This window comes from Lampetra planeri, chromosome 57, assembly GCF_965212315.1.
Source record: "Lampetra planeri chromosome 57, kcLamPlan1.2.h2, whole genome shotgun sequence".
Taxonomy (NCBI): Eukaryota; Metazoa; Chordata; class Hyperoartia; order Petromyzontiformes; family Petromyzontidae; genus Lampetra; species Lampetra planeri.
In genome coordinates this window covers 4,248,361-4,392,539 of record NC_136163.1, presented here as the reverse complement: position 1 = coordinate 4,392,539, position 144,179 = coordinate 4,248,361, and the positions used below count along the sequence as shown (strand labels likewise).

Sequence of the window (144,179 nt, the reverse complement as noted above, 5' to 3'; positions counted from 1 at the left end):
GGGTGCACTTTGTTAATACGCATCAGATCAGCCCCGGCTGACGCCCATTGGCACCTGTGCCCCAGTCGATATTTAACCCCGAGTTGCTCGCAATGATTAGGTGCGCACGTGTTATTTTCTGACAAATGACCAAAATAAAAACATGCGTGTGCTTTTTTTTTGTATTCAACACCCGAAGTCATCTTTGTGCTTTTGCCTGCAAGCTGATTGCGTAAGTGTGCGTGTGTGAAATCCCCGGTGCGTGTGAATTAACACGAGACCGATGATATTTACATAAGCAAAAGAGTCTTTGCCCGTAAGATTGGCAGTTGACCAGCATTGTTTCAAGCAAGCCTCACTCTTGCTGATGAGACGTTGCATGTCAAAACCGGCCCAGAGACGGTATTAACACATTACTGCGGAGGGAGCTGGTAGGAACGTTGGGTTGCTCGGTCAATGGCCAGGATCAACGGCGGCGTGGTGTATTCCGCAAATATGCCCGACTGTGAGGGTGGGCACAAGCCGGCGTAAGTAGGTTAAACGTTGAGTTTTATAAGGGCACCACGGGGTGACCAGCTCCTCCCCACCCAGCCCCTTCCTGCACGACGGACGGACACAATAATCCCCTGTGGGCTGGTGTAACCAGGAGGTTCCTACCAGTAAAAGTACTGCTATATAAAGCATTCCGTGAATGCCATGTGGCTGATTGGTTGTGTCAAACATTGTTTATTTTTAACGTCGAGACGGATATGAGCAGGAGACTTTGCCCCTTTAGTCAGTTAATTAGACAAGAGCGAGTGGCTTTGCTAAATCTGGCAATCATTCAAATCCCCGAATCGTCGCTGCAAGGCTGCGTTATAGATTCTCATCGCGTTACTGGCCGAGTTCGTGCAGCTATCCAGTCGCCAGTGATCGTTGAGACAGGCAGGATTCGTCGTAACTGCGGGTAAAATTAAGCTTCACACCCCCCCCCACCCCCTTACCAGACATGCACCCTCTGTAGATTCCACTTTTTTTTCCTCTTCTTGGTTCTTTCGGTAAAGTCACGTAGAAGGGAAATAATAAAAATAAAACAATAAAATAATTCTCACGACGTTTCGGCCACAACGCAAGCAGCCGTCCTCAGGTGAAGAATGAAACACCACCAAGCTTGGGGCGTATATTTAAGCTGGGTTGGAGAGGGGAAGAAGAGCGCCTTGACAACATAATTTGCATATCAAGAAAAAATTAGCATATTTATGGCAAATGCGTAGGAGGTGGGCGGGGGGGGTTTATTATTTGTATTATTTCCCTTCTACGTGACTTTACCGAAAGAACCAAGAAGATGAATCCCTGCAGTCACGAAAGCTTTAAATCTAAGATTCCTATTGCACCGCCACGGCAACCAAACAGCCGCCTCAAACCAACCTCGGCAGTGGCTTTACTTGGGAGACCCAAGCCAATGTGGCCCAGTAGCACCCCCCCCCCCCCCCGTATCTCAGCCGCCTCCGTTAATGGTCAACGCACTTCGACACAAAATTCCCTCCCGGGTGAAAGCAGGCAACAGCTCGTAAAAGAAAAAGACAGCTCGTGAACGCTTGCCCCCCGTGCCCCTCATCGCGCGTCCTCTCGTTTGACCTTCACGTCTTAGTTCAGTTAGGCAAGATTGGGTGGTTACAGCTAAAACAAATATACGAGTAACCATTAATAACACTGGTCAACACACTTTTTCTGGCATAAGGTATTCCAACGGTTTTAATGTAATTTTGGGGTGCTGATTCCAAATCTGGCATCAGTTTTTGTCTATCACATCAGGTTTTTGAGATATCAAATATTGCATTTTCAATCAAAACTGCAGAAGAACAATATTAAATAAATGTGGATATCTACATAAAATTATATTATAAACACTATCCTAAAAATACAGCACCATATTTTAACACGAAAGCAGTCACTGACTCGCAACAACTTGCAATCATAAGTGACAGAGTTAATTTTGGGTAAAATCAATGAAAATGGGGTATGCCGATAGCATAAAATGAGATGTGATAGAGCAAATCTGATATCAGATTTGGAATCGGCACCCTGAAATTAGTCTAAAACAGCTGCAAAAGTCCAGGCCAGAAATATATATTTTTTGTTGACCAGTATAATGGACCTAAACCAGAAACGCCTTCTTCTTGGTTCTTTCGGTAAAGTAATAAAATAATAAAAATAAAACATAATAAAATAATTCTCACGACGTTTCGGCCACAACGCAAGCAGCCGTCCTCAGGTGGAGAACAGGTCTGTCGAGGAGACAGAGTCTGTTTTAGTTTTATTATTTTATTATTTCAATTCTACGTGACTTTACCGAAAGAACCAAGAAGATGAATCCCTGCAGTCACGAAAGCTTTAAATCGAAACAGAAACGCCTTGCTACTGAATCTCGACTTTTTTCAGGAGGGTTCTGCATTTTAATATCTGGCCAGTTCCTTATTAAAGAATAACTTTTTTTTTGCTGCTGCCGTTGTTGCTGCTGCTGTTGCGTGCGGCATGAAATGTGTAGGACCCAGAGCAATGAATGTGAATCGGTACGATAATACTCGTGCACACGTGTAGTGGCTTATTTGACGACGAAGAAGGTTGATGGAGGCAACACGTATTTATTACAGGCAACTTCAATTACAGCACAGTAGCGACCCTGACACTCGAAGAGGTAACAGCCTCTCTACCCGTTCTATCGGGGGAAGTGTTCCCCAGCTAACGCCCCACGTGAACTCGCTACTTCCCCTACCCTAGACCTCCCTCCCGAGGAGGCTAGCGAACCTGGCCCAGCTTCGTCACAGGTTCCGACCACCAGCCACACAAGAAGTCCGGCCCTTAGAAGGACATCGGCCCTCGCGGCTCTGGGGTCACACCACTTGCTTGCTCTGCCCGGCCCTCAAAAGGGCAGCGGGTCAGAAGAGAGCCAGGGTCTAACTCTTTGGTTCTTTTGGTAAAGTGACGTATAAACAGAAAATAATAAATTAGATACTAGCATACGACTTTTCGATTGCAACACAAGCAATCATCAGGTATAAATGAAATAGAAACACAAATCTAGTATGCTTAGAAATGTAATGTAATACAACAGAGAGTCGGATAACATAACAGTCAACACCCTACCTGGTTGATTACGTTCTTCCTGAGAATGTTAAATTTGAGAGAGAGATCAAACACAACCAGAGACATATAGACAGACATATAAGCAGAGACAGATATCACAGAGATACATAGAGAGAGAACAAACATAGGCACACAGAGAAAGCCGCGTCTCTGTGTCGAGGCCTTAAATATAGAGAGGGGGGCGGAGAGAGAGGGAGGGGTTAGAGAAATTAGCATGTCAATGAGTGGTAAGGTGCAAAAGCTTGAAAAAAGAGGAGCCAGCTAGCTGGCCTTCAGTCTTCACTGGTTCTTCATCTTGGCTTGATAGAACTGCCTCTGCGCTCCGGGTCCCACCTTTTATACGATTTCCCACCGAGGGGCGGGTTTCTGTGGGATCACACAGGCCCCCCCAGCCCCCTCCCCTCAGGAGGCCCTGGGCGTATATCATCACAACCGCCCAGAACATGTTTGTACCGCTTCCCACAGAGGGGCGGGTTTCTGTGGGATCACACGCGTCACACAGCCGCCTTCCCTTAGGAAGCCTGGCCAGAGATGACACGATCACCCTGCACCGGTAAGTATTGTAAGTCGGCCGGTTTGGCGTGTGTGCACATCAATACCACCACCACCACCACCATCACACAGGTAAGACTCCGCCAGAGGGACACTTCTCATATCTGCAACGAGTGCATCTTTTGCCACCAAGAAAATCCACCGCTTGCTTTGGGCGACATAACCCTAACCACTGCCCAACAACAAACACAAGCCACACAAACGCACCCACTGCAGCCCTGTGCAAAGCAACGAGCTCCCAAAGCCCTCCAACTTCGCGATGACTTTGCAATAAAACTGGCATTTAAAGGCGACCTGTGCTGCAACGAGCTCTCAAAGCCCTCCACGCTACACGATGACATTGCAAAAAAACTGCCCGGTCAAGGCAAAGGTGACGCCGTGACGGGGCGCGAGGCGAAGTTCCTATTGCATCACGTCTCTCGTTACCTGGACGAGATCAAAACTTCGTCCAATGGCTGATGGAGCTTTCAGACGTCAGGCGCCACCTTTGTGCAAATTGTCTTGCCCCAAACAGTCCGTTAGGAGCTACTCCGTCGGTCGGATTTTTGGGGCTCGTCTGAAAACCACGTGAATTGTCTCATGCGTGTCCGTCTGTTTTTGCTTCTTAGTTTGAGTATGAAGGGTTTTTATTCTTACGGGATTGTGTTGTTAAAGCGCCGTGACGCCTTGTGTGGATGGCGCTGTATACACACACAGCTGAGTTTTACTTTGCTATGTTTTGGACAATTCACGAATCAGTTCGTGCATTACCACACCGACGACAATTGCCGAACATGAGTTACCAAGAATATAAAAGGAGAACAAGTAAAAGGTGCTACCTGAACAACACATCCCAATAGCTGACAACAATTGTGTTGACATCGCTTGGAGACAATTAAAAACAACTAAAACGTCAAAGGGACCGGCATCAGTGTATCCAGCTGATCTCCGATCCCCATACTGCACGCAGCACCCTGCCGTTATCACAGCTGCTGTGGTTTTTGAAAGTTTGGCTGGCTGACTGCCTGACTGGCTGGGACGAACGGAACGGCCACGTTCGTAACGCGTTCGCGTTGCTCGTTATCACTAAATAGGCCCCCTCGCAATACGTAAGGCGAGCCGCAGAGAGAGAGAGCGTCCAATATCCGAATTGCTCTCACCTCTCAACGCTGCCGTGCAGCAGCTGTTCACACATTTCCCAATGGCGTGGCTGTGATTTCAGAGCGATTGCTTCAGCCGGGCCAGGTGACGCAAGACTTTGGCAAACTCCATCTCACATTTCCCCCCTCCCTCCTTCCTGCCGAGCCATGTATTATAACTGGAGGGGGGGAGGCACGACACAGTCAATGTTCAACAAACTCTCAAAGTCTTCTTGGTTCTTTCGGTAAAGTCACGTAGAATGGAAATAATAAAATAATAAATAAAACATAATAAAATAATTTTCACGACGTTTCGGCCACAACGCAAGCAGCCGTCCTCAGACGCTGTCTCCCCGACAGACCTGGTCTTCACCTGAGGACGGCTGCTTGCGTTGTGGCCGAAACGTCGTGAGAATTATTTTATTATGTTTTATTTTTATTATTTTATTATGTTTTAATTTTATTATTTTATTATTTCCCTTCTACGTGACTTTACCGAAAGAACCAAGAAGATGAATCCCTGCAGTCACGAAAGCTTAAAATCGAAATTTAAACTCTCAAAGCTTTACACAACACGGTAAACAAATGTTAAACGCGAAACAGATCGATAATGCTATCGTGTGCGTGTGTGTATGTTGAACTCATTTCGCACTGTACTCAGCCAACCGTGCTAATATGAGGTGCTCGACTCACCACCTTTGAGTTAAACAAAAACCAGGACACATCACTTGTACTGAAGAATATATCACTACCATATGGAGGGGGGGGGGGGGGGATTACAATTATATTCTTGGTTCTTTCGGTAAAGTCACGTAGAAGTGAAATAATAAAATAATAAAAATATTAAACAATACAATTCTCACGACGTTTCGACTGCATCACAAGCAATCATCATCAGGTGGTGCTGACGTTAAGAAAAAACCGCCACTTTTTTCAAATGTTCGTGCTGTGGATTTCACACCTGATGATGATTGCTTGTGTTGCAGTCGAAACGTCGTGATAATTTTTATTGTTTAATATTTTTATTATTTTATTATTTCCCTTCTACGTGACTTTACCGAAAGAACCAACAATAGGAATCCCTGCAGTCACGAAAGCTTTAAATCGAAATTTGATGGATCATTATTATTGTTACTATGAAATTGTCAATAAACGGGGACTTTTTCACGTCACCGGGCACAACACTGACACTGTCTGACAAACTTCCCCGGGCAGTGGCCTGCTTCACTCAACAAAGAGGACGATCCTGGGAAATCCGGGACAAAGTGGCAACGCCAACTCAAAACCCCCCTCCTGTGTCACGTGATGCAACGCTCATTGCTGAATTGTAATTCATGAGTGCAGCACCACCACCACCACCCTACTACCTCTACCTCCTGCAAAAGGCTTGTCATCATCACACGCAGCTTGCGAAATTGTCGGCGATGGTGCAGCAGATGGAGTCTGTGTTTGTGTGTCGGATTACGGCATGTTTTGCATCTGACAAGTCAATGACTTGGTTTAACGCCTCGTGGTAGTAGAGCTTTCGCCACCAGTATCCACAAGAGAGAGGTTTTTTTAGGGTTGTTAGATCGCGTAAAATATAAATGCATCTTCTTGGTTCTTTCGGTAAAGTCACGTAGAAGGGAAATAATAGAAGGAGAAAAACAATTCTACATTAAATAATTCTCACGTTTCGGCCACAACGCAACGAGCCGTCCTCAGGTGAAGAACAGGTCTGTCGGAAAGACAGCGTCTGAATGAATCCCTGCAGTCACGAAAGCTCTAAATCGAAATATAAATGTATCGTTAAATCCGCCGCAACCCGACACAGCCAATTGGCAAGATTTGTCACGTAGCCAAAACGTGCCGATTCGTTACGAGTTCAGCACACTGGTTGTGTGTGTTGGAGAGTAAACCCGCCACAACATTTACAATTCGAGTACCTAATAACGTGCTCGCCGGTAATTACAACGAGAAGAAGAACAACAACAACCACCAGCATCATCAGGCGACAAGCCCGAGTTGAGGAGACATCCTCTTCCTGTAAAATAACAAAAGTTAAGAATTTTGACTTAAAGCTTTCGTGACTGCAGGGATTCATCTTCTTGGTGCTTTCGGTAAAGTCACGTAGAAGGAAAATAATAAAATAATAACAATAAAACAATAAAATAATTCTCACGACGTTTCTGCCTTCTCGACAGACCTGTTCTCCACCTGAAGACGGCTGCTTGCGTTGTGGAGAACAGGTCTGTCGAGAAGGCAGACTCTGCCTTCTCGACAGACCTGTTCTCCACCTGAAGACGGCTGCTTGCGTTGTGGCCGAAACGTCGTGAGAATTATTTTATTATGTTTTATTTTTATTATTTTATTATTTTCCTTCTACGTGACTTTACCGAAATAACCAAGGAGAAAAAAGTTAAGAATTGAAGGATAACCGAGGCCTTCATTCCACACCCCAAGTCCCCGGCCTTGCCGTGACTGCCTGATCCTCATTCTGCCTACCTAACCCACTCTTTTTGTGTCAAGAGTTTAACTATAAAAAAAAGCACTGTGCTCTTTGTAGCTATTTTTTGTATGGCAGACGCGACCTGGCTGTCGAAAACGATTGGTCAACGAAGTGGCCTTTTCATCGTTTGTGGGGATTTATAGTAGATTCCAAATCATTTTCGAGACACTTACGTTGATTGTAAATTGTGGAGGGTAAAATAAAAACCCGGAGGACCCCAATAGAAATGCACGAGACCACGCGGAGAGAGAGAAAGAGACGCAAACTCCAAATTTACAACAGCCGTCGGCCTGGACTGAACCCACGACCTTTTGCATACCAGGTGAGGTAGATACGATCTCGCTTCAGCCCTTCCTCCCGACATCCCTGCCCCCCTTCCTCCACCCCTCCCTCCATCATTCCATCAATCCATCCAATCATCCCTTCCTCTCTCCACCTATCCATCTCTCTCTAGCAAATGAAAAAATACAATTACTTTGCTATGCAAGTAAAAAAAATGTGTTTTAATATTTGTTTTATTATTTCATTTCGGGCCGGTTTTATAACATACTAGCGGGAAGTACCCGGCGTTGCCCAGGCGAAATATATATTTATAAACTTCTCTTAAAAACATTACATCTACATACACAGATACTAAGCTATTGTGAAAGGCCGGTGGGCCGTTTGTCCATTTCTCCACCAACAAATTCATAAGAGGCTTGCAGAAGTCCAAAAAAATTTCGATTTAAAGCTTTCGTGACTGCAGGGATTCATCTTCTTGGTTCTTTCGGTAAAGTCACGTAGAATGGAAATAATAAAATAATAAAAATAAAACAATCAAATAATTCTCACGACGTTTAGGCCACACCGCAACAGACCTGTTCTCCACCTGAGGACGGCTGCTTGCGTTGTGGCCGAAACGTCGTGAGAATTATTTTATTATGTTGTATTTTTATTATTTTATTATTTCCATTCTACGTGACTTTACCGAAAGAACCAAGAAGATGAAGTCCAAAAAGTTATAAAAAGTGGGTGGTGGGGGGGGTAAATAGGTGACCTAAAAGGTTGGCCCCGCACCAGCTTAATCCGGCACTGCCCCCCCACCATGGACCATGGTGATGATGCCACAATCAATAACCTCCCTGTGTCACCTTCTTGACACGTGCGCGCACTCCGGCATGCCGTGAGACACACACAGAGAGAGAGAGGGGAGGAGGAGCCAGAGTTGAGCAACGCCGATTGCCCTCCAGGCAGCTGACAGCATCCCTGACCCTCGCTTCCACAAGCCAGAAGCGAAGTCTCTGCCCACACTCCGTCGTCTCACTACTGTCTGCGAAGTCAGCTGCTGTTGTTGTTGTTGCTGCTGCTGCTGCTGTAGCTGCTGTTGCTGCTGCTGTTGTTGCTGCTGCTGCTGTAGCTGCTGCTGCTGCTGTAGCTGCTGTTGCTGCTGCTGTTGTTGCTGCTGCTGCTGTAGCTGCTGCTGCTGTTGTTGCTGCTGCTGCTGTAGCTGTTGTTGCTGCTGTTGCTGCTGCTGCTGCTACTGCTGCTGCTATGGCTGCTCCAGACTTGGAAGTCAAGATGAGTGCCGTGATCGAGGCGTTCAACAACGTGATGGAGGAGTCGGAGAAGTTGCCCGAAGACAAGAAGCTGTCGTTGGTGGACGGGATCAAGTACCCGAGTTTGCTGCAGGCCGACACCCTGAAGCTGCTGCCCGGCTTCGTGGCGCGGCCAGACGACGTCCTGCTGGTCACCTATCCCAAGAGTGGTACGTGGGTGTCTGTCTGTGTCTGTGTGTGTCTGTGTGGGTGTCTGTGTGGGTGTGTGTGTCTGTGTGTGTGTCTGTGTGTGTGTCTGTGTGTGTGTCTGTGGGTGTCTGTGTGGGTGTCTGTGTGTGTGTCTGTGTGGGTGTCTGTGTGGGTGTCTGTGTATGTGTGTCTGTGTGGGTGTCTGTGTGTGTCTGTGTGTGTGTCTGTGTGTGTGTCTGTGGGTGTCTGTGTGGGTGTCTGTGTGTGTGTCTGTGTGGGTGTCTGTGTGGGTGTCTGTGTATGTGTGTCTGTGTGGGTGTCTGTGTGTGTCTGTGTGTGTGTCTGTGTGGGTGTCTGTGTGGGTGTCTGTGTGTGTCTCTGTGTGTCTGTGTGTGGGTGTTTGTGTGTGTGTGTCTGTGTGTGTCTGTGTGTGTCTGTGTGTGTTTGTGTGTGTGTGTCTGTGTGTCTTTATGGGTGTGGGACTGTGTGTCTGTGTGGGTCTCTATGTGTCTGTGTGTATGTGTGGGTCTCTATGTGCGTGTGTCTGTGTGGGTCTCTATGTGTGTATGTCTGTGTGGGTGTCTGTGTGTGTTTGTGTGTGTGTGAGTGTATGTGTGTCTCTATGGGTGTGTGACTGTGTGTCTGTGTAGGTCTCTATGTGTGTGTGTGTCTGTGTGGGTCTCTATGTGCGTGTGTCTCTAGTGGGGAGCGGTAGTGTAGTGGTTAGCGCTACGCTGCGCTACGAACCTGGCGACCCGGGTTAGATTCCCACTCACGGCCAACACCAGTGACGATATTCTGAACCAGTTATGGGCCTCCCCTAGGTCGACTCAACCTCAAATGAGCACCTTGTGCGGTGTGGAGTGAACATCGCCACTGGGGAGACAAAGGCGGTCGGGCGTGGTGCTGGCTACCCACCCCATAGTGTACCGTTCTGGCCTTCATAGGTGCTCGCTAACAGCACTTGCCCCTACAGTCCGTTAAGGCTATACGGGGGATCTTTGTCTCTGTCTTTTGTGTCCCTATGTGCCTTTGTGTCCGTGTGTGTGCCTGTGTGCTCGCAAACAGCACTTGCCCCAACAGTATGTTAATGCTATACAGGGGATCTTTGCCTTGTATGTGTGTGTCTGTGTGTGTCCTGGCGAAGAGCACTTGCCCCAGCAGTCTGTTGAGGCTATACAGGGGGGGGGGGGGTTCTTTGTCTCTGTTCTCTGTTGCTGACTTCCATGAATGCTGCTCGCTAACAGCACTTGCCCCAGCAGTTGTCTCGAGGCTATGCGGGGCACCTTTGTCTTTGCGACCCAGGCTGCAACTGGGTGTCGCGCCTGCTGCAGAACATGCTGTACATGGCTCATCCGGCCCTGGAGGAAGCGATGAAAGGACACGCTCACCTACCCCTCCTGGAGTTCGGGCCTCCAGGAAAGATCAAGGTGATGGAGGGGTCATGGAGGGGTGGCTAAGAGATGTTAACTACCTCGCCTGGTGTGCAGGAGGTCGTGGCTTCGATCCCGACCTTGACGCCTGCTGCTGTACATTTGGAGTTTGCGTGTCTCTCTCTCTCTCATCGTCATCACGGTGGCTAGGAGATGTTAACTACCTCGCCTGGTGTGCAGGAGGTCGTGGCTTCGATCCCGACCTTGACGCCTGCTGCTGTATATTTGGAGTTTGCGTCTCTCTTTCTCTCATCATCATCACGGTGGCTAGGAGATGTTAACTACCTCGCCTGGTGTGCAGGAGGTCGTTGCTTCGATCCCGACCTTGACGCCTACTGCTGCATATATGGAGTTTGCGTGTCTCTCTCTCTCATCATCATCACGGTGGCTAGGAGATGTTAACTACCTCGCCTGGTGTGCAGGAGGTCGTTGCTTCGATCCCGACCTTGACGCCTGCTGCTGCATATTTGGAGTTTGCGTGTCTCTCTCTCTCATCATCATCACGGTGGCTAGGAGATGTTAACTACCTCGCCTGGTCTGCAGGAGGTTGTGGCTTCGATCCTGACCTTGACGCCTGCTGCTGTATATTTGGAGTCTGCGTCTCTCTCCCCGTGGTCGCGTGGATTTTTCTCCGGGTCCTCCGGTTTTTCCCCTCCGCTGTTTAGAAACGACGTCACCACGTGTTCAGAGTGTGTGGCTGCTGCTAGACATTACCACGTGATGATGGTGACGATTATTTGTGGCCAGGTCACTTGTGAAAGAGAGCGATGCAGTAGCTCAGTGGGCCTTACCTGGTAACAACACAAATTGAAGAAAGATAAGTAATATAAAAAATAAAACTTTCTTAAAAAGACGCTTTTATGAAATGTACTAGTAATGGCAAAACTCCACGACTCCAGGAAGTGGTGAGTGAGTGGGTGAGTGAGTGAACGAGTGGGTGAGTGAGTGTGTTGTTATGACTAGCAGAGTGGTGAGTGAGTGGGTGAGCGTGTGAGTGAGTGGGTGAGCGAGTGGGTGAGTGAGTGGGTGAGTGAGTGGGTGAACGAGTGGGTGAGTGAGTGTGTTGTTATGACTAGCAGAGTAGTGAGTGAGTGGGTGAGCGAGTGGGTGAGTGTGTTGTGACTAGCAGAGTGGTGAGTGAGTGGGTGAGCGTGTGAGTGAGTGAACGAGTGGGTGAGTGAGTGTGTTGTTATGACTAGCAGAGTGGTGAGTGAGTGAGTGAGCGAGTGGGTGAGTGTGTTGTGACTAGCAGAGTGGTGAGTGAGTGGGTGAGCGTGTGAGTGAGTGAGTGGGTGAGCGAGTGGGTGGGTGAACGAGTGGGTGGGTGAGTGTGTTGTTGTGACTAGCAGAGTGGTGAGTGAGTGGGTGAGCGTGTGAGTGGGTGGGTGAGCGAGTGGGTGGGTGAGCGAGTGAGTGGGTGGGTGGGCGAGTGAGTGGGTGGGTGAGTGGGTACATGGGTGGGTGGGTACGTGGGTGGGTGAGTGGGTGGGTGAGCGAGTAGGTGAGTGAGTGTGTTTTTGTGGCTAGCACAGTGGGCGAGAGAAACACACAGCAGATAAACAAACGGGCCAAACGATCTTGTGTGAAGCACGCGCGTGACCACGTGCCCCCCCCCCCCACTGCGAGCAGGACCTCGATGCGGCCCCCTCTCCTCGCCTCTTCGTCACTCATCTCTCCGATCTCGTCCCGAAGGGATTCTTCCAGTGCGGCTGCAAGGTGAGGGAGGCATGGGGGGGAGGGGGGCGCTTGCCAAGTGACGATCCACTCGCGGTTGGCTACGTACTCCGCCAAAGGATTTCGACGTAAAAACACGTGCACGTGGGTTATTATTCTTAGGTTTTTTTTATTTTGTATTTTACTTTTTACCTTCTACGTGACTTTACCGGAAAAAACCTAAGAATATGAATCCTTGCAGTCACGAAAGCTTCAAATCTAGAATAAACGTGGGTTATTCTTCTCCCTGGTCAGCGGGTCTGAGATGGTCACCACGAACCCCTGACCCCCTAACCACACGTCTCCCTCACCTCCCCCTGTGACAGCTCCTCGTCAGCGAGAGGTGAGCGCGCTGTTCTGACTCGCGATGAGCAGTTAGACCCTTTCGCACCGTACGTAGCCGACCTTGCTAATCGGAGGTCCACATGCACTTACGCAAACCTGTCAACCCCTTATCAGTGCCCACCTTATAACAGACCAATTCAGACCTTATTGCTCACCCCCGTGCCTCTTATAAATCTCAACGTTCATCCTGCAAAGTCCCATCGCAAGGGAGAAACGCAAACAAATTATACACATTTGTCTTTGCTCGTATTGAAACGGCTGTACGCCGTACGGACCTGTACAAGAATACGGGGTGAACCATATGGGTTGACAGGTATGCATACGTCTGTCTGTCTGCCTGCCTGCCTGCTTGTCTGTCCATCTGACCATCGGCTTGTCCGACTGCCGCCCCGCGTGGTCCAGGTGGTGCTCGTCTTCCGAGAGCCGAAGGACACGGCCGTGTCCTTCTACCACTTCTACAACAACAACCCGGGCCTGCCCTCTGTCGGCTCCTGGGAGGAATTCTTCCGCATGTTCATGGAGGGAGACGGTACGTGTCCCCTGTGTGTGTGTGTGTGTCCCTGGGCATCCCTGTGTCTCCATGTGTCTCCGTGTCGCTGTGTGTCTCTGCGTGTTCCTGCGTCTCCCCATGTGTCCCCGCGTCTGCGTGTTTCTGTGTGTCTCCGTGCGTCCCCGTGCCGCTGTGTGTCTCTGTGTCTCTGCGTGTTTCATATTCCTTCGCCTCCTGATGCGGTCCTGATGGTCCCTCCATGTCCGCTTGTGTCCCCGTGTGTCCCCCCGTTTTCCCGTCGTATCTCCATATGCCCCCATGTGCCCCCCCCCCCCCCTCATGTCCCCGTGTCCCCCCCTCAGTGGCTTGGGGTTCCTACTTTGACCACGTCAAGTTCTGGAGCAAACGCTGGGAGGACAAGAACATCCTGACGTCAACCTATGAGGAGCTCAAGGCGGTGAGTGACCCCGTGACCCCGTGACCCCCTGGAGTAATGACGACCCCGTAGCACGATGATCTCGTGACGTCACAACTAAGTGGCCACGTGGGCTCACGAACCAGTGACGGCGTGGACTCGTAAATACAAACCCAGTGCAAATATAACGGCAGACAGAGGTTCCGTGAAAATCTAGGCACAGGTGCAAGTAGGCTGTATATTTTAACAGTGGCAATAACGCACGCGAATTGTGATGTAAACAGTCCAAACGTGTGAACAGGAGGCGTTGAGAATAAAGTCAGGTACAAGTAAAAGATAAGCTCCGTCCACACGCTACGGCAGTGAGTGGTTCCCAACCACTCTTACTCTTAGATTTTTCGGTAAAGTCACGAAGGTAAAAAATGAAATAAAAATTTATAAAAAATAAAATAATAAAAATCACGACGTTTCGGAGGCAACACAAGTCTCCGTCATCAGGTGGGACCGTCACAGCCAGATTTGCTGTATCAAGTGAGGCAGCGATTCCAAGATGCAAGCCCTTAAATACAAGTTGAGGGGGACGAGAGGGGGGGAGCTTATCAGAATGTGGTAGCCAATGAATGGAACGTATTGGGAGGGGGGGGCGGGGCTAAAAGAGAGCACGTGGTGTAAGTAGACGTCAACGTGGACGTGTTTGTGCGCAAGCCCCTGTTGGTGCACATGATGACGTATTGGAAGGGGCGGGGGGCTAAAAGAGAGGATCACTCTGTCCGCCGTCCAAGACCACCGTGTGTCGTGCTGCCGCGGTCTGTGCAGGCCACGTGGTGACCGTGGGGGAGCGGCATGTTCATCGTCCCCTTTGGTGTGTCCAGGACCTGCCGGGGGAGCTTCAGAAGATGTCCACCTTCCTGGGGCTGGGTCTGTCCGGGGAGCAGATCTCCACCGTGGCCGTCAACGGCACCTTCAGCGCCATGAAGGCCAAAGCCGAGGCTGACAATCTCAAGTTCGGCAAGGTGGTGTTCCGCAAAGGTGGGTGGCCTGCACCCCCTCCCCTCCCTCCCTCCCTACCTCCGCGTGCGCGGTGACGCAGTGGCAACACTCACGCCTCACGGTGAGAATGGACGCGCTTCGATGGGTGCCTCGGTCACCTCCTCTCACTTGATCTTCGTATTTTCTCTCTCACTTCACGTTCGTATATTATCTCTCTCCGCGCTCTGCATGGGTTCTCTCCGGGGTTCCACAGCTCTCTTCTGTCGCTTAAAAATGCACGATGTAAATTTTTGTGTGACTCACAGTGGCCGTGTCATGTGACTCACAATGGCCGTGTCATGTGACTCACAATGGCCGTGTCATGTGACTCACAATGGCCACGTCATGTGACTCACAATGGCCGCGTCATGTGACTCACAATGGCCGTGTCATGTGACTCACAATGGCCGTGTCACGTGACTCACAATGGCCGTGTCACGTGACTCACAATGGCCGTGTCATGTGACTCACAATGGCCGCATCGTGTGGCTCACAATGGCCGTGTCATGTGACTCACAATGGCCGTGTCATGTGACTCACAATGGCCGTGTCATGTGACTCACAGTGGCCGTGTCATGTGACTCACAATGGCCGTGTCATGTGACTCACAATGGCCGTGTCATGTGACTCACAATGGCCGTGTCATGTGACTCACAATGGCCGTGTCATGTGACTCACAATGGCCGTGTCATGTGACTCACAATGGCCGTGTCATGTGACTCACAATGGCCGCGTCATGTGGCTCACAATGGCCGTGTCGTGTCCGGCACGTAGGGGAGGTGGGCGATTGGAATAATCATTTCAACGAGGAGCAGCGCGTGGAGCTGGAAGCAAAGTACGTGGAGACCCTCGGGGGTACGTCCCTGGCTACCCGACTCAACTACTAGACGACTACCAGGTGAGAGGACTCAACTACTAAACAAGAGAGGACTCAATTGCCGGACAAAGAGGACACATGGGGACACACAGAGACATGGGCTGACACGGAGAGACATGGAGACACACACAGGGGGAGACATGGAGACACACACAGGGGGAGAGACATGGAGACACACACAGGGAGAGACAAGGAGACACACACAGGGAGAGAGACATGGAGAGACACACAGGGGGAGACATGGAGACACACACAGGGGGAGACAAGGAGACACACACAGGGGGAGACATGGAGAGACACACAGGGGGAGACAAGGAGACACACACAGGGGAGAGACATGGAGACACACACAGGGAGAGAGACATGGAGAGACACACAGGGGGAGACAAGGAGACACACACAGGGGAAGACAAGGAGACACACACAGGGGGAGAGACATGGAGACACACACAGGGAGAGACAAGGAGACACACACAGGGAGAGAGACATGGAGAGACACACAGGGGGAGACATGGAGACACACACAGGGGGAGACATGGAGACACACACAGGGGGAGAGACATGGAGACACACACAGGGAGAGACAAGGAGACACACACAGGGAGAGAGACATGGAGAGACACACAGGGGGAGACATGGAGACACACACAGGGGGAGACATGGAGACACACACAGGGGGAGAGACATGGAGACACACACAGGGAGAGACAAGGAGACACACACAGGGAGAGAGACATGGAGAGACACACAGGGGGAGACATGGAGACACACACAGGGGGAGACAAGGAGACACACACAGGGGGAGACATGGAGAGACACACAGGGAGAGAGACATGGAGAGACACACAGGGGGAGACAAGGAGACACACACAGGGGAAGACAAGGAGACACACACAGGGAGAGAGACATGGAGAGACACACAGGGGGAGACATGGAGACACACACAGGGGAAGACAAGGAGACACACACAGGGAGAGAGACATGGAGACACACACAGGGGGAGACATGAGACACACACAGGGGGAGACATGGAGAGATACACAGGGGGAGACATGAGACACACACAGGGGGAGACATGAGACACACACAGGGGGAGACAAGGAGACACACACAGGGGGAGACATGAGACACACACAGGGAGAGAGACATGGAGACACACACAGGGGGAGACATGAGACACACACAGGGGGAGACATGGAGAGATACACAGGGGGAGAGACATGAGACACACACAGGGAGAGACATGAGACACACACAGGGAGAGAGACATGGAGACACACACAGGGGGAGACATGAGACACACACAGGGGGAGACAAGGAGAGATACACAGGGGAGAGACATGAGACACACACAGGGGGAGACAAGGAGAGATACACAGGGAGAGAGACATGAGACACACACAGGGGGAGACATGGAGACACACACAGAGAGAGACATGGAGACACACACAGGGAGAGAGACATGGAGACACACACAGGGAGAGACATGGAGACACACACAGGGAGAGAGACATGGAGACACACACAGAGAGAGACATGGAGACACACACAGGGAGAGAGACATGGAGAGATACACAGGGAGAGAGACATGGAGACACACACAGGGAGAGACATGGAGACACACACAGGGAGAGAGACATGGAGACACACACAGAGAGAGACATGGAGACACACACAGGGAGAGAGACATGGAGACACACACAGGGAGAGACATGGAGACACACACACAGGGGGAGAGACATGGAGACACACACAGAGAGAGACATGGAGACACACACAGGGGAAGACATGGAGACACACACAGAGAGAGACATGGAGACACACACACAGGGGGAGAGACATGGAGACACACACAGGGAGAGAGACATGGAGACACACACAGGGGAAGACATGGAGACACACAGGGGGAGAGACATGGAGACACACATGGAGATGCACAGGGAGACACACAGGGAGAGAGACATGGAGAGATACACAGAGAGAGAGACATGAGACACACATGGAGATACATAGGGAGACACACACAGGGAGAGAGACATGGAGAGACACACAGGGAGACACACACAGCGAGAGAGACATGGAGAGACACACATGGAGAGACACACATGGAGACACACACAGGGAGAGAGACATGGAGAGACACACATGGAGACACACACAGGGAGAGAGACATGGAGAGACACACATGGAGACACACACAGGGAGAGAGACATGGAGAGACACACATGGAGACACACACAGGGAGAGAGACATGGAGAGACACACATGGAGACACACACAGGGAGAGAGACATGGAGAGACACACATGGAGAGACACACAGGGAGAGAGACATGGAGAGACACACATGGAGACACACACAGGGAGAGAGACATGGAGAGACATGGGGAAACACTTCTTGCTGAGCAGCGACCCCGTGATCACGTCCAGTGGTTGCGTGTGGCCGCTCCCCGTGGTTCGCTGTAAACTCCGGATTGGAGTTCTCCTCCTGGCACGGAGCACGGAGCGAGCAGAGAGGCAGACGTCGACTTGTTGTGTTTCTACCCAAAAGCAGCTCCGCTCCGTGCATTCCTGTGGATCTGCTCCGGGTTTTTAGTGAGTCGCCCGCTTCCCCAAGGTCAGGTCACGAATCGGTCTACATTGGGGCCATCGCAGGGAACATTGCACGTGTGTCTGTGTGTCTGTGTGTGTGTGTCTGTGTGCGTTAGTGTGTGTGTTGGGGAGGGAGCGGTGGCGCAATGGTTAGCGCGCTGCGCTATGAACCCAGCGACACGAGATCGATTCCCGCTCACGGCCAACACCCAGTGACGATTATCTGAACCGGTCCTGGGCCTCCCCTAGGTCGACTCAGCCTCAAATGAGTACCTGGTACGGTGTGTAAACATCGCCACTAGGGAGACAAAGGCGGTCGGGCGTTGTGTTGACCACCTACCCCCTCGTGTACCGTTCCGGCCTTCATAGGTGCTCGCTAACAGCACTTGCCCCTAACAGTCTGTTAAGGCTATACGGGGGATCGTTGTTGGAGGGGGGAGCGGTGGCGCAGTGGTTAGCGCTACGCTGCGCTACGAACCCGGCCACCCGAGTTCGAACCCCGCTCACGGCCACCAACAACACCGGTGACGATTATCTGACCCGGTCCTGGGCATCCCCCTAGGTCGACTCAGCCTCAAATGGGTACCTGGTGCGGTGTGTACTGTGTAGTGAACATCGCCACTGGGGAGACAAAGGCGGCCGGGCGTGGTGTTGGGCACCCACCCCCCCCCCTTGTGCCGTACCGGCCTTCATAGGTGCCACTCGCTAACAGCACTTGGCCCAACAATCTGTGGAGGTTATACGGGGAGTCTTTGTCTTTCTGTATTGGTCGTTGGGGTGGGCGGCCTTATCGATCGTAATCGAACCAAAGTACTGCCTTGGCAAAGAGTTCATCTGGTCGTGTGCCGAGCGTGTGTCAACACACAAAGGCAAAAGATCTCCGTGTAGCCTTGAGCGGCAGTTGGGGCAAGTGCTGTTTTTCGTGAGTGACCTAATCGGGGCGTGGGTGGCTGGGTGGACAACACCTCGCCCGGCCGCCTTTGTCTCTCCAGTGGCGATGTTTACACACCACACCAGGTACTCATTTGAGGCTGAGTCGACTCAGGGGGAGGCCTGGAACCGTTTCAAATAATCGCAGCTGGTTTTAGGTCCAGAGCGTGAATGAGCCAAGTGCGCCAACCACTGCGCCACCGCTCCCCCGTGTGTGAACACGTGCGTGGAACAAAGACATACACGTTCACGTGTGTGGGAAGAAAGACAAAGATGCCTCCTTATAGCCTCTACAAAGTGTTGGGGCAAGTGCTGTTAGCGAGTAGCACCTACGAAGGCCGGTACGGCACAAGGGGGGGGGGTGGGTGGCCAGCACCACGCCCGACCGCCTTTGTCTCCCTAGTGGCAATTTTACACACCGCACCAGGTACTCATTTGAGGCTGAGTCGACCTAGGGGAGGCCCAGAACCGGTTCAGATAATCGTCACTGGTGTTGGCCGTGAGCGGGAATCGAACCCGTGTCGCCGGGTTCATAGCGCAGCGCGCTAACCGCTACACTACCGCTCCCCACTACACACGCGCGCGCGTGTGTGTGTGTGCGTGTGTATGTTGTGTGTGTAGTGCGGATTGCGTAAAACTTCAGTGACCTCTCAACTGCCACATTTCAACACAGGACTGCAGAATCACTCGGCAGATGTCACGACTGCCCGAGTGCCGTTGAAGACCACAGCTCGATAGGAAGGAATGAATCGGCGTTATGAATGAGGAAATGAAGGAGGGTTAGGTAACTGCCTGCATATTTGCCACGTTTATTGTTTTCTTTTTCAACCCCGGGTGAGAACTTAGGGGATCCAAGGATGAGAGTCCACACCTGTAAACCCCTTATTACTATACACTACACTATACACTACACTATACACTACTATACACTACTATACACTACACTATACACTACTACACTATACACTACACTATACACTACACTACATACCCCTTATCAGTGCCCTTACCTTATTACAGCTCAACTCAGACCTTACTGGTCACCCCGTGCATTATAAACCTCAACGTTCATCCTACAAAGTTGTTTTACAAGGGAGAAACACAAACAAATAGACGCTAATTTTGTTTTTGCCTCTATTGAAACGGCTGTACGCCGTGTGGACTTGAACACTGAATTTCCCTGTACAAGAAGAACCCGGGGTTTAAACCGCACGGGTTGACAGCTTCGAGAGTTCTAGATTTGAAGCTTTCGTGACTGCAAGGATTAATATTCTTAGGTTTTTCCGGTAAAGTCACGTAGGTAAAAAATTTTAAATTAAAATTAATAAAAGTAAAATAAAAATTAAATAAAAATCACGACGTTTCGGAGGCAACACAAGCTTCCGTCTTCAGGTGGAACCGTCACAGCACGATAGCTGTATCAAGTGACGTCGTGATTTAAATTGTATTTTTATTTTACTTTTATTAATTTTAATTGTTTTACCTACGTGACTTTACCGAAACAACCTAAGAATATGAAGCTTTGAGAGCTCCATTCATTGTGACGGATGTGATGAGACTCTCATACCAACATTGGCAAAAGTAAAAAAAGCAGAACAGATCGGGAAGGGCAAGGGAGCGAACAGGAATCGCCGCCCCCCCCCCCAAAAAAAAACACAACTGCTTGGGTCACGTGACAAATCGAACACCTTACACGGACACAATGCGACGTGGTTTCACGCGGTTGCTTCGAACTGTTGCTGGCGTTGTTGCTAATCCAGGGATTCGGCAACCTGCGGTTCATAGAGGTCCCTTGCGGTGACTCTTTGGTTGCCCCCCACCTTCACTAGAGGCCGATCGAAATTCGGTTTCGGTTTCGGCGACGAAAATTGGCAAATGGCCTCTTTCGGCATAGTTTCGGTTTCAGCCGAAAGTAATTTTTTTACTTTCGGTTTCAGTCGAAAGTCAATTTTGAACTTTCGGTTTTAGCCAAAAGTCCATTTTTAACTTTCGGTTTTGGCCGAAAGTAAATGTGTAACTTTTGTTTTACTTTCGGTTTCGGCCGAAAGTCAATTTTAAATTTTATGTTTCGGCCGAAAGCACATTTTTTACTTTCACTTTCGGCCGAAAGTCAATTTTTAACTTTCGATTTACTTTCGGTTTCGCCCGAAACCAGAAATTCCGTTTCGGTCGGCCTCTAATTCCCACCCCGCCACCCTTTGCGGGCAGCCGTTTGAAAAAGAACCTTAAATCTTAAAACGTAATTTCACGTAAAGAGAATTGATTAAATGTGGTAGGGAGTGGGCTCACTGTGGAATGTCTCGCTAGTGACAACAACATTGTACAACTGTGGCAAACTCTCTAAGTGGGGACAAAACTAAATAAAGAGACGCAAGTTTCTTCCATCAATTATTTAGTTAAAATAAGCCGGAACGTGTTGTTCTCGTTGTTGTCATCTGCTGTATACCCGCTGTTGTGTTTGTGTAGATCCGCGTGCGATGGGGCAAAAAATGAAAAAAACCACGACAAATGGCCCTGCTGCTGCTGCTGCTTCTTCAACCTTCAAATATCGCCGACTCCTGTGCTGGTCGGATGGGATGGTCCAACTAGGATGAGATAGTCCACTCACTCAGATGGGATGATCCACTCAGATGGGATAGTTCACTAAACTGGGATGGCCCACTCACTCGGATGGGATGATAGTTCACTCAGATGGGATGGTCCACTCACTCAGATGGGATGGTCCACTCAGATGAGATGATCCACTCAGATGGGATAATTCACTCAGATGGGATGATCCACTCAGATGGGATGATCCACTCAGATGGGATGGTCCACTCAGATGGGATAGTTCACTAAACTGGGATGGCTCACTCACTCGGATGGGATGATAGTTCACTCAGATGGGATGGTCCACTCACTCAGATGGGATGGTCCACTCAGATGAGATGATCCACTCAGATGGGATAATTCACTCAGATGGGATGATCCACTCAGATGGGATGATCCACTCAGATGGGATGGTCCACTCAGATGGGATAGTTCACTAAACTGGGATGGCCCACTCACTCAGATGGGATAGTTCACTCAGATGGGATGGCCTACTCACTCAGATGGGATGGTCCACTCACTCAGATGGGATGATCCACTCAGATGGGATGGTCCACTCAGATGGGATAGTTCACTAAACTGGGATGGCCCACTCACTCAGATGGGATAGTTCACTCAGATGGGATGGTCCACTCACTCAGATGGGATGATCCACTCAGATGGGATGGTCCACTCAGATGGGATAGTTCACTAAACTGGGATGGCCCACTCACTCATATGGGATAGTTCACTCAGATGGGATGGCCCACTCACTCAGATGGGATGGTCCACTCACTCAGATGGGATGATCCACTCAGATGGGATAGTTCACTAAACTGGCATGGTCCACTCACTCAGATGGGATGGTCCACTCAGATGGGATAGTTCACTAAACTGGGATGGCCCACTCACTCAGATGGGATAGTTCACTCAGATGGGATGGCCCACTCACTCAGATGGGATGGTCCACTCACTCAGATGGGATGATCCACTCAGATGGGATGGTTCACTAGGATGAAATGGTCCACTCACTCAGATGGGATGGTCCACTCAGATGGGATGATCCACTCAGATGGGATGGTTCACTCAGATGGGATGGTTCACTCAGATGAGATGATCCACTCACTCGGATGAGATGGTCCACTCACTCGGATGAGATGATCCACTCACTCGGATGGTATGGTCCACTCCCAGCCTGATCGTAGCGCGACAGCAAAGTCGAGTTCACGTCGGTCGGCACCCCAAACGAGATTCATTCACCTCCAGGGATATTTCCACGTGAGATATATTTTAAAAAATACAATTAAAACAATTCTAATTAAATCCTGAGTACCGTGCGTGCATTTGGTGTGCAGAGAAAGAGAGTGGGGAGAGAGTGTGGGGAGAGAGTGTGGGGAGAGTGGGGAGAGAGGGGAGAGAGTGGGGAGAGAGGGGAGAGAGTGTGGGGAGAGCGTGATGAGAGTGGGGAGAGTGTGGGGAGAGCGTGATGAGGGTGGGGAGAGAGTGTGGGGAGAGGGTGTGGGGAGAGAGCGTGATGAGCGTGGGGAGAGAGTGTGGGGAGAGTGGGGAGAGAGGGGAGAGAGTGGGGAGAGAGGGGAGAGAGTGTGGGGAGAGCGTGATGAGAGTGGGGAGAGTGTGGGGAGAGCGTGATGAGGGTGGGGAGAGAGTGTGGGGAGAGGGTGTGGGGAGAGAGCGTGGTGAGTGTGGGCAGAGAGCGTGTGTTTAGAGAAAGTGGTGAGAGAGCGTGGGGAGATAGTGGAGTTCAAAGGCTCTGCCACGGATACGTTATTTGACTATTAATCGCGTGAAATTTCCATAATCGCCGTGGCCTAAGCACATCACTGCAGCTCATTGTGCCCAGGGATACAAAGGGGGCTGTGTCCCCCCCCCCCCGAACTCCGCGGGGGAGAGAGGGGAGAGAGTGGGGAGAGAGGGGAGAGAGTGTGGGGAGAGCGTGATGAGAGTGGGGAGAGTGTGGGGATAGCGTGATGAGGGTGGGGAGAGAGTGTGGGGAGAGGGTGTGGGGAGAAGCGTGGTGAGTGTGGGCAGAGAGCGTGTGTTTAGAGAAAGTGGTTAGAGAGCGTGGTGAGAGAGCGTGGGGAGATAGTGGAGTTCAAAGGCTCTGCCACGGATACGTTATTTGACTATTAATCGCGTGAAATTTCCATAATCGCCGTGGCCTAAGCACATCACTGCAGCTCATTGTGCCCAGGGATACAAAGGGGGCTGTGTCCCCCCCCCCCCCCGAACTCCGCGGCCACGAGACACCGTGAAGAGCAAAAACAAAAATCCGGACCCAAAGCGACTGGGCACGGAGCTGAGTAGCAACGAGGGAGGAGGAGGAGGAGAGGGACATCGTTTGAGAGCAGAGATACCCTCACCTAGCACTCTCCCCCCTGACCCACCAGCCAACCTAGACACTATGGGAGGGGGGGGAGCGGTGGTGCAGTGGTTGCGCATCATTGTGTTTGACCCGCGCCGTGCGCGTGAACCCGGCCACGGTTCACATCACTGGCGATCGTGAGAGGCTCTCCCCCCACCTCCACCCCACCCCCCCGCCACGGCCAAAATCCCCTCCCATCTCTCCCGACCCACACCAGGCGTCGTGGTGAAGTATGGTCACGCGTATGGCCGGGTCACGTGGGGTCGCGTGCGAAGCGGAGGTCACGTGGAGTCACGTGTGAAGCGGAGGTCACGTGGAGTCGCGTGCGAAGGGGAGGTCACGTGGGGACGCGTGGGAAGGGGAGGTCACGTGGAGTCACGTGTCAAGGGGAGGTCACGTGGAGTCCCGTGCGAAGCGGAGGTCACGTGGAGTCCCGTGCGAAGCGGAGGTCACGTGGGGTCTCGTGCGAAGGGGAGGTCACGTGGAGTCGCGTGCGAACCGAAGGTCACGTGGAGTCGCGTGCGAAGAGGTCACGTGGAGTCGCGTGCGAAGCGGAGGTCACGTGGAGTCGCGTGCGAAGAGGTCACGTGGAGTCGCGTGCGAACCGGAGGTCACGTGGAGTCGCGTGTGAATGGGAGGTCACGTGGAGTCGCGTGTGAATGGGAGGTCACGTGGAGTCGCGTGGCAGGGAGAGGTCACGTGGAGTCGCGTGCGAACCGGAGGTCACGTGGAGTCGCGTGCGAACCGGAGGTCACGTGGAGTCGCGTGCGAAGGGGTCGCGTGCGATGGGGGGTCGGGTGGAGTTGCGTGCGAAGGGGTCGCGTGCGAGCGACCGAGACGCATAGACACGCACACACTGTACACCCTACACGCACATTACACACTCACACACACACTACACTCACATTACACACACTACACACACTACACACACTACACTCACATTAAACCACACACACATTACACATACTACACACACCACACACACACTACACACACATTACACACTCACACACACACTACACACACACTACACACACATTACACACTCACACACACACTACACACACCCTACACACACACTACACACACCACACACACACTACACACACTCACACTACACACGCCACACACACTACACACACCACACACACACTACACACTACACACACACACTACACACACACTACACACACCACACACACACTACACACACTCACACTACACTCACACCACACACACAACACACACCACACACACGACACTCACTACACAGTCCCCCCCTATCGCGTTAACACTTGGAGAAAGTGCCTTCGTAAGCAGCACCTATGAAGGCCGGCACGGCACACCACGCCTGGCCGCCTTTTTCTCCCCAGTTGCGATGGTTACACACCGCACCAGGTACTCATTTTAGGCTGAGTAGACCTAGGGGAGGCCCATGACCGGTTCAGATATTCGCAATCACTGGGTGTTGGTGGCCGTGAGCGGGAATCGAACTCGGGTCGCCGGATTCGTAGCGCAGCGTAGCGCTACCAAAGACAAAGATCCCCCATATAGCCTTAACAGACTGTTGGGGCAAGTGCTGTTAGCGAGCACCTATGAAGGCCGGCACGGCACACGAGGGGGTGGGTGGCCAGCACCACGCCCGGCCGCCTTTGTCTCCCCAGTGGCGATGTTTGCACACCGCACCGGGTACTCATTTGAGGCTGAGTCGACCTAGGGGAGGCCCAGGACCGGTTCAGATGATCGTCACTGGGTGTTGGCCGTGAGCGTGAATCGAACGCGGGCCACCGGGTTCTTAGCGCAGCGTAGCGCTAACCACTACACCCACCGCTCCCCCCCCTACAGACACTCACACACACACACCACTCAGGTGCCCAGCCCCTATAAACACCACTCCCCCAAGCGTAATCACTCACATCCCTCCCGACCGAAGCCTCGCTCTGATATCTGTGCGAGTTGGTTGGATTGCTGCCCTTATCCCTCGACTCGAGTGCATTGTGATCACACACGCAGCACGACCACACGTAGCAAACTTACACAACACGTGCGTTCTCCATAGGTTAGTTACATACAGATCACACACACACACGCGGTCAGAACACCGAAATACACGCGCGCGCGCACACACAGTGCCCCAGGCATAAAGATACACAGAGAGTCACACACAAACACACGCAGCCACAGTCTCACAGTCACATTCACACACACACAGACCACCACTCACAGTCACACACACAGTTACACATTCTCACACACACAGTCACACACACAGACCACCACTCACACAGTCACACACACAGTCACACAGACCACCACTCACGCAGTCACACAGCCACACACACAGAGAAACCACCGCTCATAGTCACACATTCACACAGTCACAGTCTCACACACAGTCACACACACAGACCACCACTCACACAGTCACACAGCCACACACACACAGATAAACCACCGCTCACAGTCACACGTTCACAGTCACACAGTCACACACACATCCACACACACACGCGGCGACATGAATCAATCCACCACGGAACAGCTGAACGAGTTCATGGCCGAGGTGGCCAGGATTCCCCGAGAGGAGCGACTCGTGGTGATCGACGGCCTCAAGATGCCTCGCGCCCTCGTGCACGCGGACACCCTGAGCATGCTGCCCCACTTCCAGGCTCGACCCGACGACATCGTGCTGCTTGCATACCCCAAGTGTGGTGAGTCTCACGGGACACATGGCACCACACCACAGGGCGGTATTGGTTGGGGTAAGACAAAGGCTGCCGGGCGGGGTGATGGACAAATGCCACGTCGCAGTTTGTCGAGACGGCAGGAGGCGGGAGAGGTGTGGGGTTTTTTTGTTGTTTTTTTGTCCCATTTTTTAAATTATTTTAAACCTGGTCTCTTCTTCTTTTTTAGTGCTGCCTAACGGCGTGTGCGACTTCACGATGATATTGGTCCCGGTCTAGTAAGATACAAAAAATTAACCCGTAAAAACAAAGTTTTTCACTATAAATCCTTTATATGCGTGGCGGCTAGAGTCCTCTCGTCCTCTGGCTTGAGATGGCTGCCACCTATGGGTCAGATGATTGCCTGCCACCATTAAGCAATTGGTAATTAAATATTTAACAAAAATTCCTAAAAAGTGTAAAATTTTGGAAAAAAAATTTTCACGAACATTAATTGTCACGCACAACGAGTCTGTGTGCAAAATGTCAGCTCGATTGGATCACGGGAAGTGGGTTAAAAAACGACCGAAAGATTTGCACGGTCGGAAGCGCACAAGCAAGCAAGCAAGTGAACTTAATATAAAGGATTTACATTTTTTTAAATTAGATTTGTGTGTATTTTTTGTAAGTCATTTGATTACCTTTCATATACTGCTGCTCTCGTGTTTTTGGGGTACTGTTTGTTGTTGTGACGTTCTGACCCAGTGCCCCTTACTGGCCATTTGTGAGAAAGAGCTTTACAGCTCATCGGATTCCTCCTGCAGTATGAATGCAACATTCCGATTCTGTGTGCCTGTGTGTGTGTGTGGAGCGGTGGTGCAGCGGTCAGCGCTACGCTGCGCTACGAACCCGGCCACCCGGGTTCGACTCCCGCTCACGGCCACCGACACACCCAGTGACGATTACCGCTCCTGGATCTCCCCTAGGTCGACTCAGCCCTCAAACGAGTACCTGGTGTCTAGTTTGTTGTCCTTCCCCTCCGGCCCGCCCCGGCACCTCCGATGCAGTCCGGTTGGCTCCGTACGATGCGGCGACACAAAACTAAAACGTTTTCAAGGAACGAGCCTCCTCCGTGTGGTGCGTAAAAAAACGAGCGCTTCAGAAGCAACAGGCGAACGAACGAACGTGAGTGCCGGCCACCGACGAACCCTAAACCCCCTCGTCTTCTGCGTCGGGGCCTCCATAGGGTTGCTACTGGCTAAGGGGGACCATCCGTTGAGTAGGTAACGCAAACATCTGTCAAAACCTGAGCCCTCTCCCCGCTCCCTGTACGCACGCGGACTTTTTACACGCCCCCTCCTCCTCCTCACCGGCGTAGGTACGCTTGACGCACACACCCCCCCCTCCCCGAATCCTATAGAACGGGCGATATTTAATCCACGCAGAAACGATCAGGGATTAATAATATTACTTTTTGGTTCTTTCGGTAAAGTCACGTAGGTAGAAAAATAAAATAAAAAATTATATATCCACTGTTGGATGATTTTTGAGGACGACCGCTTGTGTTGCGATCGAAACGTCGTGATATATTATTTTTTATATTATTTTTCTACCTACGTGACTTTACCGAAAGAACCAAAGAGTATGGATTCCTGCAGTCACGAAAGCCTCAAATCAAGATTCACATCAAGATATGTGAGACGGAGTTTGCCAAAGTCTTGCGTCACCTGGCCCGGCTGAAACAAGCGCTCTGAAATCACAGCCACGCCATTGGGAAATGTGTGAACAGCTGCTGCACGGCAGCGTTGAGAGGTGAGAGCAATTCGGATATTGGACGCTCTCTCTCTCTGCGGCTCGCCTTACGTATTGCGAGGGGGGCTATTTAGCGATAACGAGCAACGCGAATGCGTTTCGGACGTGGCTGTTCCGTTCGTCCCAGCCAGTCAGGCAGTCAGCCAGCCAAACTTAAAAAACACAGCAGTTGTGATAACGGCAGGGGGCCTGCTTGCAGTATGGGGATCGGAGATCAGCTGGATACACTGATGCCGGTCCCTTTGACGTTTTAGTTGTTTTTAATTGTCTCCAAGCGATGTCAACACAATTGTTGTCAGCTATTGGGATGTGTTGTTCAGGTAGCACCTTTTGCTTGTTCTCCTTTTATATTCTTGGTAACTCATGTTCGGCAATTGTCGTCGGTGTGGTAACGCACGAATGGATTCGTGAATTGTCCAAAACATAGCAAAGTAAAACTCAGCTGTGTGCGTATACAGCGCCATCCACACAAGGCGTCACGGCGCTTTAACAACACAATCCCGTAAGAATAAAACCCCTTAATACTCAAACTAAGAAGCAAAAACAGACGGACACGCATGAGACAATTCACGTGGTTTTCAGACGAGCCCCAAAAATCCGACCGACGGAGTAGCTCCTAACGGACTGTTTGGGACAAGACAATTTGCACAAAGGTGGCGCCTGACGTCTGAAAGCTCCATCAGCCATTGGACGAAGTTTTGATCTCGTCCAGGTAACGAGAGACGTGATGCAATAAGGACTTCGCCTCGCGACCCGTCACGGCGTCACCTTTGCCTTGACCGGGCAGTTTTTTTGCAATGTCATCGTGTAGCGTGGAGGGCTTTGGGAGCTCGTTCCTTTGCATAGATAGAGCGCCTTTAACTGCCAGTTTTATTGCAAAGTCATCGCGAAGTTGGAGGGCTTTGGGAGCTCGTTGCTTTGCACAGGGCTGCAGTGGGTGCGTTTGTGTGGCTTGTGTTTGTTGTTGGGCAGTGGTTAGGGTTATGACGCCCAAAGCAAGCGGTGGATTTTCTTGGTGGCAAAAGATTCACGCGTTGCAGATATGAGAACCTGGTGTGGACCAATCAGTTTCAAAGACAATGCATCATCACGTACTACCAGGGCATGTTTTTTTTGTGTGCATGTTTACCACAAGTATATGTGGCTAATGCAGACACGATTCCTTGCAAAAGGTTTCAGTTTGGTGTTTTAACATCTTAACACCATATTCTTGGTGCTTTCGGTAAAGTCACGTAGAAGGGAAAGAACCAAGAATATGAATCCCTGCAGTCACGAAAGCGAAATCTTAACACCACCTGTTTACTTGCCAGAAAGGGTCAAACCTATTCCTATATAGGGGACGTCTTTGTCTTTTGTGGATGCGGTCGTGCAGTGGATTCCGAGCTCAATTCCCGCTCAAGGCCGACGCCAGCAACAGATACCTGAACCATCCCTGGGCCTCCCTTAGGTCGACTCAGCCTCAAATGAGTACCTGGTGCGGTGTTCAAACATCCCCACTAGGGATACAAAAGCGGCCGGGCGTGTTTTTTGGCCAACTACCCCCTCGTGTGCCACAGTGCCGCCTTCACAGGTGTAACTCGCTAACAGCACTTGCCCCGACAGTCCGTGAAGACTACACGTGTGATATTCGCCTTGTCTTTGCCTCCAGGCTGCAACTGGGTTGTGCGGCTGCTCATGCATATGGTGAAGCTGTCTCACCCTGAGCTGGACAAGCACCCAACGAGCCACCAGGCGCACATCCCCTTGATTGAGTTTGGGCCCCTGTCCAAGCTGGAGGTGCCCCTACACGCCCACACACAGAGACACACAGAGAGAGATACACACAGAGACACAGAGAGACACACAGAGACACAGAGAGACACACAGAGGCACAGAGAGACACACAGAGGCACAGAGAGACACACAGAGGCACAGAGAGACACAGAAACACACACAGAGACACACACAGAGACACAGAGACACACACACAGAGACACACACAGAGACACATACACAGAGACACACAGAGACACACACACAGAGAGCCACACACAGAGACACACAGAGCCACACACAGAAACACACACAGAGACACACACACAAAGACACAGAGACACACACAGAGACACAGGGAGCCACACAGAGACACAGAGAGCCACACACAGAGACACACACAGAGACACAGAGACACACACACAGACCACCGCTCACACACACCCCGACATGAATCGATCCACCATGGATCAGCTTGCAAGGGCTGTTGGTTGTTCAGCACCATGCCACACTGCTCAGGCTGGGTTCTGACAGGGGCCGATCATTCGACTCAAACAAAACATCAAAATCGATCACCGTTGTTTTTGATGTTCTTGTGTGTGGGGAGCGGTGGCGCTGCAGTTAGCGCTACGCTGCGCTACGAACCCGGCGGCCCGAGTTCAAATCCCGATGACGGCCACAACCAACACCGGTGACAATTATCTGATCCGGCCCTGGGCCTCCCCTAGGTCGACTCAGCCTCGAATGAGTACCTGGTGCGATGTGTAAACATCGCCACTAGGGAAACAAAGGCGGCCGGGCGTGGTGTTGGCCACTCACCCCCTCGTGTGCCGTGCCGGCCTTTATAGCTGCTCGCTAACAGCACTTGCCCCTACATTCTGTTAAGGCTATGTGGGAGATCTTTGTCTTTGTGTGTGCGCTGCGTCCAGGGCATGGACGCCTTCCCCTCGCCGCGAGTCATCGCCTCGCACATGCCCAGGGACCGCGTCCCCGCATCCTTCTTCGCCAACAAGTGCAAGGTGAGAGTCGGAGGCCGCGGCGAGAATTCGCGAGGCTGATGGCAACCCTCGCGTGGTGGTTGGGCTTTGTCCGGGCACAGACCACTTGGGAACAACGTCTTCGTGTTTGCGGTGGGACGTGCACTGAACCATCGGTTTGTCCGACTGAGGTCTGATCCATCAGCTTGTCCAACTGACGTCTGATCCATAGGCTTGTCCGACCGCCAATTGATCCATCTGCTTGTCCAACTGACGACTGATCCATCAGCTTGTCTGACTGCCGTCTGATCCATCGGTTTGTCTGACTGCCGTCTGATCCATCAGCTTGTCCAACTGCCGTCTGATCCATCAGCTTGTCCAACTGCCGTCTGATCCATCGGCTTGTCTGACTGCCGTCTGATCCATTGGCTTGTCCGACTGACGTCTGATCCATCGGCTTGTCTGACTGCCGTCTGATCCATCGGCTTGTCCGACTGACGTCTGATCCATCAGCTTGTCCAACTGACGTCTGATCCATCGGCTTGTCCAACTGACGTCTGATCCATTGGCTTGTCCAACTGGCGTCTGATCCATCGGCTTGTCTGACTGCCGTCTGATCCATTGGCTTGTCCGACTGACGTCTGATCCATCGGCTTGTCTGACTGCCGTCTGATCCATCGGCTTGTCCGACTGACGTCTGATCCATCAGCTTGTCCAACTGACGTCTGATCCATCGGCTTGTCCAACTGACGTCTGATCCATTGGCTTGTCCAACTGGCGTCTGATCCATCGGTTTGTCTGACTGCCGTCTGATCCATCGGTTTGTCTGACTGCCGTCTGATCCATCAGCTTGTCCAACTGCCGTCTGATCCATCAGCTTGTCCAACTGCCGTCTGATCCATCGGCTTGTCTGACTGCCGTCTGATCCATCGGCTTGTCCGACTGACGTCTGATCCATCGGCTTGTCTGACTGCCGTCTGATCCATCGGCTTGTCCGACTGACGTCTGATCCATCAGCTTGTCCAACTGACGTCTGATCCATCGGCTTGTCCAACTGACGTCTGATCCATTGGTTTGTCCAACTGGCGTCTGATCCATCGGTTTGTCTGACTGCCGTCTGATCCATCGGTTTGTCCAACTGACGTCTGATCCATCGGCTTGTCCGACTGACGTCTGATCCATCGGCTTGTCTGACTGACGTCTGATCCATCGGCTTGTCTGACTGCCGTCTGATCCATCGGCTTGTCTGACTGCCGTCTGATCCATCGGCTTGTCCGACTGACGTCTAATCCATCGGCTTGTCCAACTGCCGTCTGATCCATCGGCTTGTCTGACTGCCAATTGATCCATCGGCTTGTCTGACTGACGTCTGATCCATCGGCTTGTCTGACTGCCAATTGATCCATCGGCTTGTCCGACTGCCGTCTGATCCATGGGCTTGTCCGACTGCCGCCCCGCATGGTCCAGATAGTGCTCCTCTTCCGAGAACCGAAAGACACGGCGGTGTCCTTCTACCACTTCTACAACAACAACCCGAGCCTGCCCGGCGTCGACTCCTGGGACGAATTCTACCGCATGTTCATGGAGGGAGACGGTACGTGTGTCTCCTCTCCCCACCGCGTGTCTCCCCCCCCTCCCCCCGTGTCTTCCCCCCTCCTGCATACCAGGCGAGGTAGTTAACATCTCCTAGCCACCGTGATGATGATGAGAGAGACACGCAAACTCCAAATATACAGCAGCAGGCGTCAGGGTCGGGATCAAACCCACGACCTCCTGTAAACCAGGCGAGGTAGTTAACATCTCCTAGCCACCGTGATGAAGAGAGAGAGAGAGACACGCAAACTCCAAATATACAGCAGGCATCAGGCTCGGGATCGAATCCACGACCTCCTGTATACCAGGCGAGGTAGTTAACATCTCCTAGCCACTGTGATGAAGAGAGAGAGAGAGACACGCAAACTCCAAATATACAGCAGGCATCAGGGTCGGGATCGAATCCACGACCTCCTGTATACCAGGCGAGGTAGTTAACATCTCCTAGCCACTGTGATGAAGAGAGAGAGAGAGACACGCAAACTCCAAATATACAGCAGGCATCAGGGTCGGGATCGAATCCACGACTTCCTGTATACCAGGCGAGGTAGTTAACATCTCCTAGCCACTGTGATGAAGAGAGAGAGAGAGACACGCAAACTCCAAATATACAGCAGGCATCAGGGTCGGGATCGAATCCACGACCTCCTGTAAACCAGGCGAGGTAGTTAACATCTCCTAGCCACTGTGATGAAGAGAGAGAGAGACACGCAAACTCCAAATATACAGCAGGCGTCAGGGTCGGGATCAAACCCACGACCTCCTGTAAACCAGGCGAGGTAGTTAACATCTCCTAGCCACTGTGATGAAGAGAGAGAGAGACACGCAAACTCCAAATATACAGCAGGCGTCAGGGTCGGGATCAAACCCACGACCTCCTGTATACCAGGCGAGGTAGTTAACATCTCCTAGCCACCGCGGCGTCCACGTTAACTTGACCCCCCCCCCCTCCGTCCCGTCCTTCGTCGCTGCAGTCCCGTGGGGTGTCTATGCTGACTACATCAAGCAGTGGAACAATCACTGGGAGGCCGACAACGTTCTGGTGCTCACCTATGAGGAGCTAAAGGCGGTGAGCGACCCCGCACGACCCCTCACGACCCCACGACCCCTCACGACTCCGCATGACCCCACATGACCCCTCATGACCCCACATGACCCCGCACGACCCCTCACGACCCCACATGACCCCGCCGTCGCTCCTTGACCTCGCACGCATGCGAGCGCTGAGTTCAGGTTGATAATAATTTTTATGTTTGACACGTAGGGGGCTTTCGCGACCAATATCATCCACAATAGAGGTTTTTTTTGGGGCTAGATCACGTAAATATATAAATGTTTTGTTAAAACCCACCGCCACCCGACACAGCCAACTAATAAGGGTTGTCACGTAAACAGAACGTGCCAATTCGTTACTAGTACAGCACTTGTGTGTAATGTAGTGTATAGTGTAGTATACTAGAACAGCAAAACCGGTGTGCGTTGGAGAGCCAAGCCACAACATTTACAATCTGAGTACGACGTTTGGCCAGTAATTACAACCGGCATCATCAGGCGACAGCCAGATTGCGAGTGTTGCGACCAGAGTGTGGGAGTCGCGGCGAATCCACTTAAAAGGAAATTCGGTGGACAGAAACTGTGCGTGTGCGGTGCGTGCGTCTGCGTGTATCCAGGAACGGTAGCGTCGCAGGGGGGAGCGGTGGCGCAGCGGTTAGCACGCTGACCTACGAACCCTAGAGACCCGAGTTGGATTCGCGTTCACGGCCACCACCGGTGACGATTATTTGAACCTGTCCTGGACGTCCCCTGGGTCGACTCAGCTCCAAATGAGTAGCTGGGTAGCGATGTGTAAACATCGCCGCTGGGGAAACTAAAAAGGTAGTCGGTATGTCATGCGCCGTGCCGGCCTTCGTAGGCGCTACTCGCTAACAGCACTTGCCCCGACGGTCTGGTTAAGGCTACACGGGGGATCTTCGTCTTTGTGTCCAGGACCTGCCGGGGAAGCTTCAGAAGATGTCCACCTTCCTGGGGCTGGGTCTGTCCGGGGAGCAGATCTCCGACGTGGCCGTCAACGGCACCTTCAGCGCCATGAAGGCCAAAGCCGAGGCTGACAATCTCAAATTCGGCAAGGTGGTGTTCCGCAAAGGTGGGTGGCCTGCATCCCCCCCTCCCTCCCTCCCTACCTCCGCGTGCGCGGTGACGCAGTGGCAACACTCACGCCTCACGGTGAGAATGGACGCGCTTCGATGGGTGCCTCGGTCACCTCCTCTCACGTGGCGTTCGTATTTTCTCTCTCACTTGACATTCGTATTTTCTCTCTCACGTGGCGTTCGTATTTTCTCTCTCAATTGACCTTCGTATATTCTCTCTCAATTGACATTCGTATTTTCTCTCTCACTTGACGTTCGTATTTTCTCTCTCTCCCCGCTCTGCACGGGTTTGCTCCGGGGTTCCCCAGCTCTCTTCCGTCGCCTAAACACGAGCGATGTCATTTTCATGTTTTTGGTGCTGGGGCGAATATCGCAATGCAGGAAAAAAAACCCCATCATCTTCCTCGGTAAATAAGTCATCATCACAGATTTGCCCTCCCCCCCCCCCCCCCCCCATCGCTTCCTCTCATCTATTTCATTCCACCTCATCTCCACGATCACGTTCATATGTACCGTACCGTCGTTCATTATTAAGGTAAAACGCCTGCGGTTTCAAAAATTTATGTTGAGATACGATTGTTATAATTACATCACCCCCTCCATCAAGCCCCGCTCATCACCCCCTCGTCGCCTCAATGGCCGGGTTGTGTGCGGGCGCACAGGGGAGGTGGGCGACTGGAAGAACTACTTCAGCGAGGAGCAGAGCGCGGAGCTGGATGCCTCCTACGCCGAGAGCCTCGCCGGGACGTCCCTGGCCACCCGCCTCAACTATTAGACAAGAGGACGCACGGGGGGACACGCGCGCGGACACACGCACGCACAGACATGCACACGCATGCACGGACACGCACGGACACACACACGCGCGGAGACACGCACGCGCGGACACACGTCCTCGCGCGGAGACACGCACGCACAGGCCATGCGCGCACCGGATACATGCACATGGACACATGCACGGACACATGCGCGCACGGACACACACACACACGCGCACGGACACACACACACACACGCGCACAGACACACACGCGCATGGACACACACACGCACACGGACACACACAGACACACACGCGCACGGACACACACACACGCACATGCGCACGGACACACACACACACACGCGCACGGACACACACACACGCACACGGACACACCCACGCGCACACGGGGAGTCGAGGTCTCCGTGGCTGCTCGGGGTGCTACAGCGGTCTCAGTGACACCGAGCCGGCAACACCGAGGACCTGGGTTGGGATCCGGGTATCGGCCGCCCGTGCTCGATACGGGCGGCTGAGACGTGCGCTGTGTTTAGGGCGGCGCGTCACAAACGTAAGTCGTTGTCGTCGTCTCACGGCCGAGCGCGCGGGAAACCCCCCGGAATGGAACCGGGAATCTGAGCGGTGCCGACTCGGCGTCCGACCCCATGACGTTCCAATCCAATGGGACGGCCGCCCCGATGTTCACACTCGGCTCCTGATTAGCGCGCTCGGCCAAGGTAGTTCAACGCGCGCACGTTTCAGAACGACGAAGGAATCCACGGCAGGCTGGCGCGAGGGCCGGCATTGGAGGAGGGCCTCGTCACTTGCGCACTTTGAAAATTGACGGCGTGGGTAGCAAGCAGCCACGGGGAGCTATGAAGGATATTGTTCGGAGCACATCATCGGCCACGATCTATCCACTGTTGCATGAAGGCCTCCCCCCTCCTCACCATTCGTCGCCATCTCTCGTGGTTTTTGTTTTTCCGATGCGACACTTCCGTTTGTTCCGTCCCTCCGCCTCCGGCACACGGTCCGATTCCATCGCTCCATCTCCGCAAGTGAACGTCCCCGTGCGGCGCGTGAAGTCTCGACCGTCTTGGCGACGGCGTCCTGCACCTGGGCCCCAAATTTGGGTCGTCGTCACAATGCGTGACGTCACTTCACCTGGACGTGTCCCGTAACCCACGTGTTGCTCTTTCTGTCTCTCGGTGCCAGTTCAAGCCTGCGTGCCTCTGTTCCCCCACCCCTCCTCCAACCCCCATTCACCCTCCATCAACCCTTCCCCACCCCCCTCCACCCGCCCCCCGCCCCCCCCAATTTCGAATCTTTTGTTTTGATTTGGCAAAAATTCTGTATATGCACTGATTGGAAACTTTCTTCTTTGCGCGCGGAATTTTATATATGTGTGTGTGTATGGTGTAGGCGGTCGCTTATTATGTCCCTCTCGTGCTATAAACGAGTGGCCTTGACAAGGAATGACCGATAATTAACAAAACTCACGGCTGTCGATGCAGTCCAGCCAAGGGGAAGGCTGCGTTGGGGGATTTGAGCTCCCACCGGCTAGGTGCCACCGGCCTTTTAAATGCCCACGCACAAGTGCGCCGACCATGCTGGTACTCAGAATAATGGACGATGGTTGTACACGTACGCACATATATGTGTGTGTGTGTGTATGCTTTTCTGTAAGTATTTAGCTTCGAATGTCGCCCACTAAGCTGCACAGATCCGGGGCGTTGGTGCAAGTGAAGGCGCGTGTTGACTTTGGAAGTTCTTAGTGACGACTGGACTGTCCCGGAAGGTATCTTGGCAATTTCAATGCGCAGCCTGTCGGCTCCAGTACAATAAACCGATGAGTTTTAACAATTTCGTTTATACATCCTGGATTGGGGCGGTGGGCGCGCTGTGGTTCATCGCACTGCGCTGAGAACCCAGCTACAGAGCCCGAGTTTGATTACCAGCGTTACCATCGGTGGCGAGTAATATCCGAACCGGTTTTTACTTCTTAATTTTGGAGCTTTCGTGACTGCAGGAATTACTCTTTGGTTCTTTCGGTAAAGTCACGTATAAAGATAAAATAATAAATTAAATAATAGCATACGACGTTTCGATTGCAACACAAGCAATCGTCATCAGGTATAAATGAAATAGCAACACAAATCTAACCAGAAAACTATAGACAGACATATAAGCAGACAGATATCACCAAGATACATAGAGAGAGAGAGTAACACAGGTATAGAGAGGGAGATCGTCTCTGTGGAGTGGCATTAAATAGGCAGAGGGGGCGGTGGCAGAGAGATGGAGGGGGTTAGATAAAAATGAGTGCGGAAAACGCGTAAAAAATTGTTACTCTCTCTCTATGTATCTTGGTGATATCTGTCTGCTTATATGTCTGTCTATAGTTTTTCTGGTTAGAATTGTTTGTTGCTATTTCATTTATACCTGATGATGATTGCTTGTGTTGCAATCGAAACGTCGTGATTTTTATTTTTATTTTATTATTATTAATTTTAATTTTTTACCTACGTGACTTTACCGGAAAAAACCTAAGAATACGGTTTTTATTTATTTTGTTTGCCTCCCTTGCCACCTTGGCAGTGGCAGTATGATGACTCCCGATGAAAGCCAAGCCATTGGAAGTCGGGTGTATGAAAGAGAGTCAACTGGGGGCCTAAAAACCAATATCCGCCTGGGCGCTTTCAATGTCAGAACCATATGTACGAGACCTCCAAAGACGGCACAAGTCCTGGGGATAAGTGAATGTCACTGGACCGGCTCTGGACGTCTTGCGACGAATGGCCGTGAAAACAGGGGGAGGTCAAAAACCGCGCCTGGCGAAGAACCGTCACCAATATAGAGCTTGGTCAGACGAAAGCTCTTGTGGGGAGAGAGGGCACAGCATGCGGTCCAGGGCGGGACAGGATGGAGAGAGCTCAGCTGTAGCCTTACGTCCCGACATGGGGGATGAAGAGGAATAAGATGAGATGAGATTGCCCACCCTAACCGACCGGCGTGGTGACAATCGGGCCATGCAACTTCTCACGTCCGACGCGGCGTGGAAGAGGCCCTTATCCGGCGGCTGATGGTGATGTAGATGCGGAGCAAAGACTAGTTTCACATGCAGGTGGTCAGAACCAGATAGGGGTGCAACGATATATGTCAACGGGGGGGGTGGGGGATGCAAGACCCGACTGTGGGTCCCCTCGCCTTTCTCCCGACTCACTTTTACTGAAATAGCCACGGATGGTTTTTAACCCCGCATACCATAATACAGTAGTCGGCTTTAGCTGTACATATTAATTAAGTTGGGTTAATATGAAGACAGTCTCACAGTGGCGGTGTTAAAAAACAAAGTATTTAAAGGTGCAATACTAAGCACAATTAAGTTCATTGGAGCCTCATTTGCCAGAAGAAAAAATATAATTGTTTTTTTATCCTTTAATCTGGCAACAAAACTGACACCTTTTTTAGGAAAGCTGTCTCGGGTGTGGATCAATCAACTTCAAGGACAGTGCATACGTTATCAGAGTTATGTTTTTTGTTTGCATTATGGCTGCAGGTATTGTGGTCTATGCAAACATGACTCCTTGTAAAAAAAGGTGTCAGTTTTGTTGCCAGATAAAAGGGTAAAACACCAATTATCACAATTAAGTTAAATTTCGATTTAAAGCTTTCGTGACTGCAGAGATTCATCTTCTTGGTTCTTTCGGTAAAGTCACGTAGAATGGAAATAATAAAATAATAAAAATAAAACATAATAAAATAATTCTCACGACGTTTCGGCCACAACGCAAGCAGCCGTCCTCAGGTGAAGAACAGGTCTGTCGACTCTGTCTTCTCGACTGTCTTCTCCACAGACCTGTTCTTCACTTGAGGACGGCTGCTTGTGTTGTGGCCGAAACGTCGTGAGAATTATTTTATTATGTTTTATTTTTATTATTTTATTATTTCCATTCTACGTGACTTTACCGAAAGAACCAAGAACACAATTAAGTTATCAATGCGTTTCGCTTTCATGCCAGCCCATCGGTCTAGGGCGTAGATCGCGCAACTTAATGCTGCTCTGTTGATACGACAGCCAGATGCGTCAATCGTGGGGCTTGGGCCCACGGTAGAACGTAGCTACACTTGTACGGACAGTTCTGGATGACCACAGTCGCGCACTGCTGGAGACTTTTGAAAATGTTCCACTTGTGCATCAGGTATCCGCACCTGCCGTGGTTTTTGTGCGGCGAATGCTATTTCGGGTGGACCATGAGTTTCGTGGAAGATGAAACCCCGAGCGATCTTCTGCCGTTGGGTGTTTCACAGCAAAATGTTTGCGAGTTCTTTTGAACTCCGTTTAGCTCTCCAAGCTTCAGCAGTGGATTGGCAAACGGGACTGTAAAGTATTATTTATTATATCGGTATAACAGTCAGTTACAGGGCTCAGAGAGCCAATCTAAGGCACTCGATGTGAACACGAGCAAACATCACTGAACTCAGCCAAGGTGAGACACCCACCACCTCCACCCAGCAAACAAGCACAGAATTACTCTTTGGTTCTTTCGGTAAAGTCACGTATAAAGATAAAATAATAAATTAAATAATAGCATACGACGTTTCGATTGCAACACAAGCAATCATCATCAGGTTGTGTTGCAATCGAAACGTCGTATGCTATTATTTAATTTATTATTTTATCTTTATACGTGACTTTACCGAAAGAACCAAAGAGTAATTCCTGCAGTCACGAAAGCTCCAAATGTAAGATCAAGCACAGAATTCACCAGCAACAACAGCAGCAGCAACGCATGAACGTTGGACTTCTTTCGCACCGTACGTAGCCAACCGTGCTAATTGGTGTGGGGGAAGGACAACAAACTCAACACAAAAAGCAGTGCTAAAGAAATTCGTTTTCAAATCTAGATAAAAAAAACTGCATAGCTCCCAGTGGCTTCCTAATATCGGAAGGAAGAGCGTTCCAGACGGCCGCAGAAGCGCGTCTGAAAGTGCCGTGCAATGCGGTGACCACCGTCATTGTTTGATGGCTGAGCCAAAAGCCACTGCTGCTGCTGCTGCGAGATGAGCAGAGTTCGCGTGATGATGGTTTATAGCTCCTTGAGATGAGCAAGGTATTGTGGTTCATTTATGGCAAGCACTTTGTGTGTGTAACGAATGCGACCTTATAAAACAACAATACAACAACAATGCAACAGCGCCGCAATGTGGTTGACATGGGCTCTGGTGCAAGGAATGAAACGGGGCCCCACGTCCCGTTCCTCTTGGGCGCCCGGCACCCTGGACGCCTCCAGCCCTGTGGGACCCGATGCAGTTGCAACGCATGAACACTCGATAGCGACACCCGCTAAGCAACAACAACAACAGCAGCAACAACAACAGCAGCAACAACAACAGCAGCAGCAATAACAACAGCAGCAACAACAGCAGCAGCAACCACAACAATAACAACAGCAGCAACAACAGCAGCAGCAACAACAGCAGCAGCAACAATAGCAGCGGCAACAGCAGCAGCAGCAACAATAACAGCAGCAACCACAACAGCAGCAGCAGCAGCAACAACAGCAGCAATAACAGCAGCAACCACAACAGCAGCAGCAACAACAGCAGCAACCACAACAATAACAACAGCAACAACAGCAGCAACAATAACAGCAGCAACCACAGCAGCAGCAGCAACAACAGCAGCAACCACAACAACAGCAGCAGCAACAACAGCAGCAGCAACAACAACAGCAGCAACAACAGCAGCAACAACAACAGCAGCAACAACACAAGTCCGGCTGTATGTCACTGCGGGTTTTTCAAATTACGGTCAGGGGTCGACTGATGTCATCATCGCCATCATCCCAGTGGTGGATACATTGAGTAACATCACTTTGAAGTCATTCGTCGTCATTCTACACACTGTGGGATAGAGGGAATGTCCCAGCCAGAGGTGGGACAAAGTCATTGTTATGCAAGTCCAAGTCGAGTCGCAAGTCATCAAATTCATGACTCGAGTCTGACTCGAGTCCAAGTCACATGACTCGAGTCCACATCTCATAGGTGGGACAAAGTCATTGTTATGCAAGTCCAAGTCGAGTCGCAAGTCATCAAATTCATGACTCGAGTCTGACTCGAGTCCAAGTCACATGACTCGAGTCCACATCTCATAGGTGGGACAAAGTCATTGTTATGCAAGTCCAAGTCGAGTCGCAAGTCATCAAATTCATGACTCGAGTCTGACTCGAGTCCAAGTCACATGACTCGAGTCCACATCTCATAGGTGGGACAAAGTCATTGTTATGCAAGTCCAAGTCGAGTCGCAAGTCATCAAATTCATGACTCGAGTCTGACTCGAGTCCAAGTCACATGACTCGAGTCCACATCTCATAGGTGGGACAAAGTCATTGTTATGCAAGTCCAAGTCGAGTCGCAAGTCATCAAATTCATGACTCGAGTCTGACTCGAGTCCAAGTCACATGACTCGAGTCCACATCTCATAGGTGGGACAAAGTCATTGTTATGCAAGTCCAAGTCGAGTCGCAAGTCATCAAATTCATGACTCGAGTCTGACTCGAGTCCAAGTCACATGACTCGAGTCCACACCTCTGGTCCCAGCCATGGGAAAGTGGAATTTCTAGCACTGCCAGTGGAGGAGAGCGGGACTCCCCCAGCTCATGTGAGCAGAGAGACCCTTACGCGTTTGGTTAATGATTCTTTTCCGAGGCAAAAGCCTCCTCGCTTTGTCTCAAGGCAAATTTTTTTTCAAGAGGGATGTTCGTCACATTCGTCATTTATTTAGCACGTAATCTTTGGCAGCGCCACTTGCTGTGTGTGCAACTTTTGCCCGTCCACCGCAATTGATGGTGGAACGGCCTCTGCCATCCCCACTCTCTCTCTCTCGCACTTGTCCAAAAAGGGAGTCGCGCACTCTCCGATTTATTCACTCGATGTGCGTTTGCATTGCAACTCTCAGATGGCGGTGAAGAGGTGGTTGTCGTGCCTGTTAGGTCGGGTCGTGCCCTCTTTAAAATGTTGAAAAGGGGCTAGAATTTGGTGATTTTTGCATGATTTTTAGCTTCTTGGTTCTTTTGGTAAAGTCACGTAGAATGGAAATAATAAAATAAAACATTATAAGATAATTCTCACGACGTTTCGGCCACAACGCAAGCAGCCGTCCTCAGGTGAAGACCAGGTCCATCCTACGTGACTTTACCGAAAGAACCAAGAAGATGAATCTCTGCAGTCACGAAAGCTTTAAATCGAAATTTAATGATTTTTAGCTGTTGAGTTGTATGCCGAATGACGGATGGATGAATCAGATTGACTCAAGGTATGAATGAATCAGAGTGTTGATATGTGAAGATAATTCTACACCGGATGCAACAGGGGATGATGACGATGATGATGAGTGTGATGAGTACAATCATAAATAGATAATTGTTCACCAATACCATTGAGAAAGTCTCCATGTAGGCAGAACAAAAAGATGATGACCTTTGGTGATGATGTCAATTTAGCACGTGGGTTTTTTTTCGTTGCCAATTTTAACTCTGACTTCTAGAATTTATATTCTGACTTCCTGGACCTTGTCCTGATGACGTCGACGTGGTTTCGAGTGAAACGTCTAACCACCGCTACATTTGGACCGTGAGAATTGTTCGGCAATTTACCGGCGAGTGAGCCGACGTTTGAATAACACGCGACGCTTTAATTTGTTGGGCTGCGTCGGGTGGCCGCGAATTTTTGCCGGACCGTTACGTTGCGGCCTAGACCCGAGGGTCGATGGCGACTCGACAAAGTTAAAACCTTCGGGCGGCCCCTCCCCCCCCGCCGCCTCCCGCGGTCAGCGGTCCGCGGGCACGAGCGCGGGGAAGGACCTCATGCGCATCCTCTCCAGCTCCACCCGGAGCGCCGCGATCTCCCGCGCCTGCTCCCGCGCCGTCTCCGCCGCGCGCCTCTCCCGCGCCACTCGCTCGTGACGCCTCCGCGCCGCCTCCTCCTCCGCCGGCGCCGCCGCCGCCGCCCCCTCGCTCGCTCGCCCCCCGCTCCGACACGGACGCGCGCAGCTCCGGCAGCCGCGCGTCCAGCGCCGCGTTCTCACGCCGGAGCCGCGCCGCCTCGGCGAGCAGCGCCTCGGCGCGCCGCTCGAGACGCCGCTCCTCGCGATCGCGCGCCTCCAGCCGGGCGGCGAGGTTCTTCTCGGCGGCGGCCGCGTGGCGCGAGGCGCGGTCCTCGCCGCCGCCGGCGTTCGCCAGCAGCTCGCGCGACACCCGCGCCGTCCGGACGTCCCGCGCGAGCTCCCGCAGCTCGTCCGCCCGCAGGCGCAGCTTGCGGCACTCCCATTGGAGGCGCGCGATGGCGCGGCGCGCCTCCCTGCCGCTCTCCATGCTCGCCACCTTGCGCTCGCACGCCGCTCGGATCGTCGCGTTCAGCGCCTCCACCGCGTCCCGGGGAACGAGCCGCGCGTCCGAATAGTCGGGCGCCGGCGCCTCGTCGTCCAGCTCCACCTGGCCCTGCTTGAGCAGCACCAGCAGCGTCGCGTCCAGCTGCCAGCGCGACGCCTCCGCGCGCGCCTCGTCCAGCTCCGCCGCCAGCCGCCCCGCCTCGGCCCGCAGCCCCTCGCCCTCGTCGGCGATCCGCCGAGCGAACGCGGCCGCCTCGGCCGCGGCGAGCGCCTTGCGGCGCAGCGCCAGCTCGCCGCGCGCCTTGAGGCTCCGCGCCCGGCAGAAGCGCTCCCACGCCGGCGGCTCCACGCCCTCGGGGACAATCTCCGTCGCCGGGTCCGGCTCGTCCCAGTCGCGCTCCCCATCGGCCTCCGCCGCGTCGGTTTGCGCGCGCAGCTTCTGGGCCCGCGGCCGGCGCTTGTAGAGGCGGGCGAGGGCGTCCGTCGCGGGGCCCTGCGCCATCTCGGCGAGCTCCTTCTTGAAGGCGCGCTCCAGCAACTTGTCCTCGGCGCAGAGGTCGTCGTAGGACTCGCGCAGGGCGTCGGCGCGCGCCGTCGCCTCGCGCAGCTCCCGCTCGCTCTCGTCGCGCGCCGCCGCGTTCTCCTCCAGGCGCCGGCGCAGCTCCCGCTGGTACGTGTCCAGCTCCTCCTCGAGCAGCAGCGCGGCGCCCAGCAGGGCGAGGCGCAGCTCCTCCTGGCACACCGCGGCCTCCGTGCGGGCCCTGCGCTCGGCGAGTCGCGCCAGAGACTCGTCGAAGGCCCGGCAGCCGTCCAGGACGGCGGCCCGCGTCTTGGCCACCTCGGTCTCGAGCGCCTTGCGGAAGCGCTCGCGCTCCTCGGCCACCTCACGGCTTTCCCTCTCGAAGTCGCGCGCCTGCCGCCGCTCCTCCTCGGTCCACTCCGACTCGGGGCGGCTCGCGAACGCGGGCCGCCGCGGAAGGGGCCGGAGCGCAGCGGCGCCGTCGCGCTTCACCTCCAGCTCCCCGCCCATCATGTCCCGCAGCGCGCGGGAGCGGGTGCCGCCGGCGCCGCCCCCCCCCACGCTCCGCGAGCCGCGCCCGCTCCTCCTCCCGCGCGCGCTCCTCCGCGGCGGCCCTCTGCTCGTCGGTGAGGAGGCGCTCCGCCGTCACCTCCGCGTCGTCCACCGCCAGCGCTCGCTCGGGCTCCTCGTCCCGGCTCGGGGTCAGTGTCGGCATCGGCGGCGTCGCGACGGCGGCGGCGCCGATTGAGGCCAGGTCGGCGAGGAGTTCGGCGACGCGCTCCCCGGCGTCCCTCGCGCGCGCCGCCTCCTGCTCCTTGTGGCGGCGCGCCGAGTCGAAGTCGGCGTTGAAGGCGACGCGGAGCCGCCGGGCCACGTCCCGGAGCAGCACCGTCTGGTTCACGCGCTGCTCCCGCGAGTGCAGCTCCAGCTGGCGGTACAGGTAGGGGCAGCTGACGCCCAGCTCCTCGCTCAGGGTGCCCACGATGTCCTCCTCCTCGTCCTCTGCCTCACCGTCACCGCCCTCTTCCTCGTCCCGCTCCTCTTTCTCCGGCCCCCCGCGCCCGTCCTTGCCGGCGCCGCGCCCTTCCAGGAGCTCCCCGCGGATCCGGTGGTCCGCCATCTCCACCTCCCGCAGGAGCTTCACCCTCTCCAGCTCCCGCAGCTCGTCGGGGCCGCGCTCCGGCACGGGGAAGTTCCACACCTCGACGCCCGAGAGGAAGGCGCGCAGGCAGCGGCCCTTGGTGGCCATCGCGTCCCAGCACTGGCGTCGGAGGGCGTCGCAGCGCTTGGCGTTGTCGGCGTTCTCGCGCTGGATCGCGTCGCGCAGCCCCTCGACGGCGCGCGTCCCCTCGTCGCGCAGCCGCCCGATCTCCTCCACGTCCAGCAGGAAGTGGCCGGGCGGCAGGCGCTCGCGCTCGGGCGCCGCCTCGTTCTCGGCCGCGAGCGCCTCCAGCTCGCGCCGCAGCTCGGCGACGCCTTCGCGGAGCTCGCGGCGCGTCTCCTCGTGCACCTCGAGCGCTCGCGCGTCCGCCGCGGCCTCGCGCCGCTCCGCCCACGTCCGCTCCTCCTCCTCCTCCTCCTCCGCCGCCTCCGCCTCGTCGCCGTCGTCCGCCTTCCCCTCGCCCGCCTCCCGGTCGCCTGGGGACGCGGGCCGAGGCTCACGCTCCGCCACGGAGGCGAGGTGAGCGTCCTCCTCGGCGCAGTCGCGGCTCCCCGGCGCCGCCGCCGCCGCCTCCTCTCCGCGCTCGCCTCTCCACGCGAGGCAGACGAGCGCGCCGTCGTCCCGCCACCCGGCGGTCACCACCGTCCTCCCGTCGGCCGAGACGCCCAGGGAACGGACCCCGCCCAGCGCGGGGCAGTGGCACGCAGCCTGCGCCACCCCGCGCCGCGAGCCCCCGACGGCCCTCGCCTTGACGACGCCGTCGGAGGATGCCGAGTAAAGACGCCGGCCCCCGGCCGCCAGGACGAGCCGCGCATCGGGCAGGTCGTGCCCCGCCGACTCCCGCGCCTCTCCAAGCCCCCCCTCGGCCCCCTCCGCGATGGCGAACTCCTTGACGAGGCGGGAGCGGCCGCAGTAGACGAAGACCGAGCGGCCGTCGCGGCCCAGCGCGGCCGCGGTGGCCGGGAACGCGAGCTCGTAGCGCCGCGGCCGCGTCGCCCCTTTGCCGAGGTCGCCGCGAGGGTTCGCGCAGTCCCCCCCGAGCGCTCCGGGGAGGTGGAAAACCGCCAGACGGTCGCCGCTCACGGCCCCCACGTGGCCCAGCAGCAGGAGGAGCCGCGCGTCCTCCCCGCTCCGCACGATGCTGGCGTCCAGCACGCGACGCCGTGTCGCCTCCTCCTCATCCTCCACGAAGCCGAGCACAGCGAAGCGGCGCGACGGCCTCGCGTCCACCACGAACGCGCGGCTCTCTGAGGCGGCCGCGGCCACCAGCAGCCGCCCGGCCTCGTCGCAGCGCAGGAGGTCGAGCGGCGCCCGCGTCAACCTCTCCCGCAGGACGACGCGCGGCCGCTCCGGGCGGCGCGCGTCCACCACGCACAGGCGGCCCGACGCGGTGCCCAGCGCGGCGCAGCGCGACGACGCGGGGCACGCGAGCGCGCACGGCGTCTCGCCCAGGGCCAGGCCGCCCAGCAGGCGCCCCGAGGCGGCGGCCCACAGCTGCACGGCGCCGTCCTCTCGCGCGGAGACGCACACGGCGCCGTCCGGGGCCGCCACGGCCGCGCACACGAACGGCGCCGCGCCGCCCGCGTCCACCGCGGCGGCCGCCGGCGTCGCCGCCGCGTCGGCCGCGGGGGTCGCCTCCGGAGGCCGGTAGACGTGCACGGAGCCGCGCGCCGTGGAGATGGCCAGCGCCCGCAGGTCGGGCGAGAAGGCCAGGCCGAGGATGGGCCGCTCGCCGGCCCAGCACTCGTCGACGACGCTCTCGCCGCCGGCCGCGCGGGCCGTGCGGACGCGGCGCAGGGCCCCGTCGGCGCCGCCCGCGTACACCGCGTCCCGGCTCGCGGCCAGCGCGGCGGCTCGGCCCGGCCCCAGGCGCGCCACCGGCCTCGGCTCGAGCTCGGCGCCCGGCGGACCGCCCGCGTCCGCCTCCACGCACAGCAGCTGCCCCCCCGTGCAGCCCACGTAGAGGCGGTCCCCGCCGCGCGCCCAGCAGTGCGACACGGGCCGCGCCGCGGCTCGCGCCTCCGCCTCGGGCACGAAGTCGCGAGTCGCGGGCCCCACCAGGCCGGCACGGGCCCAGGCCGGCAGCCGCGGCCCAAAGAGGCCGCCGCCGCCGCGTTCGCTCGGCGGCTCGGAGTCGACGGGGCGAGAGCCGTCGTCGTCGTCGGGGGGGGAGCCGCACCCTCCGCGGGCTGAGCCGGAACACCGAGTCGCTGCGCTCCACGCTCCACACGCACACGTGGTCGTCACCCACCGTGCACAGCTGCTGCCAACCGCCCGGGCAGAATGAGAGGCCCGTGACGGAGAGGATGCGCGTGCCGTGCGGCCACCGCCGCTGGCGGGCCTGGTATCGGCAGAGCAGCTTCTCCTGCTGCCAGTCCCACAGCGAGAGCGAGAGGTCGGGAGCCGCGGCCCACGACGCGAGGTAGGGCCCCGCGTCGCTCAGCGCCAGCGCAGACACCTCGAGGCGCGCCGCGTTGCGCAGACGCGCCCCGCCTCGCCCCGCCCGCCTGCGTGACGACGTGGACGGAGGGGCCGGGCCGCGGCCTGTCGGCGAAGGCCAGCAGGCCCTGCGGCGCGCTCACGGCCAGGGCGGCCACGCCGGCCCCGGGGCAACGCAGGTGACGATCGCGGCCTTCTCCCTCGGGCTCCGTGGGGTCGTCTAAGTTGTCGTCGTCGTCGCCGCCGCGGTAGGAAGCGAATTTGATGAAGTCGCCGCTCGCGTAGCACAGCGTGGCGGCGTCCGCGAAGGCCACGCGGCCGTCGGCAGGGAAGCCCCGCGTCCATTTCACCTCAAGAAACCCCGCGCCCATCTCCTCCTCCTCCATCTCCTCCTCCTCCATCTCCTCCTTCACCATCGTCGCCATCTTCGTCGTGGGCGCCGCGTCCCGAACAACGGCGTCGCGCGACCAGGGCAACGGTTACCACGGCAACGGTTACCGCGGTAACGGGGGCGGCACGGGGGGGGGGGGCGCAGCAGCGGTCGCTTCTGATTGGTCGAGGCGAGCGAGCGAGGGCGTGCGTGTGCTGTGCGGGGAGCGGTGGCGCAGCGGTTAGCGCGGTGCTGCGTTAGGAAACCGGTGACCCGAGTTCGATTCCCGTTCACGGCCAACAACACACAGTGACGATTATCTGAACCGGTCCTGGGCCTCCCCTAGGTCGACTCAGCCTCAAAATTAGCACCTGGTGCGGTGTGTATTAAACATGCTACTGGGGAGACAAAGGCGGCCGGGCGTGGTGCTGCTACTCGCTAACAGCACTTGCCCCAACATTCTGTAACATGCTACACATCTATGAGACATCTCCTTTGCCAGTGGCAAAATATAGTAGTAGCTTTTTACCCTTTAAACTGGTACAAAACTGACACCTTTATACAAGGCATCATGTTTGCAATAACCACAACACAAGTACTGTAGTCAAAATGCAAACAAAAAGAAACAACTCTGATGATGATAATGATATGCACTGTCCTTGAAGTCAATTGGTCCACACCCGAGACAGCTTTTCTTAGAGACTAGTCTCCATTGGTGTTGGACCAGATGGCGTCATCTGGTCGAACACCAATGGAGACTATCATCATCAGAGTTGTTAATTTTTGTTTGCATTTTGACTGCTTGTGTTGTGGTTATTGCAAACACGATGCCTTGTATAAAGGTGTCAGTTTTGTACCAGTTTAAAGGGTACAAACCTACTACTAGGGTACACATCTGTGCAGCTGTCGCCTTTGCCCAGCAGGTGGCGGCATTGTCATATAAATAGAGCGACCTTTAACTGCAGGGCTTACGGCTTTGTAGCTGCGTGGGGCTTGACGTGCACTCACATCACTAATTCATTCTGCGTGGTGTATGCAATGATGAAACTCCCCTTTGGGCATCTGCTGCTCCGTTTTAAAGTGGAACCGTGTCGAGCCATCACGGTTTCACCCCGTGTCTTGGTCCAGCGAGATTTTAGTGTTTCAAGTCCACGTGGCGTACAGACGTTTCAATACGGGGGGGGGGGGGGGGAGAAATGTGTTTTGTCAATTTGTTTGTGTTTCTCAACCCTTGTGATGATGGAACTTTGTAGGATGAACGTTGCGATGTATAAGGGGCACGGGGTGACCAATAAGGTCTGAGTTGGTCAGTTTTAAGGTAGGGCACTGATAAGGGGTTGACAGGTATGCAGTAGTGTAGTGTATAGTGTAGTGTATAGTAGTGTGTAGTGTAGTGTATAGTAGTGTATAGTGTAGTGTATAGTAGTATATAGTGGTGTATAGTATAGTGTATAGTATAGTGTATAGTAGTGTATAGTGTAGTGTATAGTGTATAGTAGTGTATAGTCGTGTATAGTGTAGTGTATAGCAGAGGTGTGGACTCGAGTCATGTGACTTGGACTCGAGTCAGACTCGAGTCATGAATTTGATGACTTGCGACTCGACTTGGACTTGCATAACAATGACTTTGTCCCACCTCTGGTGTATAGTAGTGTATAGTGTAGTGTATAGTATAGTGCATAGTAGTGTATAGTAGTGTATAGTGTTCTCCCTTCACCATGACTACATCACCACTTTAGAGAACCTCACTCTTTATCTCTCAACCACTATCATCTGATGTGCAATGTTGTAATTGGCGACATGAATAAAGAATAAAACGACCTCTTCTTGGTTTTTTCGGTAAAGTCACGTAGAAGGGAAATAATAAAATAATAAAAATAAAACATAATAAAATACAAATTCTCACGACGTTTCGGCCACAACACAAGCAGCCGTCCTCAGGTGAAGAAACAGAGCTGTCGGAAAGACAGCGTCCCATTGGGAACCAAGAAGATGAATCTCTGCAGTCACCAAAGCTTTAAATCGAAAAATAAAACGACCTCTATATATGTTGTGTGATTTGTTCACCTTTCCCACTACTTTGCACTCCAATCGTATTTGTGTACCGTTTGTTGTCGTAACGTGCCGAGCCCGTGCCCCTACTGAACGCGTGTGAGAAAATAGCTTTGGAACTCATCGGATTCCTCCAAGGACAGATGAAAAAGATTCCGATTCATCTTCTTGGTTCTTTCGGTAAAGTCACGTAGAAGGGAAGTAATAAAATAATAAAAATAAAACATAATAAAATAAAATAATTTTCACGACGTTTCGGCTACAACGCATGCAGCCGTCTTCACTTTACCGAAAGAACCAAGAAGATGAATCCCTGCAGTCACGAAAGCTTTAAATCGAAAAGATTCCGATTCTACAATCGACACATCCACGCGAGATGAGATTCCGTGAAGGCGTCGTGTGCACCTCTTGGCAAAGTTTATTCGGTACAGGCACTCCGGCAACAACGAGGAGACAGGTTCAGGGTGCTCTATGTGGGGGGCAGAGGGGGGGCAGAGGGGGGCAGAGGGGGGGCAGGGAGGGGGGCAGAGGGGGGCAGGGGGGGGGCAGGGTCGATGTCCTCTCAACTTGGATGGAATTTAATGAACTCCTCGCCGAAACCTCTTTGTTTGACACTTTAAGGGATGAAACTCCCCCCCCCCTCCATCGAAATAAAAAAACAAAACACGGCATGTTTCACCGAAAAGAGCTTATGATCGCGCTGCATATATATATAAAAACAATAACGTGATGAGTACAAAAGCATAAGAGAAACTAAAATAAAAAAGCTAGTTTGTGCATTAAATGTACACAACCATAACAACAAAAACAACAACACACCAAACCGCGACGTCGTTCGGGGGGGTGAGCGCACCCGACGTTTCGCGACCACGTGCCGGGCGCTGCATCTTCGCGGAACCGCGAGAAAGCCTCGCCGCAAGGGACGCGGTGCGAAACGTCGGACGAGACGTCGCACGAGACTACGAACAACACACGGAGCGGCGACGCAGCGGCGTGAGAGGGCCCCAAAAAAAAAAACTCTGCGCTAATGATGCAGCTACGACACGGCTCCTGGGGAAAAGCACACGGCAGGTTTTAGTCGATAAGCCCCTACGCGGCGGTTAAAAGGTGGCTGGCGCGAGCAATTAAAACTTGACATCTTGAAGTTCGTTTTTTTTTTGCATTGAAAAAAAAAATTTGGCACGAAAAATTTAAGGCGGTTAAGCGAAGGCGATGACAATTGGGAAAATGCGCGCTGCGACCGCTTTCACGGAGGAGGAAAGTGACGGCCGTAGGATTTGGCGGTCCGAACGTTGACCTCACGGGAGACGGCCGGCCGAAACGAAATCTCATGATACATGTACACTGGGGGCGTCAAAATTTTTTTTCTTTTTAACACTTTGCGACAACACCACGAGAAAATTGCTGCCTCTCCCGGGGGCTCTGGAGACCACCTGGAGAAGATTCACGCGTTGACAACGACGGCGAACCAGTGGGAGACTTTTTGGGGGTCTTTCGGTAAAGTCACGTAGATAGGTTGAACAAATATAACAAAAAAATACGACGTTTCGATCGCAACACAAGCTGTCGTTTTTCAAGAAAGGCGACCGCTTGTGTTGCGAACGAAACGTAGTTTTTGTTATTTCTTTGAACCTATCTACGTGACTTTACCGAAAGACCCAAAGAATACGAATTCCTGCAGTCACGAAAGCTTTAAGTCAATATTTAAGTGGGAGACTGAGCTTTTGGTGCTATTACCATTACATGTGTTATCATGTTGCAGTGTATTATCCGTTCTTTTTACATAAAAAACGATCGTCCCATAGAATTGTTAACATTTTTTTGAAGCGCCCTTTACATTTCTTCCCCTTTTCCTGCGAGTGACGAGTGTTGCCGCAAGCGTTTCTGCGGACTTGGAAGAACAAGCAAGAACGCACGCATGTTCAACTTCTTTCGCACCGTACGTAGCCAACCGTGTATCTAATTGGGGGGGGCAAGTGTACGAAGCAACGGGTTCCTGCGCTAAACTGCGAGGGATAAACGACACCGCCTCAAACTCCACATACGCAGACAAAGTTTAGATATAAAAAAGACCCCCCATAAAAGGTCAAAGGTGCAGGCCCTGCAAATTCCCTGCTCCAAGCTACTGCTGGCGGAAGGGGGGCGGCCCTCTCCACTAGAGGAAGCGCTATGAAGCCCCGTTTCGAGGTGGCACTTCGTCCGACACCCTTGCACACTGAAGAGGTGGGAGGAGGTTGAACAACAACAAAGGCGCGCTGCTTACAAACAACAGGAAGGAACCAATTCACCATGGTTCCCTGGCACGTAGGTGGCCTCGACAGAGGAGGGGAGGAGAGTACCCCACCGCTTTATCCCACCAAATGTGACCTTGCCAATCGATTAAACTGCGGTTGTATAAATTTTATTTTGTTATCTATTTTTAAATCCTTTATATTAAGTTCGCTTGCTTGCTTGCGTGCTTGCGTGCTTACGACCGTGCAAATCTTTCGGTCGTTTTTTAACCCACTTCCCGTGATCCAATCAAGCTGACATTTTCCACACAGACTCGTTGTGCGTGACAATTAATTTTCGTGAATTTTTTTTCTCCAAAATATTACACTGTTTAGGGATTTTTTTTTAAAATATGTAATTACCAATTGCTTAATGCTGGTAGACAATCATCTGACCCATAGGTGGCAGCCATCTCAAGCCAGAGGACGAGAGGACTCTAGCCGCCACGCATATAAAGGATTTATAGTGAAAAACTTTGTTTTTACGGGTTATTTTTTTTTAAATTATGCCAGATAAGGCCCAATGAGCTATGCGGCTCTTTTTCCGGAAGCGACCTGGCCACAAATGATAGCTCAGCATCATCATCGCGTGGAAATTTTAGCAGCCGAATTATCTCAACGCGTGATGTCGATTCTGAACGTGGAGGGGAAAAAGCGGAGGACCCAGGGAAGAATCCACGCGACCACGAGGAGAGAGGCACGCAAACTCAAAATATCCAGCAGCAGGCGTCAGGTTCGGGATCTAACTCACGACCTCCTGTATACCAGGCGAGGTAGTTAACATCTCGCCGCCGTGGTACCCTCTGCCGGAAGGACCACGGGCAGTGGGTGGTTGGGATTTGAAGAAAGAAAAAAAACTTGCGCCGTTGTTTCATCAACCGCGGTGTCGGAGGATCGAACCCCGGTGACCTCCGCTCGGTCGTAGAGTCGAGTGTGTGCTAACCATCCAATCCGACAATGACGCTCCCCCCCCCCCCCCCCATTGCCATCGCTTTTGGACGTTAAAAAAAAAAGATTCTCGGACGCAATTCGCAGGAGTGAGCGTCACTCCCTGCTGTGTGCCGGCGTCAGGGTGCACATTTGCCAAAATTCTTCTGAAGATGACACCGCAAATTGCTCGATTGGGATCGTACGCAGCAATCATTAGTCATCACCTCTATCCCCTCCTGGCTAACCTGGTCTCTTTCTCAGGGTTCTCAGCTGGGGGTCAAACAAAATGAACTCGATATACTCGGAGCTGGGGGCAAAGCGATTTGCATCCTCCTCTTACGGGAGTCACTTTCCTCCACGAACAAAGTCGACCGCACGCAATAGTAACACTAATAATACCAACACGGATTACTCTTGCACACAGACAGAAATCACAGTTATTTGTTAGGCGATATAAGACAACGCCGCTCACGAACGATATAACGTCTCACGGGCAGAAGTAACACGAGTAATAGGAGACGCGAGGAATGATAAGTTCGCCAAGTCGATGTCCAAGATGCTGCGTTGAGGTTTCCGCCGCGCGAATTCTCGACTCTGGATTGTAATTTAGAGACGCATCAGTTTGGCTGGCGATTACGATCAACCTCGGCGAATTTGTGATTTGCCTCCACGACGCGTTATCGTTGTGAGTTACCGTATGCACATGCCACGCGCGCGTGTCTGTATGGTGCGCGCACGTGTGCGCGTGTGTGGTGCGCGTGTGTGTGGTGGGTGAGCAGTAGTGGTTAGCGCGCTGTTCTACGAACCCGGCAAGCCGAGTTCGATTCCCGCTCATGGCCAACAACAGTGGCGATTATCTAAACCCGTCCTGGGCCTTCCCGAGGTCAACTCAACCTCAAACGAGTACCTGGTGCGGTGTGTAAACATCGCCACTTGGGAGACAAAGGCGGCCGGGCGTGGTGTTGGCCACCCACCCCGTCGTGTGTTGTGCCAGCCTTCATAGGTGCTCGCTAACAGCACTTGCCCCAAGAGGGGGGCAGGGGGGGGATCTTTACCTTTGTGTGCGTGCGAGCACGGCGTCGTTTTTGAACCGCGTGCTCGAAAGTTTTCGCGAATTGCCAACGAGAGTGAAATTTAAACAGCAGCGCAACACAAACATTAAAGCCCCCCCGCCCCACGCTCACCTATCAACATTTCATTATGGCCACGTTTAATTCACGACTTGTGCACATCTCGCCAAACCGTTACGCCTCTCGGCAAACGCTAATTCCTCACGTGATCAAACGCCACAGATTCGGGTATTATGACACGGTACATATGTAATGCGGGCGAATATTACACATATAGTTGGTGTATGCCTTCGTGGGGCGCGTGCGCACACACACAAAGGAACGCATTAAGTCGTCTTGGAGGTCCACACGCTACCACGTGGCGGTGACGCAGGCAGATCCTGGGGTGGGTCCTACAGGGTCAGAGCGAGCGAGCGAGCGGTCTGTGCAACGTTTAAAGCGGAGTCTGGGGGGGGGGGGGCTTGACAGGAGGGGGAAATGACTTCATCTGGGGGGATCTGGACTCCCCCCCCCCCCCCAAGAAAAAAACCCCAACGAGCAAAGAGAATTTGTGACGAAGAAACAAAAAAAAACACCCCATCCAAAAGAGGAATCCATCTAACAGCTGTTCGCTTAAATCGTGTGCGGAATGTGTTTTTTCGTGCAAATATTTTTTGGGAGTTCAGCCGAGACTCCGGGTTCCCTTCGAATTTCGATCCAGCGCACGGTTTTGTTCCCCCAACCCCCAACGCACGGTTCCAATGCCCCGGGGGGGGGCGGGGGGTGCACGGCGTGTCAGGGATTTGGAGTCTCCCGTGAGTCTCGAACGGCCTGCGAAAAATGTGGACCGGATTTTACTTGTGACCCCCCGGGGGTCAACCTCCCCACACAGCGTTGGTGTACGTTGATTTTTTTCTGCAATGTTTTGCTGTCTTTTCTTGGATTTCTGTTTGCACTTAGTCACATATTCACTTTAAGATGTTTTTTGTTCATGTTTTAGTTTTTTGTTTGTTGCGGTTGCACCCGATTCAAGAGCCGAATGGCTCACAGGGCTATACCTAATAAATGAACTTGAAATCGGCCCCCCTCCCCCCCCCTTTGCAATTTACACGGAAGCAGTCTTAAAGATCGAAACGGAGGCATCGATCGGTGAGGAACGGAGAAGCCCAGGACATTAAGTTCGTGGAGAGCATTGGCATCTCATATGATGGACTTCAAAAAACTTCCCCCCCTCCCCCAATTTTAACTCAGTCATGCCATCGGCATCCACGTCGCGCGATGACGCGTCCAGAGAGGTGCAAACTCGATATCAGACGAACGGCCCAGGGAAGCGGACATCGCAGAACTACTTCCGAGATCACCTTCAGGTGACCTCTGCTCCTCGCCCAGCGGCGGGCAGCACTCTGCCACGCGATTTGGCACCGGGAGTAATGTCCGTGGCATGACGGTCAAACTACGTAATTCGAATTCTCGGAAATGGAATTTAACCGAACGGGGTGCAGAAGTCAGTTTAATGGGTTTTTTTTTTTACTCTTTCAATTATTGAGCTTCCCCATCTCATTCCGTGTGCTTGAGCCGTGCGTGCGCTGTCCTGTATCTGAGATTGAGGATTATCTGAACCGGTCCTGGGCCATCCCATGGGTTGACTCGGACCCAAACGCGTACCTGGTGCAATCTGCAAACATCGCCACCTCGGGAAACAAAGGCGGTGGGGCGGAGGGTGCGTGGTGCCGGCCTTCATAGGAGCTGCTCGCTAACAGCACGTGCCCCGACAGTGTCAAGGCTATACACGGGGGCAATCTTTGTCTCGTATCTGTACGCCACCGCTCATTGCTGCGTATCTCGGAGATAGCCGTGGCGTGTAGGGGCCGATGAACGAATGGGACTGCGCTGCCGAGACTCGCGGCTTCGCCGTTGACTAACCGATGGCGCCGACAGCCTCGAACAAACAACACAAGCGTCAAGGCATCGGTGAAACACAAATGTGCCTGTCGCCTGACGATGGTGGTTGTGGGTCGCGAAAGCCTGCGCGTTAAACCGACGTTGGTGAACATTTCACAATGTGCGCGTGTGTGTCGACGCAGTGGTTAGCGCGCTGCGCTACGAACCCGGTGACACGAGTTCGATTCCAGCTCGTGGCCAACACGAGTGATGATTATCTAAACCGGCGCTGGGCCTCCCCACTAGCTTCGTTGAGTACCTGGGTGTGGTGTGCACACATCGAAACTAAGGAGACAAATGCATCCGGGCGTGGTGCTGGCCACCCACTCGCTCACGTGCCGTGCCGGCCTTCATCGATGCTATTCGCTAACAGCACTCGCCCCAAAAGTCTGTGAAGGCTATACGGGGGATCTTTGTCTTTTATCTTTGTAGTCCCTAACAGGAATTGTCCCAGTAGTCTGTGAAGGAAATATGAGCGTTCTGCGTATGGCCACGTGGGTGGAGTGGTAGCCTCACGGATAGGGCACTGCGATGTGGACTTGGCATGCCGAGTTAGATTTCTGGCCACGGTTGACCTGGGCCTCCCCTACGTTAATTCAACCTTTAAACAAAAAGAAGAGTACCTTGGTGCAGTGTGTAAACACGAGCGACGGGGAGACAAATGCGGCCGGGCGTGGTGCAGGCCACAACGCCACCACCTCGTGCGCCGTGCCGGCCTCCGTAGGTGCTCGCGACTCGCTACCTTACGAACAGCTGTTCGCTCAATCTTCTGTATGGCTACACGGGAGACGTTTTGTCTCTTGGCGAAGGAGCTGTCACGGTCACAAGCGTTGAGTGTGTGTGAGCGTGTGCGTGTGTGTATTACAGGTGAACGCGCGCGTGCGCGTACAAAACGTTTGTCATTTGCTCGTTAAATATCAGCACAGGTAAACTTGCAACAGCAACAACAATAACAACGACGACGACAACGGCAACAACAACAACAAAACAACGATAACCTTACAGAGGATCAAAAAAAAGGGTGGGGATTTTCTTGTTCCACGAGGAATTCCGTCTGAGTTTCTTCTGTGCGGAATGCCGGAGGATTCCCCCCGAGGAATCTTCCACCGGAAGCCGCGAGGGAATGTGGAGCAGCTCCCAGCGGGGGCACCAGACCCCGTCCACGGCTACTGCCGAGCCAGAGCCTCTGCCTCCTGAAAATACACCACCACCACCGCCGCCGCCACCGCCACAAGCCGAGATCAATCCACTGCTGGATGATGCCCACGTCCCCCTGCACCCCCCCCCCCTCCCTCCCCTAGATCTCGGTGGCACCGGATGTGCTCAGTCTCTGACTGCCCCCGCCAACCTGGCTGGCTCACCTCCTGCCCTAGAGCCTTGGGGTTCATGCAATACAGCCCCCCACCGTTTGCCGTTTAAAATAGATGATGATGATGACGTCGATGACGACAACGATGACGACGTCGACGATGACAATGATGATGACAATGATGACGACGTCGGTGACGACGACAATGACGACGATGACGACAATGATGACGACGACGATGACGTCGGCGACAACGACGACGACGACGACAATGATGACGACAATGATGACGACAATGATGACGTCGAAGACGACGACGATAACGTTGACGACAATGACAACAACTCGCGCGGTGGCGGTGGTGCGGGTTTGGTTTGTGTGCCCGCACGCTCGCTGACCTTTGAACCGGGCGGGGGAGTGAGGCCGAGGAACGTGAACACGGCGTTGTTCTCCTTGGCGTCGAAGAACGACTCGTAGTCCTGAAACAGACAGCACCGGAGCAAATCTCTCGAGAGGTGTTGGGGGGGTGGTGGGGGGGGTGGTGGGGGGGGGTGGTGTGGGGGTGTGGTGGGGGTGGTGGTGGGGGGGGACGAACGGGAAAGCACTCAACAGCGGGGAGCCCTGGCGGGGTCTGTTTGTTTTGTTTTGATTTATAACGTCCGCAGCGGAACCGCGCCCAGTCTTCCGCTCGCTCGTTACAATAATAATAATGAGAAATGATTGCTATTACAATGTCTGCCGCGTTTACGCCACGCCGTCGGCCGTCGTCGTCACAGAGTATCCAGAGAGAGACTCGGGAGGAACCACAGACGGGGAGTGGGAAGGCAGCAGCAGCAGCGACTCAATGAGGAGCCGGCGCTACCAACAATCGCCCAAGCTCTGCGGTCCCCTATATGTTCAGGTGTTAATCAGCCAATTTTTCACGTGGGAGAAAACCCACGCAGTGTGGCGAGGGGGCAACACTCGATCCCCGTACAGACAGAAGTAGTCCACGTTCCTGCTGTGACGCCTTCTCCCGGCAGAGACCCCGGTAAAGGGGCTCGTTCTCGACTCTCACGGGAAGGCAGTTTCACAAGATCCGTGCGGCGGTCCACCAACCCCTCGCTGCTGCGTCCGCAGTGCTGGGTTTACAAGTGGCCGCCAAGTACACAGCCACTCACTCACCCACCCACCCACCCACTCACTCACTCACTCACCCATCCATCCATCCATCCACCCACCCACCCACTCACCCCACTCACCCACCCCACTCACCCCACTCACCCACCCCACTCACCCACCCACCCACCCACTCACCCCACTCACCCACCCACCCACCCATCCACTCACCCACCCATCCACTCACCCACCCACTCACCCACCCATCCACCTACTCACCCACCCATCCACCCACCCACTCACCCACCCACCCACCTACTTACCCACCCATCCACCTACTCAACAACAACAACCGACATTCGCCACTAAGTGACGGGGACGTCACCACGACGCTTGTGCCATGCTATGTGCACCTTGAGGCCACGTGAAGTGTCGAACGCCCGCTGGCAGGAGGTCACGGGGCAGATCCAGGTGCCACGGGTCGACTGACTGAGATGACTGGCTGATGCACCACTTGTGCCCCCTACTGTGCCAACTTGCCGTGCTTTAGCCACCCGGCGCTTCGCTCATTGTTGTGAGCATCGCTCCTCCGCCCTCCGTTGTTGTTGGAGGGTGACTGCCTCCAACTGCCCAGCAGCGTCTTTCACGAGCCTCCTCCACAGAGGCCGATCTTGACACTGCTGGTACCGGTCATCGGCAATTCCACTCCGCTCCATATTTCCCCGTACCGCATCAGCTCCATCTCTTCTCCAGCCCGTGTCGTGCCTGTTTAGCCCCCTCTATCCAGCCAAACAGAAGCTGCTTGAGCATCCGGTGGCTGGGCATGTGGGCTACATGACCCGGCCAATGCAACCTTGCCTGCCGGAGGAGCTCACCGATTCGAAGGTGTCCAGATTCTGGACACACGCACACGCGCACACACGCTCACCCCGAGGTAGGACTCGCCGTTGAAGATCTGCGGAGGCAGCGGCACGCCGCTGGTGGGGCAGTGGTCGCGCGGCACGTGCTCGCGCATGTAGCGCTTGTTGTCGTCGCTCACGACGATGTCGCACTCCTCGAACTCGATCTTGTTCACCTGCAGGAAGCCCAGCACGTCCTGCTGCTGCTTCTTGATCTGGCGGGAGAGCAAGCGAGCGGGCGAGCGAGCGGTCAGGTCGAAAGTCAAACACGCGGTAGCCAGGGCCAGGAGGCACATCCCGGATTTACGGAACATCAACGACCTCAGAGCATGGATAGTCCCCGACTTACGAACGGGGTCCGTTCCAGAGAGCCGTTCGAGAGTCCCCGACTTACGAATGGGTTCCGTTCCCGAGAGCCGTTCGCGAGTCCCCGACTTACGAACTGAGTCCGTTCCCGAGAGCCGTTCGCGAGTCCCCGACTTACGAACTGAGTCTGTTCCCGATATCCGTTCGTGAGTCCCCGACTTACGAACGGGTTACGTCCCCGAGAGCCGGCCGTGAGTCCGACTTACGAACGAGTTCCATTCCCGAGAGCCGTTCGTAAGTCAAACGGTTCGTAAGTCGGAACTAAATAATGTGCTGTATTTAAATCGACATGCGGTAAATCCACGGACTGCCTGCTATAAAATGGGCGAGGGCTCAAGAAAAAAAAGGGGAAGCATTGTTAAACTCGTAAATAACAAGCGATGCCGTACGTTTGCACGCACCGCAGTAAATAGTTCTGAGGCTAGGTTCGCTTATGGAAGCCCGTTTCGGAAACGCGGATGTTCAGAAGTCGGGTGTCCGTAAGCCGGGGACTGCCTGTACTGTACATGTGTGTTGGATACTCTTATCAGCGGTGACATGGGGGAGCGATAGTGTGGCTCATCCTATGATCTGCAATTTTTACTCCGTTCATCCGCACGGCAAAAATTTCCGGATATCCCTCCCCTCCGCCCCCGGGATAATGGGATGAATTTGCCGCGCAACTCCCCTTATCCGCAATATAATTGCGGATTAGAGGAGTTGCGGATAATAGGGCCGCAGATAAGAGTTCGGCATACCGAAACAAAAGGCACAAAGTCATCTCCTGCCGCACAAATGAGGATCGAGGGATTGGGGCCCATCTCCCGTTTACCGCCATCTTGAGCCGGTGATGGAAATTCCACATTCATATGACGGGGGGTGAAGATATTCTGCTTATAATGGCGGAGGGGGGTATGAAATATTGGACACCCCCTCACATCTATATTTCATAACTGCTCAGTGAGCATAGATCGTTGGGCAAACCATTTAAACCACATTCAAAAGTGAGCCCAACGTTTCAAACCAAATTCCAACGTTGATTGAACGTTGGCACGTCTACCAGGTTAAATATGTCCCGACTAAGCTCTGGACTGCTTTGGTTGACCAGACTAAGAAAATGACCGAATGAAAGCCACTAAAAAACTTTACAGTTCATCTTCGATTTAAAGCTTTCGTGACTGCAGGGATTCATCTTCTTGGTTCTTTCAGTAAAGTCACGTACAGACCTGGTCTTCACCTGAGGACGGCTGCTTGCGTTGTGGCCGAAACGTCGTGAGAATTATTTTATTATGTTTTATTTTTATTATTTTATTACTTCCCTTCTACGTGACTTTACCGAAAGAACCAACGAGAAGTTTATCTTCGCTTCGACCGAAACTCCGACCGAAACTAAAGCTGCCGAGTGAATTAAACCGGGTCACAGTTGCACCACCGCCTGCTCTCTTCAAATCAGCACTCGCCAGGGTATCATTTACCCTCGTTCCCAGCCTGCGCGCACGTTTCGCCGACCGGGCTAATGCCGCTTGTCCGTCTCGACTGTAGGGAAGCTCTTTGGCCGAATAGTACGAGAAAAAATGCCGACTGAAAATGCTGACTGAATCTACCACCCAGAGGTCGCAATCGGGTACCCGATACCCGTACCCTACCCGATACCCGGCTACCCGTACCCGGCCGGGTACGGGTAGCCGTTTGCGACCCTGGTGCGGCCGGGTACGGGTAGGCCGTGAGTCACTGGTGAGTCACCGTTTGTCACTCATTTCGGGTAGGGTACGAGTAGGGAACGAGTACCCGTACCCGGCTGGGTACGGGTATCCATTTGCGACCCTGGTGCGGACGGGTACGGGTACGGGTAAGGAATCAAAACCCGTTTGCGACCTCTGCTACCACCGCAGCCAACAACAACGTACAGGCCCCGCTCAGGGGGGCAGACTACACAAGACAAAGATCACCGCCCGCCCCATCCCCGGAAAGCCTTAACAGACTTTTTGGGGCAAGTGCTGTTAGCGAGAAGCACCTATGAAAGACCGCACGACACACGAGGGGGTGGGTGGCCAGCACCACGCCCTGTTTACACACCGCACCCGGTACTCATTTGAGGCCGAGTCGACCGAGGGGGAGACCCAGGACCGGTCCAGATAATCGTCGCCGCGAGTGTGAATCGGACTCGGCTAGCCGCGCGCGCTATCCGCTACACTCTATCGCTCGCCAGACTTCGCACGCACAAACGCACACGAGCACACCCTCGCACTCCAAAAAACCAACCGCCCTTTAGGAAACGTAGCCCAGCAGAAGCCCAAATATGGGCAAAGTCCCGCAAGGGGCAGTTACCCATGTATGGGAAGCAGTCCACCCACAGTACACCGACTGGCACACGGTTCCACCACGCAGCCTTATCGGTCTGCCCGGTTGCTTTTAACGAAAGGTGTCAGAGGCGCAGCCCTGCAATTGCTGCTGCTGCTGCTGATGCAAAAAAGCCTCCGCGCTTGGCAGAGGGTGTACCCCAGAGCTCCCCAGCACTGGAGGAGAGTTTTTGGCCTCCTCTTCCACACTGGCCAATAATGTCTTGGCTGTCGTGGGAGCACCCAAACTTTACCCCAACCGCACGCAGCCTGCCGATTCTAGACTAACAGCTGAACATTTCCATGTGACAAGCCACTTTGTTGAGCTATCATTTGTGGCCAGGTCACATCTGGAAAAATAAGTTAATAGCTCAGTGGGCTTTACCTGGTAAGATACAAATAAGTTAGTTTAATTTGGATATATTTGTTGTTCAAGTGATTATGTTCACTTTTCCTATACTTTGCATTCCGATCGTGTGTTGGTATTGTTTGTTGTTGTAACGTTGTGACCCCGTGCCCCTACTTGACATCTGTGAAAGAGCTTTATAGCTCATCGAAATACAGATTCTCATTCCGGGTGGTGGTGGAGGTGTGCAAAGGAAATTTGCAACGGCGTTTCAACTGCGATGCCAAGAGATGGAATCGAACCCATAACCGATGCACCCACTGTCGTGGCTGCAGCAGCAGCGACGACTCCATTTTTTGTAATTTTATTTTTTGTTATTTTACAATTTCCAAAATTGTGGTTTTCCCCAAAATCAGTTTAAAAATAACCGTTCCGTAAAAAAGGTTTTGCTCGCCGATTTTTGTTTTATCGCTGCTAAAACCTCCTGACCGCAGACGAAATGTTTCGTACCCTTGTTTGGCGAGATATTTTTTGTTTGAAAGCATGGCCACTGTTGAAAGTAGAAACACAAGACGCACAATGTCACCAGAATTCACGGTTCCCTGTCAACAGACGCAATATCGGACAATCACCAGCACCACCACCACCAGCAGCAGCAGCTGTTGCAGTCGTAAAAAACGAAATTGCCCTTGGCTTCGATCTGCCCCATAAACCATATTTTCCCTAGCCCTGGCAAATTAAAATTTACACGGCGGTCAATACCGCATTTCAGCGAGTTATTTCGCATTCTGGCGCTGTACGTCAAAGGACCTCGACGCAATTAAGCCGCCTACAGCACGGCTGTTCAGCTGTCCCCGCTATGGTCATTTATGGGCACGCATTCCGTGACGGAGTGCACTGCGCCTTCTGACCGCTACAGAAGCAGGAAATGGCGATCGGCCAAAGCGCTGAGAGACACGCTGGGCGTCTCACAAAAGTCGTCAACGCAGAGGTCGCCGGTTCAATCTGACCCCCCCCCGGGCAAGACAGTTGAAGTAACGGGCGCCATTGTCTTAAATCAACACCGACCACCTCCAACGGCCTTTTTGCCCACCGCAGCGGTCGATCGGCGGGTCGCGTGTGGTGGCGAGATGAAGCGTTGGCAACTCCTCCGCCTCTTCCAAGACGGTCTTGGCCGCCGTGCAAGAGCCGGCCAAAATACTGTGCCCCCAGACGACCTCCCAAAGGGCTCCCAAAGGCCTCCCAAAGGCCTCCCAAATGCCTCCCAAAGGGCTCCCAAAGGGCTCCCAAAGGCCTCCCAAAGGGCTCCCAAAGGCCTCCCAAAGGCCTCCCAAAGGGCTCCCAAAGGGCTCCCAAAGGCCTCCCAAAGGCCTCCCAAAGGCCTCCCAAAGGGCTCCCAAAGGCCTCCCAAAGGGCTCCCAAAGGGCTCCCAAAGGCCTCCCAAAGGCCTCCCAAAGGGCTCCCAAAGGCCTCCCAAAGGCCTCCCAAAGGGCTCCCAAAGGCCTCCCAAAGGCCTCCCAAAGGGCTCCCAAAGGCCTCCCAAAGGGCTCCCAAAGGCCTCCCAAAGGCCTCCCAAAGGCCTCCCAAAGGCCTCCCAAAGGCCTCCCAAAGGGCTCCCAAAGGCCTCCCAAAGGGCTCCCAAAGGGCTCCCAAAGGCCTCCCAAAGGCCTCCCAAAGGCCTCCCAAAGGGCTCCCAAAGGCCTCCCAAAGGCCTCCCAAAGGGCTCCCAAAGGCCTCCCAAAGGGCTCCCAAAGGCCTCCCAAAGGCCTCCCAAAGGGCTCCCAAAAGCCTCCCAAAGGCCTCCCAAAGGGCTCCCAAAGGGCTCCCAAAGGCCTCCCAAAGGCCTCCCAAAGGCCTCCCAAAGGGCTCCCAAAGGGCTCCCAAAGGCCTCCCAAAGGGCTCCCAAAGGGCTCCCAAAGGCCTCCCAAAGGCCTCCCAAAGGCCTCCCAAAGGGCTCCCAAAGGGCTCCCAAAGGGCTCCCAAAGGCCTCCCAAAGGGCTCCCAAAGGGCTCCCAAAGGCCTCCCCCTCCTCTCTGGCAAGGGAGGCGCCGCGGCCGCGCTGTGACGCAAGCTTGCGCTTGCAGGGGCTGCACCTCTGCACATTATCTCTCTGCTCTTGGCTTCACGACGACTGGCCGGTCAGCCTGCGGTAGCTCCCGAGGCCGGCGGGACAAGGAAGGGCCGTTGGCTCAAGCCGCTGAGGAAGGTGGCAAGGGTGTCGCGGGCCGCTTTCCGAAACTAGCTGCGACGAGCCTGCGCAAGGCCGGAATTCTCTGCTAGAAGCAGGTGGGGGGGGGGGGGGGGCAGTGGAGGGCGTGGGGGGCTGGGTGGGGGGCTGGGTGGGGGGGGGTTGCTGGGTAGACTACACAAAGGGTCTGGGAAATTCAGGGTGATGATATCTACGCAACTGTTGGCTGCCGGCCGTCCGTGAGCTGCTGTGGTTGCAGGGCAACCGGCGTGTATGTCGCCTGGCGGAAGGGAGAAACGCGCAAACTCGGCAACGGCAGCATTGTTTTTCGTCGACCAAAATGTCGTGGGGGGAACGGGGGGGGGGGTCTCTTTCGACATAACTAGACATTTTTTTAGTTATATCGCGTAAATATAAACGTGTTGTTTCACGACGGGTTTAACAACACATCTGTATTCACACGATCCAACCCAAAAACCTCTGTTACGGACAAGTATACGTGTTGGTTGAGGGAGGGTGGGGGTGTCGGGACCCCCACGACACCCACGACACCCACGGCCGTCACCCCACATGACCCCTCGCTCAGAAGCACGCCGTCACGAAACGGACGGCGCATCCGCACCTGTTTTCACACACGCTCACACACACACAAACATTCCTGTTTCGGGAAGTGGAATTTCACACACGTGGGCCATGTGGGGAGGGAGGGAGGGGGGAGTGTGGTGGGAGTGGTGGCGGCAATATAAACTGTGCTGGTGGCCCAATTCCCCAATTGTCCGTGTAGCGTTGGACCTCCGCTAGAGCAGGGGTCGTCAATCTGCGGCTCTTTAATGTGTGCAAGCGTGTTGAGCTTCTTTCGCGCCGTACGTAGCCAACCGCGCCAATTGTGACGTTATTGATTTATTCACCCGCTCCCGCTCTGAGAGACATCGGCTAGTTGCAGGGTGGGGTCCCCTTCACCGATGAATCCCGGAACAAAAGGTGGGGAGTGGGTGGGGGGGAATGGGGACAGAAATCCTTTAAATTGGTCAGACACCAAACGCCCTGCCAATCACCGCCAGCAACGGCAGCCCAACCCTGGTCCCGCAGTCGCTGGGCCGCGGCGAGCGAGGATACGCGGGGACAAAGCACGCCATGGAGCCCCTTGAACGAATTAACAAAAAAATAATGAACCCCGCCTCCCACCCCCCCTCCGCCCTCCTCCCGGCCCTGCATCAATCCACAGCTGACATTGAGCCGCCCTTCGCCGCAGCGGCGGCCCTTCCGTTGAAATGCTAATTCGTGCTCGAACGCGCCTGATCACTATAATAATAAATAACAGACCGCTGGCGGCCGTGACGCAGGAAGCAGCGTCCCCCACCGACGACAAGCCGGCTCGCGACGGGACACAGCGGCAGGCTTGCGTCTCCGTCGTCGGTGGCAGCAGGCGCGGGCGGGCATGTCGGGAAACGTGGAGTCACGTGACGGGAGACCGGGGCGGGGGGGGGCGGCCGTGTGCGACTGTGGGTCATCCAGAACAGACACCGTCGTACAACGCGTAACGACGCAATGCCCCGGGGGATCCACAAATACGACGGAGACATCATCACGGAGACATCATCACGGCGACGATGCACAGCTCCGTTATACTCCTGACGCGGTTGACTGGGCTTGACCACCCGAACGTGAAATTGCCGTCGCTGTTTCTGCGTCTACATCGGCAGCCGTGCGAAAGAAGATGGTAACGCCCGGGCAGGGCAACGTCGCTCGTTTCCTCTACGCGACCTTTTTGGCCAGGTTCAAAGTTACGTGTCAAATAGGAACAGGCTTTAGCCTACTCTTTGGTTCTTTCGGTAAAGTCACGGAGGTATAAATCACGACGTTTCGATCGCAACACAAGCAATCGTCGTCAGGTGGAACAACCACGGCAAGAAAATGCTGAAGTGGGCGAGAGAGCTGCCGTGGCAAGAGGTTATATAGATAAGTAAGGGGGGAGGGGCAAGGGGGGAGAGAGAGGGGGGGTGGTAGGGGTAGGGGGGGGCTGCGTGAGCACCAAAAGTCACCTACGTGATTTTATTGAAAGAACCAAAGCGTATGGATTCCTGCAGTCACGAAAGCTTCAAGTCAAGGCATTACCCTTACTGGCAATATCATCAGAGCATGCTTGTTTGCACGTATTGCCACAAGTATGTTTAGTTTAATTCAGATTTTATGCCTTGCAATAGGTTGTATCTATTGGGATGTTTGAACATCTCAACACCTCCTGTGTTATTGTCAGAAAGGGTGAAGCCTATTCTTACCTTTTTCATCATTTTGACACTGGCAAACAGGTCCCATTGATGTAGCTGCTGAACCCGAGATATTAAAACTCTGACACTGCGCTGCCTTTGCACTGTTCAACTTTTGGCGTTCTTTGGACTCACGCTGGTGGTGATGAGACAAGGCCATAGAGAAGGCCGCTGTCTCTGGTGTAGGCCAATCAGTTCCAAGACAATTATACACCATCACAACATATCTGTTTGCATGTTTTGCCACAAGTATGTGTGGTTAATGCAAACTTGATGGCTTGCAATAGGTGCATCTATTGGTGTTTGAACACCTTAACACCTCCTGTTTTATTGGCAGGAAGGGTAAAGCCTAGCATTACTTTTTTCGCCACTTGCTTTACGTAAAAATCAAAGAATAGCGAAGTGTCCTCAAGTTGTATCGGGATTGTGCGAGACCGTTGCCGCGCCACGGGATGGCAAATCCGCTCGGAGCTCTTGCAGAGCAGCGCAGACGCCCCGGCGTTCGAGAACGGCCCGCCGAAGTGGATGTCCCAGAGCTGCCTCCGAGGTCCACTGCAAGTGGCCCCTGGTCCACGCAGAAACGTGGCGGACGTTTGCCACCTGCCCTGTCGCAAGCGAGTAATGTTTGCCACGAGACGGAAAGACTGATATGTGCAATTCTCAGGAGCTTGACCTTGGCAAATTAAGTCAAGGTCCAGCTCCTCGCTTCCTGCGTAGCGGGGCAGGGCGGGGGGGTAGGGGGGGTGTGCAACCGCTGCGGCCGTCGTGGGTCAGAATCTTTACTGATACTGGAGGAATCCGATGAGCTACGAAGCTCTTTATAACAGATGTCCAGTGAGGGCGGGTCAGACCGTCACAACAACAAACAGTACAAAAACACGATAGCGATGCGGAGTATAGGAAAGGCAAGCGAATCACTGAGAAATCTACAAATAAAAACTCAACTATTTTTTTATTATTTTACTCTGCAAAGCCCACTAAGCTATTAACTTATTTTTCATTAGCGACCTCGCCGTAAATGAGAGCTCAACAAAGTGGCCTATCACGTGTCTAGATATAATAACGCAAGTCCATTGTTGGAATGCGTCGCGGCTAACAGTCGCACGCACAGTACAATTTACAAAACCGCATCGACAACCCCCCCCCCCCAACCATCACCACCATTGCTCCGCACGGCTTTGATCTGCCAAGAAAACTTACGGTTGGGCTCCATCAACCGCTTCGGAGGAGCAAACTGCTCGCTGAGCAACACTCCTCCGCCCTACACAAGTGGGACATTAAAGACAACTCGCTTGCTTGCTTGCTTGCGTGCTTACGACCGTGCAAATCTTTTGGTCGTTTTTTAACCCACTTCCCGTGATCCAATCGAGCTGACATTTTCCACACATACTCGTTGTGCGAGACAATTAATGTTCGTGAAAAAAAATTCCCAAAATTTTACACTTTTTAGGCAAAATTTTTTTATTTTACATATATTCAAATAGAACTCATTCATTGCTTTGGTTGAACGTCACAGTGTAAGAGCCCAGAGCATAACCCCTCCACAGGCCGTGGCGGAGTAGCGCAGTTGGTAGCGCCCTCGCTTCCCATGCCAAAGGTCGCGGGATCGATCCCCGCGTCCTCCACAGGCGAATATATTTTTAAATCCTTTATATTAAGTTCGCTGCCACGCATATAAAGGATTTATAGTGAAAAACTTTGTTTTTACGGGTTATACTTATTTAAAAGTTGTCTTATGGTTGTTGTTGTTTGACTTGCATCCCACTGGGATTTTTGCACACAGCGTTGGTGTACGGTGTGTTTTCTGCAATATTTTGCTGTCTTTTCTTGGATTTTCTGTTTGCACTTAAGTCACTTTAAGATGTTTTTTGTTCGTGTTTTTGTTTTTTTGTTTGTTGTGGTTGCACCCGATTCAAGAGCCGAATGGCTCACAGGGCTATACCCAATAAATGAACTTTAACTTTTTTAAAATCCTTTATATTAAGTTCACTTGCTTGCTTGCGCACTTACGACCGTGCAAATCTTTCGGTCGTTTTTTAACCCACTTCCCGTGATCCAATCGAGCTGACATTTTGCACACAGACTCGTTGTGCGTGACAATTTATTTTCGTGAAAAAATGTTTCCATAACTTTACACTTTTTAGGATTTTTTTTTTATATTTAATTACCAATTGCTTAATGGTGGCAGGCAATCATCTGACCCATAGGTGGCAGCTATCTCAAGCCAGAGGACGAGAGGATTCTAGCTGCCACGCATATAAAGGATTTAGTGAAAAACTTTGCTTTTACGGGTTACATTTTTTGCCTTGCACTGTTTTGCCATTTGGCGTTCTCTGGCCTGAGACCGGTGGTGAGACTAGGCCATAAAGAAGGCCGCTGTCTCTGGTGTAGGCCAATCAGTTTCAAAGACAATGCTTCTATTGTCAGAGCCACGTGTTTTGTTTGCAATGTTCACCACACGCACCCTGTGTGGTTAATGTAGGAACTTGATTCCTTTCAAAAGGTTTCTATTTCGTGGTTCAACATCTCAACACCTCCTGTTTTTATTGCCAGAAAGGGTCAAATTTATTGTTACAACCCACACAGTGTGACTGCGGCAACCCGAACCGGACAATGGAGCCACCGTATCGCGAACCAACTGCATCCTAAGCCTCGCTCGCCGTCGGACTGAGCAGTAGTGATCGCGCAACTCCCGAAGCGATCGCAGACTTCAAATTGGACGCGCGAGTTCCACAAACTTGCCATACTCTAGAGAGAGAGAGTACAATTTACAAAACACACCACGTCGGTCAACAACAACAGTGGCCCCAAACGTAAAATAATATTCATCGGGCGACCTATCGTGATAGCTAGCAACGGCCCTTCATCACAGCGCGTAAAAACTACGAGTCTACAGGCGCTAGATGCGTATATTTTAATTTAATTACAGCGCGGTAATAACTCCAGCTTTTTTTTCCCCGCACGTTCCAAACTGCACATCGGACGTCTTTGCACCCGCCTGCGGTGTTCTCATTTTACACATTTTCAACTCGTTATTTTCAGCAGTCTCAAAACATTCAATGTTTGTTGAATGGAGTTTTGACAGTTGTGCATAGGGCAGGACAACGGTGATTAATGACAGCAACAAGAAACAAGTCACTGTGCCCCTGTGAACCAACCAATAATCGTGGGGACCCATTCGCTAGGACATCCCCAACCTCCTCACTGCAGCTGCTGTGGCCCTGCACAGATCTGTGAGCTACAGAGACCTCCACTCACTCTCATAGAGATCTGTGGGCTACAGAGACCTCCACTCACTCCCATAGATATCTGTGAGCTACAGAGACCTCCACTCACTATCATAGAGACCTGTCAGCTACAGAGACCTCCACTCACTCTCGTAGAGACCTGTGAGCTACAGAGACCTCCACTCACTCTCATAGAGACCTGTGAGCTACAGAGACCTCCACTCACTCTCATAGAGACCTGTGAGCTACAGAGACCTCCACTCACTCTCATAGAGACCTGTGGGCTACAGAGACCTCCACTCACTCTCGTAGAGACCTGTGAGCTACAGAGACCTCCACTCACTCTCATAGAGATCTGTGGGCTACAGAGACCTCCACTCACTCTCATAGAGACCTGTGAGCTACAGAGACCTCCACTCACTCTCATAGAGACCTGTGAGCTACAGAGACCTCCACTCACTCTCATAGAGACCTGTGAGCTACAGAGACCTCCACTCACCCTCATAGATATCTGTGAGCTACAGAGACCTCCACTCACTCTCATAGAGACCTGTGGGCTACAGAGACCTCCACTCACTCTCATAGAGACCTGTGAGCTACAGAGACCTCCACTCACTCTCATAGAGACCTGTGGGCTACAGAGACCTCCACTCACTCTCATAGAGATCTGTGAGCTACAGAGACCTCCACTCACTCCCATAGAGACATGTGAGCTACAGAGACCTCCACTCACTCTCATAGAGATCTGTGAGCTACAGAGACCTCCACTCACTCTCATAGAGACCTGTGAGCTACAGAGACCTCCACTCACTCTCATAGAGACCTGTGAGCTACAGAGACCTCCACTCACTCTCATAGAGATCTGTGAGCTACAGAGACCTCCACTCACTCTCATAGAGACCTGTGAGCTACAGAGACCTCCACTCACTCTCATAGAGATCTGTGGGCTACAGAGACCTCCACTCACTCTCATAGAGACCTGTGAGCTACAGAGACCTCCACTCACTCTCATAGAGACCTGTGGGCTACAGAGACCTCCACTCACTCTCATAGAGATCTGTGAGCTACAGAGACCTCCACTCACTCTCATAGAGACCTGTGAGCTACAGAGACCTCCACTCACTCTGACATAGATCTGTGAACTTGAGCCAATACCGCGGCACCACTGTGCATCTGTAACGTAACCAATAACCACCGGGATGGAACCCAATTCGCTCGTGAGAAGCAGCGCAGCCCCAGCTCGCGCGGTGTGGCTGTGGCCACCCCGGTGGCAGAGAAGAGAGGAGAGGGCGACCCACCCCACGCTTGTTCCCGCACAAAAGGCCGGTTGGGCCTCCACGGGGGAGGCTTTAATAATCGCGAGCAATCCATCTCCGGCCCTGGGGAATGTTAAAAACTTCCTTTCCACGCATTATTTGGCCGGGACACTGTGAAATCCAAAGCCGCTCCTTATTGGGGAGCTAACCAGCAGAGTGCCGTGCGTTCCCCCCAGAGGTCGCAAATGGGTTTTGATTCCTTACCCGTACCCGGCTGCACCAGGGTCGCAAATGGGTACCCGTACCCAGCCCGGTACGGGTACCCGTTCCCTACCCGTACCCGTATCCTACCCGAAATGAGTGACAATCGGTTACTCACCAGTGACTCACGGCCTACCCGTACCCGGCCGCACCAGGGTCGCAAACGGCTACCCGTACCCGGCCGGGTACGGGTAGCCGGGTATCGGGTAGGGTACGGGTATCGGGTACCCGGTTGCGACTTCTGGTCCCCCCCCCCCCCCCCATGTGTTTAGTTTGTTGTCCTTACCCCCGTGCCTCCGATTCGCAAGGTTGGCTACGTACGGTGCGAAAGAAGTTCAACGTAGAGGACAGGACATACGCAGCGTTTCTCCCCCGCGGGGTTGTAAAAACGAGTGACTCCTGCAAAATGACAGCGGCTTTTGGACCAGTCCCATTCCAAAACTCCTCCTCGTGTGCGGGTGCATCTCCAGCAGGTGTTCTTGGCCTACTCTTCCACGTAACTTCCGAGATAGAAATGCAACTGGTGGCGAACTGTAGGTTTGCAGAGTCCAGAGTGAAACTCATTCCACCACAGGCCATCCCTGCACGGCGAGTCAGATTGGGAGATATCCGGTGACTACCTTTGTAGCAAAGTAACGCGTCCACGTGCGTTCGTTTCTTTTGTCCGTCGACATTTTTTTCATCCGTAAAAAAAAAAATTTGCGTGGACAGAATTTAACTTATTATTGCAGCATAATTATTTTCTGGAACGCTATCACAGAATTAATTTTGGCTGCCATCTGGCCCACGGTGCAGACAGGGCCTGGGAGGCCAATAGCGCAGGGCATTGGTGAGCAGGGAGTGCAAACGTAGACCAATGGCTGCGGTCGCTACTCACAGCGCAAAGACAAAGATCCCCCGTATAGCCTTCAACAGACTGTTGGGGCAAGTGCTGTTAGCGAGCAGCACCTTTGAAGGCCGGCACGGTGACGGGGTGGGTAGCCAGCACCACGCCCGGTCGACTTTGTCTCCCCCGTGGCAATGCTTACACAACTACACCAGGCACTCGCTTGAGGCTGAATCAACCTAGGGGGAGGCCCAGAATAGGTTCAGATAATCGTCGCTGTGGTCAACATTGGGAATGGACCTTGGGGCTGCTGGGTTCGTAGCGCAGCGCGCGAACCGCTCCCCGCAGACAGCCCACACACATAAACACGTGTGTGCTCCCAAACCCTCTTTCCTCCGCTGTGCCAACTCAGCCAGCTGATGCGGGCAGCATTCATGGCGCAGAGTCCACACCGTCTAACACTGACTCACCCAGTACTGTACAGGATACGGCCTCTGTCGTGGTGCTAGCGCAGCCCCTGCAACGGCCTGCTCAAGCCACTGCTCGTGGAAGAGCCTCCTCTACCAGAGGGAGCTCAAGAGTAGCCCCCTTTGGTGGGTGCTTGGCCTACTCTTCCACGCTAGCTGAAAGCGTAGCAAGAGGTGGGGATGCCCACACTTCACCCCCACCAAACATTACCTGCCGATGTACGAACTGTGATTGTGCAAAATGTCTCCTGCTGGGTGGCATTTAGGAAACGTGTACCAGTGTGTGCAGCAATGTGAACTTGTAATAAAATCAGGCAATGGAAATTTTTTTCAACCACGAGGTTTTTTTGGTTCATTATTAAAATGGTATTCTACTCAAAGGGATGACTCAATGGAAAATCTGCAAGCAAGGCAACGGGCTCTGCCCGACTATCCACCAGAAGGCCAGCAATGCCTGGCCGCAGAGGTCGCAACCGGGTACCCGATACCCGTACCCTACCCGATACCCGGCTACCCGTACCCGGCCAGGTACGGGTACCCGTTTGCGACCCTGGTGCGACCGGGTACGGGTACGGGTAGGCCGTGAGTCACTGGTGAGTAACCGTTTGTCACTCATTTTGGGTAGGGTACGGGTACGGGTAGGGAACGAGTACCCGTACCCGGCCGGGTACCCGGCCGGGTACGGGTACCCATTGGCGACCCTAGTGCGGCCGGGTATGGGTACGGGTAAGAAATCAAAACCCATTTGCGACCTCTGCCTGACCGTGACGAGGCGAGGTCGGCTCCCCTATACTCCCACCGCAGCCTCCACGTCGACACACACCAAGAGGACGAAGCGACACATCGTTCGAGGCCCTGTGCTGCAACGGGGAAGTCCAAATATGGTAAGAAGATTACGGCGGGGACACACTGCGTATGAAGCAGTTCGCTGTGCTCGCCAACGGGCGATGACATGGCCCAGGAGTTGGCGCAAAATTCCGAGGTGTTGGTGAGATTTTAAGTTAAAAAAATATTTTTAGTCGTAAAAATGGTGTTTCTTCTCTGAACTGTGATAATGAAATGTTATTGTTAGTTGGGTTAGTAACACTGAAGTCTGCACTTTCTGGTTGCCCCCAGGTGAAAAGTGGGCAACGTTTCGCCCAACGCTGGCCAGCCGACTCAACAAACGTAGTAAATATTCTTTGGGTCTTTCGGTAAAGTCACGTAGATAGGTTCAAAGAAAACAACACAAAACGACGACGTTTCGATCGCAACACAAGCGGTCGTAATCGAAACGTCCTAGTTTTTAGTCATTTTCTTTTAACCCATCTACGTGACTTTACCGAAAGACCCAAATAATATGAATTCCTGCAGTCACGAAAGCGTTAAGTCAAAACGTAGTAAACTTAACCTCACCCTAACGTGGAATTTCCGGGCATAGGTTTAAAAGCAAACCTTTGCACCCAGCCTTCATTTTCTGTAGAATGTCCCTCCGTGCCCCGGTGAAATAATCGCTCGAAGAATTAACAAGGCTGTGATCCAGCAGACAGGATCAAGCACGAGCCTGGAATTAAAAGGCTGCTTACCCCCCCCCCCCCCCAAATTTGACTGTAGGGTGGTGAGGGTGGTGAAGGTGGCTTAGTGGTCGGAGCAATGAGCCGCTGACACGGAGCGCCTGGGTTTGGACCCAGGCTTTAGGTGTCAGTGATTGAACTTGGTTCTCGAGGGTAGTGAGGTGATGGTCTCAGCGCAGCCACCAATGAAAGTTCAAGTTCATTTATTAGGTATAGCCCTGTGAGCCATTCGGCTCTTGAATCGGGTGCAACCGCAACAACAAAATTAACCCGTAAAAACAAAGTTTTTCACTATAAATCCTTTATATGCGTGGCATCGGTTTTATTTTATTATTCATTTCTGTTTTTCTTGAGTAAGAGTTTCATTTTTATCACATTGGTATTTAAAATTAAATATGAAAATTTTTTTTCCTAAAAAGTGGTAAATTTTGGAAAAAAAATTTCACGAAAATAAATTGTCACGCACAACGAGTCTGTGTGCAAAATGTCAGCTCGATTGGATCACGGGAAATGGGTTAAAAAACGACCGAAAGATTTGCACGATCGTAAGCGCGCAAGCAAGCGAACTTAATATAAAGGATTTAAAAACAAAAACATGAACAAAAAAAAACAAGACTGGACACAAAAGACCCATCTATATATACTGTATGTATCTAAACCGGCTCAAGCCTCCCATCCGTCACGTGACTTGTGTGGCCACCTCCCACTCTCAACTCCTCCCCTTTCTCCCTGCCGCCCCGCCCACTGTGAAAACAGACGCTGCTGCTGCTGCTGCTCCTTCGTGCAGCTCACTCCTGCGACTCTGGCTCCTTCCTTCAACTCTTCTTCTTCTCCCGCCCTTCCCTCCCCTATCATCATCATAACCATCATCACCATCGTCACCCTCTCATCATCACCCGACATCTTGGCCTAGTCGGACCTCCTCCCTTTGCTGCACCGACACTGCTCCTCCTTCTCTGTTGCTGCTGCTACTCATCTTGAGCCGTGCCCTCCCCTTTGTCCATATCGGGGACTTCCAGTCCCAGCATCCGTTCCCTTTTCTCAGTCATTTCCCCCCCCCCCAACCTCTACTCTTCTTCCCGTTGCGTGGTGCCACGGGTACAATGTTTCATGTTCAATTTGGTCCGTCACTTAATTTGTAAAACGTTCCTGAGAATTAATGAAATCGAATGTGGCTATCGCACGACGGGCAGCAGTACTCTCTGCAGCAGGAGTGTTTGGGGTGTGCAGCAGCCACTGTTGTTGTGGATAAGAGGTCACCTGAAGGGATCTCACAAGTAGCTCTGCAATGTCTTCTTCTGCAGACCGCCTTCTAGCACAGAGCGATGCGCTGCTCACTTGGCGAGGGCTCCGACGCGACAACCTCTTCGTGCCAAAGGCGCGACGCGAAAATCGCAATGGGAATGTAATTCGGATTTTTTAAAAATACCAAAATAAAAAAAATTATCGGATGACTTTTTTTCAAACCGACAGATTATGCAATCTTGGGCATAATGCCAACATCGGCCTGGTTTTTTTTTGTATGGGTGATAACGATCAAGTGTTTACCTGCATGCGTGCCTTGAATGTTTCCGAGCTTGAAAAAAAAAACACTGTACATCTTCACGCTGGCTGTTACAGACGAAATGTGAGCAGTCTGTGTGCATTCTTGCGACCGATTTCATCCGTTTGACGATGGGAGAGACTCCACACAGCGGGAAGTATCTGTGCTGAACTTCTTTTGCACCGTACGTAGCCAACCGTGCTAATCGGAGGTGCTAATCGGCAGGTTAATTATACAATATGGTACCGTGTTTTACCTGGGCCCTATCTTTTACCTGGGCCCTGTATAGCATTGCACTTCACATGCTTGCAATGCGCACTAAATAAAACATTTGGGAGACCTGCAGAGCCACCGACTTGTCCCTCTTCTATCTAACCACGACCACGTTCTACACCCATTGCTCCCCCCCCCAACCCCAAAATCAAAAGAACTTATCGCTTGCGCTCACGGCCGCACGACCATGCCCTGCCACGTAAGACGTTACTACGAAGAGACTGGCGCTTTACAGTTCGAATGCTTTATTTTAATTGTTATTAATCCAGATGTCTTGATGGTGGCTACGCCCATTGATGTTTGCATTTTATTGTATAGAACAGCACCATGTGACCCCCCTTTCCTTTCTTCCCTTTGGCAATGTGTTGTAGCTTCTAGATTAGAAGCTTTCGTGACTGCAAGGATTCATACTCTTAGGTTTTTTCGGTAAAGTCACGTAGGTAAAAATAAATAATACAGGAAATCTGGCTGTGATGGTCCCACCTGATGACGGAACGTCGTGATTTATAATTTTATTTCTATTATTATTTCTATTATTTTATTTTTATCATTTATTTTTACCTACGTGACTTTACCGAAAAAACCTAAGAGTAATGTGTTGTAGCCCTTACCGCCATTTCCCTATAGCTTTTTTTCTCATCACGTATTTCTTCAGAGATGTACGCAGCCGCGGCATGTCGGCTGCTTCGACCCACTTGCGTGCGAGTTTGTGAATAAACGATTCGACCGTGTAGCAGAGGTCGCAACCGGGTACCCGATACCCGTACCCTACCCGATACCCGGCTACCCGTACCCGGCCGGGTACGGGTACCCGTTTGCGACCCTGGTGCGGCCGGGTACGGGTACGGGTAGGCCGTGAGTCACTGGTGAGTAACCGTTTGTCACTCATTTCGGGTAGGGTACGGGTAGGATACGGCTACCTGTACCCGGCCGGGTACGGGTACCCGTTTGCGACCCTTGTGCGGCCGGGTACGGGTACGGGTAAGGAATCAAAACCCGTTTGCGACCTCTGCCGTGTAGTGCAGAGACACAACGAGGAAGGTTTTGAATTGGAGAACTTACGCGAGAGACGTCGGACTGCGTTGCCTGTTAAGAGAAGTACGCGGGCTAGGGAAGTGACATGCGGCTCGACGGAAAGGTGACCGGGAAGCGAGACTGACGACAGTGCACGCACGTGCGTGCGTTGAACTTCCTTTGCACCGTACATAGCCAACCGCGCTGATCGGAGGTGCAGAGTGGCAGCCAAGGTAGGATACACGCCCGGGAGAGAGAGAGCACATCCCACCGCGAAGACAGAGCATTGAGATGTTTGGGAGACATATTTCTTCGATAAAATGTCCCTTTTTGCATCTTAGAGGTGGTAACTCGAGGCTAATAAGAAACGGGACCACTCGACCAATATTATGTACAGAGGCCCCACATTTCCCCTCTGCCAGGCCTCTGTGGGTATGCACTCACACTCGTGTGTGTGTGTAAGAGTTGTTTGCACAAGGCTCAACAAGTCCATACGGGGCAGAGAGCGTAGTAGCACTGCTAAGCAGCGGTGTGCGATTCACAGTTCACAAGTCATCAGCAATGCCACTGCCAGAGTTGCCTTCAACTCCACAGTGCTACACTGCATCCATGCCAGTGACGACATCACCCAGCGTGCACTCAAATCATGCAGGAACTTAGAAGCGGACTAAGCAGGCTTGGCCAAACTGCCTAGCGCTTTGGATAGCGTTTCCCAACTTTGTTTGGACTTCGAGCTTCTTTTGCACCGTACATAGCCAACCGTGCTTTCACCCAGCCAACACTGAAAAGCGTGGTGAAGTATGGTCACATATCTCATGCCCCCCCCCCCCCATGGCCATACTTCACCACCCCGGTGCAGCTCGGTTTGGTGAATAGGGGATAAGTGGGGGTGCTCGGGACTAGAGTTCCAGGCTAAATTTGGAAAGCGCTCATAAAACAGAGCCAGTCAAACCAAGGCTGGGCTCAGGCAGCATGACGGAACGCTAGCACCAAAACGTGAGGGCACATCAGAGGTCGCAAACGGGTTTTGATTCCGTACCCGTACCCGGCCGCACCAGGGTCGCAAACGGGTACCCGTACCCGTACCCGGGTACGGGTAGCCGGGTATCGGGTAGGGTACGGGTATTGGGTACCCGGTTGCGACCTCTGGGGCACATCTTAGGCTCTAATCATTTAACGTATGGTTGGTATAGCTGTAATTAACATTCACGTGCTTCAAAGCTCACTGGGTTGAACTTGAAGGAACGGTCCGTTCAAGCGGCAGACAATCAAGCAGAGCTCGGCACGTGCAAAGGAGGCGAAACCGTGGGCGTGAGAAACGTTTTCAAATCGGCCAAAATTTCACGACAAATCTCACTGGCGGAGAGCAGCGAGAGATGAACAGCAAAACAGAGAAAAGTACCGTCGCGGTTTTCGCCGGGGCTGTACCGACCGAACAAAGATCCGAGTTTCGAGGAATGAACCGACAGAGAGGACAAATGCCTGGGATGTTCTTGGCGTGGAAACTCAAGAGTTCATTGGAAGTTTTTGTTGGAGTGGCAGTCGGAGGCATCGGATGCCCTGGCCCTAGTCACTTTATAAGAAGTGTGCCAAAAAAATGTTTAACGAGTGAAACCGCCGAAACATTATGCATTCCAGATACAGCGGTAATAATTTATAAGACTTTCGATTTAAAGCTTTCGTGACTGCAGGGATTCATCTTCTTGGTTCTTTCGGTAAAGTCACGTAGAAGGAAAAAAGCCTGCGGTGTTTCATTCAGACGCTGTCTTCCCGACAGACCTGTTCTTCACCTGAGGACGGCTGCTTGCGTTGTGGCCGAAACGTCGTGAGAATTATTTTATTATGTTTTATTTTTATTATTTTATTATTTCCCTTCTATGTGACTTTACCGAAAGAACCAAGAAGATGCATTCATAAGACATTTACTCAACACGTACGTTGTTGCAGCCAATATGACGATTCAGAGTTTTTTTTTTAATCCGAAGAGGTCGCAATCGGGTACCCGATACCCGGCTACCCGTACCCGGCCAGGTACGGGTACCCGTTTGCGACCCTGGTGCGGCCGGGTACGGGTACGGGTACGCCGTGAGTCACTGGTGAGTCACCGTTTGTCACTCATTTCGGATAGGGTACGGGTACGGGACGGGTACCCATTTGCGACCCTGGTGTGACCGGGTACGGGTAAGGAATCAAAACCCGTTTGCGACCTCTGCACGGCGCCGTCCGACGCTGCGTCTCCGCGTCGTAGGCGGGAGCTGCGTTCAGCAACTCGAACGCTCCGCACGCTCCAAGCCGGCGGCTGCGGCGGCGGCGACGTCTCTGTCGCTGCAGTAAAATCGCGAGCTACCGTCGTTGTGGACAACGGGCAGCGCGACGCCAATAAAGGCGAAAAGTTTCCAGCGGCGTAGCCACTTCGTTGCCGTGCAAAGGTTGTGCCGTTGCCTCTTTTTTGCGGTAACGTTTTTTTTATTTTATTTGGGCTCAAATCTCACCGATAGATAATTAAACCGTCGTCTTTTGTCCTTTCCACGTTAATCCTCGGCCCCCGAAACCCTTTCCTGGACGCAGCCGACGCCGGTTGCGAAACGTAACGGCAGCCTTTGGGGCTTCAACACAAGCGAGGTCAGGTGGGTGAAACTTTCATGAACGTGCTGCAAAGTTCACCGGGGCTGAAATCTCCCCCCGATAAACGACAGCCCCGGACGAGGCGATAGCGAGGTCAAGGGGCAGCCCAGGCGACAGGGCGAGATTGTTTCACCCAACGTGAGTCACAGTCACTGGCTGTGCTTGTGTACCAACCACCGTCAAAATTTGCATAACGCTTGGGGATGGGGGAAATTGCTTATTTCCGCTCCGTACATTTGTTGTTGTTGTTGTGGTGTGGTACAGTGCCATGTGGTGCAGGCAGTGGGTTACAGCACGATTGGCTTGGAACGTATGTATGTATGTTGAACTTCTTTCGCACCGTACGTAGTCAACAGAGCTCATTGGAGGTGTGGGGGAAAAGACAACAAACTAAAGCAGTTGTAAAGAAATGTGTTAACAATCTTGATTTAAAAGTGGCTTCCTTATTTTTCTAAACTAAAGTAACTTTATCGGTACCGAGGCTCCCACAAGGCCATGCGGGAGGGCGCGTAGCAAAGTTTGTCGCCAGCGATCGTAGAGTGCGTGGTGGTGTCACTACGGTTCTCTGCAGAGAGTACAACTTCTTCTTGGTTCTTTCGGTAAAGTCACGTAGAAGGGAAATTAAAAAAGAAAAAATTATACGTAATAAAATTCATATTTTGAGAATTATTTTATTATGTTTTATTATTTTATTATTTCCCTTCTACGTGACTTTACCGAAAGAACCAAGAAGATGAATCCCTGCAGTCACGAAAGCTTTAGATAAAAAAAAAGAGTACAACTTCTTTAGAAACAGCGGCGTTACTGCGCCTTCCTAAATAAAATTAACCCCGAGCCGCTCGCGCGTTCCGAGATTCAGCGGCGAACGGGACACTTGCAGATGCCTCGGAATGGCGAAAGGGTTAAGAAGTTTGGTTGGGCAGAAGACGTCGCTGGAAGCGACGACGGCCGGTGATCCGAGACCTCACGGCAGAGTGGCTGGCAAAGGAGCGCATGGCTCCCGCGAGGACACACACCACGGAGAGGTCGGTGATGAAGGTCAGCTGGCGTGCAGGGAGTCAGACGGATTGCTGCATTGCGAGTCATCGGCCTTCATCCAGCAGTGGAATGCCTTCATCCAGCAGTGGAGAGATCGCGGCTGATGATGGTAGTGGTGGCGAGAAGGAGCTTGGAAAGTGATGCTAATAAGATGATCATTTTAAGACCTTCACGCAGCAGTGGATTGAGAGAAGTAGAGTAGTTGACCCCAAATAAACCGATGGAAAGGCGCCATAATTGATTTACAATCACCCCACAGTGCAATGTGATTTATTTACGCAGGAAAGAGTCTGCGGACATTTTTCAGCCAATGGCATGTTTGGCCAGCTCCTACATTGGAATGTTTGGCCATCCGTGGCTGCTCGTGCAAGATTCCACCACGAAACAGCAGTGGGGGGGGGGTGTAGCTTTCAAGTGTACAGGCAGTGCAATTGCACAAACATGGGTCGGAGGGGGGCTGGCAACCGTGGCCTGAGACATTTGGAAAGGGGGCCCCCCATTTAACTCCTTGCACGGGCTCATGTCAAAGCCACGCTCATCAGGAAGCCACTGGGGAGCTGTGCACTTTTAAATCATCATCTAGATTGGCAAACTAATTTATTTAGAACTGCTTTTTGTGGGTGGTCGTGGTGGGGGGGGGGAGGCGTTGGGGGGCTCCCACCATTTTTTAAGGGGGGCCCCCGAGTAATCGACCACAGAACAGTAGTCGATTGAAATGTTTGGCCGATTCAACGATTCAAATCGACAAACTGTGACATCTTTATTCGCGCGTGTGCGCATACTGCCATCGGTTAGAAACACTTGTTATGGAATTAAATAATATCTAGAATACATCTTTACGCCTGGCCAGTGTGTGCGCGCGCAGGGCTGGGACACGGTTGCTGTGCCGAAAAGCTGGGAATGCACGCTTGCATTCTTATTCCCATGGCAATGAAATTAGAAACACATGGCACCCAGCAAACACAAGTACGTGCACTCTTCTCTCTGTCGCTCGCTCGCTCTGCTCGGGCATCTGCGCGGAAACTTCTTTTTAACGTTCGTCTTTTGCCGCACAAAAGGACCCGATGTCTCACTGGCTCGACAGCCAAATGTCTGCGCAAACTTGTGTGCTTTAGCCACAAAATGTTGCCGAAGCTTTGAGTGTCTTAGGGTCTTGCGTGGCGCGCAGAGACGCGCCGAATATGCACCCTGTGCAAAACTGCGATCACCCACGACAAACCATGGGACACGTAATGGCTCAAAGGTGAAGATCCCCCGTATCGCCTTAACAGACTGTTGGGGCGAGTGCTGTGAGCGAGCACCTATGAAGGCCGACATGGCACGTGACATTTACACATCGCACCAGGTACTCATTTGAAGCAGAGTCGACCTACAGGAGGCACAGGACCGGTTCAGATAATCGTCACTGGTGTTAGTGGCCGTGAGTGGGACTCTAACTCAGGTCCCGTAGTGCAGCGTGCTCACCGCTGCGCCACCGCTCCCGACTCAATGCCCAAATTCACAAACGTGAAGGAGGTCTCGTCACAGCTACGATGGACTGCCCCGTTACGCCTGACGCAATCACCTGGCTCAACCACCTCAATGTAAAATTACAGTTGCTGCTCTACATCAGGCATGTCCAAAGTCCGGCCCGCGGGCCAATCACGGCCCGCGGGCAGATTTCATACGGCCCGCAGCTTCGGTCTTATAATGTGTTAGTTATGGCTCGCCAGCTCTGTCAGAATAAATACATCATAAAACGCATGGAAATTTAAGGTATTCTATACAGTTTGTTCAATGTTATCTGACTGAATGAAAGGCAGAATTGCGTTTTTAGAGTTATTCCCGTCTGCCTGAGTGGCTTATATTTGGTTACATTGTCATTTGAAAAATAAAGGTAATTGTGACAATGAAAAATGTTTTATAACAGTGTGTAGGTTTCCACGTAACTTTTGTGGTTAAAAAATGTCAAAAGGAACTATTGGCCCCCGGGCATTTTCACTTTATCAAATGTAGCCCTCTTTGCAAAAAGTTTGGACACCCCTGCTCTACATGAACATCAGCCACACGAAGCAGAGGAGATGTTAACTACCTCGCCTGGTATATAGGCGGTCGTGGGTTTGATCCCGACCATCACGCCTGTATATTTGGAGTTTGCGTGTGTCTCTCGCTGTGGTCGTGTGGATTTTTTTCTCCCGGTCCTCCGGTTTTTCCCTCCACGTTAAGAATCAACGTGCGGTTAGAGTATTTGGCTGCAATAAATGTTCACGCAATAAGCCACTTTGTTGCGGTGTCATTTGTGATAGCTAGATCGCTTCTGAAAAAGAGCTACTGTATATTGCTTAGTGGCCCTTACCGGCTAAAATTTAAACAAAAAGTTTACAATTTAATATGTGCGTATACACATTTGAGTACCAATAAAATCCCAAGGCCTATAACCGTAACTGTTTACAATACAGTATTAAAGGATTTATAATGGCTGGGTCATAACCAAATTATCCAGAATGTGACCAGTATCAGATGTAAGAAGCTAAGCAGGTTTAAGCCTGGATAGCGCTTTGATGGGTGACCACCCGGCACAGAAGGCTGTTGATACACTGCGACAGGGCCATGTGGTGGACAGCAATTGTACCGTACTTCTATGCTCCGACATCGACACACCGACCTGCACTGACCAGCGTGGCGAAGTATGGTCAAATAACCCCTACGACCCGTATGGAATGGGCAGGCCTTCATCCAGCAGTGGACTGACAATGGGCCTCACATGTATTACGGAAACAGCTGTGCCTAAATGTTCCCCTTTTTTTATCAGAATCTTCCTGACAAAGGGGAAAACGCACAGATATACCACGCGTTGTTCTCACAGGATGTTACCGTGACATGTGACAGAGACGCATGTGTGCACATGGTCACAATACATTTTACACACACATTATAGCTAACATAGACACACCGATATTTAGAGTTTGTATGTATGTTGAACTTCTTTCGCACCACACATAGCCAACCACGCCAACCGCAAATAGCTAACCGTGCTAATCGGAGGTGCCGGGAAAGGAGCGATGGGTGTGGCGCTGGCGCTGCGGTTAGCGCACTGCCCTATGACCCTGCCCACCTGAGTTTGATTCCAGGCCAGCGAGTGATAAATCTGAACTGGTCTCGGGCCTGACCTCACCCTTGACCAGCGTGGTGAAGTATGGTCACCCCCCCCCCCCCAATACATAGTATATAGAAACAGTTGTAATAGGCTGAGGAAAAAAGCAAAGTCTTGGAGCCATGACTGTAACAAGGGAGGCTATGGATCACTATACAAATCTATTTGTCTCTGTATGAATAGATGGACCTCGATATGAGTGGATACGTCCATGAGAGGCTGCAGTCCCTATACAGCACAGGTACGAGCTCTGCGCGTCTCTCACATGAGCATACAACGCCATGCACTGTTGGATGCCGATGATGGCGATGATGCAATTGATGGCCTTAATGAATTGGGGGGGGGGGGGCTGAGTCGACAGCGGACAGCAATTACAATCCATTCGATCATTCTCGGAATCTGCATGTCAATGACTCATGGCATGACGTGATCCACACGGCGCACCGGTCTATAACTGCGGCGCCGATCGCACCAACGTACAAACAGGGTTGGTGAATGGGGCCCTATAAACGGTGACTTCAACTGTTGTATTGCACGTGTGTTTGGATTTGTGAATATATTAGTTTCGCAGACTGCACGATACAGAGTTTGAAGCTTTGTCAATGAGAACGCGTATTTGAAAGCCGGGAGCTGGAATTGACATTGCCAATCGGCTGTATCTGTATGTATGTGTTTACTTTGAACTTCTTTCGCACCGTACGTAGCCAACCGTGCAAATCGGCATACCACTAGAATACAGCAGGAATGTACGTGCGATAAGAACCACAATATCCATTCACAGGGGGATGAGTGGTTGCAATGGGGTTGGCACACTCTCTCATAAACCAGGTGACCCGAGTTCGATTCCCAGCCACAGCTGACATTTCTGGCGAGTGATACACAAGCCAGACTTGGACCTATTCCGTGACCAACACACGCTGACCAGCGTGGTGAGGCATGGTCAAGCAACCCTCAAGACTGACAGGGCATGCGGGGGGGGGGGGGGGCTTAATCCAGCAGTGGATTAACAAAGGTCTTCATGGAAACAACATTCATACGGGGGAGTAAATTCAGCACGTTTAACATGCAGGCTTTCGCAACCAATATCATCCATAAGAGTTTTTTTTTTTGGGTTAGATCGAGTAAATATTTAAATTCAGCACGTTCACCAATTATCTGTAAAACATTAGTTCTGAAGTTATAGACTTGCATAAGAATATACGGAACTGTTTTAATGCAGAACATCCGAATAATCAATATATGCTGTAAAAGCACACGAACTCATTATGTCGTATGCATGTACACAGTCAGCAATTGTGTTATCCTTGTGCCTATTATCTGCAAATTTTTGCACGGATAAGCGGATTCCAGTGGCAAATTCGCCCTATTACCCACAAGTGTTGTTCGCGGATAAGCGGAGTAAATCTGCGGGTAACGTTGTGGGACAAGAGGATCCGGGATATTCATTCGGATGAGAGGAGTTTCACAACAAGCGCATCAACAACGAGGAGGGGGGGGGGTGGGGAGTCTCTTACTGCCGTAGAGCCAGAGGAAGACGCGATGAAAACCCGGATGACCATGATGATGTCGTCGCTGGAGATGATACGGATGGCGGCGGTTGTAGCGACGTCTTCCTTGCCACTTGAACGACCACAACTCTGCGATGTCGAAATTCGCACGCGCCGGGGGAAGAAAGGCACAAGGTTGCTGTGACACCGGCTCGTTTGAAAACCACCGGGCACTGCAGACAACAATTCATCGTTGTACTGCGTGCGCGCACTTCTATGCTCCCCACGTCTATGCTTCTCGCAAACCCACGCACCGACCGGCGTGGTGAAGTATGGTCCGGGCGACACTCCGAGACACCCTCATCCAATGTACACCTCGAAACTCGACGCAATCGTCAATAATACCGCGTGTGTGTGTGTGGCCTTGGCAAGAAAACAAATATATAACATGCGACGTTTCGGGCTATGGACCTTCCTCATAGCGCATGTACGTGTTTGTTTGTGCGCCGCGGTGGATAAACATCTTCGCTGGCGGTCGGCCGTGGTGCAGGGCCACCCACCCCCTTTCGTGTACCGTTCCGGTCTTATTAGGCGCTACTTGCTAACAGCACTTGCCTCAAAAGTTTTGTGAAGGCTACATGGGGGACCTTTGTCTTTGTGCACCGCTGCCAACACTGTGAACCAACGAATGTGAAGCCGAGTCGAGTACATCTCGAACGTACATTATACCACTACATACAGAAGCTCGTCTCTGCAGTATGTGTCTATGTGTTGTGTTACGTAAGTCCTTGTGTACGTTACACGTCTGTGCCATCTTGCCCATGAGCTCGGGGACATGTCAATCAAACGCACAGCTATTATGCGTGTACTGCATTGCCATGTTGTACTGCAATTGTCATGAATATCTATGCCACCCATTGTGTGTGTGTCTGGTCCAGGAACATCTGCAGTCAGCTGCAGTCAGATTGATAATTGTTTTTTTTTTACCCTTTTATCTGGCAACAAAACTGACACCTTTTTTACGAGGAGTCATGTTTGCATAGACCACAATACCTGCAGTCATAATGCAAACAAAAAACATAACTCTGATAATGTATGCACTGTCCTTGAAGTTGATTGGTCCACACCTGAGACAGATTTCCTTAGAGCCTAGTCTCACATGGGTTGGACCAGATGACGTCAGTTTTGTTGCCAGATAAAAGGGTAAAACAAACAATTATCATATTTTGTTACTGGCAAATGAGGTTTCAATGGTGCAGTCACATTGTTCATCATGGTACATGCAGAAGCAGCTATACGTTTAACACGTAGGCGGGCTTTCGCGACCAATATCATCCATAAGAGGTTTTTTGGGTTAGATCGCGTAAATATTTGACTTCACTAATATGAGACTTATTCTTTGGTTCTTTCGATAAAGTCACGTAGGTGCCAATAAAAAGAATAATAAAAATAACTACATTTTATTATTATTTTTCATAAAAAGAATAATAAAAATAACTACATTTTATTATTATTTTTAATAAAAAGAATAATAAAAATAACTACATTTTATTACTATTTTTATTTTCACCTACGTGACTTTACCGAAAGAACCAAAGAGTATGGATCCTTGCAGTCACGGAAACTTCAAATCTAGAATATTAGACTTCTCCACAAATCTGGCTGTTCGCCTGATGATGCTGGTTGTAATTACTGGCGAAACGTCGTACTCAGATTGTAAATGTTGTGGCTTGGCTCTCCAACACACAACCGGTGTTGCTGTATTAGTACACTACACTATACACTACTATACACTACACTATACACTACGATACACTACACTATACACTAGTATACACTACACTATACACTACTATACACTAGTATACACTACTATATACTACTACACTATACACTAGTATACTATACACTATACACTACTATACACTACACTATACATTACTATACACTACTATACACTACACTATACACTACTATACACTACACTATACACTAGTGCTGTACTAGTGACGAATTGGCCACGTTCTGTTTACGTGACAACCCTTACTAGTTGGCTGTGTCGGGTGGTGGCGGGTTTAACGACACATTTATATATTTACGCGATCTAACCCCAAAAAAACCTGCATTATAGAAGCAGCGATGTCTGTCAATACCACCCAGCAAGCATGGTACAATGGTCCAACCACATACCAACCTTGTCTCCTCCCCATAACGTCGTACTCAAAAACTGTAAATGTTGTGGATTCACTCTTCAATACACCGGTGGGCTAAAGTAGTGAACTATTTTGTCTTTTGTCAACGTGACACTTTTTTTTTGCGACGCATATGTAAATAACGCGATCTAACACCCAAAAACCTTGATTATGAACAAACTAACAAACTGGGGGAATCTGCTACAGCTTGCATCGATCCGTGCGTCTTTCTGGTCCACATCAGATGCAGCGTGTCTCCTTCGGCAGCTGTGAAATAACATTGTACCAGTGTCTCAACATTGTACTCTGTCTTTTAGCCTTCTCTTTATACGTCAGCAGCAGCAAGCCGTAATTATAATATATATTCAAATATGCTCAAAATGTCCCCTACAATATATTGCTATATATTAAAAAAAAAAATGCTATGCTATGTAAATAAAAACCACAATTTGCTAAACCTCAGCCACAATATCTGGACTTGTCTTCATATAAATCAACGCATAGATTTCTGTTTATATGATTGTGCTCATGGTTGTACTTTATTAATCCCTAATCACTGCCATTACATACAATGAAACAATAAATGGTAAAAAAAGAAAATAAGAGCAATGTAATACAATACACTCTTAGACATTATTGTAAAAAATAAATAAAAAGTCCATCCCACGTGTTAGTGAATGTTTCAATATTTTAGGCAGGAAATGAGTTTTCATATTTAGATTTTTTTTCTGGGTTGGGACCCCCAGACACCCTGGAAGATTTGGTCCCCCCCAATGTTGACTCCATGTCTACGGCCTTGATCAGCGGTATACAATGAGTTTGCGAGTGCTTGCTTGTCCGTCTCATATCCTTAATCAGCTGGAGCATGTTATGCCATGAAGCAGTTCAAAATCTTATCAGTGTCCAACACTTTGTTTCTCCAACTTGCTGAGTCCATCAGCTGCAGTAGTTTCATGGGCGTGCTGGCTTAAACCGCGTTACCCCAATCAGCTGATGGGCGTCCAAATCGTCTGTCCCTCTATTCCTATCCACGTCTATGTAGAACCAACAGTTGTGTGTACAGAATTAGCTTGTCCGTGTTCATACTGCAATATGTGCACGGCTATACACGCATTGCTGCACCGAACACATTCCTGCGGAGGGAGCTGGTAGGAACGTTGGGTTGCTCGGTCAATGGTCAGGGTCAACGGCGGCGTGGTGTATTCTACAAATATGGCCGACTGTGAGGGCGGGCACAAGCGGGCGAGAGTAGGTTAAACGTTGAGTTTTATAAGGGCACCACGGGGTGACCAGCCCCTCCCCACCCTGCCCTCCCTCCCCACCCAGCCCCTCCCTCCCCACCCAGCCCCTCCCTCCCCACCCAGCCCCTCCCTCCCCACCCAGCCCCTCCCTCCCCACCCTCCCCTCCCCTCCCCACCCAGCCCCTCCCCCCACCCAGCCCCTCCCTGCACGGACGGACGGACACAATAATCCCCTGTGAGCTGGTGTAACCAGGAGATTCCTACCAGTATAATGATCAGATGCTGTGCATAGCTGTACCAGCCATCTGTAATCGGAATATGCATGGCCGTCGGATGAATCCGATGAGCTCTGAAGCGCTTTGTTCACAGATGTCTAATCAACCTATGCCTGTCAACTACAATGCAGTATGCACAGCACATTCTATGTCATATACCAGCTGCACTGAATTATAATGTCCTTATCCGAGGTCTTCGCTTAACGATTGCTGCGTGTTTCCTCTACATGTGCAAGGCTGCAGTACACAGCTGACATGCAATAGGCTGTATGTCCATCAGCAATGACACGTGTCTTCATCGGATGTGTGGAATAGCATTACAAACATCACTATTATCCCTAATCTGTGCTTTCACATCACAGAGGGCATTAGGCTTGTGTTGTGGACTGTACATGCAGCAGTACACAGCTTCCATACACATCAGCTGATGTCCCTGTGTGTTGTGGACTGTACAAGCAGCAGTACACAGCTTCCACACACATCAGCTGATGTCCCTGTGTGTTGTGGACTGTTCATGCAGCAGTACACAGCTTCCATACACATCAGCTGATGTCCCTGTGTGTTGTGGACTGTACAAGCAGCAGTACACAGCTTCCATACACATCAGCTGATGTCCCTGTGTGTTGTGGACTGTTCATGCAGCAGTACACAGCTTCCACACACATCAGCTGATGTCCCTGTGTGTTGTGGACTGTACAAGCAGCAGTACACAGCTTCCATACACATCAGCTGATGTCCCTGTGTGTTGTGGACTGTTCATGCAGCAGTACACAGCTTCCACACACATCAGCTGATGTCCCTGTGTGTTGTCGACTGTACAAGCAGCAGTACACAGCTTCCACACACATCAGCTGATGTCCCCGTGTTGTGGACTGTACATGCAGCAGTACACAGCTTCCAAACACATCAGCTGATGTCCCCCTGTGTCTATCAACATCGTGGCTTTACCTCCTGTGTCCACACTAAAACTCCTACTGCATCTGATCGCTCAGTCACGAATAATTGTTGCTGTTTTATTTTATTATACGAAAGCTGTGGCTGTCTTTATCGTCTAGAAACCACCACCACCACCTCGCATGCCTGCGCCAGTTATGAATCAGACATTATCCCTTGTGGCCACGGGTTCACATCACCATTGCGTCTATATTGTATTAGCTATGGGTTATTGTTGCTGCTGCTGTTGTTGTATTAATCAACAGCGGTGCTGCTGATGATTGTCCATCAGCCAAAACCCAGAGGTCTGCTGGTCTCGCTTTGTGCGGCGGTTGTGTCAGCTACGCATCGCCGGTTTTATTAAAAAGAAAAGAGATCTCACTTGGTCGTGTGTGTGTCTGTATACGTGTGTGTCTGTATGTATGTGTGTGTATATGTGTCTGTCTGTATGTGTGTGTGTGTCTGTATATGTGTGTGTCTGTATGTGTGTGTGTGATCCGTCTTCTACAAGGGCCGTATGGTGTGTACACAAAGCAGGACTTGTGTTCTGCTCATACACACACATAGCGGTCCTTGTATAAGCTCGCCTTTGCCAACCCCCCACTTACAATAACCAAAACGTGACCAGATTCCAACATAATTCACACCACACACACACACAACTCTGCAACAACGCAAACAAAGTCACAATCACCACCGCGTGTCTGCTTGGCAGCTACGCAAAAAGCACTGTATCATTAACCCACCTACAATTGTTCAACAACAACAAAAATCCACACAACCAGTGTGTAAAAGACGATAATTCAACGAGCTTACCGTGCTTATGACTGTATTAGTTGCAAACCCATGCGGTTAGGGAGTCACACACCACGGAGATTGCGATGATACTGCTGCTGCTGGGATGCCGCCTTCTCGCACACAATGAATGGGGTCAGGATGGCGAATAATTCTGAACCAACCCCACCACCACTTTCTCTCTCGCTTCTCTCTCGCTCTCTCTCCCTTCTCTCCCTCCCTCTTCGACGACTCACTGCCTCTCTTGTTTTATAAATTATTTTCTTTTTTTTATTCAAACGTTCAACTTCCTTCCTTTAGCCGAAGCAGAGCAAGCTGAACCACGCCTCTCGCTCTCGCCCTCCCTCCCCTCCCTCTGAGCCTGGCCTCTCTCTTTTTTGTTCTTTTTTTTAGTCGGCACTTTGCTTCGTTCATCATTTAGTTTTTTTAGTTTTTTTTAGTTTTTTCAATTGCTTTGCTTTATGTGCTCCCCGCTCCCCCTCCTGTTTAAATGAATATTTTAGGTATTTTCCCATTGTGCAACAAAATCAATCTGTGCTACTTTCTTCGTATAGACACAAAACATCAACACGAAGAAGCACGCTCTGCTCCCCCTCCTTCTTACCCCTTCTCTATCTCCACTTGGGGAGACAAAGGCGGTCGGGTGTGGTGCAGGCCATCCCACCCCCTCGTGTACTGTGCCGGCCTTCATAGGTGTTACTCGCTCACAGTACTTGCCCCCCAACCTTCTGTTAAGGCTATCCGGGGGAGTTTTGCCTTTTTCATGGGTCTGTCATGAAAAGGTGAGATTTCAATGCCTGGACATTTGTTTTTGTCTTCTTGGTTCTTTCGGTAAAGTCACGTAGAAGGAAAATAATAAAATTAAAATAATGAAAATTAATTAAAAATAAAACATTTTTATTTTTATTTTATTATTTCCCTTTTACGTGACTTTACCGAAAGAACCAAGAAGATGAATCCCTGCAGTCACGAAAGCTTTAAATCGAAATTAGTTTTTGTGTTTTTGGAAATGTTTGAGTGCAATTTGACCTCACTTTCCCCGTTGAATGTGCCTATTGAGAACACACCAGCCCATAATAATCGAGTCACTATATAACAACAGCACGTACACTAGGAACCCATGACCGAATCATTTGGAATGCTCCCGATCTCGTAAGATCTTGAGAGCTAAGCGGGGTTTTGATTTCGGATAATTGCTTAGATGGGCGATCACCTTGCAAAAAGCAGGTGTCCTCAAGACCACACGATCAGCTGACAACAATCAGTGGCCACGTGACCACACGATCAGCTCAGAAGAGATCAATCAGTGACGGCGTAACCACACGATCAGCTGAGATCAATCAGTGGCCACGTGACCACTATCAGCTGAGAACAATCAATGACGGCGTGACCACACGATCAGCTCAGGGGAGGGTGCAGAAATCGATCAGGTGGGGCGCCCAAATATTTGATTTTAATTAAATGAAAATTTTAGAAACCAACGTGGAACCGTAAATGAAAGAATTTTCACGAAAGATACATTTAAACCGTGTTTTAAATACATGGTGTTGTTGTTTTTTAGACATTGTTGTTGAAAATAAATCTTATGGTGGTTGTCAAAGGGGGGGGGGGGGGGGGAGTTGGTCTCAGCTCGTAGCTTCTGCCTGTCCGTACGCTCGTCACAACACTGAGAACAATCGATTGTAGTCCTGTACTGCTACGCGTCCACGTCTGTGCACCCCACCAACTCCACACTGACAAGCAGGGTGAAGTATGGTCATGTAATTTCGATTTAAAGCTTTCGTGACTGCAGGGATTCATCTTCTTGGTTCTTTCGGTAAAATCGCGTAGAAGGGAAGTAATAAAATAATAAAAATAAAATGGCATTTGGGAGGCCTTGATCCAACAACAGTGGTTTGACAGACAGCTGTATATGCCCACAGGTACAATTGATGACTAATGTCCTCAATAGCGATACGCAGCCATCGAACTTGCACAACACTCGTGGTGCCAAAAAGTGACCTCATGCAGAGCATTGCATTTTGCTTTTTTTGGGATAAACTTTATGGGAGGCTTTTATGGTGGCTCTCAGGGCCGGTTTGGCGCTGCGTATTGGTGAGTGTCACGCCACACAGGAGGTCGTGGGTTCGATCCCGACCCCGACGCCTGCTGTATATTGTAGTTTGCGTGTCTCTCTCTCTCTCCCCGTGGTGAGATGTTAACTACTTCGCGTGGTATACAGGAGGTCGTGGGTTCGATCCCGACCCAAACGCCTGCTGCTGTATATTTGAAGTTTGAAACTCTCTCTCCGAGTGGTCGCGTGGAATTTTCTCCGGGTCCTCAGGTTTTAGAGTATTTGGCTGCAATGAATTCCCACCCCGATAAGCCACTTCGTTGAGCTATCATTTGTGGCCATGTCACTTCTGGGAAAAAAATAGATGTATAGCTCAGTGGACCTTACCTGATCAAATGAAAATAGTTGATGGTTTTTATAGTGAAGTGGCCGAGCAAGAACGCGTTTGCTCGCTTGTCGCAGAAGTTTTTGGTTTGAATCCAGCGGGCCACCCCGGTTATCACTGCGGTGTCACGTATTAACTTTAAAGTAAGCACCGTCTGCTTGATAGGAAGCCATCGTGTGCCAGGTTCCACGGCCCAAATTTGTCAAATTATAAAATAACCAACACATTTCTGGAATGAATTGGGATTAGTCATAACAAGGGATGTTATGGACACATGTGTTGAGTTTTAGTCTGTGCCATATCCGTATGTGCGGTTTAGTCTGTGCAGTGTGGATTTCCCCCTGAATAGAGAAGTCATGCTCGTAGAAGGGTAAGGCAAAATAACCTCTAGAGGGTCTCTCTAAAGCTCCCTTTAGTGGAGGCCCTCTTGCTAGCAGCAGCGAGGGCAAGCAATTGCAGGACTGTGCCTTTGTCTCATACCTATGTTGTTTTTTTTAACCAAAGTATATTACAGGTTTCCACCGCACGCGATACGAGTCTTATTGTTAAGTTAGTTGGCCGCTGCATCATTACGCAACCGTTCTTTTCTTGTGAAATCACGTAACAAATATCGTGTACGAGACCTCGTCCAAGGTTGTAACACTGGACAGACGCCAATAGGTGGGTTATTGTTTCTCGGGCATAGAAAACAACCACTCAGCACAACTTCGCCCATCTCAGACTGCCTCAGAGGAAATGTAAAAGCAAAGGCTTAAGTACAATCATGCGGCGTTCAATTCGCCAAATTCCGTCATGTATCAGAACCTACGCATGGGTTGAACATAAACTATGCAGGGCCTTCTTGTGAAATAGGCACAGTGTCTACGGTGTGCCTAAGGCCTACGAAAACTAAAGGGTCTACAAAACGTGTTTTTTACCATGTTTTTTTTTGTTTGTATGATAATAAAATATAACCAAGATATATTCTTGAATACATATGTTTATGTAGCAAGGATAGGTGCAGCGTATATACTCTACAAAGAGGCAGAGTCACGTCATTGTCAATCGGTTTTTTTTTTTGCACAAGGTGAGAGAAATTAAGCACCGGAGATTAACTTTTCGAGATGTTTTTTTAATTGCTAAATTTAGCAATAACATCTTCAAGGGGTGTTTTTCGCAAAATCAAGCGCGTAACAGCGGTGATAGCAACATGGGCAGTAATACCAACTGTATAAAGTTGTCGCTGAAGGCCTACGAAACATAAGTGCCTAGGGCCTACAAGAACCTTAATACTGGTAGGAACCACCTGGTTCCACCAGCCCACAGGGAATTATTGTGTCCGTCCGTCCGTCGTGCATCCAAAAATGGGAGGGGTGGGGCTGGGTGGGGAGGGTGGGGCTGGGTGGGGGGTGGGAGGGGTGGGGCTGGGTAGCTAGGGGCTGGTCACCCCGTGGTGCCCTTATAAAACTCAACGTTTAACCTACTCACGCCGGCTTGTGCCCGCCCTCACAGTCGGCCATATTTGCGGAATACACCACGCCGCCGTTGACCCTGGCCATTGACCAAGCAACCCAACGTTCCTACCAGCTCCCTCCGCAGGAATGTGTTTAGGTACCGTCCTTATAGTGCTTATAATGTCCCTTAACACAGTCTCGCCAATTAACTCCGATGCCTACTAACTACCCCTACTATTGTACATTCGTAAAACAAACGTGAGTTCAGTTCAAACTCATAAATCATTACCAACAAACACTTAGCTGGATTAAATATAATTGTCTGGCAGTAACGTTGTTGAGTTGCGTCACCTACAATTTCAGTGAATCAAGTGGCATGCTCCGAATTATAATGGGAGACAAAGAGAGACACGTGGAACGATAGTTTCAAGTTCATTTATTAGGTATAGCCCTGTGAGCCATTCGGCTCTTGAATCGGGTGCAACCGCAACAAACAAAAAACAAAAACATGAACAAGAAAACATCTTAAAGTGAATATGTCACTAAGTGCAAAGAGAAAATCCAAGAAAAGACAGCAAAATATTGCAGAATAAGTATAACCAGTAAAAACAAAGTTTTTCACTATAAATCCTTTTTATGCGTGGCGGCTAGAGTCCTCTCGTCCTCTGGCTTGAGATGGCTGCCACCTATGGGTCAGATGATTGCATTGCACCATTAAGCAATTGGTAATTAAATATAATATTTTTGTCCTAAAAAGTGTAACATTTTGGAAAAAAATTTTCACGAACATTAATTGTCACGCACAACGAGTCTGTGTGCAAAATGCCAGCTCGATTGGATCACGAGAAGTGGGTTAAAAAACGACCAAAAGATTTGCACGGTCCTAAGCAAGCAAGCGAACTTAATATAAAGGATTTAAAAAACACCGTACACCAACGCTGTGTGCAAAAATCCCAGTGGGATGCAAGTCAAACAACAACAACAACAACCACAAGACAACTTAGATTGGATGGTGGAGCCAACGTTGAGTCAACGTTGGGCCAACGGATCTCACCACATCCCAACGTTGGCTCAACATCGTACCCGTAATTCTAGATTTGAAGCTTTCGTGACTGCAAGGATTCATATTCTTAGGGTTTTTCGGTAAAGTCACGTAGGTAAACATTTAAATTAATAAAAGTAAAATAAAACAAAATAAAAAATCACGACGTTTCGGAAGCAAGAAGACGGAGGCTTGTGTTGCTTCCGAAACGTCGTGATTTTTTTATTTTGTTTTATTTTACTTTTATTAATTTAAAATTTTACCTACGTGACTTTACCGAAAAAACCTAAGAATATCGTACCCGTAACTGGGATGGACTGTGGTGGCATCGCACGATCGTGGGGGATGACAGCGCGGCGTGGACTTCGTCCAGCAGTCGATAGACATCAACAGCTGATGTTGATGAATAACTGGAGGATTGGGGAGGACCTGCCAATGTCTTAGATCGGATGACTGCGAAGAGCAGTTTTGAGTCATGTTCACCCATTAAGCAATCCATCCGTGGTTGAAACACGTAGCCGTGAGCGCAGTGCCCTCTGTTGAACAAAACAGGGGGCTTTAAATGCCCTCAAATTGCAGGTCATTTGCGTCGTCGTGGTGACCAATACAAAATACATTAGCAGACACTAACCCAGTGATCGTGGGACGTTGGGTCAACGTCAGGCCAACTTCTTCTTGGTTCTTTCGGTAAAGTCACGTAGAAGGGAAATAATAAAATAATAAAAATAAAACATAATAAAATAGAATATTTTATTTTCAATAATAAAAATAAAACATAATAATATAAAATATTGTATTGTTTTATTTTTATTATTTTATTATTTCCCTTCTACGTGACTTTACCGAAAGAACCAAGAAGATGAATCCCTGCAGTCACGAAAGCTTTAAATCGAAATATAATAAATGTTTTCTCCTACAACATCAGAGTGCAGCGCCACATTAAATACGCACTACAATGACAATAGTTTAAAGCGATTTGAAGCATGTTTTATTTTCAAAATGCAAATATGGTTTTGGGGGGGGGGCAGAGCTTTGTGACGTCATATTTGAGGGGGGGGTCTGACTTTTTGTGACGCCGTGTGACTAGGGGTTGGGGGTCAAAAATCGTCCAAAATTGCGTGACGTCATTTATGGACGGCCCCTTTATGTCGACCCAATGAGCATTGCCCACTAATCCCCCAGTCAATCCTCTGTGGGCATTAGCCACGATCCGTTTGTAAATCGTACACCGCATGCGCGCGATCTCCTCCCCCGCCCCCTCTGCCGACGCCTCCGCCAATAAGCGGGGCGCGCCGTGGCCTATCCGCGTAATGAATTCTGAACCGCACCCCGCCGTTGCCGTGGCGACGAAACATAAGCGCGGCCCAGCCCAGAGTCGCGGACTCTGCCTCGACTAGCGGAGCGAGCGCAAATCTGTGGCTCTAAAACGTCTCTAATTTAATATTGTTTAGCCATTTAAGTGTCGAGGGCAGTGCGGAACGGAACGGAGGAGGACGTTTAAAGTCTTGTTCTGAAGAAAAGCCTTAGTTTTGGTGAGGTATTCTATTTCAAATGTCGAAATGTGCTGGGTATAAACGAATATATTGATGCTCGTGGTGTACATCTCCCCGTCCGCTTGTGTTTACATTTAAAATGCTTAATAATAGCGATACTCTATAATGTTTACGATTACAATGTTTAATTTAACCTCGGTAGCGTTCAGTGTACCTTGCGTTATTAAGAGGAGTGCTCTTAATTTTAGAACTTTCGTGACTGCAGGAATTATTATTTGTTTCTTTCGGTTAAGTCACGTCTAAAGATAAAATAATAAATTAAATTAAATAATAGAATACGACGTTTCGATTGCAACACAAGCAATCATCATCAGGTATAATGAAATAGCGACATAGATTTTATGTCGCTATTTCATTATACAACACAAGCAATCATCATCAGGTATAATGAAATAGCGACATAGATTTTATGTCGCTATTTCATTATACCTGATGATGATTGCTTGTGTTGCAATCGAAACGTCGTATTCTATTATTTAATTTAATTTATTATTTTATCTTTAGACGTGACTTAACCGAAAGAAACAAATAATAAGAGGAGTGCTGTTTCATCTTTTAGTTGTAACGAAATCAGAGCGTCGTTCGCACCTGCGATTTAACGAAAATTTTTGTGACATAAATTACATTTACAATTCTACAAAAGTATCATGCGCACACTTTAATGTGTCAAATTAATTTATTGACGTATGTCTCATTTGCTTGTTGAGCCGTTAATTTGAATTCTAAATTCCGACGGATGGGCTCTATCATAGTCCGATTTGACAACGTTAGCAAAGGCCCGGTAATGAAAACTTTGCTTTTTGCGTCTTAAGGTCTTTTAAAGATTTGTATAGTTTCGAGACTCTGTAAGGCTTTGCTGGATAAAGTAAAACGCGCGTTGAGTCAAAGTAATATTATTTTGTGCACTGCTTCGAAATATTATGCACGCTTGAAATTATACTGAGAGGAACGCGTGGTTTCGAGGACACATGCAGGTGAAATACATAATTTGTTATCTTCATGCAGCAGTGGATAGATCATGATTGCAGATGGTAAAGCATGGAGAGATGCATGCTTGGGGCGCCGCGGTGGCTAGGAGATGTTAATTACCTCGCCTGGTACACAGGAGGTCGTGGGTTCAATCCCGACCATGACGCCTGCTGTATATTTGGAGTTTGCGTGTCTCTCTCTCATCATCATCACGGTGGCTATGAGATGTTAACTACCTCGCTCGGTATGCAGGAGGTTCGATCCCGACCCTGACGCCTGCTGTATATTTGTAGTTTGCGTGTTTCTCTCTCTCATCATCATCACGGTGACTAGGAGATGTTAACTACCTCGCCTGGTACACAGGAGGTCGTGGGTTCGATCTCGACCCTGACGCCTGTTGCTGTATATTTGGAGTTTGCGTGTCTCTCTCTCTCATCATCATCACGGTGGCTAGGAGATGTTGACTACCTCGCCTGGTATACAGGAGGTCGTTGGTTCGATCTCGACCCTGACGCCTGTTGCTGTATATTTGGAGTTTGCGTGTCTCTCTCATCATCATCACGGTGACTAGGAGATGTTAACTACCTAGCCTGGTATACAGGAGGTCGTGGGTTCGATCCCGACCCTGACACCTGCTGCTGTATATTTGGAGTGTGTGTGTCTCTCTCATCATCATCACGGTGACTCGGAGATGTTTACTACCTAGCCTGGTATACAGGAGGTCGTGGGTTCGATCTTGACCCTGACGCCTGTTGTATATTTGGAGTTTGCGTGTCTCTCTCTCATCATCATCACGGTGGCTATGAGATGTTAACTAGATGTTAACTACCTCGCCCTATATATAGGAGGTCGTGGGTTCGATGCCGACCTCGGCGCCTGTTGTATATTCGGTGTTTGCGTGTCTCTCTCCGTGGCCGCGTGCATTTCCCCCCCCAGGTCCTCAGGTTTTCCCCGCAATATTTAGAAACATGTAATTATACTATTTAGCTGCTGTCAATTTCCACATGATAAGCCACTTCATAGGGCTATCATTTGTCATTGCCAGGTGGCTTCTGAAAAAGTCCTATACAGCTCAGTGGGCCTTACCTGGTAAAATAAAAATGGACTATGGTTTTTATAGTTTTAATGACACTGACAAGCAGAGGCATGCACCATTCCGAGAGCATATACGGATATACAAGTTAGAGACCTCGTACTGACTGATAAGAAATGTTAAGTGGGCTTGGGTGGTCGAAACTCACAACAGCGTGGCAACCAAAATATGGGAAACCTCGCCCAAGATAACGACGAACACCACGGAGATGGAGTCGTGAAATCAACTCGCATGCAGGCGCTTAGATCGATGGCTTGCTACATCACAGCATGGCGAGCGATCGATAGCAACAGCTTGCAGCCAGCAGTGGATTGATCAGCTGTCAGATGCGCTTCTTTGGCCGTCTGGAACGCTCTTCCTTCCGACATTAGGAAGACACTGGAGCTGTGAACTTTTAAATGATCGAGTTTAAACACTAATTTCCCCTAGAATTGCCGTTTGTGTTTCGGTGTGTTGTCATCGCGCACCTCCGATTAGCACGGTTCGCCGCGTACGGTGCGAAAGAAGTTCTACATACAGTGCTGCGTAACACCTCCGATGAGAATGATGACGTCCGCTGCGTTGCTTGGTTATGGCCCTTTTGGTGGAGGCCAGCTTTGTTTGGTTAGAGGCATGTGCCACTCGGTGTACATCGTTTCCTTAGAAATGTTGGCTCACAAGAGTGCAATGGTTATCCATTATCTGGCTGACTACTCGAATCATTTCTAGAATGGCATGTGTGCAAATTCCCTTCACAGTCTCTCTATGGCTGCTGATTTTGGCCATTTGAACACGTTACATGAAAATCGCAAAACAGCTGAAGTTGACCCATTTATACACGGGTGTGTAATACCCTATAAATAGAGTACGTACTGAATGTTAGTTGTTTGGCAGGCTGCGTGTGGTCGGGTAAAGTGTGCGTGCTGCCACTTTGTCCGAGATGTCTATCTAGCGGGCATAGAAGAGTAGGCCAAATAGGGGCACTCCAATGCTCCCTCTCATGGAGGCCCATCTGCCAGCATTGGCATGAGCAAGCAGTTGTATTGACCTGCCCCTCCTGGAGATCTGTGAGAAAGAGCTTTATACCCCTTCATGATTCCTCCAGTGTAAATAAATATTCTGATTCTGAACTTCCTGGCAGTGTCTTTTTCACTTTTACTGACCCGTATGCTGCTTGTGCTCACTCGCATTGTCCGCATGTTATTAAGAAAGCAAATCAACCAGGTTGTCACAATAACTGAGCTTCTGCTCCCCCTGAAAGTTATCGACAATATCAGTTAATTGTAATAATACTGGTAGGAACCTTCTGGTTACACCAGCCCATAGGGGATTATTGTGTCCGTCTGTCGAGCATCAAAAAATGGGAGGAGTGGGGCTGGGTGGGGAGGGGCTGGGTGGGGAGGGGCTGGGTGGGGAGGGTGGGGCTGGGTGGGGGTGGGGTGGGGCTGGGTGGGGAGGGGCTGGTCACCCCGTGGTGCCCTTATAAAACTCAACGTTTAACCTACTCACGCCGGCTTGTGCCCGCCCTCACAGTCGGGCATATTCGTGGAATACACCATGCCGCCGTTGACCCTGGCCATTGACCGAGCAACCCAACGTTCCTACCAGCTCCCTCCGCAGGACTGTGTTTATTGTACCCATAATGTCATTTTTCAGGAAGGTTTTACTCAATGTGAATACCACTTTTCAGTGGTGCCCTCTGTTTGGACCTTGAGGCAATGGGCCAAAAATGGCTTATCGGTAACTCCCAGGGTGGCATATTCTCACTATTTTTCCTGAAACACTTTATCTCTAGATCACATATATGTATGATAGTAAGGTGACCCTGGTCGCTTTAAAAACAAAACTAGAAATATTTCAAGAAAGAAGGATACCCAAGTATGTTTGATAGAGAATGTCGTTTTGGGGGAGGGGGGGGGGATGTGTTATGAGACATTTACGAAATACATAAAGTGTGCATTTAAAACACGGCACCCACTCTAAGCTTTCTCTGGTTTATTGATACTGCCTATATGTGGATACTATACTACAAGTGCATACTGTTAGCATTTGCCATGTGAGGTGGTACCAACCACAGCTAATTCAGATGTTTAGCCAATTCCCTTATGGAGTGTTTTCTGTGTGGGTGTAAAATGGAGTACAATACCTGCACAAGGGCATACTCTTCAAAGTTCTGCACAGACGGGTTCACGAACCCACTGTTGGACAGCAATCAGGCCATCTCACAACCCTGTGAGTTTTGACGTTTCAACATCTGATCCACCAACCCTTGCCTTCACAGTGCTGGATTATAACTATACGTCACAAATTTCGATTTAAAGCTTTCGTGACTGCAGGGATTCATCTTCATGGTTCTTTCGGTAAAGTCACGTAGAAGGGACATTATAAAATACAAAAAAAACATAATAATATAATATAATAATATAATTCTCAATTTTATTATGTTTTATTTTTATTATTTTATTGTTTCCCTTCTACGTGACTTTACCTATACGTCACAACATTCTACTTGTAAAATATTAACTTGCATTTTTTACATTTGCAATCTGCCACGGGCAGTCTATGACAGAGCCCCCATGAAGAGAATGTAAGCTGAAAGCAATCCTGTTTGTTTTAGCCGTGCTGATAGCTTCACCGTTTGCTCTTATTGAATCAGTGATTGCACCCATTTCCAAATAGGCACCCTTGTTGAGGCTGATTTACAGGACTGCCAACACTACTAAGTACGTCGGATGATTCAATATAAGTAAGTATAACCCGTAAAAACAAAGTTTTTCACTATAAATCCTTTATATGCGTGGCGGCTAGAGTCCTCTCGTCCTCTGGCTTGAGATGGCTGCCACCTATGGGTCAGATGATTGCATTGCACCATTAAGCAATTGGTAATTAAATATAATATTTTTGTCCTAAAAAGTGTAAAATTTTTGGAAAAAAATTTCACGAACATTAATTGTCACGCACAACGAGTCTGTGTGGAAAATGTCAGCTCGATTGGATCATGGGAAGTGGGTTAAAAAATGACCGAAAGATTTGCACGGTCCTAAGCAAGCAAGCGAACTTAATATAAAGGATTTAAAAATCAGTGGCCTTCATGTGAAATGAATTGCATGCAGCACAATCAAAAGAGGGTAGCTCAGAAGAAAATCACAAATCCACACGCTTATGCCAGAGAAACCTAGCCATTGCCTATTCCCTTCTACTGACTGTTGCACAACCAAGGACTGACCCGAAAGGAATTTTAATTGAATAAAGTTAAAATCAAAGTTGTTTTCGTCTTCTTGGTTCTTTCGGTAAAGTCACGTAGAAGGGAAATAATAAAATAATAAAAATGAAACATAATAAAATACAATTCTCACAACGTTTCGGCCACAACGCAAGCAGCCGTCCTGAGGTGAAGAGCAGGGCTGTCGGAAAGACAGCGTCTGAATGAACGTTCATTCGTCGTGAGAATTGTATTTTACAATGTTTTATTTTTATTATTTTATTATTTCCCTTCTACGTGACTTTTCCCGAAGAACCAAGAAGATGAATCTCTGCAGTCACGAAAGCTTTAAATCGAAATTCAAAGTTGTTTTTTTCCACACTCATGCGATCAATAGGTGGTGCTCAGCTTCATTGGCGGTGGCCACATTCCTGCAGTAGGGAGCCAATTCCTTCCATAGAACAAACACCGTCAGCCTCCCGTGGAAACACTGCCAAAAACTGTAATCGTCCAAACATTTTTACACGACATCAGTTTAGGTAACAATCAATCAATAGCTATCTCATTGCTCGTGGTGGCACTCACATAATTCAACGAAGATTCCAAACCCAAAATAAATTGAGTGATCATCTTGGTTCTTTCGGTAAAGTCACGTAGAAGGGAAGTAATACGTGACTTTACCGAAAGAACCAAGAAGATGAATCCCTGCAGTCACGAAAGCTTTAAATCGTTGCGCGCCACCAGTGGCGCAGCTTTCGAGTGTGCAGGCGGTGCAGCTGCACTGGGGCTCCCGTGGTGCTGGAGTTGGCCCTATCGGCAGATATGAAAATGGGGTGATGGCAGACAGGAGTTGACCCTTTTGATTCTTTGCGCCAGGGGTCCATACCACAACCACAGCACGCCACTTTTCTTTCGCGAATATATTTGTTTCACAGACTGCGTGATACAAAGTTTGAAGCCTTGTCAATGAGAACATGTATTGGAAAGCCGGGAGCTGGAATTGACATTGCAAATCGGCTATATCTGTTTATATGTGTTTATTTTGAACTTCTTTGGCACCGTACGTAGCCAACCGTGCTCATCGAAGGTGTGGAGGCAGTTTGTTAATTACAGGAGCACATTTCAACTGCCGCATTGTTCCGGAAGTTTTTAAACATAAATATTTTTTTCATCATCGGATCGCATTTTCATAAAAAAAAGTTTATTTCATCACTCCATCTCCGCGGTCTAGGTCTACTCCTCAGGCACGTTCTTCCCTTAGCGACCGCTCTGTCATTATTCTGGACCACTGGCCATCATCCCTTCCAGTAACTTCTCATGCCCAAGCCCACTTACTTTTGTAACAGTTTGAAATGTCTATTGCCTACATATATTCTCTATTCCGCGTCCCTCTTTCTGTCGAGCAACGCAATTCCAAGTGCGCACCTCTCCACACTTCTTTGGACACTTTCCATTCTTTGCACACGATGCGTTTTATTTGTTAATGTCCACGTTTCGGATCCATTTTGTGACACGTGATGTAGCAGGCAGTATGAAGTCATAGTAATAGGTTTTTACCCTTTCAACTGGTACAAAAACTGACACCTTTATACAAGGCATCATGTTTGCAATAACCACAACACAAGTAGTCAAAATGCAAACAAAAAGAAACAACTCTGATGATGGTCAAAATGCAAACAAAAAGAAACAACTCTGATAATGGTCAAAATGCAAACAAAAAGAAACAACTCTGATAATGATCATATCATTATCAGAGTTGTTTCTTTTTGTTAGCATTTTGACTGCTTGTGTTGCGGTTATTGCAAACATGATGCCTTGTATAAAGGTGTCAGTTTTTGTACCAGTTGAAAGGGTAAAACCTATTACTATATTTTGCCACTGGTAAAAGAGGTCTCATAGTGTGAGTACGAAATCACGTCTGCAATTCCCCCTCTTAGTATTCTGGTGCTTGGGCCCCCTTAGGTGCAGTTGCACGGCCCGTACACTCCATATCTGCGCCACTGGTGGTGTATATCTATAGAAAAAAAAATCACCTAATTTCCTATGTCTACAAAAGATCACCCTGTAGTTAAAGAATACTTCCGAGAACAAAGATATTGTTTTATTTGATTATTCATTTTTGTTTTTCTTGAGTAAGAGTTTCATATTTATCACATTGGTATTTTAAATTAAATATTTAAAGAAAATTTCCCTAAAAAGTGGAAAATTTTTGAATTTTTTTTCACGAAAATAAATTGTCACGCACAACGAGTCTGTGTGCAAAATGTTAGCTCGATTGGATCACGGGAAGTGAGTTAAAAAACGACCGACAGATTTGCACGGTCGTAAGCGCGCAAGCAAGCAAGCGAGCGAATTTAATATAAAGGATTTAAAAACGTTATGAAATACGCCAAAGCAGTTGTACACGCGCGACTCTTAATCCCTCGTTTTATTCGACCTTTTTCTGAAGACGCCCGCTCGAAGATGGCGTCGCCGGGAATTGCGTCGTCCACCCCGGCGCGCGACCGTGGCGGCGCCTCCCGCACTCCCTCGCCGGCCTCCCGGCGCTCGCGAACTCGCGACGCCAGCCGCAGGGGCGGCCGCGGGACCCGAGGAGGTCGCGGCGATAACGACGGCAACGACGACGCCGCCTCCTCGTACCGCACGGACAAGTACGACGAGGACGACGACGACTGGTCCTCGGAGGTTTCCCGCCGGCGCTCGCCATCGCAGTCGCCGACGCTCACGCAGTCGCCGACGCTCACGCCGTCGCCGAGCCCTCTGCCCAGGCGGAAGGCGACGAGGCCGGCGCCGGTGGCCAAGCGGGGCCCGGTCGCGGGCAAGTACGGCTCTCCTGGTAACGGCACATCGCGGGCGCTGCACAGACGCGACGCAGATTCGAGGATGGTTTCGATTTGGCAATAGCGGTGCTTGTAAGAGTTTGCAGTGGCGATGGGGGTTCCGGAGGTGATAATAATTCCATGGACTGATCACATCCACTGTGCGCGAATAAGGAATAAGCACGTTGTACAAAAATACAAAGACAAAGATACACCGTATAGCCTTAACAGACTGTTGGGGCAAGTGCTGTTAGCGAGCACCGATGAAGGCCGGGACGGTACACGAGGGGGTGGGTGGCCAGCACCACGCCTGGCCAGCTTTGTCTCCCGAGTGGCGATGTTGACGCACTGCACCAGGTACTCATTTGAGGCTGAATCGACCTATGGGAAGCCCAGGATCCGGTTCAGATAATCGTCACTGGTGTTGACTGGCCACCACAGTCACCACGGCCACCACCATCACGACCGCCACCATCACGACCACCACCAACCACAACCATCACCATCACTAGTCGACTTAGGCGAAGCCCAGGTACGCTTCAGATAATCGTTACTGGTGTTGACCATGAGCGGGAATCGAACCCAGGTCACCGGGTTCATAGCGCAGCTCGCTACACCACCGCTCTCCATATTTTACACACACAGATAGACACAATTCGATTTACGTCATCATCAGCATCACTAAATGATGTGTACTGTCAAAAAGAGTTATCCTGGGCAGGGATTAAAACATTTGGAATATATATTGAACCAAGTGTATTGCACTTTAAAGGGACCATGTCTAATCTTGATTTGAAGCTTTCGTGACTGCAGAAATCCATAATGTTTGGTTCTTTCGGTAAAGTCACGTAGGTAGAAAAATAAAACAAAATAAAAGTAATATATTATGACGTTTCGATCGCAACACAAGCGATCGTCCTCGGGCGGAACAAATAATCCAGCAGTGTGACTGCTGAACCAGTGAGAGAGCTGTTACAACGAGGTTATATATGTGGTGATGGGCAAGCAAGCAGGGTCTGAGCTGGAAAGGAATTCCATCCACGGACACAAGCACGTCAGTTGTGTTGTAACACCACTCTCGCTGGTTCAGCAGTCCCACTGCCGGATTATTTTTTCCGCCCGAGGACGATCGCTTGTGTTGCGATCGAAACGTCGTGATTTGTTATTTTTATTTTGTTTTATTTTTCTACCTACACGACTTTACCGAAAGAACCAAAGATTAGGGACCACGTCTATCACAATTTCATCAAGGCACGCTCAACTTTGAACGTTGTAACCTGAGTTAAATTCCCGGCCATGGCGGACGTCGTGGCGAAGTATGGTCAAACGACCCCCATGGGGAGGTCTTCATCACAAGCAGTGGACTGATAAAGCGTTATCAAGGCCACTCATTGCTTTCTGTGTCCATACCACAGAATTTTCCCTGTAGCCCTCGTGTTGTAGTAGCTTAGCAGTTTTGTCTCTCAAACAATCACAGTCCGAACTTGAGCATTTCAGCATCCTGCTCTGAACGAAGCAAACCTTTTAACGCCTATTAACAATTTAAGCTGGAATCGGCCACAGTTACACGCAGGGACGTGTGCGTCGTCACCGATACATCTCTTGTAAACGCAGTGCGCTGCGTTCGGGACTTGGCTAGGCGAGAGTAGGCGTGTTGATTCTAATGCGACGATGTCCTAGGTGAGACGCTGATGAGACTGCATATCGTCATCCTGTCTGTTAAAATGCTGAAGTTTAAATGCGAACCCTCGGGCAACACTGTATATATATAGGCACCTTCACCTGCGCAGTTGGATTTTAAGTAACCTATTAAAAATACAGATTAATCTTCTTGATTCTTTCGGTAAAGTCACGTAGAAGGGAAAAAATAAAATAATAAAAATAAAACATAATAAAATATTGATTATATTATATTATTTTATTATGTTTTATTTTTTTTATTTTATTATTTCCCTTCTACGTGACTTTACCGAAAGACCCAAGAAGATGAATCCCTGCAGTCACGAAAGCTTTAAATCGAAAAATACAGATGAAGTAAAAGGTCACCCATATAGCCTTAACAGACCGTTGGGGCAAGTGCTGTTAGAGAACACCTATGAAGGCCGGCTAGGGCACACGAGGGGGTAGGTGGCCAGCACCACGCCCAGCCGCCTTTGTCTCCCTCGTGGCGATGTTTACACACCTGCACCAGGTACTCATTTGAGGCCGAGTCGACTGAGGTGAGGTGCAAGACTCCTTCCGATAATCGTCGCTGGTGTTGGCCGTGAGCGGGATTCGAACTCTGGTCGCCGGGTTCGTAGCGCAGCGCGTAAACCGTCACGCTACCGTTCCCCACAAAAAAAACAACGCAGACACACACACACGTGCATACACAAGCACCCCACGCACGCACATACTATATTCTCTGGCGTGTTATCGTTTGACGCACAAGTGGTTAGACCATGCATGTCCGGGCTTGTGGGTTTTGCAGGTGCTCAAGTCAACTTTGGCTGGGGTTAACTGTTTTCATTAATGAACCACAAGAGGCTATTTGGGCAATAGCTATGGATGAGAGATCTTCAGAAAAAACAGCTCCGTCTTGGCAGCACGCAGCATTACGGCACTCGACCGATGATGACCGGTGTTCATTTCGTGAATAAAACTAGTGACGCAAGTTTTCGTCGTGCAAATTATATATATGTTGGTCAACGATGACTATGGATGAACGAAAATTAACCATCATGATGATGATGACAGCGGCGATGCGGCGGCGAGAGGGGCGATGTTGTGGCGAGATGTTAACTACCTCGCCCGGTTTGCAGGCGCACGTGGGTTCAATTCCCATCCTGTCCCTGACGCCTGGATATTTGAAGTTTGTGTGTTCTCTCTGTCCCCGTGGTCACGTGGATTTTTCTCCAGGTTTTCCGGTTTTTTCCCTTCATGTAAAAACGTGCATTGAGTATTTGGTGCTAAACATTTTGACATGGTAAGCCACTTCATTGAGATATCATTTGCGGCCAGGTCGCTTATAAAAGAGAGCGTTATAGCTCAGTGGGCCTTACCTCGGACAATAACATTGTTTTGTTTGAATAGTTTATGATCATGACTCGTCAATGACGACAAAGACTGACGATGACGAGACGAAATTATGCGGCCTGAATGAAGGTGCAGACTGAGGTCATTTTAGTAACATTGTTGGAGGCGACGGTGCAATGAAGGAATTTAAGAGGCCAGGATAGTGGTCTTGCAAGAGCGGCCTTAGGTGACCGCAATCGCAGTAGCAAAACAAGCAAAATAAAACAAAGTGCAGCAATGAAGTGAATAGAAATCGAACAAAAAATAACTGTGTGAAAATTTTTTTAATTTAAAATGTTACGCAAACATCAAGACTGTTGCATAATTATATAGGGAGACTTGTAAACGTATGTAAACAGACAAGAATTGATGTCAAATTAGCTTTGTACGTACGTATAATTTTTGTCCACAGATACACTTTTTTGAGGGGGCGGGGGAGGGGGTTATATGCACACCCCACAAACAAACATCTAACAACTCAGAGAATTATTGAAAACGAAGTCCACTTCCCAGAATTTCACAGGTCGTCGTCAACTACGCTAAGACCACGAATCCGAAGCTTAAAACGCGCCACTGAATTCAAGCTTCCGCTGGCGGGCGCGTCCCAGAGGTCGCAAACGGGTTTTGATTCCCTACCCGTACCCGGCCGCACCAGGGTCGCAAATGGGTACCCGTACCCGTACCCGGCCGGGTACGGGTAGCCGTTCCCTACCCGTACCCGTACCCTACCCGAAATGAGTGACAAACGGCGACTCACCAGTGACTCACGACCTACCCGTACCCGGCCGCACCAGGGTCGCAAACGGCTACCCATACCCGTACCCGGCCTGGTATGGGTAGCCGGGTATCGGGTAGGGTACGGGTATCGGATACCCGGTTGCGACCTCTGGCGCGTCCTTCCGCTACGAGAATTTCAAGGTAGCCAACCATGCCGAGCCACCAACGCTTTACCCTTCAAGCGCGACTGTCTCGCGTAGTACGGGTCGGCTCGCCGCAGTGCCCCATTAAATGTGAATGTCACCCCGGTCGCGTTTCGCAGCGTAACTTCAAGAGGGTGGCCTCTGGCGCCCGTAATTTATTGATGGAGTAGCTTAGCCCGTGATGTGCAGGGGGGGGGAGGAGTGGATACCGTAGCGGGCGCTGAGCCGCTGTGGTTTTTCAACCCGTTAACGAATGGAGGACGAGAAGGGGACATCAGACTGCCGTTGTTAAGAGCGTGCGGCACACAATGCCGCCGTTCCGACAGGGAAGACTTTAATAACGTGGGACGATTCTCTTCGGGCGCCCTCGTTGAATGGCCGCGACTGTGATGCACGCGCCCCGCGTTTGCTTGGCCTCGGTAGCCTCCCGCGTGGAAGTCGACCGTGACGACGCCGCTGCCCTGCGCTGAGAATGTCCAAACGAGTTTACTTTGGTGACGTCAGACCGAGTGATGTTTGTCGCTTCAGGAAAGGTAAGTGCTGAGTTTGGGTTCTACTCTCTCTTTTGTTTTTGTGTTATTGGAATATTTTTTTAAAATTATATTTCCCCACCAATTTTATCCCGAAATGTGTCGTGGACACTCTGTCTCGGGGTAGCGCAGCCCTTCGTGTTAGCGGACGGTCCGTGGAAGCAGGTATCACACGGAACTACCTCTAAGATCCCTTCAAGTAACTTTTGTTGGACCCAGTTGGGGAGCGCCGCTGCTTCCCCAACCGTTCCGCCCGAGAGAACAACGTTCATCTTCTTGGTTCTTTCGGTAAAGTCACGTAGAAGCGAAATAATAAAATAATAAAAATAAAACATAATAAAATAATTCTCACGACGTTTCGGCCACAATGCAAGCAGCCGTCCTCAGGTGAAGAACAGGTCTTAGAGTCGCGGCATCTCTTCAGAAAGGTGAGAGACTCGATTAGCTGAGCCTTCTTATGCCGGAGTTTGTTGAAAGATCTTAAAGTTTTGTGGAATCCCACCCCGTAGTGGCGGTCAATGAATCCCTGCAGTCACGAAAGCTTTAAATCGAAAAAGAACAAAGTTCGTTGCGTGACAGCCAAACCGATATTATTTATTGTCGGAACCGAGTGGAAAACACAAGTTGTAATGTGATGGTTATTTTGCGCAGTCATCGGTGGCCGGCCTGAGACCATCGACCTCGCTGCACTTGAGAGCCCGGTATAATCACGGGGCGGCAGACGCAATTCGAACCCAGAATCCCAACGGTGCCAGCCGTGCGCTTAGACTTCTTGAGTCACCCGGCCACCTACTAATTGTCTTCATTGGTCAGAGTGCTTTTCAAGTCACACTTTGTGTACACTATTGCTCTCTCGTTCAGTCGTGACTGGAGGACTGACATTTTCAACTTAACTTTTTTTTTAACCAGGTAAGGCCCACTGAGCTATGTAGCGTTTTTTTTATTTTTTTCAGAAGTGACCTGGCCACAAACCATAGCTCAACGAAGTGGCTTATCATCACGTGGACATTTCTAGCAGCCAAATACTCAGAACGCACGCTGATTATAAATGTGGAGGGTAAAACCAGAGGACCCGGAGAAAAATCCACACAACCACGGGGAGAACACGCAAACTCCAAATATACAGCAGGCATCGTCAGGGTCGGGATCGAACCCACGACTTCCTGTATACCAGGTGAGGTAGTTAACATCTCGTAACTGTCTGGCAAGGTTTTATTTTTTGCTTAACCCGGCAGTACAACATACACCCTGATCTGGCGACATTGAAACGACACTCGCTCACTGCTTCAAAGTAAATGAAGCTATCGTGCATTACGCATACATAACTGCCTTTTGTGTTTAGTTTGTTGTCCTTCCCCCGCACCTCCGATGGTTGGCTACGTACGGTGTGAAAGAAGTTCAACATACATGCACACATCAACATACATGTACACATCAACATACATACACAAATCACATATCCCATCCCCTCCGCCGCACGTGCGCTACTGTGGCTGAGTTGGGGTTAGGTCAGTGGGTCGCTGACCTCTCAGGGCGTTGGTGCAGAGAATCAGTGAGCGCAAGTATAGATAGTTCAAGTTCATTTGTTAGGTATAGCCCTGTGAGCCATTCGGCTCTTGAATCAGGTGCAACCGCAACAAACAAGACAAAAACATGAACAAGAAAACATCTTTAAGTGACTATGTGCAAACAGAAAATCCAAGAAAAGACAGCAAAATATTGGTGAAAAAGCACCGTACACCAACGCTGTGTGCAAAAATCCCAGTGGGATGCAAGTCAAACAACAACCACAACTACAAGACAACTTAGATGAAGGCCATCAGTCTAACTCCGTACTACAACAAACAAACATGGCCAAACCAAAAAACTTTTCGAAATCGCCAAAATAAAGCCATAAAAGCAATGAAACGGTGATCATAGGAACTGTGACTGAATTTTCACAAATTCGGTCACAGTGGGATGTGCCTGGCGAGCCCACCAATAGGCACGGTGAGGTCATTGATTAAACAACCACATTGCGACATGTTTCCTCTCGTAGCCTTTTGAAGTGTTGTGATTTGTAAACAGAATGCCTTAGAGCGTTGGGGAAACTCTGCTCCCATGGCGACAGGCACTTGAGAAATTCTACTTCTTTGCGTGTTGCTGTCTCTTGGCCAATGTTACCGCTCGTCATATTTTTCTAACCACGGCATATTTGTCGACGCCCCTGATCCAAGGGTTAGCGGACCACACGCATTCTGTTTCGCCACACTCAGAAACGTGCATTGGGATTATTTCGATAATTTGGCTGCTATAAATGTCCACGCGATAAGCCACGTTGTTGCGCTATCAATTGTAGCCGGGTCTGCTTCTGGAAAATAAGTGAATACCTCAGTGGGCTTTGCCTGGTAGGATGGTGATTGTTTCGTTTTATTTTAGTATGTGTTTGGGTGATTTGTTTACCTTTCTTATACTTTGCACGCCTATCGTGTTATTGAACTGTTTGTTGCTGTAACGTTCTTACCCACCCCGACTGGACATCTGTGAAAATAGAGCTTCATAGCTCATCGGATTCCGCCAGCATAAATAAATATTCAGATTATTTTTTCTGAATCTTTGACGGGACCGGTCATCGTGGTGAAGTATGGTCCAGTAACCCCGTGACCCGCACAGGTGTGCGCGCGGCGGCCCTCATCCAGCAGTGGAATCGACAAGAGGGTTGAACGTGTAAGCGTGCACATGGTGATGTTGCCAATCGGCTAATGGGGTGTACCAACGAGAGAGACCAACAACAAGCAGTACAATTCAGAGGGCACAAACGAGACAACAAAATATAAAAAAATTTTAAATTCGATCGCGATATGCTGGAAAGACACAGCCTCCGGAGGGCTGAACGATTTGGGGAATATATATAATTGCGATTTTTCTGACATATTGCGATACAAATTTTTTAAGTCAAGCTTCAGTTCAATATTCAATGTGTAATAGATTTAAAACATGTGATGGAGCATTATCACATGATACCATCAAAATACGAACTTCAAAGATATGAATTGCTTGCAACATGTAAATATTAAAATGTTTTTATTGAAATAGAACAATGAAACATAGAACAATTGTTAAGTTAAATAAATGAAGTTATAATAATAAAAAATAATAAAAAAAATTCCAATAAGTAATGGGACTTTTCAAATCGCAAAAAATCGCAGCCTTTGCAATTTGCTAATCGCATTGTTTCAAAATGCGATTTCGATTTGAAATCGATTAATCGTTCAGCCCTAACTTTGCAGCCTATTTTTCCGATCCACTGCTGGATAAGGACATTCCCCCACCACGCGGGTCGGGGGAGTTCTCTCGTCACGAATATCCACGCGAGTTTTTGTTGGTGAAAAGCGGGGGGGAGTGAAATACATGGAAGCATGTAAGTACAGTACAACAGTGAATTTTCCTGCAATGCCATTTCCTGTCTACCAGGCACCACAGCGGCCCCTATGATAACCTGGCATGCATGTACAGCTCTGCAGGCTAGGCTCAACGCAGCTTAACTTTTGAGGTCTCATGAGATGGGGCGTATTTTGGGTTATTTGGTCGTAGGTGGGTGTGGTAACAATCTCAATTTAACGCGTAGGCTTCCGTGACCAATGCTATTCATTCTCAAGTTTCGTTTGGGGTTAGATCGTGTAAATGTGTCCCGACACGGCCAATTAGTAAGGTTTGTCACGTGAACAAAACGTGCCAATTCGTTACCACTTCAGCACACCGGTTGTGTGTTGGGACCACCCCTGGGTTCTTCGCACTTGTAAGCACACAGTGATGCCATCACCTTACTCTATTGAAGACTGGAAAACAGGAGGACTTAATTACAATTCTGGAAATCGCCTGATGAAGCTGGTGGTTATAATCACCAGAGAAACGTCGTTATCAAGTTATAAATGTTGTTGGTTGACTCTCAAACACTCCGGTGGTGCTGAAAGTCGTAACTAATTGGCACGTTTTGCTCACGTCACAAACCTTACTAATTGTCCGTGTCGGCCGGAGGTAGCTTTACGACACATTTACATTTAACGCGATCGACCTCCCAACAAACAAAACAAAGACCTTGCCACAATCCCACTACTTTCATTTCTCTCGTTTTCACTCCCCCCGCCTCTCGGGCGCGCCAGGCCGCAAACCGCCGGGCCCCCGAGCCGGGAACGGCACGAAGGTTAGCGGCGTCGGCGGCGGCGTCGGCGGCAGCCGTGGCAGTCGCAGCAACAAGAGCAGCCGCACGTCGCTGTACACGGGCGGCGGCGGGCCCCCCGACCAGGTGTCGCGGCGCGTCCACTCGGCGCGGGTGCACGCGGCCGTCAGTCTGCGCAACGAGGTGTCCGAGTTGCAGGCCAAGCTGGACGAGGCCACGCGCGAGAACCGAGCCCTCAAGCAGCTGCAGGTGAGCGGCGTGCGTGGGGTGGGGGGGGCGTTAGGTGGCGCTGAAGCAAATTGCTTGCAATATGAGGGTGGGATGGGACTTAGAATTACTTTTTCAGGGCCAGATATGGACATGCACCTTGTATGTATGTAGGTATATTGAACTTCTTTTGTACCATACGTAGACAATCGTGCTAATCGGAGGTGGGGGGGCAGACGACAAAATAAACACAAAAAGCATTTATGCTCTTAGTTCTTTCGGTAAAGTCACGTAGGTAAAAAATGAAATAAAAAATGAATAAAAATAAAACAATAAAAATCACGACGTTTCGGAGGCAACTCAAGTCTCCGTCATCAGGTGGGACCGTCACAGCCAGATTTGCTGCATCCGAAACGTCGTGATTTTTATTGTTTTATTTTTTATTAATTTTAATTTCATTTTTTACCTACGTGACTTTACCGAAAGAACTAAGAGTATGAATCCTTGCAGTCACGAAAGCTTCAAATCTAGAACAAAAAGCATTTCTTAAGAAATTTGTTAAAACTGCATTGCACCAGCAGCTTGCTAATATAGTAAGGAAGAGGGTTCCAGACGACCGCAGAAGCGCTTCTGAAAGCGCGTGATGCTGTGGTCGTCTTTGTTACGACCTTATGACCCTGCAGTCGTAGAAATGACTGAGTGCGCTAATATCGAAACACTTTGTTGTTGCCAGGATCGATAATATTGCCCTCTCGAGCACTCGATTAAGGCGGCTGAGGTGTTCGCAGTGATGGGTAAATATCGAGGGTCATCTGAGATGAAGAGCCCTGAGGTTTTTACAACTCTACATGCCCGAGCTAAAAGCTTCCAAGAAGTCGTCTTGCAAAATAAGTTGTTCTAACCAAATAGGAAACTCATGATGCACTGTTGTTATGGTTATACGTGCGTGTACTCCGTTCTTTGTCTCCACAAACAATTACAAATATTTGTAGTCCATTGACAAGCCTGACACTGCTAAATGCGGCTCATAAAGTAAAAAAAACTGGTCCCAGAGTTTGCTTGCTTAAATAAATGCTGCTGGATAACATCGTTCTGGAAAGCCAATAGGTTGTTGGACCAAAATATGTTGTATTTATATTTCATTTATAAAAAAGGCTAGCTATCTCTTTGATGCTGCTAATCCTGCATACTGCGTAATGCACGGGCATAATATGACTTTGAAACCCCCCCCCCCCCACCTCCTACGCATTCCACAAGTAGTGACTAATCCCATATCTGCATTTCCCATAAATATGCTAAATTCCTCTTGATATGCAATTCCTTTTTCAAGGCACCCCTTCCCCCCTCCAACCCAGCTTAAATATACGCTCCCAAGCTTGGTGGTGCCCATTCAGACGCTGTCTTTCCGACAGACCTGTTCTTCACCTGAGGACGGCTGCTTGCGTTGTGGCCGAAACGTCGTGAGAATTGTATTTTATTATGTTTTATTTTTATTATTTTATTATCTCCCTTCTACGTGACTTTACCGAAAGAACCAAGAAGAAAAAGCCAATAGGCTGTTATCTAGGCTAGCTATCACGGAGCGGTTCACTTTTTTCGTTGTATTTTTTGCCAACAAACAAACTCACTCGCGATCGCCGCACGCGCAGCACCGCCAGGAAAAGGCCCTGGCGCGGTTCGAGTCCCAGGAGGGCGATCTGCCCCAGCTGCTGGCCCGGCACGCGGGGGAGACGCGGGCGTTACGCGAGGGCCTGCGCAGGGCCCGCGAGGCTGAGCGCGACGCGGCGCGGAGGCTGCGAGCGGCGCAGGACGAGCTGGCCGCGACGCGGGAGAGCCTTCAGCGGCTCCAGCGGCTCTCGGAGCAGCGCGGGCTGGGTGAGCGCGAGGAGCTGTCGCGCTCGCTGGCACGCGCCGAGACCAGGCTGGATGAGAGCGAGCGACGAGTCAAGGTGCGCGAGTGTGCGTGCGTGCGCGCCCGCGTTCGCGTGTGTATCTACTTGGACACTTCACGTGGCCTCAAAGTGCAGGTGGCCTGGCCCAACTGCCGCGTTGACGTCACCGCCGCTTGGTGGCGAATGGCAGTTGTTGTTATGTGTGTGGAACTTCTTTTGCGCTGTACGTAGCAAACTGTGCGAATCGGAGATTTGTGTGTGTGGGGGGGGATTTTAGTCGGTCAACCCATGACACCTGGGTCTGTCCCGTGACCTGTCAGCGAGCTTTCGACACTTCACGTGGCCTCAAAGTGCACCTGGGCTGGCACAGGCGCCGTGGTGACGTCACCACCACTTGGTGGCGAATGGCGGTTGTTGTTGGGGGGGGCGAGAGGAGGGTTGGGTGTGTAGGGGAGCGGTAGTGTAGCGGTGAGCGCACTGCGCTACGAACCCGGCGGCCCGAGTTCGATTCCCGCACACGGCCTACATCGGTGACGATTATCTGAACCGGATCCTGGGCTTCCCATTGGTCGATTCCACCTCAAATGAGTACCTGGTGCAGTGTTTAAAAACATCGCCACTGGGGAGAAAAAGGCAGTCGGGCATGGTTGCAGCCGCCCACCCCCTCGTGTGCTTTGCAAGCCTTCATAGGTGTTCTCTAACAGCACTTGCACAAAGAGTTTGGTAATGCTTTTCAGGGGGTCTTTGTCTTTTTTGGAGGATTGGGTGGTGTCAAACGACGCTTTTGATCAGTAAAAAAAAAAAATCTTGCTATGTATTTTAAGCAGAGCAGGTTTATGTAATGCTCTTTCCTGATTAATAACATCCTCGCAAAAAAACCCGACACTTTCATTCATAACACTGTGGCCTTAAGAGGAATAATGAGCCAACGTTTTTTTTGACAATGGTCCTTATACTCACAGCGCATCTTGAGTCCGAGGTCGCCGTTGATTTGCCTCGATTCTCTTGTGCATTCCATCGGGCGTCGAGGATTGCGTTGCTGCCCTTTGCGACCTGCCTGCCGCACATCAATCTAACCGCGCTGTTCCCTTCCCACCCGCAGGACCTGGAGAAAAACCTCGAACTGACCACAAACAGCTACCAGAGGCAGCTGGCGGCAGAACGGCGCAAAACTCAGGAGGCACAAGCGCAGGTGACTGCCCTGCAGGAGGAGATCGAGAGGCTCACCCAAAAGCTCAAGGTGAGGAACGGAAAACTGCTGGGCCACGTGAACCCCTGTCTTATCAAAGCTTGACAACTAAGGTTGAAAGCGTTTATTACGCTTTAGCTCTGTCCGTCCGTCCGTCTGTAGCGAAGCACGTCAAATCTCCTAAACGTTAACGACTATTTCAACTTACAAATGATAGCTCAACAAAGTGCTTTATGTGGAAGTGTTTCGCAGCCAAATGCTCTAAATGCGTGTTTGTAAATGTGGAGGGGAAAAACCGGAGGACCTGGAGAAAAATCCACGCGACCACGGGGAGAGAGAGACTTTAAAACTACATTATACAGACGTCAGAGTCGGCATGGAACCCACGACCTCCCGCTTACCAATCGAGAGAGAGTTAACATCTCTCCACCGCTGCGACCCATGATCCAGTATGAGCCAAACTTTAACAGGAACTACGCTTACGGCCAAATGGCGCAGGATGATCCGGATCCCGTCATATCTCGAATGCTAAGCAGGGTGGAGCTTTTGCCGTGCCTGGATGGGCAACAGCCATGAACAAACAGGCTGTCATAGGCACCACAGGAACCTCATTTGCCAGTAAAAAATATGATAATTGTTTTTTTACCCTTTTATCTGGCAACAAAACTGACACCTTTTTTTTACAAGGTGTGCCTTTTGGCGTCATCTGGTGCAACACCATGTGAGACTAGGCTCTAAGGAAAGCTGTCTCGGGTGTGGACCAATCAACTTCAAGGACAGTGCATACATTATCAGAGTTATGTTTTTTGTTTGCATTATGACTGCAGGTATTGTGGTCTATGCAAACATGACTCCTTGTAAAAAAGGTGTCAGTTTTGTTTCCAAATAAAAGGGTAACAAAACAATTATCAGTTGTCATAGGGCTGCGTGGCAACGTTCGCGGGCAGCAGGGCGCCCAGCGCAGCAGAATATTTAGTTGTGCTGTGCTTCTATGCTCCCACATCTATGCTCCACGCCTTTACCAACCCCCGCCGAGTGTGATCACAGCACCCCCACGACCCATACGGCACGGGGAGCCACTCATCCGGCAGTGGATTGACACAAGGGGGCCGCTGCAGAACTCCTCGGCCCAGAACGTCTCTAAATGTTGTCACCAAGTCGCTTTTGACGGAGTTTTTGTCACTTTAGGAGAACGCCAAAAGAGTTTGCTCGGTCTTGGGAAAGGAAATCGCCCGAGCTTGCAACACAACTGAGCCACTAAGCCTCCTGTGTTTGATCAGTGGAGGGCACCTGCCCCATCTGGCCTCGACAAGAGCCCTGAACGACCAACGCAGCGGTCTCGACGGCAGGCAGCCTCCACGCTCTCGGCCTGGGCCTGTGGCAAAGTTTTCCCACGAGAAGGCGTCAGGGGGACGTGCATGCACAAGCCGTCTTTGTCGCTCCACTGCTGGATGACAGATAGGGCCCTCCACCCGGCGGCGTGCAGGCGCCGTGGTAGTTATTTGATTAGACTTCACTCGATTTAAAGCTTTCGTGACTGCAGGGATTCATCTTCTCGGTTCTTTCGGTAAAGTCACGTAGAAGGGAAATAATAAAATAATAAAAATGAAACATAATAAAATACAATTCTCACGACGTTTCGGCCACAACGCAAGCAGCCGTCCTCAGGTGAAGTCTGTCGGGGAGACAGCGTCTGAATGAAACGCCACCACGCTTGGAGCGTATATTTAAGCTGGGTTGGAAGGGGAAGAGCGCCTTGACAAAAGAATCGTCGTGAGAATTATTTTATTATGTTTTATTTTTATTATTTTATTATTTCCCTTCTACGTGACTTTTACCGAAAGAACCAAGAAGATAGACTTCACTCGCTTGGCTTGGCAGTAATGTAATCATCTCACAACTCCTCTTCTCCCGTGGCCCTTCCTGGCTCCTCCCCCCCCCTAACCAGTATATAAGGTCGTACCTCTTGGGACTTCTCTCCACTTGATACAGATTTTTTGCTGTGACAGTTTCACCTGAAGACGGAAGCTTGTGTTGCCTCCGAAACGTCGTGATTTTATTGTTTTAAATTTTTTATTAATTTTAATTTCATTTTTTACCTACGTGACTTTACCGAAAGAACTAAGAGTATGAATCCTTGTAGTCACGAAAGCTTCAAATCTAGAAGTGATATAATAATATGATCATTTACATTTGCAAGGCGCATTTAATCCAAGGATCGCAATGCGCCACCATGTATGGAAAGCGGGGATATAAGACGGAGGCAGCAGCGTAAACGACCAAAACGATGGGGAAGAACCATTTTCAGGGCGGATTTAAATGGCACTTAAGATTTTGATTGACTTATTGTCAGAGGCAACGCGTTCCATATTCTTGGAGCTGCATTGGCAAAGGCCCCGAATCACCCCCTGGAATGGAGCCTTGACCTCAGCATACTAAGAAGGAGGTTTAACACGTAGGCTTTCTAGATTTGAAGCTTTCGTGACTGCAAGGATTCATATTCTTAGGTTTTTTCGGTAAAGTCATGTAGGTAAAAAATTTAAATTGATAAAAGTAAACATTCCTAACAGTGTGCTTCAGCCGCACCGAACCTTACAAAAAATTATATTCAGGGCCTACCTTGGCTCCTCCCACCCTCAACCAGTATATATACAAGGACTGTTTTCTTGGAATTTCTCTCACTTGATACAGCTATCGTGCTGTGACGGTTCCACCTGACGACGGAAGCTTGTGTTGCCTCCGAAACGTCATGATTTTTATTTTACTTTTATTAATTGAATTTTTTTACCTACGTGACTTTACCGAAAAAACCTAAGAATACGTAGGCTTTCGCCCAAAAACCTTTATTATGACTAAGAAGGAGATTATAAGATCTCAAGGACCTCCTTGGCGCTGTATATAAGTGCGGGTTTGTGAAGCTGGGGAGAATGTAGGAGCACAGGAACACAATGGATTTTATACATTACGTATCATTTCCATGAATCGGACATTAATCTGTGCATCTACTGTGAAGAGAAGATTTTTTTTTTTAGACGTAGGAGCGTAGAAGTACAGTACGATAAATATTTATCCCCAAAGCAGTCTACGACCTTGTTACATGCATGGTGCTCATCCATCCAAGCCCTATCCAGGCTTGAAACCTCCTTAGCTTCCTCCTTAGCTTCTGTAGTTTAGGAGGGATTGGACACATCCAGGAAGTGCTGTAAATTTTTTAGTGGTGACATGAAGCAGCCAATGATTCCTCTCCAGGATCGGCTGTAATACTGGGGGTTGCTCCCACATTCATTCTCCATCCTTGACCCACTTCTGTAATGTAAAGCTTCACTTTTCTTCGTGAATGGAAGCCTAACAATGTAACTCGTTGAAACAAACGCTCGTAAAATGGGCTTCGTAATCCTGTGTACAAGTTTAAAATGCGCGATTCGATTCACAACATCATCATCATCATCCTCGCCGTCACAATCGATAGGCATGACCGTTCCCCTGCTGGATGAAGGCATCCCCATGCCGTCATCACGATCCTGCGATCTAACGATCCACAGAGCGTCTGCAGCCGAGCTTGTTTCATCGCTCCATCTCTGCGGGTGGCTACAACTTTCGGGCGCTTTTCCACCCCTGGCTGCCGCTCCATCGGTTTATTCTGGCCCGCCGGCCATCGTCGCGTCTTTCGACGTTACGGCATCGTAGTGAGAATAAGAAGACATTTTAATCGGCGTGTGTCGTCTGAACCCCGGCACGTGTTCGACGCCTTTGTTTTGGTCTTGGTTTGAAACGTCTGAACCTCTCTTTCTGTCTTCTCGTTGTGATCGTCACGCCAGGATAAGGAGCGCGAGCTGGACGTGAAGAACATCTACGCCAGCCGCTTGCTGAAAGCTTCGCCGAGGAAGGACACCGAGGCAACGCCACGGGGCACTCGGCCACCTAAAAAGGGTAAAACCACCCCCCCCCCCCCCCATGCTCCCCCCCCACCCCCCGCACCCTCCACCCCCCCCACCCCCCCTCCTTACCCGCTTCGTTTGCGTTAATTCATTGACTGACGCTTATGGCTCCTTCTGTCCTTTACCGGCTCCATTATCGTAGGATGGATTTTTCTCCGGGGCGCCCTACGGGTTTTCCCTCCACATTGCGAATCGACATCACGCGTTTTAGAGTATTTGGCTGCTTTTAAACTTCCACGCGATAAGCCACTTCGTCGAGCTATCGTTCCTGATAGCTGTATAGCTCAGCGGGCATTGCCTGGTAAAATTAAACATCGTTTAGTTTAGGATCTTTTCCGTCGAAGAGAAACAAAATCACGGAAGGCACCCGTGCCCGTTTGACGACGATCAGAAATGTAACGAAATGATCCGACTCGCGGTAAGGATAATGTAGGGGAAATGATACGGGATGCAATCGGGAAGAGGTTGTGATTGGGTACTGGGGTGGAGGAGGGAAGCAGGTTCAATGAGACGGGCGTTGCAGTGGCACCCGGGGGTTTGTGACCTAAAGCCCGATGATCGGAGGCTGTAAGGGCCAGAGGCGTAGCTGGCGGGGGCAGGGCGGTACATGTGTCCCCGGGCGCCAAGCTAAAGGGGCGCCAAAATGAGGCTTACAACGTTACATTATAACTTTTTGCGGCGGGCGCGGCCGCCTGAAACTACTGCACAAATCTACACCTCAACCTAAAAGTTTATATATCCCGTCACACGCAGCCTACACGTCATGTAATTACATTTTGGTATGTGATTAAACGGGGGGGGGGGGGGGCGCCAATTTTATAGTTCGTCCCCGGGCGCAAAATATCCTCGCTACGCCACTGGTAAGGGCTAGACCGTCGAGGGCGACTTGCGTGGAACCGTGCAGCAGTTGTGGATCTAGCAGAAGTTAGGGAAGCGATGGCGAGGAGTGATGGCTTCAGCCACGTTGCTCGTAATGACCTTTTGACTTTGAACTCCGTCTTTACTTATTTAAAAAAGGATCAAATGTTGTCATCTTACGTCAATGTGGCGAGAGGTTAACTACCTCACCTGGTATACAGGAGGTCATGGGTTGGATCCCGACCTTAACGCCTGCATGTATGGAGTTTGCATGTTCTCCCCGTGGTTGCGGTTTTTACCTCCGCATTTAGAATCGACGTGCTTTTAGAGTATCTGGCTGTTGCTATACATTTCTACACGACAAGACCACTTGTTTGAGCTATCATTTGTGATGGCCAGGTCGCTTCTGAAAAAGAGCTGTATCGCTCGGTGGGCCTTACCTGATCAAATAAAAATAGTTGATTAGTGTACTCTTTGGTTCTTTCGGTAAAGTCACGTCGGTATAAAATAAAATAAATGAAATCACGACGTTTCGGGCGCCACACAAGCGTCCGTCATCAGGTGGGACAACAGCAGCAAGAAAACATACCTCTCCATAACAAAGGCTCACCCTCTTAAGCCTCACCTTACCATATGAATAAAAAGTGTGCTGTACTTGGCCCTTCCCCCCTCTCCAACCATTATATAAACGGAGTGGTAGCTCCTGCAATCTCTCATTTACTTGATACAGCTGTCGTGGCTGTGACGGTTCCACCTGAAGGCGGAAGCTTGTGTTGCCTCCGAAACGTCGTGATTTTTATTTTATTTTACTTTTATTAATTTTAATGTTTTACCTTCGTGACTTTACCGAAAAAACCTAAGAATAAGCAATAAAACAATTGCTGAAGCAGCCCTTTTGCCCACTTCAGCAATTGTTTTTTGCTGTGGTTGTCCCACCTGATGACGGACGCTTGTGTTGTGTCCCAAACGTCGTGATTTCATTGATTTTATTTTATACCTACGTGACTTTACCGAAAGAACCAGAGTATGGATCCCTGCAGTCACGAAAACATCAAATCTAGATAGTTGATGGTGTTTATAGTGAAGTGGCCGAGCAAGAACGCATTTGCTCGCTCGCTTAGTTTACATGATTCCAGTAACATGATAATAAAGCAATCGGAAGGGGGAGAAGGCGGGGAGTGTAAACTATATATTTTTAAAACCGGTAATCGACTCGTTTTGATTGATCTGTTGCCGCAGCAGGCAAGCCGGCAACGGTGGCGGTCCAAACGGACGACTACTTCGACACGATCAACTTCCCTCCGCCGCCGCCGCCACCGCAGCTCTCACCGCCACCTCATCCCAAGCAGCAGAACCCCACAGCCAAGGTCGGCACGCAGCACCCACCTTGGAGACACCGCACGCACCGCACACACCGCACGCACCGTGGAGACACCGCACGCACCGCACGCACCGCACGCACCGTGGAGACACCGCACGCACCGCACGCACCGCACCCACCTTGGAGACACCGCACGCACCGCACACACCGCACGCACCGTGGAGACACCGCACGCACCGCACGCACCGCACGCAGCACCCACCGTGGAGACACCGCACGCACCACACGCACCGTACGCAGCACCCACCGTGGAGACACCGCACCCACCGCACACACCGCACCCACCGTGGAGACACCGCACACACCGCACGCACCGCACATACCGCACACACCGCACCCACCGTGGAGACACCGCACGGACCGCACACACCGCACACACCGCACTTTACTTCTATGCCGCCACATCGATGTGCTTTCCCGCTTTACTAACCGACGCTGACCCATCCTGGTGAAGCATGGTTAGACAAGCCACAGTAACCAACTCGGCAGCAGTGGCCTAACGAACGATTGTAAACCTTCCAATTTGAGGTTTACACAATTCTAACCGCTTGCACCCTCATGCTTTCCCAGCCGGTCACACGTTGTAAATTCGCAACGTGTCCAAATCGATTTGAAGCTTTCGTGACTGCAAGGATTCATACTCTTAGTTCTTTCGGTAAAGTCACGTAGGTAAAAAATTAAATTAAAATTAATAAAAAATAAACAATACAATCACGACGTTTTGGAGGCAACACAAGTCTGCGACTTGCGCACAAACACGTCCACATCGACGCCTACGAGCACCTCGTGATCTCTTTTAGCCCCGCCCCCCCCCCTCCCGATACGTTCCATTCATTGGCTACCACATTCTGATAAGCTCCCCCCCCCCTCTCTCCTCCCCCTTAACTTGTATTTAAGAGCTTGCATCTTGGAATCCCTGCCTCACTTGATGCAGCAAATCTGGCTGTGACGGTCCCACCTGATGACGGAGACTTGTGTTGCCTCCGAAACGTCGTGATTTTATTGTTTTATTTTTTTATTAATTTTTATTTCATTTTTTACCTACGTGACTTTACCGAAAGAACTAAGAGTGTGTCCAAATCGTTTTCCCATCACGGCCGTCGAGGCTTTGTGGCTTCTCGCGAGTTGTTTGGGCAGCGCGTGGATCTTCGCAGGCATGTAGGCGGCACTGTGCTGCATTCGTTTGCTGAAAAACTGGCGAGTGGCTTTTAAGCCGTGCATCACAGCCTGGACTCTACCCTTGGCAACTTGCTTTTCAAAGCCATCTCTGAAGCGAGAGTCGGAGGAAAAGTGAAGCTTCTGTTGTTGTTCTTGTGGTTGTTGTTGTTGTTCTAGATTTGAAGCTTTCGTGACTGCAAGGATTCATATTCTTAGGTTTTTTCGGTAAAGTCACGTAGGTGAAATATTAAAATTAAAATTAATAAAAGTAAAATTAAAATAAAATAAAAATCACGACGTTTCGGAGGCAACATTTTATTTTAATTTTACTTTTATTAATTAAAAATTTTCACCTACGTGACTTTACCGAAAAAACCTAAGAATATCTTCTTGTTGTTGTTTCCCGCGCAACGTAGGATTCGGATGTCGGTGCCGCGAGGTGGGACCGCGAGAGGGATGACCGAACCCGCAGGGAGAAGGAGGAGCGCGATCTGGAGAACAAAGCTCGCAAGTTGCGAGAAGGTGAGTGGCATTTGATTTAAAGCTTTTGTGACGGCAGGGATTCATATTCTTGGTTCTTTCGGTAAAGTCACGTAGAAGGGATTGCTTGTGTTGCAGTCGAAACGTCGTGAGAATTTTTAATTTTTATATTAATTTATTTTACCTTATTTTTATTTCCCTTCTACGTGACTTTACCGAAAGAACCAAGAATATAAGGTGAGTGGCATTGCCTGACGACTACGACTGTAAAGTCATTTGTGGCTGTCGCTTGAAAATGCCACATTTGGAAAGGCTCAATTCAAAATAGGAAATGCCCTCAATAAAGCAGACACATCTGTGTCACTCTTGTGTAAACAACTTGCGGTGTGTTCATCCTTTTCTCTTTTTGAGGAAAAAAGCCAACAACATACAGTAAAACCTTGGATTGCGAGCATAATTTGTTCCGGAAACTTGTTCGTAATCCAAAGCACTCGTATATCAAAGCGAATTTCCCCATAAGAAATAATGGAAACTCAGATGATTCGTTCCACAACCCAAAAATACTGTATTCATATAAAAATTATTAATACAAAATACCTTTTTATATTTTTATTATTTAAATTAAATATAAAGTAATCTAATTATTACTTAAATGTAATCGTGGCTGGTGTGAGGGAGACGAGAGAGAGGAGAGGAGGGTTATTGTGTAGGACGACTTTCACTTGCAGTACAGTTACTAAAGAACAGTCACTACACTTGGACACAAAATAAAAAAATGCTTTACGCACACACACGTGGTCACAACACTACAGTAAACAGTCTACGCTCGCACGGATGTTGACTATACGAGTGAGGCACGCCGACTGAGACCGAGCATGGGAGACGATTACCCACAATCCCGCAGCGAGAGAGAGAGCGAGAACCATCGGCTCCGTTGTGATCACGTGACGCTCGGCAGACAAAGCGTATACTGTACGTACTACAGTGCTCGTATTGCAAGACCTCGCTCGTTTATCAAATTATTTTTTATTTAAATGTTTTGCTCGTCTTGCAAAACACTTGCAGACCAAGTTACTCGCAGACCAAGGTTTTACTGTAATTGTAGGAAGATTAAACTCACGCCGGCGGCCGCGATGTTTTTGTTTCTGCGCGTGTCAGAACGTGAGCGTGAGGAGTCGGAGCGAAGGCTTCGCGAGCGGCAGGCGGAGGAGGCGGCCGGTGCGGCGGAGTGGGCACGGCTGGGCGAGGAGCGCCGCCGTAAGGACGCCCTCCTCGCCAAGATGCGGGAAATCGACGAGCGGATGTCGGCAACGGCGGTGACGGCCTCTCCCCGTCGCTCGCCGTCCCCGACTCTGGACGACATCGCCCGCAAACCCGCGCGCCCGCTGCTGCTGCGCGACGACGACACCGCCACCGACACCGCCACCGACACCGACGCCAGCAACTCCAACGGCCAGGGAAGCCACAGGGGCTACAAGTTCTCGGAGCCGGTGCGGAACCTGCACAACGGCGTCCCGGCGCACGCGGAGCGAGACGGCGGCGAGTCGCGCCGGCGCCAACGGCGAGGCGAGGGCCCCACGTCGGCGGCGGCGGACGAGCTGGCGTTCGGCAGCTACGCGCCGTCCTTCGGGCGCCACTCGGGCCGGGAGACTCTGCCCCTCGAGCAGCGCCGGGAGAACTCCCCCAAGAAAGGGCGGCCGACGCCGCCGGGCTCGCGAGACAAGCCGGGGCTCATCGAGCAGCTGTTCGGCACGGGCGAGGTCGCGGCGGTGGCGGCGGCGGACGGGGAGGCGAAGACGGTGCCCGCGCCGGCGGCCGGGAAGAAGGCGTTCCCGTGGGACGACGACGACGAGGAGGAGGAGGCGGGCGATGATGCGCGGCGAAAGGCGGGAGACCGAGGAGGGGGGGCGGCTACAACGACGGCGTTCCGGACGCACAACGGGCGGCACGCGACGACCGTGACGAGCACGCGGCCCGCCGTGAGGGCCGTCGACTCGCCGGACGATGACGTCGAAGAGCTGGCGCTCTGAAGGAGGACGACGTGCCGTGCCGTGCCGTTGGCTGAAGGGCGGTTGCCGCGTCCTGTCTGGGGTGCCCCGGCCACGAATCGAATCGATTCCATCGCGGCGGGACCTGTTGCTCTTACGGAAGGCCACAGCGCGTTGGCGAAACGGGGGAAGAGACAACGGAGACAAGCGTACGAGGTTAAAATCAAAAAGCTCCCGTTATGAATACTTAATACAAATCATCTCAACTCTTGCACGTCATCACCGCAACGAGATTATACGGCGCGTGTCCCCCCCCCCCCCCCCCCCCCCCCCCCCCCCGTGATCGTTTGGCTGGCCAGGTCGCGGTGGGCTTGCTGTCTTCACGCGGGGCGCCGTGGAGGAGCCGTGGGGCCGGAGTGAATGACCCACCCACCCGGTTGTATTTTAAAACGGCACTTGCAGCGCCAAACTTTGTTACGGTGCACGGCGCGTGTCGACCGATTCCAAACACCTCCCATCGGTGGGGCAAGCAGCCAATCACGTGGGGCCAAGCTCGGTGACCAGCCAATCAAACGCTGCTCGTCAGACAGCCCGTTGCATTGAAGGCATCGCTCAACATTATCTACGTTTGCAAAAGCGAACTCTTTTACCCCCCACCCCTCCCCCCCCCCCCCCGTCTCTTTCTCTCTGCTCAGAAAGCTTTTCAAATACAGATTTTTTTTTGGAGAAATTCTATCATTTTATGTAGGTAGTTGCATATCGTGGTGGACATGAGCCTTGGTACAAATAACGACACAGACACCCTCCCCCCCCCGCCCCCCCTTCATAGCCCGGAGCCTGGGCCCCACCGATCTCCGGGCCGTTGTGCGATCGCCAGAGGTCGCAAACGGGGTTTGATTCCGTACCCGTACCCGTACCCGGCCGCACCAGGGTCGCAAACGGGTACCCGTACCCCGTACCCGGCCGGGTACGGTTACCCGTACCCTATCCGTACCCGGCCGGGAACGGGTAGCCGGGTATCGGGTAGGGTACTGGTATCGGGTACCCGATTGCGACCTCTGGGATGAAGCCATGTTGCAGGCGCGGGTGGGTTGATTCTAGGAACTTGAATTGTGAGAAGAGACAAGACGTTGGGAAATGAGTGACAAACGGTTACTCACCAGTGACTCACGGCCTTCTCACTCATTGGTTGGTGTGAGTCACGTGTGGCTACTCGTACCCGTACCCGGCCGCACCAGGGTCGCAAACGGGTACCCGTACCCGGCCGGGAACAGGTAGCCGGGTTTCGGGTAGGGTACGGGTATCGGGTACCCGATTGCGACCTCTAGCGATCGCAGCGCCTGCACACTCTCGATGGCTACTCCACCGAGGCGCGTAACTGTTGACGAATTAGAATCAATGATCACGCTTGCGATACACGTATCGCATTGCGCGTGTGTACGAATAACAGTATTTAGCAATTTGCGCAAATCGTATGCAAACGCTACGTTTTGGGCTCATGTAGTGGCCGAGGTAGAACAAAACAAGAAAGTTATTGATTCTTGAAGCAAATCGTCCTGCTTAAATTATGACAATTCATCGAATAATGACAAATGGGATGATTCCATTGCACGCTTGATTTAACAAAAATGGTTTTACACGATATATGACGAAGATTCGCTCTTCCTCGGAGCGTGCGTCTTCTACGCACGTGCCAATGTTGATCTCATCGATCGTTCCCCCAAGAAAAAAACAACCAATTGCATCTGCTCTGTTAGTGGCGGTGCCTGGGACGTGATTTTGATGGTGGGTTCCAGCGAAATCTCAGACAAAATCACGCAGAACGTGCCCGATCGCGTCCAGATCTCGTAAGCTAAGCAGGCTTTGAGCCTGGTATCGTACTTGGATGGGCAAACCGCTGCGTACAAACAGCTGCTACAGGCTTCTGCGGAGCTCCGTTATCAGCAGAGGGCGGCAGTGCAGCAACATCCATTGTTGTTACTGTACCTTGCTCCAACGTCTATGGTCCCCACCCTGAGCAAGAAGGCAGCGTGATACAGTCTGGCAGAGGTGGGACAAAGTCATTGTTATGCAAGTCCAAGTCGAGTCGCAAGTCATCAAATTCATGACTCGAGTCTGACTCGAGTCCAAGTCACATGACTCGAGTCCACATCTCATAGGTGGGACAAAGTCATTGTTATGCAAGTCCAAGTCGAGTCGCAAGTCATCAAATTCATGACTCGAGTCTGACTCGAGTCCAAGTCACATGACTCGAGTCCACATCTCATAGGTGGGACAAAGTCATTGTTATGCAAGTCCAAGTCGAGTCGCAAGTCATCAAATTCATGACTCGAGTCTGACTCGAGTCCAAGTCACATGACTCGAGTCCACACCTCTGCAGTCTGGTCACATGACACATACGGCTTGTGCCGGTTCTCATCCAGCAGTGGATTGGGAACAAGGGAGCTCTGGACAGTGACTCCATCCGGATGAAGACATTGTACGTCACGTGGTTAACAATTGATCGTATTTAAATTTTGATTTAAAGCTGTCGTGACTGCAGTGCTTCATATTCTTGGTTCTTTTGGTAAAGTCATCACGTAGAAGGGAAATAATAAAATAACAAAAATATCAAACAATAAAATTCGCACGACGTTTCGACTGCAACACAAGCAATCATCATCAGGTGTGAAATCCACAGCAAGAAAATTTGAAAAAAGTTGTGGATTTCGCACCTGATGATGATTGCTTGTGTTGCAGTCGAAACGTCGTGAGAATTCATTTTCTTGGTTCTTTCGGTAAAGTCACTTAGAAGGAAAATAATAAAATAATTAAAATAAAACCTATTAAAATAATTATCACGACGTTTCGGCCACAACATAAGCAGCCGTCCTCAGGTGGAGAACAGGTCTGTCGAGGAGACAGAGTCATTCAGACTCTGTCTCCTCGACAGACCTGTTCTCCACCTGAAGACGGCTGCTTATGTTTTATTTTTATTATTTTATTATTTTCCTTCTACGTGACTTTACCGAAAGAACCAAGAAGATGAATCCCTGCAGTCACGAAAGCTTTAAATCGAAAAAAGTCGTGAGAATTGTATTGTTTTATATATTTTGTATTTTATTACTTCCCTTCTACGTGACTTTACCGAAAGAACCAAGAATACAATTGCTCGCATGTTATTTTTGCTCTCATTGTAACGCCGTGACAACAAGCGCGTCTCTCTCTCTGTTTTAAAATGTCGATGTGTGTGTGACCGTTTCTTTCCCGAGTTTTGCGTGTTACGGGAGAAGCGCCGTAATGCCCTGGCTGAACAAAACCCACGCGCAACAGTGGGAGGGGACGGTGCTCGAAAATCTGTGTACAGGAAGGAAGAAAATTAATCAAAAACAAAGTTTTTCACTATAAATCCTTTATATGCGTGGCGGCTAGAGTCCTCTCGTCCTCTGGCTTGAGATGGCTGCCACCTATGGGTCAGATGATTGCTTGCCAGCATTAAGCAATTGGTAATTAAATATCACGAAAATTAATTGTCACGCACAACGAGTCTGTGTGGAAATGTCAGCTCGATTGGATCACGGGAAGTGGGTTAAAAAACGACCGAAAGATTTGCACGGTCGTAAGCACGCAAGCAAGCAAGCAAGTGAACTTAATATAAAGGATTAAAAAACGTGAACGGAATCCGTGCCCTACTTGCTGTTCCGTCATCCACCTACGGTCAACACGCGACCTCCAGGGGGTGGGTGGCGCTGATCGCTGCTCCCACGCATCTGGCCGCGGAGCTGAGCTTTCTCAGTTTCGCCGATGCTTAAACGGAGGTGATGAGTGTGGGGCGTGAACACGGTGAGCTTCACGAGGGGTGAGCGGGGTGCGGGGTACTTAAGCCAAACCTGCGGGCTCACGGGATACGGTCAGATCCGTCGATGCCGCCCGATGTTTGGCATTTCGGAGCGGGGCGTGGGGTCATCGGGCACGGCCGGTTGAATGCGCACGCGGGGAACCAAGCGATTTGCCGCTGGGGTTGGTCGGGGATTGGCAAGTGAAGCGTTCGTTTTGGAGTCCTCCAGAGCACTGTTGTCGACCTCGCCATCCGCCGGCTTTCTGTCGGAGGAGGGGAGAAAGGAAAGAGAATAAGTATAACCCGTAAAAACAAAGTTTTTCACTATAAATCCTTTATGTGCGTGGCGGCTAGAGTCCTCTCGTCCTCTGGCTTGAGATGGCTGCCACCTATGGGTCAGATGATTGCATTGCACCATTAAGCAATTGGTAATTAAATATAATTTTTTTGTCCTAAAAAGTGTAACATTTTGGAAAAAAATTTTCACGAACATTAATTGTCACGCACAACGAGTCTGTGTGGAAAATGTCAGCTCGATTGGATCACGGGAAGTGGGTTAAAAAACGAGCGAAAGATTTGCACGGTCCTAAGCAAGCAAGCGAACCTAATATAAAGGATTTAAAAATGAAATCCCTTCGCTCGTACCGATAAAAGAGTGCGTCTCTTTATTGCGCGCCGTGTTTTCAAATGCGTCGGATGCAGAAATAATCGAGGCGTAAATATTCGTATTAATGTTTGCGTTTCGAGGAGGCACAATCGTGTTTTTTTTTTATGCCTGTCCCATCGATTTTCCAAGCACACGTGTACAAGTACAGCACCTCGGGTGCTGCCCTGGTGGTACGTTTAGCACAATGGACTTGCAAATCCAGAGGTCGCCGGTTCCATCTCCCATCGCAGCAGTTGAATCAATGGGGGTCAACTTTCTTCAATGCCCCCCCACCTGTGTCCACCCAGCGGTGTAGGTTGCGCGTCTGTCCAGGATCAAAGATGAGGCCATATACCTTCTGGGAGAGCTCCCAAGATATCCTCTTTCTAGTGCAGTGGTCTTCATCGCAAGGCCCGTGGGCCACTGTCCGCCCCTGGTGGCCTTTAGTGTGGCCCCTGACGTGCAGCCTCAGACAATCACACGACAAGTGAGAACAGCCCCCATCATCATCGTGCTGTTGTGAAACCCAACAATGGTTTCAAATGCGTGGCGGCCCTCACACTAATGATGTCTTATCGGCGAAAGTGCCCTCCCTCCCCCCCTCGGAAAATTTGTGAAGAACTCTGGGCTAGTGGAAACTCTTCCAACAGCAGTGGCATGAGCGAGCAATTGCAGGGCTGCACCTTTAACTTTTACGCAATACACAGCACTTACTTGAGTTAAGAAGTTTAGTTTAGACCCAGTGATTGTGGGCCGAGATAGACAAAGGGATGAGCTGAGAATCTGATGAGTATCGCAGCAGGTTTCATATTCATTAGGGGTGTGCTCGTCTGACAGGGTTTAAAATAATCATAATCTGAAATCAACCTACGTGATTTTTTTGTTATGCACACCTTGGCTGCTGTGCTTGCTTCTACGCCGCATACTTTATATTGAACAAATATGTCGTGATGACTTTCTGATCCCAATCCCTCTCACCTCCCTCTTTGGTTCAAAACATAATAATTATTGTACAACATTAATTCGTGTTTATATCTTTTTTTTTATGTGCTGTATTCAAAGTTTTGTAAGTGATCCCCCAATGTGATTGTTGGTCTGCTTTCCTCTGCAGCCCAGTGTGTGGTACGATTGTAATGTGACGTTCTGTTGCCAACTTTAAATTATACACTACGAATGAAACGTCAAAATGTCTTCGCCGGGAATGTTCAAATAAAAAATGAATCTACTGGGCGCGGCATTTTTACGGATGGCTTTTTGTGTTCCGCCGTCTGCCTGGTTATCGTTTTACTTCATTACTATTTAACCAGGTGAAAGCTCATCCATATGCATGATCGATTTTACAAAAGAAAGTATCCCATTTATTATTTTGATGCCAGACTGGTGTTGTCGGTGTTATCATATTACAGCTTTGAAGGGCAATATTTATCTATAGAACAGATCGCTTTCTTAGAAGTACCCAATGCTTACATGCTAGGAATTATAATATTCCAGCGTTATAGTTTTCAGCCATGGTCAATACATTGCTGGGAGGGTAAAGGCATCTATCTGCACGTTATGTCAGCCGTGGTGTGATAAGGGGGTGACTGGTGAGTGAGTGACTGGAATAAATCATAGAGTCAAGATCACGAGATCGGTAACCATGTTAGTAGCGATAGAAGAGTGATAAGTAGGCGACTGACCGCCAGTGAGCGAGTGACTGCGAGTGAATCATTGAGTCAAGACCACGAGATCGGTAACCATGTTAGTAGCGATAGAAGAGTGATAAGTAGGCGACTGACCGCCAGTGAGCGAGTGACTGCGAGTGAATCATTGAGTCAAGACCACGAGATCGGTAACCATGTTAGTAGCGATAGAAGAGTGATAAGTAGGCGACTGACCGCCAGTGAGCGAGTGACTGCGAGTGAATCATTGAGTCAAGATCACGAGATCGGTAACCATGTTAGTAGCGATAGAAGAGTGATAAGTAGGCGACTGACCGCCAGTGAGCGAGTGACTGCGAGTGAATCATTGAGTCAAGACCACGAGATCGGTAACCATGTTAGTAGCGATAGAAGAGTGATAAGTAGGCGACTGACCGCCAGTGAGCGAGTGACTGCGAGTGAATCATTGAGTCAAGATCACGAGATCGGTAACCATGTTAGTAGCGATAGAAGAGTGATAAGTAGGCGACTGACCGCCAGTGAGCGAGTGACTGCGAGTGAATCATTGAGTCAAGATCACGAGATCGGTAACCATGTTAGTAGCGATAGAAGAGTGATAAGTAGGCGACTGACCGCCAGTGAGCGAGTGACTGCGAGTGAATCATAGAGTCAAGATCACGAGATCGGTAACCATGTTAGTAGCGATAGAAGAGTGATAAGTAGGCGACTGACCGCCAGTGAGCGAGTGACTGCGAGTGAATCATAGAGTCAAGATCACGAGATCGGTAACCATGTTAGTAGCGATAGAAGAGTGATAAGTAGGCGACTGACCGCCAGTGAGCGAGTGACTGCGAGTGAATCATTGAGTCAAGATCACGAGATCGGTAACCATGTTAGTAGCGATAGAAGAGTGATAAGTAGGCGACTGACCGCCAGTGAGCGAGTGACTGCGAGTGAATCATTGAGTCAAGATCACGAGATCGGTAACCATGTTAGTAGCGATAGAAGAGTGATAAGTAGGCGACTGACCGCCAGTGAGCGAGTGACTGCGAGTGAATCATTGAGTCAAAATCACGAGATCGGTAACCATGTTAGTAGCGATAGAAGAGTGATAAGTAGGCGACTGACCGCCAGTGAGCGAGTGACTGCGAGTGAATCATAGAGTCAAGATCACGAGATCGGTAACCATGTTAGTAGCGATAGAAGAGTGATAAGTAGGCGACTGACCGCCAGTGAGCGAGTGACTGCGAGTGAATCATTGAGTCAAGATCACGAGATCGGTAACCATGTTAGTAGCGATAGAAGAGTGATAAGTAGGCGACTGACCGCCAGTGAGCGAGTGACTGCGAGTGAATCATTGAGTCAAAATCACGAGATCGGTAACCATGTTAGTAGCGATAGAAGAGTGATAAGTAGGCGACTGACCGCCAGTGAGCGAGTGACTGCGAGTGAATCATAGAGTCAAGATCACGAGATCGGTAACCATGTTAGTAGCGATAGAAGAGTGATAAGTAGGCGACTGACCGCCAGTGAGCGAGTGACTGCGAGTGAATCATTGAGTCAAGATCACGAGATCGGTAACCATGTTAGTAGCGATAGAAGAGTGATAAGTAGGCGACTGACCGCCAGTGAGCGAGTGACTGCGAGTGAATCATTGAGTCAAAATCACGAGATCGGTAACCATGTTAGTAGCGATAGAAGAGTGATAAGTAGGCGACTGACCGCCAGTGAGCGAGTGACTGCGAGTGAATCATTGAGTCAAGATCACGAGATCGGTAACCATGTTAGTAGCGATAGAAGAGTGATAAGTAGGCGACTGACCGCCAGTGAGCGAGTGACTGCGAGTGAATCATTGAGTCAAGATCACGAGATCGGTAACCATGTTAGTAGCGATAGAAGAGTGATAAGTAGGCGACTGACCGCCAGTGAGCGAGTGACTGCGAGTGAATCATTGAGTCAAAATCACGAGATCGGTAACCATGTTAGTAGCGATAGAAGAGTGATAAGTAGGCGACTGACCGCCAGTGAGCGAGTGACTGCGAGTGAATCATTGAGTCAAGATCACGAGATCGGTAACCATGTTAGTAGCGATAGAAGAGTGATAAGTAGGCGACTGACCGCCAGTGAGCGAGTGACTGCGAGTGAATCATTGAGTCAAAATCACGAGATCGGTAACCATGTTAGTAGCGATAGAAGAGTGATAAGTAGGCGACTGACCGCCAGTGAGCGAGTGACTGCGAGTGAATCATTGAGTCAAGATCACGAGATCGGTAACCATGTTAGTAGCGATAGAAGAGTGATAAGTAGGCGACTGACCGCCAGTGAGCGAGTGACTGCGAGTGAATCATTGAGTCAAGACCACGAGATCGGTAACCATGTTAGTAGCGATAGAAGAGTGATAAGTAGGCGACTGACCGCCAGTGAGCGAGTGACTGCGAGTGAATCATTGAGTCAAGATCACGAGATCGGTAACCACGTTGGTGGCGACAAGAGGAGGCGGACTCGAACGAGTTCGTGTGGTTGCTCACCCTCCCATGTGCAGTAGCTACTACATGTGCAGTAGCTACTACATGTGCAGTAGCTACTACATGTGCAGTAGCTACTACATGTGCAGTAGCTACTACATGCGCAGTAGCTACTACATGTGCAGTAGCTACTACACGTGCAGTAGCTACTACATGTGCAGTAGCTACTACATGTGCAGTAGCTACTACATGTGCAGTAGCTACTACATGTGTAGTAGCTACTACACATGTGCAGTAGCTACTACACATGTGCAGTAGCTACTACATGTGCAGTAGCTACTACATGTGCAGTAGCTACTACATGTGCAGTAGCTACTACATGTGCAGTAGCTACTACATGTGCAGTAGCTACTACATGTGCAGTAGCTACTACATGTGCAGTAGCTACACGTGTCGTAGTAGCTACTAAATGTGCAGTAGCTACTACACGTGCAGTAGCTGCAGTAGCTGCACGTGTAGTAGCAGCTGCACGTGTAGCAGCTGCACGTGTAGCAGCTGCACGTGCAGCAGCTGCACGTGCAGCTGCTGCACGTGTAGCAGCTGCTACCTGTGCAGTAGCTGCTACCTGTGCAGTAGCTGCATGTGCAGTAACTGCACATGCAGCTACTACACGTGTAGCAGCTGCACGTGTAGTAGCTGCACGTGCAGTAGCTACACGTGTAGTAGCTACACGTGTAGTAGTAGCTACGGGTCCCGCACTTTCAGGGGCCCCGCGCTAAATGCTTTCAAGCTATCAATTGCAGTTTAGTGATTCTGCACTTCCTCTATTACTATAGTACTATACCGCCTCCAACTTTAACGAACGACTGGGTGTTTAAGGTTAGCGATTCGTCGTATTATCTGGCCGTATAGTAAATGAAAAAATACAATTACTTTACTATGCAAGTAAAAAATTACGTGTTTTAATATTTGTGTTTTTTTATTTAGGGCCCCTTTATCACAACATATGCTACAGGCCCCACACCGTCAATTCGTGCGGCTCGTTTGCTAGTTCGTTCGCGTGTTTGATTTTTTTCCTTTTTAGCGCCTAAAAGTAGTAACGTGCTACGTTCGAATCCAGCGGCAGCCCTAGTTAATACTGCACGTGTATTAGGCCATGAGTTGTCACCTAGCACCATGGTGGCGAGATGTTAACTACCTCGCCTGGTATACAGGAGGTCGTGGGTTCAATCCCCACCCTGACGCCTGCTGTTGTGTATTTGGAGTGTGCGTCTCTCATCATCATCACGGTGGCTAGGAGATGTTAACTACCTCGCCTGGTGCACAGGAGGTCGTGGGTTCAATCCCGACCCTGACGCCTGCTGCTGTAGATTTGGAATGTCTGTGGATTTGTCTCCGAGTCATCCGGCTTTTCCCTCCACATTTCGAATCAACATCACGCGTTTCGAGTATTTGACGGCTGCTATAAATCTCCACGTGATGATGATGGTGAGCCCACTTCGTTGAGCTATCAGCTGTGATAGCCAAGGTCGCTTTTGAAAAACATCGACACAGCTCAGTGGGGGTCTTACGTGGTAAAGAAAAATTAGTAAAAATAGCAATACGCCACGTTCGCTCGGCGGTAGACGTGACGTCGCGTTCGTCGCAAGAGTTTGGAGATTTTGTGCGGAGGCGTCAAGGTTAAAATTTGGCACGTTTGAACGAATTATTCGCAAGTTGCGATCGGCAAGTGGAGTTTTACATCGCCGCCAATTGCGAAAAAAAACCTTGGCAAGCACCCTCCTGAAAAGGAGTCTTGGAACTCAGTGGGGCTATCGAAGCGTGATGATATTAACAGCATCAATATTATGATTCGTGAGATATTTATTTTTCTCTCCGTTACATAAGTTGGTAAACAACGCCACGTTACGAAACGTGGCGTGTCACAGAAGCGGCGGAGTGAGTGTTTACGTCTGCGGCCAAAGTGGAGAGTGTGACCCCTTCGTTCGGAGTGCTCGCTGTTGACTCTGCTGATCCGGATATTTTTCGACATCGCTTGATTTTTTTTTACCCAGCCCGATCGACGCTTTTTAACAAGAAGGACAGTAAGCAAAAAATGTTTTTTGTTTAGCAAGGGGACAGAGAGCTTCACTGCATTTAAAGACACGTTTTCCAGGAGAATCCTACTTTGGACGCTTGGCAAATTCCTTTTAAATATCATGAACATTTTGTGCATGCCGACGCTGAAATACATCGGAGAAAAGTGGAGGCTTTATTAATACGACGGACGAACAAACTGGTCTGTGATGATAGTCCTGACACCGCAGACTGACAGACGGACAAAGTTTGTGAAGTCTTTAGACAATGGCAGACAGACCCGTGCCTTCTGTGGTCTCTAGACAATAACAGACAGACGGACCTGTCTCCCTAAGGTTCGCTAGACAATAGCACACAGACAGACGGAGCATATTCTCAAGAAAATGTTTATACTTTAGGTGCCAAATATTCTCCGCTAATGAGATAGGGCACTGATAAGGGGTTGACAGGTGTGTGCGATCCCGACCCTGACGCCTGCTGTATATTTGGAGTCTGCGTTCTGTCTCGCTTTGGGGCCGTCCATAAATGACGTCACGCGATTTTGGCCGATTTTTTACCCCCCCCCCCTTCGTCACATGACGTCACAAAAAGTCAGACCCCCCTCAAATATGACGTCACAAAGCTCTGCCCCCCTCCCCTAAAAAAAACATGCTTCAAATCGCTTTAAACTATTGTCATTGTAGTGCGTATTTAATGCGGCGCTGCACTCTGATGTTGTAGGAGAAAATATTTATTAAAAAGTCTATTTAATTAAGTAGAACGCGTTGTCTATATTTATTTAAAGTTGCACATTTTGATGTGACGTCACATTTTTCAAACCCCCCCCCCCCTCGTCACACATCGTCACAAATGTCTGACCCCCCCCCCCTAGGTGCGTGACGTCATATATGATCGGTCCCTTTCCCCGTGGTAGCGTGGATTATTCTCCGGGTCCTCCGGGTTTTTCCCCTCCACTTTTAGAGTCAACGTCACCACGGCGTTTAGAGTATTTTGGCTGATAGAAATTTCCACGCGATGACGGTGGTGATGGTGATAAGCCCACTTCGTTGAGCTATCATCTGTGATAGCCAGGTCGCTTTTGAAAAAGCGCTATTTCCAGCTCTGTGGGTCTTACCTGGCAAAATAAAAACAGTTAAAAAGTAGCAAAAGCAGTATCACAAAGCATGACCAAACGTCTATATGAACAAATTTTTTTATTGAGGCCCACATTCAACTTCTTGGTTCTTTCGGTAAAGTCACGTAGAAGGGAAATAATAAAAATAAAACATAATAAAATAATAATTCTCACGACGTTTCGGCCACGACGCAAGCAGCCGGCTGCTGACTTTACCGAAAGAACCAAGAAGATGAATCCCTGCAGTCACGAAAGCTTTAAATCGAAAGCCCACAATATTATCGAGGAATGTGACTTTTTTTCTTTTGTTTGGGTTTACCGTTTTATCCATTCAGAGGGGTTCTCATCTATCCAGAGCGACATCTAGCGAAGAGGCCGTGGGAATTCACTTGACGAAGCACGCTTCGCTGGTAGCGGCAATCTCGTCGAGTTACATAGCCGGGGGGTCGACAACGACAGAGACGGACATCATCTTCTTGGTTCTTTCGGTAAAGTCACATAGAAGGGAAGTAATAAAATGATAAAAATAAAACATAATAAAATAATTCTCACGACGTTTCCGCCACAACGCAAGCAGCCGTCTTCAGGTGAAAACCAGGTCTGTCGAGGCGACAGCGTCTGAATGAAACAGCACACGTGCTTGGAGCATTTATTTAAGCTGGGTTGCAAGGGGGGAAAAGGGCGCCTTGACAAAAGAATTTGCATATCAAGAGACATTTAGCATATTTATGGGAAATTCAGGTATGTGATTAGTACTGCTTATGCCCGTGCATTATGCAGGATTAGCAGCATCAAAGGGAGGGGATATGGGAAATGCAGGTATGTGATTAGTACTACTTATGCCCGTGCATTATGCAGGATTAGCAGCATCAAAGGGAGGGGATATGGGAAATGCAGGTATGTGATTAGTACTACTTATGCCCGTGCATTATGCAGGATTAGCAGCATCAAAGGGAGGGGATATGGGAAATGCAGGTATGTGATTAGTACTACTAATGCCCGTGCATTATGCAGGATTAGCAGCATCAAAGGGAGGGGATATGGGAAATGCAGGTATGTGATTAGTACTACTTATGCCCGTGCATTATGCAGGATTAGCAGCATCAAAGGGAGGGGATATGGGAAATGCAGGTATGTGATTAGTACTACTTATGCCCGTGCATTATGCAGGATTAGCAGCATCAAAGGGAGGGGATATGGGAAATGCAGGTATGTGATTAGTACTACTGATGCCCGTGCATTATGCAGGATTAGCAGCATCAAAGGGAGGGGATATGGGAAATGCAGGTATGTGATTAGTACTACTTATGCCCGTGCATTATGCAGGATTAGCAGCATCAAAGGGAGGGGATATGGGAAATGCAGGTGTGTGATTAGTGCTACTCATGCCCGTGCATTATGCAGGATTAGCAGCATCAAAGGGAGGGGATATGGGAAATGCAGGTATGTGATTAGTACTACTTATGCCCGTGCATTATGCAGGATTAGCAGCATCAAAGGGAGGGGATATGGGAAATGCAGGTATGTGATTAGTACTACTTATGCGACGGACATCACCACGGCGGTGGCTGTGGTTGTTTTGGGTGGCTGGGCTGATGCCCTTCTGTGGCCGTCTGGAACGCACCTCCGATATTAGCAAGCGGCTGGAGCCGTGTGCATTTTGACATCGTCTACATTGACAAACGAATTCCTTTAGAAGTGCGTTTTTTTCGCGCGTTCAGTTTGTTGTTCTTCCGCCAGGACCTCCGATTAGCGCGGTTGGATACGTACGGTGCGAAAAAAGTTCGACGTGAGTGCGTACAAACCACGGTGCGTGATGTGGAGTTTAGGGTCCGTCCATAAATGACGTCACGCGATTTTGGAAGATTTTTTTACCCCCCCCCCCAAAAATGGAAATATGGTTTTGGGGGGGGGTCAGAGCTTTGTGACGTCATATTTGAGGGGGGGGGTCTGACTTTTTCTGACGCGTGACGTCATTTATGGACGGCCCCTTAAACATACATACGTATGCCCGTGTAAGCATCTGTGTGTATAAGAGAGTGCGTGCGCGTGCACGTGTAAATGCGTGTGTGCGCGTGCATGTCAATGCGTGTGTGCGCGTGCATGTCAATGCGTGTGTGCGCGTACACGTGTAAATGCGTGTGTGCGCGTGCATGTCAATGCGTGTGTGCGCGTGCATGTCAATGCGTGTGTGCGCGTACACGTGTAAATGCGTGTGTGCGCGTGCATGTCAATGCGTGTGTGCGCGTGCACGTGTAAATGCGTGTGTGCGCGTGCATGTCAATGCGTGTGTGCGCGTACACGTGTAAATGCGTGTGTGCGCGTGCATGTCAATGCGTGTGTGCGCGTGCATGTCAATGCGTGTGTGCGCGTGCATGTCAATGCGTGCGTGCGCGTGCACGTGTAAATGCGTGTGTGCGCGTGCATGTCAATGCGTGTGTGCGCGTACACGTGTAAATGCGTGTGTGCGCGTGCATGTCAATGCGTGTGTGCGCGTGCACGTGTAAATGCGTGTGTGCGCGTGCATGTCAATGCGTGTGTGCGCGTGCATGTCAATGCGTGTGTGCGCGTGCATGTCAATGCGTGCGTGCGCGTGCACGTGTAAATGCGTGTGTGCGCGTGGCGCGTTTTGTGTCTCGCATTTGCTCACAGCTCACTGAATCATGCACGCACACGCACACACTCGTCCACGGATGTCGCCGGTGTGTGTGGGGTGTGTGTGGTGAGTGTGGTGTGTGTGTGTGTGTGCGTGTGGTGTGTGTGTAGTGTGTGATGTGTGTGTGGTGTGTGCGTGGTGAGTGTGGTGTGTGTGTGTGTGGTGTGTGTGTGGTGTGTGTGCGTGGTGAGTGTGCGTGTGTGTGTGCGTGTGGTGTGTGTGTGTGGTGTGTGTGCGTGGTGAGTGTGCGTGTGGTGAGTGTGCGTGTGGTGTGTGTGTGTGGTGTGTGTGCGTGGTGAGTGTGCGTGTGGTGTGTGTGTGTGGTGTGTGTGTGTGTGGTGTGTGTGTGATGTGTGTGTGCGTGTGGTGTGTGTGCGTGGTGAGTGTGCGTGTGGTGAGTGTGCGTGTGGTGTGTGTGTGGTGAGTGTGCGTGGTGTTTGTGCGTGGTGTGTGTGCGTGTGGTGTGTGCAGTAGTGTAGCGGTTAGCGCTATGCTGCGCTACGGGTTGCCGGGTTCGATTCCCTCTCACGGCCAACACCCGGTGACGATTATTTGAACCGGTCCTGGACCTCCCCTAGGTCGACTCAGCCTCAAATGAGTACCTGGCGCGGTGCGAAACATCGCCACTGGGGGAGACAAAGACGGCGGGGCGTGGTTCTGACCACCCACCCCCTCGTGTGCCGTGCCGGCCTTCATAGGTGGCTACTCGCTCGCTGCACTTGCCCCAACAGTCTGTCAAGGCTACACGGGGGACCTTTGTCTTTTGTGACACTCAATCTCGCGAGATCTGCCACCATCACGAGACGCCCGGCAGAGGCGAGATTCTCTCGGACTGTTCCATCTTCGTCTCCGGCCGGGGGGGGGGGAGGCGGTGGTTGACATCGCAATTGGGCGAAACCAACTCACGTGTAATTGTATCACACCCCGCCCCACCCCGCCCCGCCCCCCTAATCTTTAATTAAAATATTCCACATTTAAGAGCGGGAGCCAATTAATTCGCACCGTTCGTTATTGTCTACTACAAATATAAAGTAGCGATTAATTTATTTTGTTGTTGTTTTGTTTGAACTTTAACCGATGTGGTTATGAGGTTCCGATCTTTTCCCGGGCTGCTTTGGGGAGGAATGAAGTGGAGTGTGTGTGGGGTGTGTGTGTGGTGTGTGTGTGTGTGTAAGTGGTGTGTGTGGTGTGTATGTGTGGTGTGTGTGTGAGTGGTGTGTGTGTGTGGTGTATGTGTGGTGTGTGTGGTGTGTGTGTGGTGTGTGTGTGTGGTGTATGTGTGGTGTGTGTGGTGTATGTGTGGTGTGTGTGTGTGGTGTGTGTGTCTGTGTGTATGGGGAGCGGTAGTGTAGCGCCCTGCGCTACGAACCCGGCGACCCGAGTTCGATTCCCGCTCATGGCCAACACCGGTGACGATTATCTTAACCGGTCCTGAGCCTCCCCTAGGTCGACTCAGCCTCAAAAGTTCGAGTGCGACTCTATGCGGCGTCTAAATATAAAAAAAAACCCATCGCCACCGATGGAGACAAAGGCTGTCGGGCAGCGCCTTCGTAGCTGCTACACGGCACTTGCATCCCCCCCCGCACCCCCCCCCCCCCGTATGTGTGGTTTGTGTGTGTGGTGTGTATGTGTATGGTGTGTGTGTGGTGTGTGTGTGTGGTGGGTATGTGTGGGATATGTGTGGTGCGTACCCTACCCGTACCCGGACGTGTACGGGTAGGGTACGGGTATCGGGTACCTGATTGCGACCTCTGGGATGAAGCCACGTTGCAGGCGCGGGTGGGTTGATTCTAGGAACTTGAAGTGTGAGAAGAGACAAGACGTTGGGAAATGAGTGACAAACGGTGACTCACCAGTGACTCACGGCCTACCCGTACCCGTTCCCGGCCGGGTACGGGTAGCCGGGTATCGGGTAGGGTACGCGTATCGGGTACCCGGTTTCCACCTCTGACTCCCTCCCA

The 144,179-nt window shown here is 50.5% G+C and overlaps 6 protein-coding genes across 6 annotated transcripts in view; 4 read left to right on the top strand and 2 right to left on the bottom strand.

Annotated features, from left to right (window-relative positions):
* The window catches only part of LOC144735883 (uncharacterized), a 6,664-nt gene extending 6,507 nt beyond the window's left edge, over positions 1-157 (top strand). Inside the window, exon 3 of the mRNA XM_078618449.1 lies at positions 1-157. This exon is cut by the window's left edge and continues 3,324 nt beyond it. The gene's annotated coding sequence lies outside the window, so the exon portion shown is untranslated.
* An 8,280-nt stretch (positions 158-8,437) lies between these two features.
* LOC144735852 (sulfotransferase 6B1-like) lies at positions 8,438-22,700 on the top strand. The gene is made up of 8 exons (XM_078618392.1): positions 8,438-9,007; positions 10,293-10,417; positions 12,050-12,136; positions 12,881-13,007; positions 13,331-13,425; positions 14,256-14,412; positions 15,187-15,310; positions 21,276-22,700. Exons 1-7 carry the CDS (start codon positions 8,794-8,796, stop codon positions 15,297-15,299), a joined length of 918 nt encoding a protein of 305 aa, XP_078474518.1. The 5' UTR covers positions 8,438-8,793; the 3' UTR covers positions 15,300-15,310; positions 21,276-22,700.
* Positions 22,701-25,661: 2,961 nt separating this feature from the next.
* On the top strand, positions 25,662-37,330 carry LOC144735853 (sulfotransferase 6B1-like). Its single transcript, XM_078618393.1, has 7 exons — positions 25,662-26,474; positions 29,887-30,014; positions 30,920-31,009; positions 32,435-32,561; positions 33,535-33,629; positions 34,547-34,703; positions 35,370-37,330. The coding sequence occupies exons 1-7, from the start codon at positions 26,282-26,284 to the stop codon at positions 35,480-35,482; spliced, it is 903 nt and encodes a 300-aa protein (XP_078474519.1). The 5' UTR covers positions 25,662-26,281; the 3' UTR covers positions 35,483-37,330.
* A 2,519-nt stretch (positions 37,331-39,849) lies between these two features.
* On the bottom strand, positions 39,850-48,405 carry LOC144735850 (cilia- and flagella-associated protein 43-like). The gene is given in 5 exon segments (XM_078618391.1): positions 39,850-43,496; positions 43,498-44,937; positions 44,939-47,710; positions 47,712-48,029; positions 48,031-48,405. Coding segments are annotated over 5 exon segments (5,103 nt in total). The 3' UTR covers positions 39,850-43,298.
* A 2,374-nt stretch (positions 48,406-50,779) lies between these two features.
* LOC144735886 (adapter SH3BGRL-like) lies at positions 50,780-91,842 on the bottom strand. Its single transcript, XM_078618455.1, has 5 exons — positions 91,544-91,842; positions 86,114-86,236; positions 59,928-60,113; positions 58,300-58,380; positions 50,780-57,785 (listed from the first exon to the last, which is right to left on the bottom strand). The coding sequence occupies exons 2-5, from the start codon at positions 86,156-86,158 to the stop codon at positions 57,759-57,761; spliced, it is 339 nt and encodes a 112-aa protein (XP_078474581.1). The 5' UTR covers positions 86,159-86,236; positions 91,544-91,842; the 3' UTR covers positions 50,780-57,758.
* Positions 91,843-97,823: 5,981 nt separating this feature from the next.
* Positions 97,824-130,643, top strand: LOC144735802 (lebercilin-like). The gene is made up of 9 exons (XM_078618322.1): positions 97,824-97,967; positions 105,681-106,067; positions 114,697-114,962; positions 116,570-116,869; positions 117,915-118,052; positions 121,820-121,931; positions 124,040-124,164; positions 125,753-125,858; positions 126,975-130,643. The coding sequence occupies exons 2-9, from the start codon at positions 105,695-105,697 to the stop codon at positions 127,844-127,846; spliced, it is 2,292 nt and encodes a 763-aa protein (XP_078474448.1). The 5' UTR covers positions 97,824-97,967; positions 105,681-105,694; the 3' UTR covers positions 127,847-130,643.
* Positions 130,644-144,179: the final 13,536 nt, after the last annotated feature.

Bases quoted from the DNA above. Each gene is read 5' to 3' on its own strand.
- LOC144735852 (XM_078618392.1), top strand. From the start codon at position 8,794: ATGGCTGCTCCAGACTTGGAAGTCAAGATGAGTGCCGTGATCGAGGCG. The intron at 9,008-10,292 runs GTACGTGGGTGT...TTTGCGACCCAG, and splicing joins GGTCACCTATCCCAAGAGTG to GCTGCAACTGGGTGTCGCGC. The intron at 12,137-12,880 runs GTGAGGGAGGCA...CGCGTGGTCCAG, and splicing joins TCTTCCAGTGCGGCTGCAAG to GTGGTGCTCGTCTTCCGAGA.
- LOC144735853 (XM_078618393.1), top strand. From the start codon at position 26,282: ATGAATCAATCCACCACGGAACAGCTGAACGAGTTCATGGCCGAGGTG. The intron at 33,630-34,546 runs GTGAGCGACCCC...CTTTGTGTCCAG, and splicing joins CCTATGAGGAGCTAAAGGCG to GACCTGCCGGGGAAGCTTCA. The intron at 34,704-35,369 runs GTGGGTGGCCTG...GCGGGCGCACAG, and splicing joins CAAGGTGGTGTTCCGCAAAG to GGGAGGTGGGCGACTGGAAG.
- LOC144735886 (XM_078618455.1), bottom strand. From the start codon at position 86,158: ATGGTCATCCGGGTTTTCATCGCGTCTTCCTCTGGCTCTACGGCA. The intron at 60,114-86,113 runs GTAAGAGACTCC...CTCTCCCGCCAG, and splicing joins CTTCCTCTGGCTCTACGGCA to ATCAAGAAGCAGCAGCAGGA. The intron at 57,786-58,299 runs GTCAGCGAGCGT...GTGTATTTTCAG, and splicing joins CTCCCCCGCCCGGTTCAAAG to GAGGCAGAGGCTCTGGCTCG.
- LOC144735802 (XM_078618322.1), top strand. From the start codon at position 105,695: ATGGCGTCGCCGGGAATTGCGTCGTCCACCCCGGCGCGCGACCGTGGC. The intron at 106,068-114,696 runs GTAACGGCACAT...CGGGCGCGCCAG, and splicing joins GGGCAAGTACGGCTCTCCTG to GCCGCAAACCGCCGGGCCCC. The intron at 118,053-121,819 runs GTGAGGAACGGA...TCGTCACGCCAG, and splicing joins GGCTCACCCAAAAGCTCAAG to GATAAGGAGCGCGAGCTGGA.